This window comes from Plectropomus leopardus, chromosome 22, assembly GCF_008729295.1.
Source record: "Plectropomus leopardus isolate mb chromosome 22, YSFRI_Pleo_2.0, whole genome shotgun sequence".
Lineage (NCBI taxonomy): Eukaryota > Metazoa > Chordata > Actinopteri > Perciformes > Serranidae > Plectropomus > Plectropomus leopardus.
The window spans coordinates 20,712,743-20,835,953 of NC_056484.1; the positions used below are offsets into that span (position 1 = coordinate 20,712,743).

Below are 123,211 nucleotides of genomic sequence, written 5' to 3' on the forward strand. Positions count from 1 at the left end.
GCAGTTAGCACGTAGCTCAAAGCATTCCTGTACCTAAGTACAGCCTATCATGGATGTTTCCATCAAAATGTAATTTACTGGTTTGTGAACTCCTGTTTTGAAGCCTCAAGTTTGGCATTTTGGCTGTGACCATATTTGGATGCTATACAGCTATTTGATAATGCTAATGCCTATACTCTATGAATTTGTGTTTTTGCCATGGTAACATTACCTGATCTACCTACCTTACCCAACCAATGCTGTGGTTGTATCTATCTGTTTCTGACATGGGGTTCTATGGGGCATTTACTCGCTCGTGGATCCAGCCTCTAGTGGCCATTCAAAGAACTGCAGTTTTGGGCACTTTGCGTTGGCTTAATTTTCCAGCCCCGGACTTTGCCACTTGGTACAGCACCACAGAGCTGCTAGCATGGCTGTATACTAGTTTTATTGCTCTTGTGAAATTGTATGCCTTATGTGGCATAGATGAAAACTGTATACAGGTGACTAATCAGTACAGCATTGTTTACTGTGTGTCCCCACTACAGCAATTTGCCATTAATATATATTTTTTTCTCCAGTCCTTTATTGGAATGTGAAGTCTCTTCTCCCCTTTCATTTGACACTTTATCCGTACAGGTAAAACTCTTTTGCACAGCTAAAAATGGAAGAAAATTTCTTTGGGCTGCATTCTCAGACTACATGTTTTATTCAACCCCTGGTCGGTCTGTGGTCAGATATGGCTGAAGTGCTGTACGCTCTGCAGTTTGTAGTGAAATTCTTTGCTTCCTGGTTACAGGGGGAAACTGCCAGCTATCGATGTTTAATACTGACTGCTCCTCTCTGCGGACTACAAACCAAAGACCAAACAGACTGAATATGTGGCTGCACATTCCATCAAGGAAGTAAAATTAGACTTTCAAAAGAATCAGATATCGAATGCTGTTTGTTTTATTCGCTTTAAATAATGCTACCAGGGGCTGGGGGCCCAGACTTCAGTAGACTTCTCCCAGAGAGCATCTGGCTGCACTTCACAGCACACTTCACAGACTGCCTCACATAATCAAAGAATCTCCCAACCAAGGCACATTATTCCCTATTATTTCCTCAAAGAGAATACAAAGTCAGTTCCTTGTGTCTGGCAAAAGGGTAAAGTCATCTTTGTTAGTTGAAGCTCTCGCTGCTCATTCAAATTCATGTGCAACACAGCGACAGGTCCTTTTCTGTCCTCTCTTAATTGTGTCCTTGGGCCCTGACTCTGCCGGGAAATGAGAAGTAATACGTGGGTTTGATGCTTTTATTTCATGATATGAGACGGCTTTATCATCAGTGGATATAGCCCCCATGTCCATATCAAGCCTCCTGTGCTCAGTTCAAAATCAATATCTGAGCCACTGTTATGAACAGGTTTTTTTTGCATTTGTTTTGCTAAGCCATGTAATCATCGTGTCAAAAAAGCTAAGTCACAACATTTAAAGCAGTCAGTACATTTACATTCGCAGTTAAATCAAGCTACTGTCATTCCTCGATTAGGCCACTTAATTGGACTTCTGTCCTTGTCCCAGTATACAACCCTGGGGGGAGAATCCATTTATTGACAGAATAATATCCGACTTAGCCAGTGTAGGTAACGATATGCCCCCTTTCAGCTAGGTGCTATTGGACCTTCTTCTGGTTGACCTGTTACATCACATACCAAAAACTTTATCAAGTGGCAAACGAGCTGCACTTAAAACAGTGAAAACATGGATAACTTGTCTGGCCTAGGCCAGTTCAGGTTCATTTTAGGCGTATACATGAAAGAGAAAATCAGCCCTCAACCACATTATCGAGGTGTGTTAGTCCAAGAAATTCGACTTTGAATGATTTCAGTTGGACTAACATGTTTACATATATCATTTCATGTATCATGTAAATGATACATCATGTAAATGTATTGACTTATGTGTCAGACATTGTAACTGCCACTGTGGGGAAGTTGGGTTGACCACGCCTGGAAATTGATGCGGATGATCTTAAAAGACTGCTCTCAACTGCACTTCCTTAAGAACATTGCTGTTACACCGTACAATTTTGATTAAACCTCCTTTTGACACAGTACAAACTGGTCTGTAGCAGTTCTAAAATAGCATTAGATGGTACAAATTTAACTCTAATAATCTGTGTGAACAAAGTTTGGGTATGTGATTGAGCTTGTTAGCTCAATTGCAAACCCAAACTGTAGACCAGATGGTCTACATTATACATAGAAGGATGAGGTAATGCTTTGCGTTTCTAAATGTCATTTTTCATCTGTGGTCAGTGAATCCTATGTCCTCACAGACTGACAGGAATAATAAGTTTACAGAAGGGTGATCTTTGTCCCTGCACTTATGCTCTCAGCGGACTCTGTTGGATATAATCAGTTTATAAAAAGCATTTCTATTCCCCAAATATTGATCTCAGCCTGCCACTATGAGACTACATTCATGTTTGCGTAAATACAGCAATCTACTAATCCATAGTAATTCAATCTGGCTGTGTAACAGATTTTCTTCACATCGGATCATTATGTTTTTATCTGACTTTTTTTTTCTTTACTTGCAGATAAATATGGTAATGAGTCTGACAGTAAAATTACTCATGCATGAGACAGTTGCTTTGGGAAATGACTTGTGAGCCATCATAGTCACTGGGCCTCTTAACAGCCAACAGTGTTCTCGTGTCTGTCTCAAAACATTCTTATGCGGAGACATTTTTCATTTACCGTAAGTTATTTCTATAGTTGAGGACTTCTTTAAGGCTCCATGGAAATATGAAAATATGACTGAGATTAGCAAATAGGGTTGAGACAATAGCTTATTTCACTATTTGATGCAATCACAGTACGTGGGTGCCGATTAGATATGTATGACAATTTTTAAGCATTGCACAATTCAATTTTCAGATATATTGCAATTTTTGCTTACTTTTTAACAGTAGACCAGGCAAAATAATTGGATTATATGCTTCTGGAAACTTTGTATGATAAGAGATATTTTCAAAAGCAATACGCATCATGCCAGTCAAACACGCTTGGGCTACTTGATGTATTTTTTCACCCACACTTATTAAAAACAAAAAAGATTATTCATTTCATAAATGTGCACGCAGACATTGAGTTGAAGTGACTTTATTTTGAAAAATAAGGATAACCATTAACATGCAGCTTGTTAAAAGACTTACAATTCTTCAGGCTATTTTGAAGTAAAATTCTCAGCACTGTGAGTAGACTGAACTAAGTACTAGAATATTAAATCTTATTGTGCTTTGCTTCCATGGCCCAGTATTTCTTCGGATTTCATCTAATCTGATTTTGAAATATTAAGCATATTTCATTTACATGCGTGGCCTACTCAGCAACACTTCATTCTGACCCTCGATAAAATCCGGGGCTGCATTTAGAAACCTTTTGGCCAATGGTACATGTGGTTGCCATGGAAATTGCAACACTCAAAGGTTGCAGAAGAAGCCTTTGTTTTATTAAATGGCTGCAGGGAATGACAAAACGCACGTGGGCGTCTGGCATGAAGGATGTTCGATCAGGTTTTGATTTATTTGCCGAGCCTCCTATTGAGGCGTTTTCTTTTTTTTTTAATGGAGACAAATTGCTCAGAACAAGGTTGTCGTGTATTCCTTCCCAGGAGTCTGTCCCTTTTCACGGACACTGCCGCTGCGGGGCTTCCATTACCTCCGAATGCTGCAACATTAGATAAATTTGTGGAAAAAAAGCAGATGGCTGCCACAGGCTTCCTGCCTGCAGTGTTCAGTCTGTATGCAGCCTTTTGGCCCCGTGTAACAGTTCAAACCCGACCGTTTTTCTGGGCCTGTCAATAACTCTTTTGTCTCTCTCACTGAAGAAAAAGAGCAATGCTTTTGTTCTGCAGCTATGCGTTTGTTTTTTCCTTATCTGTACTGTGGCAGAGAAAGACTGTACAGAGGAAAAAGAGCAGCCTGTTATGAAGTCTTTGTTAATTGACAATTGATGCTGAATAGTGTCTCCTCTGCTGCAGACTGTGATGAGGTATGGAAGCTTCATTGGCTTTCAGCCAAAGAGAAGTTGGCATAGGCCATGAAATGAACTTATATGAATAAAGCAGAGGTTTAGAAATGCATCTTAATGTGAATTGGTTCAGTCCTTATAGAAGGAAACTGTATCTCTTAACAAGTGGAACAGTTGCATTGACTTGAGATTACGCAACAGAAAAGGTCTATTATATGTGGTAAATGTAGGGGAGAACAGGGTCAGTAGTAACACCTCAATTCCTCCAGAAACCAGAAGAAATGGCTGTGGTACTAAGTCAAAGTTTTTATGAGACCACTGAGAAACCATACTTACCACATGTTTATGTTGTGTGCATCGTCCTTTTTTTCTTGTCAAAAAGCCTATGGTATTTTTCCATTGGACTTTGGATCATTGCAGAAAATAAACTGTGGCAAACAAACATTTATGATACTCACATGTTTTGCTTGGCAAGATAGTCTTCACTATGAATGCAACTTTTAGGATTTTTGAAGCCTAAATGCAATTGCCAGAAGTAAAAAGCTCACATTTGGCTATAAACAAACTACGCTACGGCCACATGATAAACGTCGCCACACAACAAGGCTGCTCCAAAAATGACATGTTGTATTATTGTTGCGAAAAAGGTTCTTTGAAGTTTGCTAGAGATAATTAAAAAATATATAACGATGCACCATGGAGAAATGGCTCTAACAATACCTAACCTATGTTGAAGTTTAGAGGTGGAAGCATCATGGTATGGGGCTTTTTGTCTTCTTATAGTGCCAGCAAAGTTAGATGGATGGAGCCATAAATCGGGAAATTTTTGAGAAAAAACTGTTGCCATCCACCAGGACAGTGAGAGCAAGATGCAGGTGGACTTAACAGCAGGACAATGTTACAAAATAAAGTGTAGTGCAAAGACTGTCTTTTGGTTCCAGAATGAGAAAATAAAGGTGTTGGAATGACCCAGTCAATCACAAGACTTAAAGCTTGTAGAAGAAGAAAAAGATTGAGATTCAGCGGAAACTAGAAACCTCTAGATTTAAAGCCTGTATGAGTGGAAAAATTGACCAAACTCATCTGAACGCTGTGAGATACTGATGTCTTTGAACAAGAGGCATCGATGAAATGCAAAGGCTTCTCCTCAAAGTATTAAATATAATTCAGTTAGTGTGTTCAATACTTTTTTCTTGTGTTATTCCAACTTTAATGCATTTTTTTTTACGGTTTGAAATGTTTTATCTTTGTAGTTTTAGTGGGTTCATATTAATGCCTGGTCTACATTTCATGCAAGTAGCTGCATTGGAAATATGTTTAATGAAAAAACTGTTTTTATGTTGAACACCTATTTCCCCCACTGCAAGTTATGTACACATTATACTGCATTACTTATTCCAGGTGTAAGTACAAACTCATTCAAATTCATTTAGCTGCCAAAAGGGAGATAAAATATTTTTAGCTTTATAACTGCAGTGTTGCACAAGTCATTAAAAGGTGTTACAACTTACCTCATTCTACTCCTCTAAACAGTACACAGAAGGAAACTAAACAGTCCTTTACTTTCTACTCTGTCGCCTTTGTTAAAAGTGAATATTCAACACACAGTTGATGCTCTCTGTGTGGAGTGATCTCATTTCTGAAGCACAATACACACCTGATTGCTCAGGCAGAGAGACAAACAGCTTAATACAGAAGGTTGGAGACAGCTGTTTTTCTCATCCTCTTCTTACAGTTAACGTCTGGAACACTGAAATACCTATTATAACAGTAAAGAACATCCTCTGGGATGATAATAATCATTCAGTCATTAAGCATAATCATTTTGTTCCACATACATACATAAGAATAAATGGGGAAAAATAAAGGTCAAGAAGAATCTTCTGATCAAGACTCGTCATAGGAACCAATGAAACATGACATGATACATTTTATTAACTGGAACATTGTGTGTTTAAAGCTATATAAATAAAAATAGCTGTTTTCCGTTCATTAACCATATTAAAAATGCATATAGCTTCGTAACATCAACACAGCATGTGATAAACGACACAAGCCTTCTCCCTTTTCTCCCTCTGTAGCTCACCTTTGGAAAAAACAAAGCATGCTGGGAACAGCAGTTCAGGAAAGCAGCATGGGATAAAGAGGAACTGAAGAACTAATTAAAACTCCTGTATGTTCATACTGTTACTCTGCATTTTCCTTTGCATATAATACACAATCAACAAGTTATCACATGCCCATTCATTACAAAATAAGACTGACAAAATTTTTCATTTTGCCAATTGTCAACAAATCTAAATCATAGAAAGTTCAGTTAAAGATTAGCCTGCTGAATATCAGTTTCTCCAATTCACAGCTTAACTAAGGATCATTCATCATATTTTCTTAGGCTCTCAGCCACAACCTTTTCCTTTCTGCTGAAGATGTAGATCTTTAAAAACAGATTAGAAATAAATAGTCTTATCTTTTTAAAAGGCCCTTTCCCTTAAAGAGCCAGGCACTAGGCTTTGGCAGTGTCGTATGTCATACCTTCATACCCTCCTGAAATTTCACCGCTGTATATGGTATATGACGGTATAAGTGTGCCCCCACAACACACAAACACACACACACACCTGCACGCACGCACACACACACACACACACACACACACACACACACACAGTGAGTTTGCTACTTCCTTTCAGCTTTTCAGACTAATAAATACAAAATAGAAAACCAACAAAATGATAAGAAAATTAATATTCTCACGCCTATTGTATTCAATTCAACTTCCTGTCGGTCACAGGCGACTGACTAGGCTTAATTGCCTCATGGACTCATCATAAAAAAACACTCAACAGAAACAAAAATAAAACTTACCAAAACCATCTTGGTTACTCTTGCTGCTTATCAGTAAGTAGATCCACCAGGGAAAAAAAAGCCACTATTCCCCTCGGTCTCTGTCATTGCTGACCACCAGCTGATTACAGTCATGTAACTTATCCCTCTGGTCTCTACTGGTGGAACAGGCAGCTGAGCTGAAAGACACAGTGACACCTAGTAGCAGAGATTGTGCTCTGGTGGTGCGTGCTGTGCACTACATACAAAGAGTTTAACAGAAAGAGAAGTGCTTGTATTTATGACGTTATTGAAAAACATACCTCTGGGATTTCTAAATACCTTGGTAAACCTTGAAGCCATGATACCGCCAGAGCATACTGGGTGTTGTAGTTTTAAGCAAACAGGAGGAAACACTACCTTTGTTGGGGGACTGATTTCAGCAGGGAGTTAATATGATATTAAAGGGAGCATTTCCCAGTGTTCGAAATTGCCTAACAGTAAACTACACTGCCTGTGTTCTTGATAATGACAGAATATATCACTCAGAGAAGCAATGTGGCTCAATTATGTGTGTCAATAGCTTTTAGCTATGCTAACCGTATTTATCTATACAGATAGCAGTGTTTTCATCACATTGGCCCAAACTGCATTATCAAAACAACATTAGGATTGATTTCCATTTTGTACACACATTTATGATTCCAAGAGAATAAATCTTGATAACTTTAGAGATTTCCTGAGTTGTCATAAGCGGTGTCTCACAAGTCATGAGGGATTCGAGTAATGTGAATTGGCTTGATGAGTCAGACTCAAGTCGCAAAAGGATTTGTGACTTTCCTGACTAACGCTGATGACAGACTCGATTTGACTTTAACATAGTATTTTTACTTGAGACTTGACTCAAATAAAAAAACAAACCTTATGTCTCACTCATCAGGAGTCTTAGCCAAGATGGCTGCCTTAGCTGCAGCATGTTCACCCTTGCCCATAAAAATCAATGATATGCCTCTAAACAAAGGATATCCCTTAATCAATACAAGGATCAATATCCTATTCATATTCCATTCTGAATGTTATGGATGATCAGCTGAATAAGCAAACAATCTTAGTGGTGCATCTTTAATGTGATTTTCTTGTGGAGTGTAATTGCAATTGGTTTCTGGGTCAAGGTAAACTGCTGTATTGCCTCTAAAAAACACACGCACTCATGCAGTTCATCTTCTCTCTCTCCGAGGAAACACCTTGTAGTGGAAGAAATGATTCTACAAACATCCATGTGTGTCCACCATATTTACACAGATGAGGGCGCCGGCAATTAATGAAGTCTCTGGGCGTGGGTCGGAGGTGAAACCATTGCAGAGAAGAGTAAACAGCCCCTTTGAAACTCTCCATCCTTCACTTTTGGTGAAGGCCAGCAGCGAGGTGACACATTGCTATGCACACAGCGCCCCTTGGTTTTTAATTAAGTGAAACTGCATTGGAACGCGCTGTGCATTCAAACCCAGGCCGGAACCGCATCCCCTCACCTCCTCCCCTGTCGTTGGGGCAAGACTGATGCAATTCATGCAATTTTATGATCCACTGAATGCAATTACTGGACCTGTCAGTGTTTTGGGCGTCTTTTGTCTGTGATGTATGCACTGTGCAGATTCAGCCCCCGATGCACTGTTTACATACTCTGTCTCTCTGCCCCACACAGGCATATGGTGATGCATACAATTTGCGCGATTAGGAGGATGGTAAATATTTGCTATGAATGGAAATATATTCCATGTACCAATCAAGCTGTCATTGTGTATGCACAACTGCACACAGCTTCTATTTTGTGTTACTGTTCATGTTGTCTTGTTTGTAGTGATGGTGCATGGTAGCAGTGCCAGTAAAACACCTTTTATTTGAAACCTGTTACCACGTTCTACAGCAGTAGATCTCTCTGGACTGAGATGGTATTTTGTGCAGACAGGTTAGCCCTGTTGCCACACATCTGGCCAGGGCCATATTTGCCCTGTATTTGTATGGGTCTACATTTCTGATTTGAGAGTGAACATATGTGTCTGCCCTTTAATAGACTGCAAAACTGTCCAGGCAGCGAATTTGCAAATTTCTGACTCTGCCTCTAATTGGCTTACTCTGACATCCTAACCCTAATCCCCCTACTCTTCTTGCCTAAACCTACCCACTCCAACCAAGTAGTAGCCTAGGTGAGATTAGGGTGGGTTATTCCTTAACTTTTCTAGGATTCGCAAATTTCAACACATTCTCATCCCAAGTAGTCACATTTTGCCGCTTTGCAGTGGTTGCATGTGGTTCGGTTTAGGCAACAAACACTGAAGAAGGACTTGCATTTTTAATTTTGACTGAGGTGAGGGACATTCAACTTTAACTGGCATTATTTTTTATTTATTGTAAGTAAAAAAGTCACACCCCAGCCACCCATTCTTATCCCAACTCGTTGAATATTGCTGCTTTGCAGTTTTTTCATGTGGATAATTCTAAGCAACAAAAGAACCAAGGCCAAAGGTGCTCTGAAGTGCTCCTTGGATTATCGTTATCACACATAAAAAAGGGGCACTTGAGGCTGGCCCCCAAAACAGTCAATCCCCATACACCCCCATATTAAAATGCCCAACTTTACAGCAGAAATAAACATATTTACAGCCTGGTACAAAGCCCCCACCAAAAAACAGTTTTGGTCTTTATAGCTAATTTTATAACTTGACCGTTTACATTTTATCAAGACCCAGAGTTACTCATATCTAACGGCGGGGCCATTTGATTGACAGGTTGTCTGCAAGTATTCACTACCGTCGACTGCCAAAATGCAGAAAATGGCTGCCCATAAACCAATGGGCTATGTCTTTAAAATAGAGTCTATGCCTATAACTAGTTATGGCTAGAAACCCATTTCTTCTACCTACTTTTTTTCTCCTTCATTTCCCTTATTTCATGCTAACAATTGCAAGTGGTAAACATTCCAGTCATTGTGGTGTGTACATGTGCAGGTATAGAACCAAAAACTATATATAGCAGCAGTAACTAAAGCTGCAGGGTTTGGTGAATGGTCCTTATTTAAGAGCTTAGTCAATACTTCTTTACTCTAATTTATTTAGTCTACATCATATCATTTTTTCTGCACTATCTTAGTTGAATGATAAGTTATTACACAGGCCTTACTCAAGTCATCCTTTAAAAGGTCATTTATTAAGACCCATTTATCAGCCTTTTCCTTTTTTCTGTACCCCTCCGATGGCCTCCCTGGGGAACCGTTCTGCTAACGCTCCATGACAGGCCTCCATCAAACCTCCACCCGTCTCATTAAAGCCAGCCAGCGTAGGACAGTTTACTCCGAGGCCACGGGGTAACGGCTCCTCTGAGCCTCGGCGTCCCCATACCTGCTTAACGTTTTCTTGGATGTTGCTATGGAAACTGTTTGATAGGCGGGATTGTTGGAGGCTGCCCTTCTCACACACACACACACACACACACACACACACACACACACACACACATACAAACACCTACCCACACACACATGCGGCACGCCACTCAATCCCGGGAGGTGGGGGGGGGGGGGGGATCAAATGTGGGAGCAAACTTTCTGAGCTGAATCCAATATCAGAGCGGATGCAGGAGGGAGAGGAGGAGGTGGTGATTGGTGGGAGGCTGCGGGTGTGTTTTCTGTTTTTCCTCTTTCTCTCAATTTTACACCTTCCGAGGTGTGAATGCACTTGGAAACAGAGCTGACCGAGGCAGCTGCCAAGGGCTCCCACCATTTTATAATGACATGTCCCTCTGTCTGTCTCTCTCTCTCTCTCTCTCTTTGGAAAAATGGGAGCGAGGCAAGGTGAGGGAGAAAATGGGATAATGAGGAGGCAGGAAGTGGAAATAGCCTGTTACCGTCCATTTGGGAAACTGAGAAAGAGAGGTAGAAAATAGAAATGACTAGAGAGAGAGAGGCAGAGTGAGGAAGGCCTGTTTACACCAAAACATTAGATTGTTAAAATCTGATGCTGGATTATATTCACTCCCAGTATCATGCTAACACATCTGTCTTTATCTTGTGTCTTATCTTTAACATTTAAAAGAAACAGCTCCTCTCACTTTCTGTGTATCTATGTGAATCCTGACAATCCATCTGCACCCAAGTATGTCACTATCTGAGCTGTCTGTATGATTTGTATGTCTCCTTGTTCATTGTGTTGACACATTGTTCTTGAAGCTTCAATATGCAACACTCTGCCCTGATTGGAAAGCAGACAGATGACTCTGCACCAGCTGAACCATCATTTTCCTAAAGATAAAGCCATGCTGCCCATATGATCCTGCCTTAAAAGAGTGTCCCAAAGATGTAGCATTGACAGACTCAGTTTAAAACAAAAAGGATCCAAATCATTGCGCCAGAGACTTTTAAAATCCATGCATTCTTCAGAATGCATGGATTAGCATTCTGCATTAAGCAGAATGCTAAACAACTGACTTATAAATGTGGATAAAATGATTTAATTTGCTGCTCTCCAAGACTTTGGAAAATGTTATCAGACTGAATGGATCAAATCCTGATATTGAAATTGTCATTTTGCAGGGGTTTTGACGCAAAAAAAAAAGAGTATCCACTGATTTACAGACGTCTCTTCCCCAGTGTAGCCTTTAGCCTCAGCAGGGTTGAATGCACCCACAGAGCAACAGTACTTCACCTTGTTCCGACCTACCATGCAAGAAGAGTTTAGGGTAGTTGTCATAATGGGGGAGGGCAAGTGGGTGTAGGTGATCATGACAGCAGCAAACTTTTGTGAGTTTTTTTTTATTTTTGGAATGTGTGTGTCCCTTTTTGTCATTCTGTGTCCTCTCTCTAAATTTTGAGTTTTTTTGGGTCTGTGAATGCAGCATAGTCAGAGCTCTCCATGAGTTCGTTTTTCCTCAGCAGCACTTTGTGACTCACAGCGTGGCTTCTTGATCTGTCGATCCATGTAGACCTGATCAGATCAGATCGATGGATGAGAGGAGAAGCTGTTTGTGAGTTCATGCATACTTTTAGACCCAGCAGAATGAACAGTTAAGTTTCACTTTCAGTATACCTGATGTTCTGCTGCTTCATCTTTGCCAAGAGTCTGCTCCGTTACAAAGCATTACCGAACAGTATATAAGCTTTAACAGCACTCCTAATGAATGGTCCAGCTGCAAAAACAGAAAATCTGTTCTGTGGTGGCAGATGTTTTAATCATGCCAGGCTGCCATTAAAAAAGAGCTAGTTGCAAACTTTGTCTGCTATCTGGTGCTGTTCAAATACGTTACCTTTGCTTTATTAGAGCTGTTTATTAGATCTTAATATTATCCATAGAGGCGGCACTCAATAATTTTTGTAATAGTCATTTGATTTACCACCTGTTTGATAATCTTGGTACCTTTTGAAACAATTGGCTCTTGATTTCAGACAGAGGTAGACAAAAGCAGGCTCCTCATTTCTGCTCATCAATACACCAACCATATATTTTGGTTCCTGGCTGTGGTACAATGTTATTGAGCCTAGTTAGCTCTCTTTGCATTGCAATGCACAGGGGGAAGCGATGGGGTGGTGAAATGTGATGTTAAAATGGGGCTCAGACACGAATGAATGAATGCAGCTACATCAACGAGCCCTAGAGCAAAACAACTTTGCGATTATATAGCTGGTCATGCTGTTGCATTGTTGCTTGTAGTGTGAGCACAGCATTAGGGTTAGCAAACGGTCAATTGTGTCCATTGGATCTCTTGGCCAACTCAGAGGGCTGCACCTTAAGAGGTTGGGTGTTTTACCAGGTCAACCCAGCATAACTTCAGGGTAAGATCCCGACACCAAAAGCTAGCTTTTGCAGCTGCCAGGCAGAATTATCTGAGAATGCAGCCAGACAGAACTGTTCATTGCTTTATGATGCGCTGCTGTACAGCCGGACGGCTGGGCGCCTGGGCAGCCGGGCTACACCTGCGATGGCGGCATGATATGCTAGAGAATGTGGCAAGGTTGGAAGCTGTTGTGTCCACATGATACGCCACTGGCAGCATCAGGTTAAAACACTGCTGGTAATGATGTAATAACAGTAGCACAAGGGTCCCTAAAAGGACGGCAGAAGGGATGGCGGATGGGTCCAACAAACCCCAGACTGTCACCCAGTAGGTCAGTGTCAGCTTCTCTCATGTTTTGTTTTTTTTTTACACCTAAGCATGCGCCTTTTTTGCCTAAACCTAACCATCCAACTTTATTGCCTAATCCTAAGCATGCGCCTTCTGTTGACGTTGATTGCCATGTGCTTTTGTTGCCCAAACATAACCACGTGCTTTTGTAGCATTATCCCATCATGCTTATGCTGACATCCTTGTGTCGGTAGCAGCATCTTGGAATGTAAATAGCAGAGGCCTAAGGATTCCTAGAGTATAATATGTAGACGCTAAAGTCTACTGACAAAGCAATAAGAACGTTTACCTGTCCTGTCCTCATGAGTTTTTTGTTTTGTTTTTTTAAATCTTTTTTTGCCTGATACTTCCAATATGTAATCTAAAAAAAAAGATATAATCCAATTTGATTGTCCTTTCTCTGTCTTTAACCCTCAACTGTGGGTTTTATTGTTGTGTAGGTTCCAGTTTTAAAGACTTCCCACCAGTACAAAGTCTCAGTTCCCAGCAACATGTGAGGGGGTGGAGGTATTGAGTGACAAGGTAATGGAGGGGGTGGTGGGTATAGATACGCAGGTGACTTTACCTGAAATCATTATCCTCTGTCACTGTCAGTGTATCATGAGTGGCTAAGTGTGAGTAAAGATCATGCAGCCGTTTAGAGCACTAAAGCACTTAGAGAAGTGAGAGGGTTAAGGTCATCCAACATCATATTTCCAATCAGCAGCTCTTTGCAGCTCAGAGAATCACTCCACAAAATGGCCTTTAGCTCTTACAATGTGAAAGGGGAGCAAGGGAAATAAATGACTGCAAACTCTAAGAAATTAGTTTAATGTGAAATATGCCTCAAAGGTACATTTTATAGACTTGGAAATGATATAAAATAGAAGGAAAAAAAGAATGGATGTCATCAATGTAGTGTGTGGGTGTGTATTCATGTGGGAAAAGAAAGGGGCTAAGTCACGGTAATGGGTGCTTTCTGAAGAGCTTTAAATTAAGAAGCGATCAGGTAGCAGGGATGTAAGCAAGATGTGAAGATTGTGGCATGCAGCTGTCAGCTTCCTGTTTTCCCCGGGGGACCCTCCTCTGTGAGTCAGGAGATGTAGGATGGAGATATTAGACACAGAGAGGAGAGACTATTGTTAACATGAAAGGCAACTGTTTGCAGAGGAAACTTTATACTTTCTCTGCTAACGTTTTTTTCTTCTTTTTAACCCCTATTGAACTTGACTCAGTTTGGGCTTTTTAACAGCAATGCCCTGCTTCATATTCACATCGACATACTCTTTTATACCCAAGGATGAGTTACACTTGCTAGTTTTAAGTCTTCTTCAATACAGCATGATGTTCATTTAGTAAATTATGGTCCCATTTAGAGTAAAATGGACGATAAAGCAGGGTTTGCTTGAGGGCGCGGTGATTGACAAATTGCTGCCACAGTGGTGTTCTTGGTAAGATCCACCTCTTGTTCTTCCATATCTCCACCTTCTCAGCCAAATATGGTCACTTCTGGCTCCAAAAAACAACCAAATGACAACTGCTTTTTGCATCACCATCCCAGAAGTAAATGCATGTCAATGCTATACATTTCAACAACGCTGTGGTTGAAGTGTTGTTAGATTTATTCACAAAAAACAATTTGGTTTTGTTTATTTTCTTCTGGCGACTGGGCTAACTGACCACACCCAAAACTGCTATCCAGGCTGGTGTTAACTTTCCCTTTAAAAAAAAAAAAAACATACTAAAATCGAAAGAAACAGTAAAGTCATCTTCATAGCAGTATAATTTAGTAAGTTGAGAAAATTAGAATAGGGTTTGCTCCGCATCAAAACTCTTTAACAACATCGTTTGCATGAATTTCATCAGACTTGCTCAGTAAGCAGGAGACAGATCACATTTTTATTGGTGCACTTTAATGAATTCATCTTAATGAACATTCCTTCATTATAATTAACAATCATTGATCAAAGCAATTATTTTAAATGCCTATCTCTTAATAATATGTTGAAATTTAATGAGGTAATAATTTATTGATGATAAAATGCAGCATGTAACTGCTTAAAGGGGTAACCTGAAACTCATTAGGAAGTGGCGGAAATCTAGTAATAGATATTCTGCTCGGAGTTGAGTTCAGATTTCGGTCAAAAACTGAAATAGAATCTAAGAGAATGTTGAAAAGGTTCGCTGGTGAATTCCCTCATCAACTCAGTGCTTTAGGTTTCACGTTAATTACAAACCAGGAGTGTAAAAATGTGATATTCTTAACTGTGTGACCTCGGCAATAACAGGATATATTCTGGAGACAGTGTGCCTGTAAATGAGCATGTGTGTGCGTGAGGAAGAGAAAATTACATGCTACTACCTGTCAGCTTTGTCATGTTTGTTCAGTGGCTCAGTGGACGATTATGGAATGGGAGAGGGATTGTGACAGACCAGCTTCCTTAAAATATGTGTGTCAGTGCAGAACTATAGTATGCTGTCATGTCAGCAGCCCTTGAGGTCTGCTGGTTGTGGCCACCAGCCAGAGAGTCTGAATAAACTCAGACCCACCCTGACACACACACACTCATTGGCGCACAGTGTCCGGTCTGCATGATGCCTGGGGTAAGGGCACCACAACAAAAAGTGTCAGACTCCAGAGAGCCGACGCAGGCGGGCTGCGGCGGCGCTGACACAGGAGAGTGTAATGTGTTTTGATAGATGCTCAGGGCTAAACAGGAAAGAAAGGCAAGCAGTGGGTGGGAAACACTGCAACCACACTGAGTTTGTTGCCTAGTTTTTGGAGAAAAGCTGTCTGCTTGGCTCTCTGTCAACTGAGTAGGCTTACATGCACTGCACCAGTCCAATTTCAAGGAGTAAACAGCTGAGAGGCACCATAAGTGAGATCTTTACAGACCCGCAACTCAGAATGACCATACTATATCTGCAGGAGGATGACAGGATTAATAATCACTTCACCAGCTGGAGGCAAATGATTTACATGTGCTGGTGGGAAACCTCAAAAATCCACATGCTTGGGCAGCCAAACAGGAAGTTTTGAAAAGCGATCACGATCACGTTCATAAAATTCATAAAAATTTCATAGAATCTATGTCTGGTTAGCAGCTTTTTCAATGAATTTCGTGCTGTTTTGCGGCTAGATTTCAACAGCAAACTTTTTTTTTCTTTTATATGCATGTCTCGTTATGCAGATAAAAATAGATACAAATTTTAAAAGCTTTCATGGTTTTTGTAAATTTAACATGTTACTGTGTTGTAAAAATAAAATTAAAATTTGTAAGGAGCACATTATGACTTGGTTAGGACTTGAAACCCAAAGTTTAGGACTTGGGACAAATCTGCACAATAGGGATCTTCGAGGTTTGGCACACACACCTGTCAAAAATGTTGTCAAATCCCCTTCTTATAGCATTAAATATCTAATTAAAACCAAACTTAACAGAAAAATGAACACTTGATCAAACATCAGAGTGATAATAAAAAAACTACCTGAAATGACAGAAACCATCTTTGAGAAAAATGTATGCGACATGTGCTTTGAGTTTTTAGTTTAGTTTGTAGTTTGGCCCATGTCCCATTCACTAACATGGAGGGGGCGGGGTTTCTGACCTATACCGCAGCCAACCACCAGGGGGCAAGAGAGACGTTTTAACTTAATTTTTGGGGGGCTTTTTTGTCGTGCGTCTTTATATACAGTCTGTGGGTTTACAGCCTTAAAGTATCCAAATGTATTGCTTACATGTAGTTCAGTCATATTTTATTTCCTAGAAGGTGGTGCTAGAGGAGAGTTGCTTGGGTTATTTGAATTTTTTTAATTTATGTGTTCAGTACTATTCATGGCAATTTGAACTTTTCTGCAATTTAGCCATTACGAGATAAACAAAAAACTGGTGCAACGGTTTTCTACTTGATATCCCACTTGAATCACACAAGGCGAATGAGGAAGTAATGATTACATATGAGCTTTCTCAAGTAACACACATAATATTAATTCCCTCGTGATAATAGATGTTAGAAAACTGAGCCTCAGAGCCCCTGAATGTATGCACATACTAGGCCAATAATAAAGCTGATTCTGAATCATCAGCTGACATTTTATGTAAATGTTGCACTTAAATAAAAACAACAAAGCTCCAAAAAGGATAATGTAGAGGTTTTGAGATAATAATCCTTATTTTCCACACTGTGCTTGGAATATGCTGTCTGTACTGTCTATTTATGTACTGAGTGGTCTGTCCACAGCAGTGACAAATATTGTAGCTGTCCTTTGAGGAAACACTGTCTGAGTCAAGGCTAGTGCTCTCAATACAGCCCTTCCACACAGTGATTAATGACTTACTGGGACTGATAACTGCTTAATTGCACCTCATGAAAACATTAAGTGAAGTATACTGTAATTGCACTTCTAAAAAGGAAGGACACTGTCACAGGCTGGCCCTGCAGTATTGGGGGTAACTTCTGATATGAGATTGTTGTCTGGAACACGCTTTACAGGCTTTGTTGGAAAAGACCATTGACGTTTTTCATCTCATGGCACTTTGTACTTATGCTCTAGTACATTTTAGAGGGAAATATTGTACTTTTTACTCCACTACATTTATCTGACAGCTTTAGCAGCTTTAATAACTGTTTACTTAACAAATTAAGATTTTGCACGCAAAACAAAACTTGAACTATTAGTCCATTACTGAACTTACAGAAATTTAACTGGCATCAAGTTTTAGAATTATTTAAGTCTTTTTTTTTAATGCAAAAACATTCCAGGGTCCAGCTTCACAAATGTGAAGATTTGCCACTTTTCCTTTTAATAATGTTAATAAATGTGATGTATTAGTAAAAATGCTGAGGTTTGGCCTGTCGGTCATAGGTGGTGTCAATTTTGGCATTAGCTGGACATTGTCAATATCTTTTACAAACCAAACAATCAGTCAATTAATGAGCACATGAACACATCAAAGTGATAAGAATGTATTTGAAGTGTACTTTGAGTTTATAGTTTGGCCCATGTCCCGTTCACTAACGTGGAGGGGGTGAGGCTTATGACCTATACTGTAACCAGCCACAAGGGGGCAATCGAGATGTTTTGTCTTCACTTTTTGAGACCTTTCATGTTTTCAGTTTTTATTGTACAGTCACCTATTTCAAGTCTAAGTGAAGTCTCAAGTCATGAATAGTCATAGTCAAGTCTAGTCCTTTAGCAAAGTAAACCCCCTTTCATAAGTGAATTGCAAACCAAAAATTATCTGGACATTACCCAAAGGAGCTGTATGTGAGAATGCACATTTTCAAATCATTGGATTGGACACTAAACAGACTTGACCCTGCCAGCTCCCAAGAAAAAGTCAATGTAATGTCTGATTGAGCCCAAGTGTGAATAGAGCAGGTCATTGTCTAGACAATTTACAGTGAGCATGTAGGTGTGTTTGTGACATTTCTATCATGCAGCTCATGCAAAATGGAAGAAAACAAGCATCACAGGTTAAGCAAATAAGGTCATTTACATGAAGATGGCAATGAAAAAGTCTAAAGAAAAGTCTGGAGAAAAGACAAGATTAGGGAACTTATGTCGGGAAGGGCCAATAGAATGGCAGGATACTCGGTTGTTTATGACCAAACTACAGACTGGCTACATGAACACGGTGTAATCCGTGTCATTTCCTACCTTCTGCACGCCCAGGCGCACCATCCCTGGCCTAAAGCAGATTTCCAGAGTGCTTCCAGTAGGTGAGAATGCTTCAGACACAAAAAATCTCCTCTTTCTTACTACATGAAAAAACAACTTTAACAAAGCAAGAACTTACATAAACTGGTGACGCAAGTCTGACTTGAGTCATGTGAAACGTGTCCCTGCACCCCTGCCTGTCAGTTGATCTTAGTACAGAGGCTTTCATGGAATTAGACTGGTGCATGTAGGCTGCTTCACATTTTTCACCACCACTTATACAACTTTAATATTCTTGAACTCTTGCATTAGACAAAGTTAAGAGGCAAACACTTGCTCACTTAGTTCTACTCTCGCCCCCCTCTGTTCGATTGACAACGTCTGTCTATGTGACGCTCTGCTTGTGTGCACACATCAATCACTTCATTACGTGCTGGAGCAGCACTGAGTGGGTGGGGGGAGTGACTGTCTGTCATTTCAAGCTACAAAACAATCCTGCAGCTATGACTACTAGCAGGTTATGTATAATTCAACTATATATTCTACAATATAATTACATATTTAAAATCTTTTTTCAAGTTATTTGCTTGTTTTTTTCTCAAATTTTCTGGTAATTTTCTTGTATTCTTTACTAATTTCTTGATAATTTTTGGGCTGTTTCTCCGTTCATTACTCATTGCCTTCTTCCTGTGTTTTTGAGAGAAATCAATGCAATTTGCTCATGTTTCAAATGTGTGGGTTGTGTTACAAGACAGATATGCGCAAGCGACATTTCAGTTGTCAGTTACCTGGCATTATGTGGATTGACAAATAAAAAATATGTGTATGTTCACTATGTGTAAATACCAGCCTGTTCTCATTCCAAAGGTGTCAAATACCACTACTTTTTTGGCTTAAGGTCCTGATGCCAAAAGCCACCTTTTGCATCTGAATAATACACCGCTGGATGGCGTCAGGTTGAAGCACTACTGGTAACGACATAATATAAGGAGCGCAAGGGTGGCTAAAGAGCAGGTGGAAGAGGCGGTGGATGGGTCCAACAAACCCCAGACTTTCATACGGGAGTCAGTATTCACTTCTTGTCTGAATGTGATGTTTTTTTCTACACCTTACCATGTGCCTATTTGCATAAACCTAACCATCTGTGCCACCATGTGCTTTTGCTTGTGTTGCCTTAACATAACCACTTGCAGTGCCATTCCATTCTATGCATTTTTTGACATCACGGACACAGAAGTATTCTTAGAGTGTTATTTTTCGACACGAAAGTCCGTTACAAAGTGGCAATATATGATGACTTGGGAGGATTAAGTGCTGTAAATACATACATGATCTATGTTTCACCTATATTAAAAGCACATAAATTGAGGCGTTCCACTCTGTTGACAGATCCCTTGATGATTCACTCCTCTGCCCTGAGAGGAAGGCTCAGAGTGGCAAGCAGGATGATAAGCTAATGCTTGTTGACAGATAGGAGCATTTGCAGGTCATTTTCATTCAACCTCAAGGAGTGGACCGCAGCTGTCGAGACCATGTATTGAAATTCTGTGCTGCTGCGAGTGCTTACTGACACGATTATTCCACATAAAAAGGAAGTGGCCTCATAAACTAACTTTATTTCAGGGTCCATCAAGCTTCTGGCCAGCAGGACTATGTCTGATGAGAAGCTCAGTTAACTTAAGGAGCAGCCAGATGCACCTTGAACTGTCTCGGTCATCAGTAGAACAGCCCTGGCTGATGTACAGACCAATAAATTTACCCAGCAACACATCTGAACCTGGCGGCTGCATCGATCCCAGTGTCCATCACCAGGAGGCTGTGACTGTGTTCTGTTAGCTCCTTTGCTGAAGTCTAATTGGCTGCTAATGACAGTTTTTAAAACAGTGCTAACCCCTGGGCCAGATTAAAGGCCTGGACCCTGAATGCCTTTTCCTTGTACTTCACTTTCTCTTACTGCAACAGTCTTACCAGGGATTCTGTCTTGTTCTTTGCTGTACTGTATTTAGAAATTCTCCATCTTTTAAAAGATGATGAAATAAGTTACTGATAAGGTAACACTATCTCATCCCAAGTTGTCACATATCACTACTTTGTCAGCGGACTTCTGCATCTACATATTACACTCTAACTATCCCTTAGCATCTGCCGTTGACTTTCTGTGATGACGCAACCAACACTGGAATGTCAGCATAAGCACATGGATAGGGCTTAGGCTACAAGAGCATGCGTGTTTAGGTTTAGGCAACATAACCACGTGGTAAGATTCAGGAAAAAACATCATGGTTTGGCTCTACATTCTTATGGGGCTCAAACAGCAGACTCTTGGGTGAAAGTCAAGGATTTGTTGGATCAATCCACCACAGCATTTCAACTTGATGAAATCCAGCGGCATATCTTACGGCCAAGACAGGTGCCGTCCAGCTGCATTATCAACTGTATCATGGCCGTGAAAGGTAGCTTTTTGCATCAGTATCTTATGCCAAAATTACTGAAAAAGCTGCAACATTTGACAACTTCAGAATGTGAATGGGCTTGATAAAGCTACAGGTTTACTAGTTAGCATGTTTATGAGCATGAATCATTGCATCGTAACTGCTAAAAGTAGTACAATCAGATCCACTTGTATGATTTTGGTCAGTGGTGCTTAACCAGGAGGAGAACCACTGTTTTAGGTCCTTTTCATTATTTATCATCAGCTTTCAGTGATTTGGTGGCCACTAGGTGCTGGCTTAAAGAGTCCTGCAGTGAATGAAAAATAAAATCTTCTCTCTAGAAATGCAGTATTTTCTGGACCTTGATTTTAACGAGCTAACTTTGCAGTGCTGGGTCTAAAGTGTAATGGCAGCACCAGAAAGTCTGTTGATACGGCAGGAAGTTGAGGCTATCTGTTCCGCTGGAGCTGGACTTTGTTCTTGTTCTTGCTGGATTTAGGTTGATAAATATGCTGCAGCTGTGACTAAGGAAGTCGATTTTGAATAGTCTTTCTAAGGTGATATGTTTAATGTCAAACTAAAAGGTTTCATTGATACTGGATTCTGAGTCATGGGGAGTTAAACATAGTTGGTGTTACAGCTGGATACAAGGCTGAGTCATATATCACTGGCAGCACTCTTTCCCTGGCTGCTCCCTGGCTGCTGCTTTCCCATTACATGGTAAATCTCCAGAGAATGAGACAGAGGCGTGCGAGTCAGCAGAAACCGAGATCTTCTGAAAGCAGCAATTTATATGCGCATGGTTTCTGTATCATAGAGTAATAAAAAAGCTGATTAAGTGACTTTTTCCCTTTTTAATTGCCACTTGAATCAACCTGCGTGCCTAAAGGGCCTACTGCGCATGTGTCAGTGTTTTTCAGACCATATGGAGGGGCATGGCTTTGACAATATAAATACACAGAGGGTTGGGTCTCCCTTTGGAGCAAGAATGTAATGGGAAAACTGGCACTTAAAGCAGTACAATTGTGCCACAAGCAGTGAACTTGATAAAAATGATTCCAAAGTATGATTCCTCTCTAAGATAAAATTCAGAAAGAATTGTTTGGATAATCAAATTTTGTTAGTTCTTATCGTATTTAGTATTTGCTTTAGTGAAAAACAATGCCACATTGATTCTGCTAGTGATTTTCAATAACAACAAAACTGTTTCTGTGCTGTCATCCATTAGTCATCATCATCTGTCATGCTGAATGTTAAGTGTCACTACACTGAATGAAGAGACTGGCAAAAAGGAGTACTTTATCCTAAAATGTATAATTGTTCCATGACTCACAATCCATGGCCATAAGTGTTTGTACTGAAAAAGTTGGTACATGTCCTTTTTGGAAGGTCAACAGAGCTTTCCTAAAAAGCTAGTTGTTTATAAAATAGTGGAACATTTGAGAAATATCTATTGAAAGTATTAAAACTTTTTACAAACAGTAACTGACAATCCTGTATAATAAACCTTTAAATATTTGAAATAGCATCATATCTCTGAATATGAAATACTAAAATTCTTGTCAAATGAAATATGCCACTAGTTAACATGTTGCACATACTAGTTCACTCAGCTATGTTTTCATAAAAGCCGTCAATGTTTACTTCGGGCCATGAACACCGGTCTCCTGGGTTGAAGTCCTGTGCTCGATTGACCCATTTATCACCCTTCTTGCTCACCCTAGAGGATTCTTTTTCTTTTATTTATTCAATGTTATGAAGACTTTGACGCAATTTATACAACGTCACCTCACTTCCTCCTCTGCTTTTGTAATAACTACAGCAATGAAAGGGCGCTGCCTTACAGTAAAGTATGGGACATAATAAGCTGCTTGCACAGTCGACCTAAATGGACATTTTATTTTGTCTGTTTTTGTGAGAGCAGCCTTCGATATTCACAATCATCCCAACAATGGAAAATTACCACAATCAACTTTTTGTGAGTTTTTTTTCTATGATTCACAATATAATACTATATTGTCCCATCCCTAAACCCAACAACAGTTTGAAGTTGCATAGATATTGAAATGACGTTATGATGGTATCCATAGTTGCCATAGCTGCTATCTGCAGTAAAAGAATCGATCAGTGAGTCAACTTAATACAGTATCTCTGCATTAACACTTTGAAACCTAAGCAAACTGGCGTGGATTTTTCCTGAAACATGGGAGGAAGGAAATGAGCAACTTAACAAGAAATTGCCCAAAAATTTGCGAGAAATTAATAAAAAGTACAAGAAAATTATCTGAAAATAAGCATAGAAGAAAACAACAAGTATTTAAAAATGATCTTTTTCTGCAAAATAATTTCAAATATGTAGTTATGCTAATTAGAAATACAGTTTTCTGGACATGTTTCCCTATCTTTTTCTTTTTCCCTACACATCTTCCACGACTTTAAAAAAAAAGAAAAAACCCATCTAGATCTTCTAATTTCTTGCAATTAGTTGGACATCACTAACCAAGTTACTCATTGTGCTTTTTCCCATGTTTTTGAAATAATTAGCTCAGGGTTTAAAGGGTTAAGTACAGAATGAGTCAGGACTTGATTAGCCTAGCTTAGCATAAAGACTAGAAGCAGAGGGAACTCAAAAGCTGGGCTTAGCCCAATGTTAAAAAGGACATCTATAGCAACACATCTAATGTTGCCTCATTTACAGTGTTCTTTTTTTCTCTTTCCCATAAGTGTTTGATAAGATACAACCTGTTTACCAGTCAGACTTAAATGCTGGAGTATTTATTACATTTTGGACAGAGGCATGTTACATGAGATTGATGTTGATTCTCTAAGAGAGCAAATATGCTTATTTCCAAAATGCTGATGTGTTCATATCACTCGATCAGTTCACAGCATCATTGTATTACATAGTGAAAAGTTTTTCAGGTTCACTTGGCTCAATGCCTTTTGTGAAATGTTTGCTGAGTCTGCAGTACCAGAGTATGAAAGATTATACTGTGCGGCAAAAGATCAGGCAGCTTTGTTGAGAGCATGATAAATGGCATGTCTTTAAGCAGGAGTTTGTCCTCGATGATATTCACCTGCAGCACTAAAATGTAATATGAGTTTGAATCTCACTTTGGGCGCTTTCAAAGCAAAAGTGTAACTGAAGACATAATATGATATTTGTGCCAAAGGGCTTTCTGCTGTTTTTTAAGATTGGAAATAAACAACAGCAATTCTATTCTCATCTTGCTGCTCATATCTGCCCCTGAGCCTTCACCGTGTTGAGACAAATCTCAGCATATGTGCTGGTGTTGCTTTTTATTCATTTAGCCAAGAGCAAATCCAGGGAAGAGAACAGAAAGTGCTTCATTATAAAAGCAAAAACTGCCTAATTTGTCTTAAAACTCTCATCTGTCTGCAGTGTTACTCCAATTTCTCTGCAAAAAAAAAAGTCAAATTGTATTAACTGACTGTATAGGTTTAGCCGTTTCAAATACATTTTGATTTCAGACTGCTTCATTTTGACATCTAGAAAGTTTTCCCTTCATTTTTACATGTACTGCCAGCGCATAAAGAGATAGTTTAACAGTTTGGGAAATAGTTAGCTTTGCAGGGATGTAACAGAATCCACCCACCAGCGACTATAAAACTCACTAATAAAGTTGCTAAAACTTGTTAAAAGGTGTGATAACAATTTACTATTTTACAGAAGGTGTACTTATGTGTCCAGTTATTGGTCTTTCTTAATGCAGAGTATGCCAAGTTCAGACTCAATTGGTAATGTTGGCCATGTGATGACAACAGTTAGCCCTGTCACTGTGTGTGTGTGTGTGTGTGTGTGTGTGTGTGTGTGTGTGTGTGGCAGGCTGGACTTTCACAGTTGTACGTGGCTCAGAGCTTACACTGATGCAGCAACAGCAACAGTCCATACAGTCTGTGGTGTGATAAAGCCAAGTGCAGTGTATTTCAGTTTCAAGTTCAAGGCAGTTTGTGTTGCAGCATAGTACTTGGTATTGCTATTACTCCTGGTATTGGTGGTGGCATCCTAATTTTTTTTTAAATACAGCAGTGCTCTGTACGTCAACACAATGGTACAGCTGTACTGTAAACAATATAAATAAATATTATATATTATTAACTTAAAGACCAACAACAGGCTTCTTCACAGGGGAAGAAAATTAGCTTTTTTAAATGCAATCAACCTCCTTTTACATTTATTGATACTATATATATTTTCACAGGCTTGAGTGCTAACATCCCACTTAATGGCTGTTATGGGTTGTTACCACCACCATTATAATTCTTTAGATGGGTAAACTACACTTACTAGTAGTCTAGAAGATAGTTGCAGCTTTATCAAGTTTCACTGTCACTTTTGTTAGTTTTATGCACCAGAACTACATGACATTGCGCAATTTAAGTATATTAAGTAAACATTCATCTTTGGTATCACATGGTTTCCTGGGTGAAAGTCGTGTGTTTGTTTGACTCATCCATCCACCCGAACCTTCCTTTTTTGGTCTTTATTCTATGTAACCTGAATTCTGTCTCTGCTCTTGTAATTACTGTGGCCACTTAAGGTCGCTGCCTAACTTTGCATGAATGTAGGTAGTAAAGTAGGGCCATACTATCATAAGTCTATGTTCCTGATAACTGATAAGGCCCATTCAATGGGCTGATAATATCCAAGCTTACTGATATATTTAAACATTTTTATTGAAGTATCCTGAAATCTGAACATATAGGGAGCCAAAAGTCCACAAAGACACTTCTGTATAACGTTATACTGTCTAACAAAAACTTAATTCCCAACTATACCTTTTGTGAACCCATTTGAAAACCACAAAGATTTCAATTTTAACTCTTTGACCGAGAGGTATCTTCCAATTTTTGAAAAGCATTATTTCAATAAACTGACATTTGTGACATCTAAAGCGTTCCTCTCAAGCCTGAAAAGAAACCAAACCTTAATTACAGATAACACAGTTAACTTAATAACAGTAACTGTGCTAGTTTAGAAATGCAGGGATACTTGACTAAGCCAAATCCACACAAGTTAGCTCTCATAGATAAAATAGGTGAATTAAGAACACTTTTGATTGTTCACACTACACTTAGCTAGATGCAGACTTTGAAGTGGAACCAAACTAGTGACTGATGGCACTTCACAAGTCAATAAGAACACAAACAAAAACAGAGATTGAGAAAGGCCTCTTTTCTGAGCAAGAAATAGTCCATGACACACTATAAACACCTAGGAAACCATAACCTGTCACTTAAACTTTTTATTTTTTGTACAGATTAAACAAATGTAATATAATATGTTTAGAGGTGCTGATAGGCAGACTTTGTTATCTTTGAACAGAGCCAGAATAGTTGTTTCATGCTAAGCCAAGATATCCGGTTTACTGCCTATATACCATAAAGGCATTTTCTCATTGCATGAAAACCTTTAAGTATATATCCCAAAGAACGAGGCCCATTTAGATGAGGGAGATGTTGATGAACAGTGTGCTGTTGACAATAGCAGTTCCCCCCTGCAGTATACTGGCCGGCCACAGAGAGCTGTCATCTGATTTTTAATTGCAGCCGCAGTGGCTATAATCGGATCTTATTGGAATGTACCCATGCAAAGCCAGCAGCCGTGATTTAGAGCCTGAGAGTGACGGCCAGACATTGATTCCATAACCTTTCCTAAATTATCCAGGCAACAGAGAGGACTGTGTCCCTCTTTTCTCTCACTTTCACGCCATATCTCTCCTATCAGTTGTCCCTATAATGAGCAGCAGGATTGGGGAACCCTGTTAGAGTCCGGCCTTGGGCACCGTGCTGGGATGAACTGCAATTGATTAGCTGTGTGGCTATCCAAGACAGCTCAATTGCAGCACGAGCAGAGCTTTGATACTGGATGACAGCAAAGTAAATGTCTGCCAAGAAAATGAGGTGGCCTTGACACGCCCTACGTGTCTGTGCTCGGCCAATCTATGCTTGTGTGTAAACAGCCAATAAAACTGGCCTTGCGTGAGTGTGCATGCGTATGTGGCATATCTAAAGCTGATGCCAAAAGAAACAGGACAATTCACAGTGGCCTTTGTGTCAGTGGGGAGAGAGGCCTCTTCAGATGGTCTGGAAAGACAGGCGAGGCTGGTGGGCGCCTGGAGGTTAGAGGAACAGGCTTATGACTGGAAGCTTGCCAGTTTAGCTCCCAGATCAACTGGAAAGATCTGGATGACAGAAAAGACTATCCTTACAGCTAGTCATCCTTAAAGTAATAATCTGCAACTATTTCACAGCCTGCTTTGCTCCCAGATGATATAACACAACTCAAACCCTGTTTGTGAAAGCTGTTATATTGTCATTCGGTGGGAAAATACAGTCCAGTCAGGACCACTTAGTCAAGAAAAACACTTCTTAGCAGCTTTTAGATTTAGCTTATTGTAGTTATTAGTATTTGGTGGTATGGCTCTGTTCTGGGATCCCCCTGTCCTTCCACGTGCTTATGTGGAAAGCGATAAACAGGAACAGCGGAAGTTTCTGCCCTCTTGTGGATACAAGGAAGGCCTGAGGCAGGGAGAGCAGCAGCAAAAAAAAAAAAAAAAGGAGGCAGGGAGGAAGAGGGCGCAAACACGGCATGCAGAGGGAACAGGGAAGAGCAGGTGGGCTAAAGCAGCTTAAATAAGGTGGCACGAGTGAGTTAAGTGAAACAGATGCTTAGGCAAATCAGCTGGCAATCAGCTGATGAGTCTTGCATGACATCAGCTGATATGAACAGTAGCAGCGCTTGACACTGTGGCCTGCCTGAACTAACGCTATGCTCAATTTCTGTGAGGCTGTACCAATGGTGCGTTTATTTGGGGTCGTGTTTATCATGTTCGCAATAAAAAACCATATTATGACCTCATACGTGGAAATTTTCTGAAAGCTCCACGTTCAGTTTAAGTTTTAACATGTTTTCTGACATTTTCAGAAATGGCGCAAGCCATGCACTCTAATTTTAATTAACTAGTTAGTTAATTAGTTATTGTTATTGGTAGTTAAGTTATTGCAGTATTTCATTGTATAGAGTTGTTCTTTGTTTTATAATATGTCTGAGGAAAATGGTGATATTCCCAACGACCTCATCTTTTTCCTTTGACACTATGCCTTTGTATTACCTGCATTTTGTGACTCGTTTGTTAGCCAGATGCCTGATTTGCAAATGTCTCTTTCACAATGCAAGTTAATGGGAAAAAGTATTTTTTGACCCCATGGCATCATGTGACAAATCTGGCATTGCAGGTTTTTGGTCAAATCCCAAGTTTCACTCTAGATGAAAAGTTAAAGCATCATCAGAGTTATTACATTTCAATCTGAGGGGCACATGAATGTATGAAATTCTCAGCAATCTATCCAAAAGTTATTGAGACATGTAACTGCTCAAAACTACAAATGTAAATCAAGTGATGGTGCTAGATGAAACATCAGGGGATCACCAAAAAAAGTAGGATCCATCCTCTCCAGACACAAACCAAATTTCTTAGCACTCAATGAAATATCTGTTCAGCTATTTCAGTCTGGAAGTGGTAAACAATCAGACCAACATTACCACCCATAGATGCTGTCTGCTTTGCTCTCAGACGATAACACAACTTTTACTGTTTATGAAAGCTTTTATATTTGAGTTGAGTTGGTAAAATCATCTCTCTCACAGGAAGTGGTTTGGTTTCCTTGTAACAAATAAAAGACAAACCAGGCAATTGGTATGAACAGCATGGCGCTATCAAAACTCCATCAAGACCAATTTCAAAGAAAACAACCTAGCTCACTCTCTCAAAAGAAGATATCCTCAAGCTGACGGTCTCCCGAGCAAAACTGAAATAGACATGCATTTCTCCTTGTTATGGTTATGGTTTTCAAGTTGAGACGTGACTCAAGAACAGTGCACTTGTCACTGCTTTTCTTCCGCATTGAAAGGTCTTTCTGTTTTTTATCCTTGGGCTGCAATCAGTGGAAAATGCTTCAGAGACTCGAGTACTCCAGAAGGGCCAGCTATAACAAACAACACATATTCACATTTTTCCTCCTTACAAAATAGAACTGTTACCAGAGTCTCTTATTTAGTACCGTGAAGATAACTCAAAGGCTGAATGTACTGCATTAATTAACGGCTGCAGATACAGTAGGATATTAAATTTTTATTATGAAAGACTGAGAACATTTGCACTCAAAAGACTCCTTTTCCAGGGTTTAAACCTATTGGGGAAGTATATTTTAATGTTACATCATTTTATTTACTTTTTCCTTTCTTTCTTTATACTGCCGGAAGGTTACAGTATGACTAAGCTGTTTAACCCTGGACCTTCAAATGCACTTTCAGTAAAAGGACACATTAAATAAAATAGTTATATTTATATGATATAAACTCACTGGAGGGTGGACTAAGGATTGTAGCCATCCATATTAAACCAAGCCTCCAACTGACGAGTCAGTACCAAGTAATGCTTTCCTAAGTTATAAGTGGTACAAAGAGAGACTTAACAGACTCAGAGGAAAGAGAGATTTTACCCATTCCACAGAATGTTTGTCCATTTACTTTTTCATAAATGTTGTTGCACCACTATTCAGTGGTTAGCACCTAAACATTTGGAGATCCTCATTATTGCATGCTTGTTTCATGGCTGTGTTTGGTTTTTGCACTTTGATTATTTGAGAGCAGCTATACAAGCTGTAAAGGCAACAGAGATGTACTTTCTAATTAAAGCTGCAAGTGGCATTTATCTGGGTCCAAGCAGGTTGCAAACATGTGAAGGCTTGTTACTTTTTGAGTTGACATGAGGCAAAACTCTTAATGTTCCTGAAAATTATTCATGGCGGTCATCACTATATGCTGGTGCTCTAATGTATATTGTTCTCAAACATCTTGACATGACTTCATTTGTATTGAATTTTTATTTAGTTCGAAATCTGTAATGAATCAAATGACGATTTATTAATAGGCAAATCGTGCTACTATGTGAAAAGCGTCAAAAATATTCTGGATTATGCAAAGACTGAAACCACGTGCAGGATGGCGCAAGCAAAAATTGAAGTCTTTACCTTTGCATCAAAAGCCAGCCACCTTACCACTCAACCAATAAACAAACCAGGTGACAACTGGAGGTCGTAGTAAGGTTGTAACAGGATGGATTATGACTCAAATGAAGTTCTTTTTCCTTGAGTCAAATAAATTGAATATTTTAAATTTGTCACTGGAGATTGGGAATTTTATTTTGGAAATTAACCAAATAGCACAGGATATGTCAACTTTTAAACTACAAGAGATCTACCCAGGTGCAGGTAGTTTCCTGACAACCTTTTTAACCCTGTCACAAAACTTCAAATATGTCTCCATTTATCCTCTGTATCCATAGATCAGATTTACATACCCACTGCGACACGAAGAAGACACAGCTTCACATACACTTTCTGACTTTTACAGCACTTACAGCAGTCAGTGTTTTGGTGATAGAAATCTGAAAAAAAATATATCATTTTGCTGGTTTCAAATGTATGTGCGTGACTTTTGGTAAAAAAAAAAAAAAAGAAATGATGATGAATTGATGAAATAGGAAATGTTGTGCATACAGTACAAACTACAAGATGATATTGAATATCACTGAGGGCAAACCATTACACCCATCTGAACGCCATTTAAAACGTGACATCTGATATCCAAAGAATGCTTGTCAATTTTGGTAACATTTGAATAAGCATGTGTGGAGATATAGATGTTAATCGATTTCACATATTCTTAAAGATGTTGAGTGACATCATTTTTAATTGACCATAAGTTGTATTGAAGCAAATGTTCATCACAATTCAGTTGGTGTGCCGAAAAGATTCCAGCTCTGTGGAACATCCTGATGATTTATTATGATTTTTTTTTTATGTTTTTACAAATGAAGATTTTTTTTATGATAATTCAAGCCATCTTCAAGCAGCCATTAACAAATTCGACTGAGTCATGACTCCAGATGGAGTAAACAGTTTCGTGCAAATTCCTTTAGCTGATTATGACATAAAAAACTTTTTGCATTTGTGGTGCCCTCAAGTGGCAGAATATCCTAAGACTGCTTAAAAAAATCCACTCATGATTGCAACGGCCTGCGTTATCTATGATTTGTGAATATATATGAAAAATTCAACTTAAAGACAAATGTTTAAAAATACATTAATAAAAAAGTGATAAAAATTTGATAGTATAGTGCGTTATAAAGAAGTGATAGTATAACTTGTCATAAAAAGTCACAGCATAGTTTGTGGTTGTTACGTGATCACCCTCCTTGTGTGGCTGTGTTTTTTGTAAATCAGGGTGTGCAGTCCCCTGCTCTGGATTGGCTCCTCTGTGGAAGATTTGGGCTGTCCTCGATTGTGATCGGTGTGGCGTTCCATTTGCTTCCTCCAATACACAGATGCAGCGTGGACCAGAAGACTCTGGCCAGCCTCATTGACGGGGTGGCTGGAAATCCTCCGCCTGCCAGCATGCCTCGCAGTTGTCCTTTTTGACATAGTTCGTTAATCTTGTTAAGTAATTTGTGTTTAATTTGTATTCAGTCTGAGGCACAAGAGTGGCATTTTGTGGGACTGGGCCAGGCTTTTTCTTTTGTTGAATAGGTTCAAGGGTGCTGTTTAATTTGTATTTTCATTTTCACTAAGCCATTGATGACAGTCAGGTGTTTATTACTGCTTTTGATTTAATTGGATGAGTTTAGCAGTTTGTGTTTTACAGAGCCTTCCTTTTTTCTGCATTTATTTCTTTGAGCTAAACAGCACTCACAAGCCTCTTCCTTTGTAGGGTTTCCTCACAGTTTGTTAGTAATGCTAATTTTCCCCTTTAATAAATAATTTCAGTTTACCAAAAACATCTGGTTTCATGTTGCTTCCGTTTCCCCTCATGAGCTGAGTCAGAAAGTCAGTGTGTAATATATTCTTAAAATGTCAAAGTGTAATTAGTCCAAAAAAGTCATAGTATAATATACTATAAAAAGTCATAGAATAATATGTCTTAAAAAGTCATAATAAAATCATTTTTCATACAAAAAGTCAAAGTATAGTATGTCATCAAATAGTTATAGTATAAAATGTAAATGAAAAAAAGTCATAGTTTGAAATTTCATTAAAAAAAGTTATATGAAATGTCATATAAAGAGTCAGAGTATAATGTCACTAAAACATTGTAGAATATGTCATAAAAACATCATAGTAATATGTCATGAAAAATAGTGTTAATAGGTCAAAACATAATACGTCATACGAAAAGTCAAAGTATAATATGTCATCAAATAGTATATGTCAATAAAATATAGTCAAAGTATCATGTAATAAAGAAAGTCACAGTAAAGTATGCCATTGAAAAGTTATAGTAAAATGTCTTAAAAAAGTCATAGTATAGTCTGTCAAAAAATGTAATTGTAAGAGATGTTTACAAAAGTCATTAAAAGAGAAATAATACTGTAGTAATATAGTATGCCATAAAAGGCCATAGTGAAATGCATTGTGTGTCTGTCATAGAGAGTATGTCATAGATAAGTCATAGTATAATATGTCATAAAAAGTCGTAGTATATTATGTCATAAAAAAGTCATAGTATAATATGCCATAAAGAAGTCATAGTATAATACTAAATTATGACTGAAGTCGTAGTATGGACCGCCTTAATGCACGTGCTCACCTTGGCTGAAGCCGCAGGGCTTAGAGGATCAGGGGCCTATCATGAGCCAATAAAAAAATCAAATTGTTCTGTAATATGTCTAATTCACTTGATATTCATATTCGTGGCTGCTATATGATGCAATTTACAAGTGACCCACGTGACAACAACCTACCAGAACGCATAGAAATAGTTTCGGGATGTGACGTATTTAAATAGGAGTGATTTATCGCGATAAATAGCGGGAGCAGCGTTGATTGAGATGGTGAGGTCACCTGCCCCTCCCAGGCACGGGACCTCGCGCCCAATTGGCCCAGGTATGGAGAGAAAATGGCAGGAGAGGTGGACGGACTGGTGCAGGACCGTTATCTAAGGAGCTGGAGAGGAGGAGGACTACCCACGAGGAGCACAGTCAACCACAGGAACAAACGGACAGGAGGAGCGGCACCTCACTCACCTGGAGGAGAGGACCGGTGAGAAAATGGACTGAGTCAGTAACCTCACACTGATGTCCACTGAGCATGACATTCCTCGCGAGTTGGATTTTAAGGACATAATCCAGGCTTTTTCGACAAATAAAACCAGACGAAAGCACTTCTGAACAGGTAAACAATGCTCTTATCTATTGCTCTTTGGTAGCCTCTGCAACTTTTAAAAATGTTTTCCACGTGCCTAGTTTTAATATGCTATACTTAAGCCGTAACATAGATTTGTGTTATACTGTTAATCCACTGTAACTGTTGATTAGTGTCATCTCCTGACACCTGGCGCGCGCGATTCACAGGGCCTGAAAGTTAAAGGCAGTTAAAGTTAAAGGGCTTGTGCGCACACTTCTGCATATAAAAAAAAACTGTAAAACAGCCAGCAGAGAGGTGCTGTAGATGTAATTTTGATTTTTGGTGAGAGGCCAAAGCAGAAGCCGTTAAGTTGATTTCTTGTTTGCTGTTATTTGAGCTTTAATTATTGTTTGCCATTATAATGCTGCTGTTATTAGTGTTTCTGCATACACATTTTTTCTTTTGCTAATAGGGAGTGGAATCAAACTTTCACACATCTTGGTTTTATTATTACCTAGTCTACTCTTTTGCCATAGAACTTGCTTTGAGTGTGTATGTGTGTCAAGACTGACTTTTGTGTTTATACTCAAGTAAGCTTAAGTAAATTGGTCATCTCTTAATATAAATATACCACACTATGATTTTTTTCTGTTTTTTTGGAGGAAATATACTATGACATTAATGTGCTAATTTGGATGACATATTATACTTTGACTTTTTTCTATGATACTTTGGACAACATATTATACTATGACATTTTTTCAAGCCATTTTGGACAACACACTATACTGTGACAATTTTATGCCAGTTTGGATGACTATGTATACTATTGCGTTTTTAGGCCATTTTGGACCCCGTGTTATACTATGACGTTTTTTATACCATTTTGGACGACATACTATGAAGTTTTTATGCCATTTTGTTAGGGGTGTAACGGTACATGTATTTGTATTGAACCGTTTCGGTACGGGGTGCTCGGTTCGGAACGGAGGCGTACAGAACGAGTTTCCACACGGACATATTAAGTAGAGGACCGCACGTTGTGGAGCAGAGCATGCTGCAGCCACACATGCGCAGTTGCGCACACCGAGACACAACAAACAGCAGTTGTAGTGGACGTCATGGCTAATGCTGATGCCGCTAGCATTGGCAATAAGCCAGAGCTTGAGGACCCTCCCGTGACATTAAGGTCTCCCGTTTGGGAACACTTCGGCTTCCCGGTGAAATATAAACAGGTACAAAGAGAGGTTGATAAACCCAAAGTGGTTTGCCGACATTGTTCATCCGAGATCGGGTATGTTTCTGGCAACACGTTAAACCTGTTAACTCATTTGAAACGGCACCACCCCCGCGTGAACATCGCTACAACGAAGAGAAAGACGAGCGTAGTACAAACAGAGCTCCCCACCGCATTTGAACAGTCTGAGCCAATGTTATTTTTATTTTGTTTTTCAAAATATCTACATTTCAGAATATTGTATTTATATTTTTGAGCAGAATTCTAGCTTTGTATAGGCTAATGTTCCTATTGTTAAAAGCACAAAAGTGTGTAATAAACAACTAGCACATTTATATTTTGCATTTTGTTTTCTTACTGTACCGAAAATGAACCGAACCGTGACCTCAAAACCGAGGTACGTACCGAACCGAGATTTTTGTGTACCGTTACACCCCTACATTTTGTACAACATACTATACTATGACGTTTTTATGCCATTTTGGACGACATACTATACCATGACATTTTGATGCCATTGTGGTCGACATACTATACTATGACATTTTTAACCAATTTTGGATCACATATTATATTATGAAGTTTTTATGCTATTTTGGACAACACATGATATTATGGCATTTTTATGTCACTTTGGTCCACATACTGTACTGTGACGTTTTTTTTTTTTTTTTTGCATTTTGGTCGACATACTATACTATGATGTTTTTATGCCATTTTGGAAATCATACTAAACGATGACGTTTTTATGCCATTTTGGAAATCATACTAAACAATGACGTTTTTATGCCATTTTGGAAAACATACTATACTATTACATTTTTATGCCATTTTAGACGTCATACTATACTATGACATTTCTCTGTCACTTTCATCGACATACTATACTATGGTGTTATTATGCCATTTTGAACCAAATACTATACTATGGCGTTTTTATGCCATTTTGGACCACATACTATACTATGATGTTTTTATGCCATTTTGGACAACACACTATATCATGACATTTTTATGTCATTTTGGTCTACATACTATACTATGACATTCTTATATCATTTTGGTTGACATACTGTACTATGACGTTTAAATGCCATTTTGGAGGACATATTTTACAATGACATTTTGATGCGTTTTTGGACAACGTACTTTACTATGACGTTTTTATGCCATTATGGACATCATAGTATACTATTTTGTTTATGCCATTTTGGATACTAAATACTTTACTGTTACATTGTTATGCCTTTTCTGACCACATACTATACTATGATGTTTTTATTACATTTTTATGCCATTTTTCCAAAAAAGTTATAATATATCATGTTGAAAAACTGGCCAAAGATTGCATACTATAGTATGGCAAAAATCTCACATTTTGACATGTCCCAAAAATGGCTGGAAACCACTTATGATAGCTCTTAGAGATGCGCCATAGCATAGCATGTTGAAAACAGGGCCAAATAAAGCGGAAACTGCTTATTATAGCTCTCAGTCACGCACCATGGCAGAGTATGTTGAAAAAGGAGCCAAAAAAGGTCAAAAAGTCATAAAATATCAAGTTGCAAAAATGGCAAAAAAAAACACATACTATAGTATGGCAAAAAACTCTCAAATTTTGACATGTCCCAAACATGGTTGGAAACTGCTTATTATAGCTCTCAGTCACGCACCATAGCAGAGTATGTTGAAAAAGGAGTCAAAAAAAGGTCAAAAGTTATAAAAAAGCAAGTTGAAAAAATGGCAGAAAATTGCATACTATAGTATGGCAAAATTCTCAAATTTTGACATGTTCTAAAAATGGCTGGAAACCACTTATCATAGCTCTTAGAAGTGTGCCATAGCATAGCAAGGTGAAAACAGGGCCAAATAAAGCCTCAAAAGTCATAAAAAAGCATGGTGAAAAAATGGCAAAAATCGCAAATTCTCAAATTTTGACATGTCCTAAAAATGGCTGGAAACCACTCATCATAGCTCTTAGTCACACACCATAGCAGAGTATGTTGAAAAAGGAGCCAAAAAAGGTCAAAAAGTCATAAAAAAGCTAGTTTCAAAAATGGCAAAAAATCGCATACTATAGTATGGCAAAATTCTCAAATTTTGACATGTCCCAAAAATGGCTGGAAACTTCTTATTATAGCTCTTAGAGATGCGCTATAGCATAGCATGTTAAAAAAAGAGTTTCAAATAAAGCCTCAAAAGTTATAAAAAAGCATGTTGAAAAAATGGCAAAAAATTGCATACTATAGTATGGCAAAATTCTCAAATTTTGACATGTCCCAAAAATGGCTGGAAACCACTTATTATAGCTGTTAGAGATGTGGTATAGCATAGCAGGCTAAAAACAGGGCGAAAAAAGGCCCAAAAGCCATAAAAAAGAAGGCGAAAAAAAAAGTCCAAAAAATCACATACTACAGTATGGCAAAAATCTCAAATTTGGACATGTCCCAAAAATGACTGGAAACTGCTTATTATGTCTCATAGAATGACCATAGCATAGCATGTTGAAAACATACCCAAAGAAAAGGCCAATTAGTTATAATACAGTATATCAAAAAAAGGCCCAAAACTGCATTGTATAGTATGGCGAAAAATCTCAAATTCTGACATATCCAAAAATGGCTGTAAATTGCTCATAAAAGCTAACAGAGATGTGCTATAGTATGGCTCATTGAAAATATGGCCAAAAAAGGCCCGAAAACATTTCTGACATGTTGGAAAAAAAACTATAAACAAAATATCATAGTTTGTCAAGAAACATCATAGTACATTAAGTCCAACAAACAACCAAAAATATAAAGTTTTAGCATGTTGAAAAAAAAGCCAAAAACGACGTAGCATAGCATATGGAAAAAATTTCAAATTTTGACATATTCCAAAAAACACCTAAAACAACATATTAAGGCTTGTTGATGCAAGTCATAGTATACTATGTCGAAAGAAATGCCATTAATATCATAATAAAGCATGTTGAAAAAAACGGCCAGAAATGACATATTATTATATTATGTCAAAAATCTTCAAATTTTGACATGTTGAAAAACCACCTAAAACAACATATTATAGCTTGTTGATGCACATCATAGTTTAGTATGTCAAAATAAATGCCAAAAACATCATAATTTAGCATGTCAAGAAAACGGCCAAAAACGACATGGTATAGTATTTCAAAAAACTAAATATTTTGACATGTTGAAAAAAGACCTGAAGCGACATATTATAGCTATCTCAAAAGAAATGCCAAAAGCATCATAACTTAGCATGTCAAGAAAACAGCCAAAAATGACATAGTATAGTATGTTGAAAAATGTGAAATTTTGGCGTAAAAAAAACCCCACCTAAAAATGACATATTTTAGCTTGTTCAGACACATCATAGTATACTAAATCTAAAAAACACTAAAAAACAATATATTATAGCTTGTCGAGACACATCATAGTATACTAAGTTGAAAAAACAGCCAAAAACATCATAATTTAGCATGTCGAAAAAATGGCTCAAAACTACTTTATTGCTTGTCGACACGTCATCATGTAGCATGTTCAAAACCCTGCCACAAACATCATAATATAACATGTCAAAAAACAATATGATTCATCAGTATGTTGAATTTTAAACTTCAGACTTGAAGTGACACAAATGAATGCTTATAACTGAAAACCCCACCATTACTTGCCCTGCTGCATACATTTGGTCACAATAACAATCTTGACATACGAACACTCGAGCATGGCAGTTACATTCATAAAAGAGTCCACGAGAGTTCATATGAATAATATCAATAAGTCCATGAGCGTGGGGTAGATAAACATGATTATGCAGAGTGTTAATTCCTTAAACGACTGTGCAATACTCAGTTTGCCCATCGTTTTCCATGTCGAGGCAATTACCCCCTTTGCCTTTCGTAAGCACATGTCCAGAAATTTTTTTTTTGTGATGTCTTATTTTATGTAAAAAATTGCTTGATACTAGCATAAAGTGGGTATTTCAAGAAAGGGGAGACTCACGGGTACCTATAGAACCTTTTTTCATTCATTTATCTTGAGGTCAGAGGCCAAGGGACCCCTGTGAAATGCCATTTTTCTGTTGCCAAAATTTAGCCTTAACTTTGGAGCATTATTTAACCCCCTGCCTGACAAGCTAGCATAACATGGTTGGTACCACTGGATCCCTTAGGTCCCCTAGTTTCATATGATCCTCTAGTTTAGTATAATCACTGTAGCTTTAAAACCCAATCCAGTACAGCCTGTTAAAGACAGAAAGTACGGACCTTAATTTGATCACGATTAACATGTTAACAGCCCTAGAAATTGTGTTACTAAAAGTAACTGAAAGAACTGCTGCTTGGTAGCGACACCTAAGAAGTCATATTTAATACTGATGCAAGTAATTTTCGGGATGAACATGGCAGCTGAATTTACATCTCAAGGAACAAAAAGATCAGCATGTGTTGATTTGACTTAAATGCAGAGTAACCTAGTGCCTCCCTGCCCAGCCTGCCCCCTCACTAATAGATGCCCAGATGGTCCCAAAAGTCACACATATGGTCCCTGGTTCCCACCTGTGCATGCGAACGCACTGTCAGGTTCATGACCAGCCAGCTGCTGGTGTCGGAATAGCGCGGCCAAACAGGCAGACGCTGCTCCCGGCAGAAAGTCGTCTGTCGGGCACGTGAGGAGGGGTCACCGGTGTGGGCGAAGGCGCCCCAATAGCACAGCATCCGATTGGACAATAGCTTCTCCGGTGTGGACAGGGTGAAGTTGGCCACCGAGGCAGAGTCAAAGAGAAAGGGCAACTCGGCGCCATGGCAGGCGTGCTGGTAACAGAAAGTCAGACCTGACCACACGCGATGGTCTGACGGCACGTGGTCAAACACGTACATCCACAAGGCACTGCCTGCCGCGGTGCCAGCACGCGCTGACCTCCTGGAAGGACACAGGAAGATGTAGTCGGTAACGATCTGAGGAAGGGGAAGAAAGAGAGACAACAGAGATAGGTGATGGCAATGTTGACCAGTAACAAGTTTGGTTCAGACTAAACTATCTCAACAATGATGGGAATGCTATGCAATTCTGCACAGAAATTCATTCTTCCAAGAGGATGAACCCTACTAACTTTGAGGATCCTCTGTCTATTCCACTTGTGCCACCATAGGGTTGACATTTTAGGGTTGACATCATGATATCCTAGCAAGATGAACACACAATGGTTGGTATTATATCTTACGAATTAGTGTAAAATACTTCCAATGTTCCAAATATATTAAGATTTTACACTGCAACGTCAGGAGATTTTTTTTTCTACAATCCCACTCCCTCCACGTCTCTTGAACAATATGCTCATACAATGGTTCATATGATATCCAACGAATAAGAGCCCCAAGAATAACGTAACATTCTTAACATAAATTGATGTACTTCATGTAAATTTCATTGCTGGCGGCACCACTGCCACAGTGCGGAGTTTGCATGTTCACCCCGTGTCTGCGTGGGTTCTCTCCGGGGTCTCCGGCTTCCTCCCACATTCCAAAGACATGCAGGATTGGTGACTCTAAATTTCCCTTACGTGTGACTATGAGAGTGAAAGGTTGTCTGTCTATATGTGTCGGCCCTGCGCCTAACCTGTCCAGGGTGTACCCCCGCCTCCCGCCCAATGACAGCTGGTGTTGGCTCCAGCCCCCCGCGACCCTTACAAGCACAAGCGGTTATGGAAAATGAATATTAAATGAATTAATTTCATTGAGATTACTAAACAGAACTGCATTGACCTGTTCTTTTTTTTTTTAAACCTGGAAAAACACAAATAACCAAGCTGCTTGCAAGTTAAACAATTGTTCAGCTTACTTGATGGTTTATGCTTTACAATATATCGTCTGGCTTCTGCCGTGTTTTTGTAGAAAAGCAAATGAATTCCACAGATTAGCATGACATCTACAAAAACACAGGCTGGGAGCAGAGCAGCAGAAACTATTGTTCCCTCTCAGCTAAAAGGAAGCAAATAGAAAATAAAGCTAGGCCGTCTTCTTCTGCCTGTTACCTGGAAACCAGTGTGTCTTTTTCAGCAGCGTGCAACCTGCGCCCACACAGCCCCACATCTGACACCTGAAAACAAACAGGCTGACTGTGGGAAGCTGATGGACACACACACACACGCGCGCACACAAACACACACATAAACACACATAGATTCACTTCCACTAATACTCACACACACATTTTTTCGTTTCAAACAGGCACAAATGTATTAATCACTAACAGGCACATACTGTACCCGAGCACTGATAGCTATGGCTCACAAACACAGGTAGAAATTAAGTTATGTAATGTGTACCTTGTGTTCAAGTACCATGTTCTGGAAATAAACTTGTCCTCTGCTCTCTCTCTCATCCACATATCCTCCCCTCTTCTGTCTTTCATTAATTCATCTCTTCGACCAGTTTACTCCTCTTAGTTTGACCCTCCACTAAATTTTTCTCCACTTTCTCATGCGTCTTTTCCATTACTTACTAGACTCTAAAAGAAAATCTCAACTGTTAAGTTTGTTGACAGTTTAACTGTTCATATTTTTAATGACTGATGCAGCACATATATAGTCACAGGTCTTCATGAGTATATGATGCCTATATGTGAGGAGTCCTACCATTTAAACATGAAAATGTAAGCAGTATTTTCGAAATGTCTATTAAACACAATTGCGTGATGACTGTGTTTCCATTGAGTGATGTTCTGCGACTTCCCTGGCGATAACATTCCAAGAAGCATGGTGCTGGATGTTCTTAACATTAGCAGCTTTATTTCTATTGCAGCCACCACACTAGCCGTCATAATTTCCAATCCATAACAAGCCTACGTTGCCTTGAAACATTCATGTCATTTGGACCTTTTGAATCTTTCCATTGTAGTTTGGCGAAAAATGGCTTTTTTTGAGTCGCATGAAACATCACCTCATGCCAGCTTTTTTTGCGATAAATGGAAGTTTTTTTTAATTGACATGTTTCCATTAGGTGCATTTTATGTTCGCAATTTCAATCTGCGCAATATAAGGGTTAATGGAAACCAGCCTAATGGCAATCCACGTCTCGTCAACTGCACAACGCCCAAGACCTACATATCAGTGGCCAATTCTTGTGATTTTTGTGCAGTTTGCTCAAAAATCAGCTTCAACCAGAAACTCTTCAATAGCTCCATATCGACGCAAGTAGTCTGGTTGAGAAGACTCCCACTTCAATGGAATTACATAATAAATCACATTTTGCAGCTTTACAGCTAATGAGCTCATCACTGACTTGAGCTGAAATTCCCTTGATAAGAAAAGAAAGTTGCTGAGTGTCATTTTGTCCTTCGCTTTTATTCTGGCGGTGTTTTTCACACCGGAAAGAGAAAGAAAAACCGTCTTAATAGAGACATAATTGTAAGGTTGGTGAGTGGTGTGTTCAACTTAATGTTTGTTATGTTGTTTTGGATAATGCAGAGAAAATGCACACACACCAAAACCTATGAATGCTACAAAAGGCACAACGCTGAGCTCTCCACATCAGCCTCCTCCGTGACAGACTGGCTGAAATTTGTGCTGACCCCTCCAGTCCTCTGGAGAAGTGCCCTTTATGAAGAGATGCAGGAGGTGTGTGTGTGTGTGTGTGTGTGTGTGTGTGTGTGTATGTGTGTGTGTGTGTGTATATGTAAAGGGGCAGGCTTAGTTGTGACTCCACAGTCTCCCTACTGCACCTTGAACTGTGACTGAATACTAAATATGTCCAGGAGTTTCACCTCCTAACCCCCAGTAGCTCCCTGAGGCCGCTGACTTGCACTTTGCATGCAAAAGCTTGAGAGAAAACTGCTGGAGGTTTTCTTCTCCTTCTGTGTCATTTTTCCATCTCTGTATTTTCACAGTGATGAGAACCCAAGAGTTAGACTAAACACACCGGGATAAAGCAAAATAAATGAAAACTGTAAAAGAAGAGCAGAACTATGAAGCGTCTGTCTTTCTATCTATCTTTGTCTAAACCTGCTCTCTTTATGCAATGGTAATTGCTTTGTTGATGGACCTAAGCATCAGGCACCAAAACACATAGGCACTAGGCTTGGGTGGTTTCACTGTATTACAGTATACCAGGGTATTTGGAAATCCTGAAGATATGTTTTTCAATGCTATCATAAATACAGGCACTTTCTTTCTCTCTGTTAAACTCATTGCATGTAGTGCACAGCATGCACCACCAGAGCTTAGTCTGCACTCTCTACTGGTGGAACAGGCAGCTGAGCTGAAAGACATGAAGACACCTTGTGGTTGAGGGAGAAGTTACAGGACTGTAAACAGCCGGTGGGCAGCAGGCAGAGAGAGACTGTGGGGGAATAACAGCATGTTTCTTTTTACATCTACATCTCTTATTTCAACCAAAACAGAGCAGATGATTGTTGGAACAGTGGGCTTATAGATTTCTAGCAAGACGGTTTGGTTGCATTTGATTTTGTCTCTTGAGTTTGAATGAGGCCTGTTTTATGATGAGCTAACAAGGCAATTAAGCCTCATCAGTCTTCTGTGACTAAGAGAAAGTTGAATTCAAAAGGTTTACAGTTGCATTCCTCTTTAATAGGGAAAGTAGGTGTGAAAATATTACTTTTTAAAATATTTTGTAAGTTTCTTTATTGCATTTATTGGTCTTAAAAGCTGGAAGTAACACGTGTGTTAACACTGCATACTTACACCATCATAAACCATATACCCTGGTAATGTGGGCACCAGAAAAGATGCCTATTTTGGGCCCATACCCACTATGTACCCGCCATCTGTGATTGCTCTGCTGATTTCTGTGTGACTGTAGATATTCATGAGCATCAAGTCAGCTGTTAGTGAGAGCAGTCAGGCTGCATCTCAAATGGACTAAGACCCTGACTCCAGCTGGCCCACATGCTACTCATACAAATTATGGAGGAGAAACGAAAAAGTAGTGTGTGATCTGGAGTCAGACTTTGAGAAAACTGGAGTTGTAGCTCCCTCTGTAGGCTACTGATAGGAGCTGTGTTTAAGGAGCAACAATTAAGAATGATGGTGATAATGCTTAACTTTTATACATGGCAATGGATATAGTTGATGGCTCTTGAGTAAGACAGCATCTACAAGTCTTTTCTTAACTACACTGGTCTCAGGAAAATGTGACTTTTTTCTTTTTTTAAGGAAACAAGTCACAGCAGGAAAAGAGAATAATTGTTCTCAATTCCCCATCAGGCTCCAAGCTGGAGAGAGCCCAGAAGACAGCTGGGTCCTCGTTACACACTAAGCTCCGACTGGGTGCGACATCGATCCTTGCATGACCGCCCGCCTCGCAAAGCCACCAAATGGATAGGTATTGATGCATGTGTGTGTTTGGGTGTGTGTGGGAGACTCTGTCTAGGCATGGCAAAAATATCGTAACAAAGCTCTTGAGATGCAGTTTACACAGCATATGCAACCTCCATTTTTTTCCAACTATTTTCAACACAGATCATGCATTTATTCAGGAGAAATGTTCCCCACATTTTCAGTTTCTCACAAATTAGCTGTTACTTTCTGAATGTAAGCCTCTGTTAGCTAATGATGAAGAGACAAAGCCACTTCACATGGAGGAATATTAATTATATGCAATTTGCCTCAGTCTGATCAAAAGCAGTTCGCCTCAGTAACTTCGCCCTTCAATGAACTGAAGATTTCTCTATAAATTTTACATTTGTCTCTGAAAATCCCTTTGAAACCTGGAGCTACATCACTTTTCTTGTGCTGCCTGAGCAATTGGTGCATTTTCTTTCAAAAACAACAAAAAAAGCAATAAAAGAAAATGTAAAAAAAAAAAAAAAAAAAAAAATTCAAAAGAAATGCTCATTAAATTGCATTAAATTTGCAGATTTACATTTTTTTTTAAAAAAACATACACATTTCTGGGAATAAAAAAGAAATAGGACAGGGACAGACTATATTATAAATTATTATAACCACATATTTAAAGTTATGGTAGAAAATTGTTAGATTTTAAAAGAAAACAGGCAAGGTATTTGCCTGGAAAACAGTTTATTAGTATTATTATTATTATTATTTTACCAATTTGAGTTCATTTTCTTGTACTTTTTTACTAATTTTCCCATGTTTTTGATAAGAATCAAACCAATTTGCTCAGGTTTCAAAAGTGTTAAGTAAGAGTTGTCTGGAGCATTTCAGCCTTTAGTCTTGTCATCTCGAGATGGCAGGCATTTATATTTAGTGTCATGTTTTCAATTAACCACTTTATATTATTCTTGTTCATACCCTTTTATGTGGTAACAAGCTGCACTTGTTTCCAAGGTCTGAACTAAATGCACTGCGACTGAGGGGAACCTTGCAGTGTCTCTACAATGGAATAATAATGATTTTGACATTGTGACTACAGCTTTAAAACTATAAAGAAATATTCCTGTCTCCCTACAACAATCTACAACCACGCTCTGTGACATTTGTGTCGACCCCTCTGATGCTCTGGAGAAGTGCCCTTTATAAAGAGATGCAGGAGATGGGCACGCGAACTGTGACTGAATATTAAATATTTCCAAGAGAGTCACCTCCTGACCCCCTGTAGCTCCCAGAGGCCTCCTGCTGGAGGGTTTTTCCTCCCTTTGTGTCATCAGCCATTCCACCTCTGTATTTTACCGTTAGAAAAATTAAACATTAACACATTGTGATAAAACTGAATTATAAACAAGACTAAGGATTGCACCAACAAGGATTAACTTTTAAACCTGATTAAGATGTGGTTTAAGTTTAAATGCTGTTGCACCAAACTTTAAAACTAGTTTAAAATTAAGAAAGTAAACCTGAAAATAGGGATGCACCGAATTTGATTATTTGCCGTTATCCAATATGCCAATATATACAGCTCATTTGGCCTAAATCATACTGATATTGACTGTTTAGTTAAAGTTAAAGTTTAAAGATGTGTTTTTTATTTTTACCTATGCTCTAAGTTTATTCTAAAAAGAGACTAAATGCATTTAACAAGTGAAAATTGTACACATTCTGAAAATGAAAGTTTAATTTGAAAAGATACAATGCCAGCATCAAGCATTATTTGACATGCCATCCCTGAGCATCCAAATCTAACTCTGGAGGGGGACCTGGAGTGTTGTAGTTTGACATGTAGGGTGACTGATGAAGCGACGGTATTTGATGAGATGGGAGTGATAACAAGTTGGCAAAAAGCACTGGTTAATCTTTTATACTTGATGAAAATGTTTAGATATGCTCACTAAAATAAATGGTCTTTGGATCCACCCCCTGTGGTTTAACTCAACAAGTAACTTGACAGATGAGATCATTCTTTGCCATAAGAAAGTCTTGCTAAACTTTGTGTATAACCACATCCTCAGCTACAATGCTGAAAATGAAAAGAGTGTGAACTGAGCTCGTCTTACCTGAGCCAGCATACCCCTGCGGTCAGTGTCCCTGTACAGGGGCAGGTACTTGTGCAGGATCCGCAGAGCGTGTTGTTTAAAGATGGCTGTGATGTACACAGTGCTCTCCACTGCAGAGACCGGCTTAGTAAAGACACCGTAGGCAAAGATCACACCCTCCTCTGAAGTTGTACCTGTCGGACAGAAAACAGAGTCTAAGTACATTCAAAACCAGTACAATTCTTTGCTTTACTCAGTTGTGCAAGCTTTCGGTTGTCTGATTGTTGTTAGGAGTAAAAATCACTTAAAGTCCGTGTAAAGTGATACTTTAAATTTGTTCTGAGTGTTTCACATCACAGAAAGATGTGTTATTAAACACCTGACCAAAACTGAATGACCAAAAAAATCGCAAAGTATGTAAAAGAAGGTCTCAAAATTATGAAAAAATGTACAGTATTCTCTGATCCGAAATGCTGGGGGCGTGGCCTCTGCTCCTCCAGCGGACACGCCCAATCACAGGACTATGCTAATGATGCTTCTCGCTTTTATACTTCTACATTGTCCGGGGCGGGGTTATGCTGAGTATAGCTACATTGCATCATTGAACTACGGTTTTAGGCCCACCCAAAAATTACAAATGAATTTTTTAATGGTGAAAAAACAGTCAACCATCTAACTCCACAATTCAGTACTATATAGTAAAGGGTCTTGTTGTGTTTTCAACAATCAGTTTCCAACATTTAGAATGTGTTTTAAAACAAATCTCTGAATTCACTTTATGTAGACTTTAAACATGTTTACTTCTTGTTATGACAGAAGGTATTTTACATTGACAATTCAAGCCTACTTTCCTAGATCATTGCTTTCAATCTTAGGAAAAAATAGGTTAGGTTAGAACCAAAGAGAGTCCAAAGGGAGACTGTCCAGAGGAGGCGCAGTGTAGTACTGTTTGAGACAGAATGAAGGTTACGATGTTGTAACCCTAGTTCTATTAGCATAGGCAGAGCCCTCTACCAAGGGGCCCTGTTGCTCCTCCATTGCCTGCTGAGGAGGGTGTAGGACGGCTGGTGGCGGGAATCCATTTCTTTATATACTATGGAGTGCGCACATATTCGATTGACCAGCAATGTTAACCCTTTGAAACCTGGAGCAACATCACTTTTCTTGTGTTGTTTTCAGACACAGCTTACAATTATTTGCACGTTTAAACCCTGAGCAAACTGGCACAATTTCTTTGAAAAACATAGTGAAAAAAAGGCAATGAGCAACTTCATAAGAAGTGCTCCAAAAATGGCAATTATAAGGAAACACTATATTTTTAAGTATTATAATTATGTACTCAAAATTATCTTATGGTATTATTAAGATCTTTAAGCACTTTTTCCAGGTCTTTTACTTTTAAAGATTTTTTTTTGTTTGTTTATCTTCTTTTAGTTTTGTTTTTAGGAATTTTCAGGTCATTTTCTTTCTTCTTTACTTTTTAGTAATTTCTTGCTAATTTTGGGGTTATTTCTTCTTTTGTTGCTCACTGCCTCTCCAATTTTTTGACAGAAATCAAGTCAAATTGCTCAGGTTTCAAAGGGGGAATACTTTCTCAGTGGGCGAATGTGTGCTTGTGGAGTATTATTTAAAGACTTCAGCAGAGTGCTCTGCCTGTGCTAGTAGAACAAGGGTTACAATATTGTAACCTTTGTAACATTTCATTAGTGGCATTTGAGGCAGTTTCACAGTGAAAAGGTGCAATTTTTCTCATACTGTGTGTTTTCTTTCTACATTGTGTCTCTTCTTACCCAGCAGCACTGGCTTCTCTTTCTGCCAGTGGCCCTTCTGGAAGGCAGTGACAGCTTGCTCTTTAATTAACTCCCCATCGATGTACGGACCCCACGTCTCAAAAACCTCCAGGAACCGGAACGGGTTCACAACCTTTGAACCTGAGATCAAAAACCCGTCAGTTAGACTGAAATTTTACAAAACGGAGACCACTGAGGTTTAAAATTTGAGAGGTTAAACACAGTGATACTATACTTACGGCCCATGGGCCAATTCTTGCCTCAATAGGGTGCCGGGTGGCCTGCTAGCCATTTTCTTATTCACAATTTTAAAAAAGTGATTTACATTGGGAATTGTTTTTGTACTTTGTACTAGCATACATAAGGTGACAGAGTACATAAGACATCATCAAAATAGAACTTGTTTATCAAAAAAGTGTCATTATACGATCCCCCAAACCCCCCAAAAGAGGTCCTAGTTAAACTCCTTATGTCCTAAAATCTTCGAAATGTCCTAAAATCCTGAAAATGTCCTTAAATTGTATGAATGTCTTAACTTCCAAGAGATGTCAATCCTCAAAACTTCCCAAAATCCTGAAAATGCACTAAAATCCTAAATGTCCTTAAATTTTAAAAACTTCCTGAATCCCAAAATCCTAGAAACATCTTAAAAACTCAGAAATGTCGTAAAAAATGTCCCAGCATTCTTTGAACATCCCAAAATCTGAGAAATGTCCTCAAATCCGAGTTACATGCTTAAATCCTGGATACGTCCTAAAATCGTAGAAATGTCTTAAAATCCTAAAATTGTCTTAAAGTCTGAGAAATGTCCCAAATAACTTAAAAAACTTAGAAACATCCTAAAATCCTTGAAAAATATGTATGTATGTATGTATGGGGTTGCTGCGCAAAGCACATTGAGTATCCCTGTTCTAACAGAAAGAACTAGATGAAGTTAAGCATTAAAATGCTAAGCACTGTCGTAATAAACCTGCTTCTGATTACAATATTTTGTCTTGAGACTTTTCTGAACTCATCAGAGTGTTTTCGCTCCAGATATTTGGGCCTGGAAGTGAGTTCAGACAGGCAGAAAAACAGCAGCCGCTGACGAGATCACAGTCAGTGATACTGATCGATAAACCTGTCAAACCTGCAGATATATTACAGTCATTTGGTGCTGTGATGCAGTAAAGTCCCTCTAATTGCCCCTCCAGAGGCCCGCTATTCTGAAGTTTTCACAATTTTGTTTTCCAACATGCCACGGCTCAAGACAAAATGTTTTTCATCATCTTTTGCAGATAAACATACTCTGTCCTGCCTCCTTATGCAAGCATGTGGGCAGCCCTGAGCGTTGCTCTAAATTTGGTGAGTGTAGGCTGGTGTTTGCGGCGCCCCTACTTGTTTTCATCTGGGCGGCCAAGACGGCCTGTGGAGTGAGAGACAGCAGGCACACGATGTTGCTCACAGAGCAGTTGGTCTGTTTAGCAAAGTCTTTTCCCAGCTTCAGGGCATCGTGTCTGGGAAAGAGACGCAGGAACACAAAATTACAGTACAAGCTTCAGATTTGTCTGTGAGCATGCTGGGAACATCCCTGCGTGGTCTGAATACAGTAACAGCTCAAGAAAACCACGTCACCCTGATGTTTTATCTTTTGACACTTTTTAAACTTTATCCAGGCACAGATCACTCACACACCAGTGACCAGTGTCAACCTCCTCACCTGGTCTTCAGAGGGATGGAGAAGGGCAGACTCTGCAGGACAGCCTGTTTGAACAGAGGTTTGCTGCTCTCGATCATCAGGTGAAGACTCACTGACTGAGCACCTGCACTCTCCCCAAATATTGTCACCTGGCAAAAAATATAAATAAATAAATAAATAATCTTTATTAACATAGTATTTTTAAGCTTAAGCACAGACTCCCCAAATATTGTCATTGGAAAAGAATAAAATTAATATATATATACACATATATATAATCTTTCTTTTCATAGCATTTTCAAGCTTATCCACACTTAAAAATTTACAGAAATAAAATTAAATATTAGAAACCCATGTAGTCCCTCCCCATCCTCCCTCATGACATAACCAAAATTAAGAACATTAAATAATAATATTAGAGCACAAATATTAAACAGCACTCCACACATGAAAAGATGGGGGTGCAAGTAAAAAAACATAAAATATATTCAATTTCATAAATAAATAAATAAAATATAGAGAAGAAAAGACTGGAGCTCATATAAGCAGATAAAATTAAGAGTAAAAGAAATAAAATCACAACACAGGCTTGACATTAAAAGCCACAATCAGCAGATTTGTGTGTCCACAACAAGCTGATCGGATTAAATGACCACTCTCCAGATAATTAGCTCCTGTGTGTGTCTGTGTGCGTGTGTGTGCGCATGTGTGTGTGTGTGTGTGTGTGTGTGTGTGTGTGTGTGTGTGTGTGTGTGTGTGTGTGTGTGTGCGTGCGTGCACTTGCCTTGCCGGGATCACCTCCAAACACCGCAATGTTCTGCTGGACCCAAAGAAGAGCTGCCTGCTGGTCCAAGATTCCATAATTCCCTGCAGCCGAGGAGTGGGGGTCTTTGCCCGACACAAGGAACCCAAAGGCACCTTAAATCATGTAGAAATTCACATGATCAGGCATAATTGACTCCGGCAAGACATTCATTTCCTCTGAATTCCAAATTACCGTCCACATATCTCTGCTCCTGTTTTCAGTGTAATGAAAACAGGAGCGGAGTAATTACCAACAGGCTCGGCCATTTAAGATAATAACACGCACACATTAGCAAGACTCCCACTGTCTCTCTCTCACACACACATACACACACGCAATCTACAATAAACACACCATTATTTGAAGTAATGTCTACCACGAGATGCCTGTTTGTTGCCTTAACCAAACTGACTCCAGTGCTGCAGGTCATCCCTCCTTTGTCCCTTCACATCCAGTACAATTTCAATATGGACCATTAAAAGCTGAAAAATGGTAAATATCCAGATCTCTGTTATAGTATTATTATTTTCTATTATATATTTTCCAATTTTTTCATGTACAGTAAAGTTAGCCCTTTGAAACCTGAGCAAATTGGGTTGATTTCTTGCACAAACATGGAAAGAAGGCAATGAGCAACAAAAAGAAATGACCCAGAAATTAAAAAAAAAAAAAAAAAGGAAAAAGTACAAGAAAATTATGTCATTTAAGTTAATCAAATCAGCACAAATACGATCTGGAAAAAATGCTGAAAACTTTATAATTATTTTTTGTAATATAATTTCAAATGTGTTTAATTATTATAAAAGTAGTTTCCCCTAATGAAGGTGAATTTCTGTGAAATTTCATACCCAGTCTGTATTCCAGGTTCACAACAACAGTGTGGGTGAAGTTACTGATGAAGCGGCCATCGTACAGCGGCTTAGAGGCGGAGCCAGCTATGAAATCCCCACCGTGGATCCACACCAGGACGGGCAGTGGACTCTTCAGAGGGGAGCTGAAGTTCACATCCAGGGGGACGAAGATGTTGAGGTAGAGACAGTCCTCACTGACCTATTTGGAACATCAGAGGAAATTCATTCACTTTTTGTCTGTAAATCTGTATTTTATTTAGTTCTTGTTGCTGGCAGGTTACATATTTCTGGGTTTTATTGTCAATTTAAGTGTAAGCACTAAGTTGGCTACTTTTTTTGGATAAGTAACATTTGATGCATGTTTTAAAAGGAGGCTAATATAAAGTCTATCATTCTTGGAACTGGCTGAAAATTTACAGATCAGCCTTCCTGTTCAAACCATGGACTGTGTACAATAATGGACGTAGCTACAGTGATGTCACCCATTGGTTTGTGGAATGTTTGGAAGCCTCGCGTTTGGCATTTCAGCTGTCGCCATCTTGTTTTTGAGCCAGAAATGACCATATTTGGACGAGAGGTTGGAGCACCGAAGGAGCCAGAGCTGCAGACTCAGACTGTAGTGAGACGGTCAAATTCAGTCCTCGTACATTTGTCCTAAATGTTAAAATTAGCTAGATAAACCAAAAACTGTTTTTTGTACCATGCTGTAAACATGTTTATTTCAGCTGTTAAATTCGGCATTTTAATATGGGGGTCCAAAGTTTGGTACAGAAACGAGTCCTGAAACCCAAAAATGAGTTAGCATTTTAGCACTCCCGGTTCCCTCAATTAAAACTCAACGGGTTGCAAGCTTAAGAGATTTTTACATTTTGTTATGCGACATAAAATAAATATATTCAATAAATTTTGAATGTGTCTTAAAAAGGCAATTACTAACTAGTGACTGATGATAATACAGAGTTTCATCATGCCAAACACAGTTTTACAGCCTTGTTGTGGGAGATATTTTAGCTGTGAAATTTCTCAGTACTTCTGACTCAAAATTAAAACTAGCACGCTAACATTTTTCCAACACAGCTGCTCATAATTAGTCCACATGGAATTATATTATTGCAGCTTTACTGTGGTTTTGTCCAAGTGGTCAACTGCAGTACTGCACCTTAAAAAATGAATAAATTCAAAGACATGTTACTTCCATGAAAACAACTAGCAATTGATTTCAACTGCGTAGATGTGTGAAATCAACAAATTTGTTTATTTTTGTTGTCATTTTTAGCCACAACTGTGACAATTAGAGATGCATAGCTAAATATGCTGGTCCTGCATGTCTCACCATTCTGACATATGCTTTCTAGTGTCTCTGATAAACCAAATCTACCGGCACGTGTGGAACTGTGACTGGTGGTTGCACCAAAATGTATTTCAGCCATTAAAGAAGAAGAGAAGAACTCAGTTTTGAGTCTATGCCATATTTGGAATATTTTCTCTGCTTTACCTTACACACTAACTAATCGAGGCAACAGTAGCTCAGCAACTCCTGTGTTCTGCAAAGTATAATTTCTGTTTTTCTTCATAGGCATCTGGTGGCTTTGAGACTGAGATTCCCCTTTGTAATGTCTGATGACAAATCTTTGAAACTATTCTAAAAAAATATATTATGTGGGCCTTTTTAGGTGGCAAAAGACGAACCATTTGAGGCATCATTTGTTCAGCGCTGTTTGACTATAAACAAGTGATGTGGGGATTTTCTACCAGGAAGTTATTATTAACAAACTTTGCAATTCAATCTATTGGGTGAATAATTTATTTTTAGATTCAATGTTTAAATTGGACTACTTTTAGGCAACACAACAGACCTTTAAGTCTCAATATGAATTATGTTTTATATATGGGAATTTTAGAGACATTTATGGTGTAAATCAGGGGAAGTTAGACTCATGGCCTTGGTACTTCTAAAATCCTAGCTCCGGCCCTGCGGGGAGAAACTTAAAATGTGACAACAAGGTAGAGAAACCAGAGGGAGAGAAACACCAGTGTGGGTGAGCAGAATCTATAGAGTCCAGACTGCAGTTCTTGTATTTAGCCTAGACGCTCAAAAATATTGATGGCTTCAGCTTCATCCACTATCAGCTAGATTAATGTGTTCACAATATCTTTGACTTTGAGAAAGTTTTATTTCACCTAAAGTTGAATCTGTTTTCAGAGCCCCAGGACTCGTTTTTGTCTCCTTAGTAAAATTGTCACTGTGGTGATCTAGCAGGTGAAAGTTAAGTCCCTCTGTGCCAAAATACCAAAAGTGCAAACATGTTCTAACAGCCTAAAGTGAAATATTACATGCAAATTAGTAAGAAGTTGTTCCTTACCATTCGAGGACACTCCGCAGAGATGGGTCCACTACAGGCCTGCATGCATGACGCCCTGGGGAAGGAGGCATCATAAACCCCTGTCCGAGGACTTACAGATCTTGGGGGCTTCCAGCGGTAAGCTCCAACAGGGGGGTCTGCATAGGGCACTCCATAGAATATATGGGCCTTGTCTACAGTAATCCCCTTAACCTGGCCATCTTTGGTTAACACCACAGGTCCAGGGGCCCTGTTTGTATCCTGATTGACTGGTTTGACCTTGGTTTTCTCTGCAATTGAGAGGACCTCAGGGCGCCCAGGCTCCTTGAGGGGGTTTATCTCGGAGTTGATGATGAACGGCTCGTCTCTCACCAGCAGCCCGGGGACGATACCTCTCAGAAAACTGGAAAGGTCGATTTCATCATCATTTTTCGTCACCTCTCCAGAGGCAAAAGCCAAACTTAGCATGCACAGCAGCAGCAAACAGTGCCAGCTCTCCATATCGCGTTCCAGTACTCCCCCGCTGCTCAGATCATGATTTGAGTTGAATTATAGTCAAGCAGAGGTAGAAAAGTTGCAGCCTGAGACTCTCCACAGATTGTGCACACTTGTGACTCCAATTTAGCCAGTTGCTTGTTAAGATTTATCAGACAAAAGCTGCTCTGTCTGATTGCTGAATGACGTCCAGTAGACTGGGAACAGCTGGACACGAACACCGATGTACTAATAGAGGACAAGTCGTCTTTCCTTTGCTTAATGTAATCAGAAAGTCACATGCACAGGGTGAATGGGGAAAGGCTTCATGAAGTCTCTTATTTGGATTTAAGACTGTATGATGTTAAACAAAAACAAGCAAGTGTATTTTTAAACTGTAGATGGTGGACTGCACATTTATCTAAGGTGCATATTGCCACCTACTGGCCTTCTGCAAGACGACTGCAGTACTGGCTCCAAAGATATGAAACCGATGTCACACTGTTTTATCACTTCTTTCTTTATTTTTTGCTGCTTTCAGATGAGATACTAAGAACATTTACCTCTTGAGGGTACAAAAAAACCCTCATAATTCAAGCTATCTGAGAGGACGAAACTGCTCATAGCTCATGTCCATACCGAACCCATCTCTCCTCTGTGATGAAGAAGACTTTGCTGTTTTTGAAGAGGTTCTAGAAGTATTTTGGCTCATGAGCTGCTACTGCTGTATGCTGCAAAGAGGCTGAGGAGAAACACACAGAAAACTGGAAGGATATGGGTTTACCAGATTTCACAAGTGTCACAGGAACTGTTATTAAGCATTGAATTAATTAATAAATAAATAACTGTATTATTAAAATAGGGATTAATTAATTTGTTTGTAAACTAATTTATCAATCTTTTTTTTTTTTTTTTTTTTTTCGACTAAATTGTTATTTGTTTTAATGGCAAAAAAGAGGTATTATAGAAATAATTTAAAAATAAAATATTAATCCATCAATAAATGGTTCATTTTCAAAATATTTACAAAAACACTATAAAACAGCTAATAAATAATTTAAACTTTAATTAATTCATAAATTAATAATTGAATTTAATACTCAATTGCAAAATACAATTGTTAAAGAGAAATAAATAACTGAATTCACAATTGATTAATGTATTTTTAAATGATGTAGTTATTGCCTGTTTAACACATCTTTTTAATTAACTTTTTATTTATGGATTCATATTTCAAGTGTAAATTCTTGTTATAATTCATCTTTTAATTTCTGATTAAAACGTCAAAACATGAATTACTTTGTGAGCAAGTCTATTCATTTGCAGTTTCATAAATTAATTTACAAACAGATTTCTGATTTTCTAGGCTATATTAATTGTACAGTTAGTTATGAATTCATTTAATGTTTCATTACTATTTCCACGACAGTTATAGTCCTCCGTATCAGAGAGAGTCAAAATAAGTCTAGAAAATAAATTCAGCCATCCGCCTCCTCTGATAAATAAAGAACAGCCCCTAACTCTTACATCTTTGCTTCGGCCCTTTGTTTTTGTTAATCATCATGAAAGTGAATTCTTCATGACATTAAAAATATTAGCCGAATAAATGTCAAATGATTTTTCTTTGGCGAATGTGAGCAGGTGCGTGAGGGCAGCGCGCACCTGGCACTCATTAGGGGTCCGACATTTCCGGCCAAACCCGGACTAAGACACGATATGCGTCCCTTTGATGGAGATACAAAGAAAATGTAAGGAAAAAAAGTCACATTGATTTGAGTTATTTCACTTCAATTTAGCTCATTAATCAGCTTTTGTGTTCTCAGGACTTCCTTCGGGTTTTCCTTCATCTTTTTCATACTGGTACCTCACACAATCTCCTTTGGTGAGTAGCGCACTGACCGACCGACACATTACTGCAGAAACCAGAATTTGTTACGTTCGCAGATACTTATTAAATTATTGTTCCTGCAGGACGATGTGAAGATATTTCCTTCTCGATATGCTGGATGAGCAAGGACGGGGCTCTGGACAGGTAAACACAAGACGTTTAGACACGTGTAGTTGACAAGGTGCGATTAAACTTGTCTGAACAAGCGCGTCCTCAGCTGTTTGAAGTGAACCTCACGCCAAACCTCATATACAAAACCGCAATTTTATGTTTCTCTGCTAATCGGCATGACTGTATACACGGTAAGTGATTACTAAAGAGATGGCATGACTCATTATGTATCTCAGCACTCATGCACTACGTGCATTATTTCAGTGTAATTTCAAATATGAATATGTTCTCATTTCTTATTTTTACATTGCTGTAGCCTAACAGTTTTTTAAATTTCGTTTGGAGTGGCCAAAAGTATGTGGAGACGTAAATATGAACTTAGACTTTATTGTTGAACATGCTATTCCAAAACCATAAAAAACTGTTGGTTTTTTTTTTGTTTTTTTTTTTTTTTTTTTTTAAATTCTGGGTCATTTCTTCTTTCATTTTTTTCATTGCTCATTACATTTTTTTTTTAAATATTCAGGTAGTTTTGTACTTTCGCACTAATTGTCCAATTTTGGATTTTTTTTAAGAAATCAAGCCAATTTGTTCAGGTTTTAAGGGGTTAGGAAATTAGCTGTTTGTTTTGGTGATGTCTCTAATGTCAGTGTTTGATTTTTTTTACATTGGCTCCAATAGGTGTGGGAAGGGTCATGTATTTTCCTCTAGTCACTCAAGGTCACTTGAGGAAAATTATTTTCTGAATCAAGGTTTTAAAGAAAAAAGAGTCACACCCCAGTAACCCCCTCCTCTGATAATATGGCCCCTATGAACTTATCCTCTGGTATAACAGGCTCTATTCTTCCAAGAAGACCACCTACCAGATTTTGGAAACCATTAAAAAAAAACGCCTTTAATTGACAGTTCACAAAATTCCATGGGGTGTCTACATACTTTTGGCCTTAACAAGCACCTTGGACAAGCATAGTGTCCCAGATGGATACAAATTGAACATAAGCTGCTAAAAAAAACTGTGAGTGAGGTTTTACCAGCTGTGTCCATGTGGGGGCAGCAGATATACAGACTGATTTTTTTAATGTGATTGGGAATCTCTCTCAGAGAAAATGTTGTGTACCGAGATGTCATCATTTCTCATCGTTTTAGGCAAAATGGCAACATTTGGCTCAATGAGACGGCTCTAAGATCCATCAGGAGGGTGGGTAAAGTGAGCTCCCTGACGGTGCCCCTGGCTGTACAAAACAAGCTAACACTTCACTACGGAGGCTCCGCTCAGGCATGGACTTTAAGAATCACCCCACGTAAGCAAATTCAAACTTTTTCTTTTGTTTTTATCCACTGAGAAGCAATAGTTTTTAAATGTTAAATGAAATCTTTCCAAGGCACAAAGTTCACTGAAGTCAGAGGCCGACAGAAACCCTTACGTCAACCAACAAGTGCCACCAAGGTACTTCTGACATTTATCAAACTACAATAACATACAGATGGATGATGTAGGATTCACATCTTTTATTTTCTTTAATCATCTGCAGGACCTCCTAAATTTACTGAGTCCTGCTGAGGTGTTTGCATGTGAGAACGGCACCGTCTACTTTCACCAGGACGACAACTTCTTCCTTGCATTTGGTGAGATAAAGTTTGTTTGTGTATTTGATTAATTCTTGTCTTTGAATGTTGACCTGCTCTCAGTTTTTAACCCTTTAAAGCTTTCTTGTGCTACGTTCAGATGCCTTTTACAAGCATTTAAACCTTTGAAACACTGAGCCAATAGGTTTAATTTCTTTTAAAAAACATGGGGGAAAAAGGCAATCAGCAACTTGGCATGAAATCACCCGCAAAGTGCAAAAATTGCTTATCATGTATAGATAATGAAATGTCTCTGGAAAATATTCTTGCATATTCTTTATGCCTCTGTGCCGGTGAAGTGTTTGGCCAGAGGCATTATGTTTGTAAGTTGTCTGTCTGCGATATCTCAAGAACGCCTGGAGGGAATTTCTTCACATTTGGCACAAACATCGATTGGACTCTGGTGGTCATAGGTCAAGGTCACTGTGGCCTAACATGTTTTTGGCTGTAACTCAAGTATTTATAAGCTAATTATGACAAATTTCACACAAATGTCAAATAGGATATAATGATGAGGCGCTAACCTTTTAATATCCAAAAAGGTCAAAGGTCAACTTGACTGACATTGATGTTTTCTTTATTTTCCCCCAAGTCATATGATAATTTTTAAGCATTTTTGAGCTAAGTTTAAGGTCATTTTCCTGTCACCTTTTAATATATATTTTTTAAATTTCATGCCAAGTTGTGGATTGTTTTTTTTTCCCCTTGTTTTGAGTTAAAAGGCCAACTGTAACATTTCTTCAGTCGGCACAGTGTGGTGTCTCCTGCCTTTAACAACCATAGCCCACATTGTTGTTAAATTTATTGTGTATGTTTGTGATTAAAAACCTAATGTTTTTGACCCCTTGACCTTTAGTCTAGCTCTGCTCTCTGGCCAAAAATGTTAAGATTTATTAATCTGGACTGCAGTGAAGTTTTATTGAGCACATTTGTGTGAGTGAAAGTGTTTTTAATTTCTGGTTTATTTGTGATGATTTTGAATTTCTGTTTTCATGAACACTTTGTACAAGTGAAACTCCAATGTGTCTCGTCCTAGGCCACACTGCACGTCACCCTGTCAAGCTGGAGTCCAGGTCTGCGTCCATGTTGCTGGTCTCCTGGGTGGAGAACCGGCCAGCAGCCGTCGGCAGCAGCCACACCGTGACTCTCTTCCACAATGAACTGGGCTCCTATAGCACTCTCAGCAAGGGCACCACCACCAACAACCACTACCGCTTCACAGCTCTGGACTCCTGCAGCCCCTACGTGGCCTGCGTGGAGGCTGCAGGCTCTCACTCCTTCACCTGCCTCTCCACTATTACTGGTACGGGGTGGTGGGGGGATGGACTAGCACATAACCACAAATAAGCAGTATTGCTTACCTATACTGGTTTCTAGTCATGCAGATAATTTTGGTTTTGTTTGTCCAAGTTTTGAGATATCCGTCCGACAGCTACTTCACCACAATACAATGGAGGTGAATGGAATTTGGTTTAACCCTTTAAACCTAGAGTAACATCATTTTTTTGTGCTGCTTTCAGACGCCTTTGACAAGTATTTAAACCTTTAAACCCTGAGAGAATTAGAGCATTTTCTTTCAAAAATGTGGGAAAGAAAACAATAAGCAACTTTGTAAGAAATGTTACAGAAATTGCAAGAAATTAGAAGATTTAGATTTGTTTTGTAAAGCAAGGGGAAAAAAAGAGGGGAAACTATATTTATTGTTATTTCTTCTTTTGTTGCTTACTGCCTTCTCATGTTTATGAAAGAAATCATTCCAATTTGCTCAGGTTTCAAAGGGTTAAGGTGCTAATTGACTGAAAAGCAATGCAGCTGTGTATTTTATACTGGCTGCTTCTTTTGATTTAAGTTTAAAATATCAGAGAGATACCTCCAAGAGCTAAAGACAAATTCTTTAAAATGCAAGTTTATGCAAGCAACAACTCAGATATTCTGTTAATTTATTTAAGACAAATGAAGAACTGCAGATTTATGAGACAAGTTTAGCTGGAAACACATTTTGATCGAGCGTCAATCGCTGACTTTCTTGCATTTTTGTGATTTCTTTTTTTGCCTTTGCATCAATGTTCTTAATTTTGAGGGAGATGTCCCTCCTACCTCCCCTCAAATCTAAACCAATGTTCCCTTTCCCTCCAGGTTAACACCATTAGCTCTGTCAGCACTGCTGCTGTTGTTTGCATTTTTAAGCTTTTTAGTTTGTGCCAATAGCATTGTTAGCTGCTAGCAGCCAGTTCAGCCGCCTGTATGTTAACATCCGTATACAGAAAATACCGGCTCAAACTCTGAATCATTGATATGCTCTGAATGCTGTGTACAGCTTCTTTAACAAGGTTTCAGCGCCAAATCATGGAGACATAGTGAACATGGAGCCTTTAGCAACTTTAGCTCCAGATTTTTTTTAAGTGCATGTAAAGTGGAGCTAAAAGGAGAGTGAATATTGGACTTACATTCATCCAGTGGCTAACCAATTCTTTATCCTTTACCCTCCCCCAGACCCTGACATTCCCAAGGACTTCGAGGTGACGTCATGGAACAGCAGCAGCATATCGTTGGCCTGGGACTGCCCTAAGAACCGAAAGTTCTCGTCCTTCCTCATCACTGCCTTCTACGTCAACAGCGCAGACCGCATCACAGAGGAGGTGCTCTTTTGGCACAAGGAGGACAACTTTGAGTTCGTCTTATCGGACCTGGAGCCTTGCAGCAGGGTTAAGTTTGGCCTGCAAACAGTTTGCCAAGCGGGGATGGAGTCCCGCTACAGCAAGATGGTCCTGAACGATGGAAATTCCGGTAAGCCCTGAACAGTTAATGAACCAGTTAGTCCATCACGTGTTTGTCCATTTGAACCCACTATAGACCACTATACTGATGCTGAACTTAGTCTACAGTCAATGATTTACTGTGCATATACAATATATTTTAGATCACTGTCTATCCACAGATACACAGTTACTGTATGCTATTTATTTTCCTGTTCATTTACCAGCAATGCCTCCAGAGCTTACCTACTGTTAATGTTAACTTTAGTGGTAGTGTGGATGTTTCCATGAAAAACGTAAGACATTATAACTTCTGAGAGAACAAATAACTCATACCTTCTCCTACAAATCAAAACAATCTGATATGACACACACCTAACAATGAAATCTTTTTTTACAATCCCAATTCCAAAAAAGTTGGGATGCTGAGTAAAACATGACTATAAATAAAATGGAAGCAATTTCAAAATCCTTTCTTACCATGTTAACTGTAAAAGCTAAAAAAAAAAAGTGTTTCCATTGCAAATTTGAAAAATATGTTTTTGGTTTTTTGATCTTCTGAAATGCCACCTCATGCGAGCTTCAGTACTTTTTTCCAATAAAAATAATTTTAAAAAATTTAAAAACTGTCGTGTTTCCATGAGGTGGATTTTATATTCGCAATTTCAATTTAAAGGGTTAATGTAAACCCGCTAACTGACTGTAGGCAAGTACCACAAAAAAAATCAAAACCATACCGTAAACATAATCTCCTCTGTGCTCCTCAGCTCACTCCAGCATCGAGGCCTTGCGTCAGACATCGTTTGGCCCAGACAACTACACCCTGAGCTGGGAGGTGAGGAACACCTCGTCCATCTCTGCTTTCAGAGTCTACCACGAGGGGGCTCTGCGGGGCACAACGCTCGTCACCAGCTTCACTGTGGGGGGGCTGTTGCCGTGCCAACAGTACCAGGCCCAGGTGGAGGCGCTGTGTGGAGACAGTGTGGTCATGAGTGCCAAGACAGTCACAGCACACACAGGTAATGCAGGAACTGATGAAAAGACAACACACTGGTCCCACACATGCTCCTTTAATGTGGCATCAGGCTGCTGGGGATTAGAAGTTGGTCACTGGGAGTTTGTCAGACCAGTGGGTCCCAACTGGTCCAGACATGGGGTCCATATTTCTGCTTAGTCATCAGTTAAAGGTCCGCACAGTTTATAATATATTTAGTGTCACATATGTGTTTGGCCATGTCATCAAGCTAGTTATTCACTCACTCTACAGAAGGAAATGGCACTTCAAAATAAAAGCTCTAAAAAATTAAAAATAAATAAAAGTGTTTTTTTTTTTTTTTTTTTTACAAACTTGATAGATTTGTGAGTCACTTACAGGACATTCAGAATGTAACACGACCCACTTTTGGACCCTTGACTCACCAGTTGGGAATCACTGCCAATGGCTCCTGGGGGACCTACAGGATTATGAGATTATGGGGTTTATTCTAAAGGTGGTGACTGTGGTGGTTGACAATCTAAATGATGAGTACACAGATTTTCCCTCCTGAAGAATAAGTCAACATGTTAATTGGCAAAGCGCAGCGATAATTCTCAGTTCTTGGCCTCTCATATTTCTCACTGCAGGCTTTTATAATTTTGTTGTTGATTTATTTATTTTTTTGTCAGTGTTTATGTAGACACACACATACATTCACGTTATCTACCTGTTTTTTTAATGCTTGGCCTGATACTGTGTGTACCCAGGACCTCTTGGTGTGTCCCAGCTAAGGTATCGCTCCAACGACTCCACCGCTCTGTGGACGCAAGGCACCACCCACCAACAAGCTGTGGCATTTCTATATGAGCTTTCTGTGGATAATGGCACCATCATCCAGAGTAGCCACGTGACTGATGCACAGCTGCATCTCCCCGGGCTGGAGGAGGGGAAGTCCTACGTCCTCGACGTGTGGGAGATATGTGATGGAGAGTGGGAGTCAGAACACTCTCATGTGGGGTTTGACGGAGCTAATTCATCCTTCAAGCTTCTTGTGAGGGCTGTTGGACCTTCTCTGACCCAAGGTCAGTCTGAGGTAGCATTAGTCCGACACGACTGCTGCAGCTGTGTGGTGTCAGTAGTTTCACTTGTTCTGATTCTAATATACTTGATTTGCTTAATTGTCTACCATGATAAACCTAATCCACGGTGTTTCCTTTTCCTGGCTTCTGCAGAGTTGCAGTTCGATGTACCCAACATGGTTCTCACATTGGTCGTGCCCTGGGGACTGCCCGAGGATCTGCAGGACGACATGTCAGAACCCAGAGCGAAGATGGGAAAGATTTTCAAAGATAAGGTGAGAGAAAATGAGTCTTTGACATCAAGGAGCAAACTTCAGGTCCAGTTTTCATCCTAACTGTATACAGCGCTGTGTAAAAGGCCGTCCACACCAACATATAACTATAACTATAAAAAGATGGCTCTAAAAATCATTCTGGAGTCCACACAACTATGAAGAAAACCAAAGTGGCTAAAGTTATTGTTTGAGTCGCTCCTGGAGTGATTACATCCACGAAAGAAATACTAACAGCCAATCAAAATCTTTATTTAGACGTTAGACCCCTAAATAGATAATAACATCTAACGTGATGTGTCAGCAGTCACCTGGCTGTTCACACCAGCAGCACGTTTCTCACAGGTCAGGACACTTTTCCGGTCATCTGCTCAGTAGCATTTAAAAAGCACTAACATTTAAAGAGCTCTGTCTCTGTGTGTGTGTGCAGCGCTCCACAGACAATCTGTGCACTTCTCAGCACTTCCGCCTCCAGTGCGAAACCGGTGTATGTTTCTGAAAACACTTTAGAAAAGACTCAACAGAGTAATGAAATTAAATTTTCTTTACCTTTTACTGATGTCTGTTGCTTGGTTGTTCTTGAAGCATCTCACTTGTGGTTATGTCCTTCAGTTGCAGGAGCTGTTGAGCGGCTTCGATCAGCCAGCCCGCGTCGAGCTGGTCACCTTCGAACCCGCAGAAGAGCCAGACAAAACCGAGATTCTGTTTATGTCTTACGACGCGTCAAAAGCTGACAAAGACGTGCTGCTGCCTGTTGAGGATCAGCTGGATTACATCCACTCCCTGAATACAAATGTGACAGTCACAGATGGGGTCATTTACTGGGACGGTCGGTGAGAAGCCAGCTCAACTACTTCAAGTCTGTCACGAAAGTCAAATTAATTTGTTTTTATCCTGTTTCCTTTGACTGTCAGGTCCAGATCTGTGCACTTCCTCCAAAGAAACTCTGTGTCCTCGTAATTCTCTGTGCATCAACACTCTGGGCTCCTACACCTGTGTGTGCCAACATGGCTACTACGACGTGAGCGCCGTCATCAAGCGGCCTGCAGCTGCACAGCCAATCTGCAACGGTAATCTTTTTGACTTCACATTTCTTATCCAGTCAAATACTATAGATTTTTGGTGGAAATCTTGTTTTAATGTGTAGTCAGAGTGTCAGACCCTTAAATTTAATGGTTTTAAGACCTTTACAAGATCAATGTTAACCAATTTTTTTTATTTAAATAAGAACAATCAAAAAGCCATGTTTGCAATTTTACATAAGACACGAGCAGCAACCAAAACAGTCAAAGTATAAAGTGTCAAAGTATATATACTAAAAATAAATCATAAAGCAACAACAAAAACAGATAGGGGAAGTAAAAAATAAATAAATAAATAAAACCATAACACTGAAGATTCAGGAACTACGGTACATAGAAATTAATTTACATTCATATTGTCATTTTACAATATTTCAGTGTTCTTTAAAATCATGTTATTTAATTTGTGAAAGCATAAATAAGGGAGTGATTTTGAAAAAAACGACACTTGTGAATGAAGTATTTCGCCAAAAGGATCAAATTATTATTTCCAAATTTGTCTTTTAACCAAATTTAAGACAGATATTTGGAAAAATAACTTTTTTTTTTTTTTTTTAACTCTTATTCAAGCATTGTAGGTAAGTATAAAGGTCAGTAGTGTATATGTGGTCCCTTGCAGAGGAAGGTTTTATGCAGAAATGCATTAGACAGAGTTTGGTTAATCTACATTTTGCCAACAGGTAAGAGCAAGTATAAAGTTTAAAAAAAGACTTGGATTAAGTGGCAGGTTTAAAGATATATATAACATCATAAATGTGGACTTTCCAAGAGCTTGACTCATTTTGACAAAAACGTAAAGATGGCTAAACAAAATTAGATCAAATGTTTGCAGAATTAAAGACCTCCCAAATTAAAATTTTTGTCTGCTTAATAACTTTTAAGGCATATTATTTCTAAAATTGGATTTAGGACTTTTGAAGGACCTGCAGACACCCTGGAAGAGGTGTATCTGAACACCAGTGGTGTGTCTGGACCACAATAAATATTACAGTAGCTTCTTAATTATGACCTCCGCAGACAGCTATCATCATTTAAAGACTGGGAGTCAACAATAACTTGACCAAAGTGAGTTTTTGTTAGAGATTGTAGCCTGCTGCTTAATGTATGTAGATGTTTGGGGTCCAAAAATCCTGTTAATCATGTTATGCGCCTCTCCTGTGGCTTTAGCACTCAGTTACCATGGCTGTTGCTTATCAAAAACAACTTCTACAAGTGGGATTCTTTGACTGTGACCCTTGTTTTAAAACAGACAAAGGCCTTTTCAGCCAGTGTCAAGATAAACTGGTGACTGGTGGAATAGCCAAACTCTACCTGACTTCTTACCTCGGGGGAAACGTTGATGTACAACTGAACGACGGACGGTGCAGTGTGGATGAAAGTGAGATGTTCTACTTCTTCCACACCTCACGAAAAGCCTCTGAGTGTGGAACTGAGAGGAAGGTGAGTGACTGATAGAGGTCATAAAAAGACATTTCAGTGCTAAGTGATGGACAGATTTTGTGCAGGGCAACATTTACCACTGGAGAAATGAGAACATCGGTACAGATAGAATATCATGCTCATTGCTCTTTATTGCTTATGATCTAGAAGAGCCTCGATAGTCTGTAGTTAATCATAGATTTGCCCCAAAAGGTTATTTTTACATATTGTGTATGGTTACTGACGAGAAATTCAAGTGATAACTTGAAACTTAAGCGAACTGCATGTTCAGCAAGTGCATGAGACATCTAGATATATAAACACCTTGAAACCTGGATAGACATCAGTTTTCTTGTGCTGCTTTCAGACACCTTTCACAAGCCATTAACCCCTTAAACCTGAGCAAACTGGTTTGACTTCTTTGAAAAAGAGACATGGGGGAATATACAATATTCAACTTGGGAAGAAATGTCCCACAAAAAAGAAATTACTAAGTGGTGACAAAAAAATTACCTAATAAATATCTTTTTTAAAAATGGAAAAATGTGCAAAAAGCTATATTTATAATCATTATAATTAGATTAATATCAGAAAATCAGCAGTTGTTTTGGGGGTCATTTCTTTTTTTGTGCTTATTTTCTGGTAATTTTCTTGTAATATTTGTTGTGGTAATTTACTGAAATTTGGGCCATGTTTTGTTAGGTTGCTTATTGCCCTCTACCAATGTTTCTGGAAGAAATCAAACCATTTTTCCCAGGTTTCAAAGGGTTAAACGGACTGTGAAGTGTTTTGCTTTTCCCCTCCAACCACCAACTCTAAAAGCCACTAAACAGATAGTAGACTTATTGTTACTGTAAAGGAGCCCTCATATTTCAGTTTTCAAGTGTCTGAAAAACGATGAATTAATTGGATTTATGATATTCGGTCTGTAGCTTCTTTCTTCTTTTCCCTGACCCCACTGAGACTACATCGTGTACAGTTTTGCATAATCCCATAACCGACATGATAATGAAAAGCCGCAAAACTATACACTGAGTTTATTAGGTTTGTGGGTGTGTTTGTCCAGGTAAACAAAACCCACATTGAATTTCAAAACACTCTGAGGGTGACCTTGACCAAAGAGCAAACCATCAGCCGGCGGGACCTAAAGGTCGTCTGGAAGTGTGTCTACCCACGACATTATGTCCGCAACGCTCAAGTCAGCGTGGATACGGAGTGGTGAGAACTTCTTCATAGTTTGCCTCTTTGCCTGAGTAAAAAAAACAAAACAAACAAAAACATTGTTCATAAAGGAGAGAAACATCCAAACACATCTTTGTTTTTGTCGTAGGCTCTCCTCAGTCTCCCTGGTGGAGTTCAACTCCTCCCTGCGGCTGGGCCTGACCATGACCCTGTACACCGATGAGTCATACACCTCCCGCTACACAGACGCTATAACCATGGAGCTTGAGGACACTCTGTTCGTGCAGGTGGCGCTGCAGACCAACAACTCTTTTGCCTCAGACGTGCTCCTGCAGGTGGCGTCATGCTGGGCCACTGAGAGCGCCGACCCACACGAGACGGAGCAGGGGGTCCTTCTTCAGGATGGGTACGTGAAAATGTTACTGACCGATCCCTCCAGCAACGACAATTTATTACTTTGATTTCTTGATGCAGTTGTGCGTAAACATCAGTATTTGTTGCGTTTGTTGATGTACACTTTAACTGAGCTCTGTTAGACTTAGTATTACTGATAGGAAACTTTAATCAGTATCCATACCTTCACAGTTCCTTCCCACTTCAAATATGAGCCCCGTCCACATTAGACGCCCAGACTCTCAAAAAGCAAAGCAGAAATGGGATACACAGACACGGATACAACAACAGTCTTATTGAACACAAGCGAGATGAAACGTAGAGTTGAAAAACAATTAAAAACAAAAGGACAAATAATCCAAGATGCAGGAAGAATGTCAATATAAAATACAAAGAAATGGTCAAGAACATCAACACAAACAATAAAATCACGAATAAAAAGGAATAAAATAAATTAAGCAAATTAAAAAGGTAAAAAAAAAATTAGACTACATAAAGGCAATCTTATAATATCTTGTATTGATATTGCAAAAATATTGCAAGATTGACCACAAAATATTTACACAACAGATTTCTTTTGTAATAAATCATCAGTAGTTTGGTCAATAATGACAAAGTGGAAAAGGCAGACAATAGAACAGGTAGAACAGTCTGATAATTTCAGAAAATCACATCACTTTACTGTAGTTCAGCCTTTAAAAGCAGGAAAAGACAAGACGATATAATGATGACCAAAATCTAAGACAGTATCTAGTCTCAGAGCATTGCTACGTTGCCTAGTCCAACTTCCATCCTTAACCTCTATCTTAATAGCCAACATAAAGGCCAAATGGAGTGCGCAAAAAGGTGATAACCAAAAGCTCAGAAGTTGTTTCTCAGGGTGTAATTATGTTTGAACTGCTTTCTTTGTCTTGGGTGACACTGATACTGAATGCCATCCTCTCTTGTCCCCAGCTGCGCGGTTGACAACACGTTCCACTGGCTCTCTGTTAACGGCCTGGCACAGACGAGCAGGTTTTCCATTCAGATGTTCACCATGCCCAAAGGCTTGCCTCTCTACATTCACTGCCTGGCCAACGTATGTGGACTTGGTGAAGACTGTACAAAGGTAAGCCAAAATGCCACTTCAAGGTTGAGATAGACCTGCCGATGTTTGGGACCGATTACCTGTTGACGTATTTTCAGATCTTCTAGTTACTGGTCTACTCTAGCTGCTGGTCTATACCATCTTAAGTTCACTGCACCACTGTGTGATAGTGGTGACTTTCCTCAGCCTTTGGTGACTGTCAGGGACCTCCCACAGTCCTCCTCCTGATCCGTCAGCATTATGTCAAATTGGGATTTATTATTAGTATTTCCAAGTAACAATTACATTGTTAATGTTAATGTGTAGTAACTTCACTTGTAAAGATGGAGAAAGACTGAAAGAGAGGACAGAAGAGGACAGAATATTTTTTTTCAAGCTGGTCAAGCTCCGTGCCAGCAACAGCCGTAGCCAGAGGCATGCTTTATGTTGTCTTCTGTATGTCAGTACTGTCGCATCACCATGAACACGACATCCAAGGCCTAAGCTTCACGCTAAACTGATTAAATTTTGGTGCTCAAAAGTCAACATAACTCAAGAATTTCTATGCAGTTATGATAAAACGTCATGCACACTACTGTTGGGTAGCAATAACAGTGCATCATGTTCTAAAAATCAAAATTCTTCATGTGAAATTTAATCTGTAAGTACAACTGTCAGATGTGGAGGAGTGAAAATCAACATCTGTCCCTCATTTCATAACAGAATTGCAGCAGCCAGCAGCGCGCCAAGAGGTCAGTGAGCCACCTGGACAAAGAGGGGAGACGAGCTGCTGTTGTGTCTGCTGGACCTCTGGTGGTCAGCAAGAGGATGACATCAGAAGGCCCAGCATCATACTGTGAGTTAACTGTTCATTTAAGTCCACATTACTAACAGAATACACACTGTTACATTAAAGTGTTTTCAGGAGTCAGGTTAAAAGCCAGTAGAAGCGGGTTGAGAGCGAGCTTTCTCACTCTCTCTATTCAGTTGGCTTTCTTAGCATCACATTTGATGTGTTGTCAATGCACACTTACAATTAAAGACAGTGAATCATATTAACAACTGATCTCATGAATAAAAACAATATTCAGTAGAATAAATTGGTGATTGAATAAGTACACAAAACAGAATATGTATGTACACAGTCCATATAAAACAGCCAAACATATCACATATGTTTACCTCTAAAGACATTTTCATATGTGTGCGTGTATTAGAGATATGATGTGTCAATTGGGGGGAAGAAATATGTGAAGTAGACTTGTCTTTAGACTAGGCGGGGTTCCATCAACCTTCATATTGGAAAAATTATGAATGTGAAACACGCCTAATAGAAACGCATCAATTAACAAAAAACCTTGGTAGAGTTGTCTATGAAGATCACATCTATAATGCATTACGAAGGCATTCATAGTGAATTATACTTCATTCCTGATTCTTTATGAATACTCATAAACACATAATGTTTACATATGCACTATATCAACAGTCATAAACCATTATAGATAGGACGTGGCAAGTGTCTTGTGGATGCCCTTGACTTGTTATAAACTAGAGGTTGACTGATTTGGCTAATGACGCATTATAAATACTTATACTCACTTATTCATACATCAACAATCAACTGTGGTAAGGACTCATAGTGTACTGTAACAGTCCATGCAGTATAATAAGTTACCTTTTGTATGTGTTAAGTGGGGTACATATTTATGCATTTGTAATAATATATGCTTTATCATGTTTCATTGCTGGCGTTAAGTTATAAACTAGAGGTTGACTGCTTGGACTTATAACGCATTATAAATACTTATACCCACTTATTCATACATTAACAAATGATTAATGTCTACCATTCACGGGAATACTTTAAAAATATATTTACCAGACTGAGTTGAGATGGAGTTTTTAGCCACAGAATCAGATTTCACAAAGACTGGAGATCTTGCAGTGTCACTCCAAGATTAACTTAAAATACAAAAAAAAAGTGGACAGACAAAGTGTCGCAGCCCTTGATATTAGAAGTGAGTATGCTATATGCTGTAGCTAGCTATGTGGACAGAGATTACTGCAGCTCCTGAAATCCCTGCTAAGTATGGCTAACAGCAAACATTCTAGTGGCTAACTTAGCTTGCAAATAGCCTGTTTGTGAGGAAGATAGTGGTTAGCTAGCTAGCTCGCTACAGCATATAGCATACTCACTACTACTGACACGCTGTCAGACTTAAATCTTCTAAATGTTTTTTCAAAGTATTCTAGTGAATGGTAGGCATTAATCACTTATAAATGCATGAAAATGATTACATTTTATGTAACAACAACAATGAAACATGATGAATCGTATAATATTACAAATGCATGAAAATGTGCCTCACTTTAATTCACACATACAATAATAACTTGCAATACTGCGTGGACTGTTACAGCACAGTATGAGTCATTACTGCAGTTGATTGTTGATGTGCGAATAAGTAAGTATATGTATTTATAATGCGTTATAAGCCCAAGCAGTCAACCTCTAGGTTATAACCAGACAGAAGGATCCACAAGATCCTCGCCACTTAAAAAATCATTATAAGTTGTATCTACAATGGTTTATGGATGTTGATATGTTGCATCAGTTAGAATTGTGTGTTTATGAGTGTAGTCATGAATGCATTATGATCACTGTGAATGCCTTCATAATGCATTAGTCTATAGATGTGGTCACAAACACTTTTTTGATTTTCTAGATCACATGATTCTATGGGTATGTGCTTGTTGGTAGGAACTGGCTCACTAGCACATGATGCAGCAGGCGCTACAGGAGGTGTTACTGCATCCATTAACTCTTCAAAAGATAAACAGATTATCCAGAAGTTTTGAATCCATAATTCCTCTGTGAAATTGTGACCTCTCACCTCTCAGAAATCCCTCGTACATTATTGCTCGCATAACAGGCCTACATCGCCTTTGATTGGAAATAATGACGGCTAGTGTGGTGGCTGCAACAGAAATAAACCTGCTAATGTTCTGAACATCCATCGGCATGCCTCTTGGAATGTTATTGCAAGAGAAATCGTAAAACACCACTGAGTGGAAGCACAGTCATCTTGCAATTGTGATTTATCATCATCTGGAAAACATTGACTTAGTTTTGCGCAAATCTGTAATGGGAACCCATCATTTCTGTTGTGTTTGTCTATTAGTTTTATCTTAATAACATAACATACAGATCAGTGTGAGATGTATATGTGCACTCTGAATACAGACTTGAATAATTGACTAGTGTCCATCTCTTTTCAGGGGCAGAACACATGACAATGATCTCCATTGTGGCTGGATCAATAGGTTTTCTGGGAGTTACCATACTCTTAGTGAGTGCAACCAAAGCAATTATGACTTACTATGAGAGACTACGGCTGCAATAAAAAAAAAGAGTTTGAAACACCATCTGTGAGTGTGTTCAATCATGAAACAGCTCAATGTAATGATACAGAGCAATATTTATGAAAAGACATATGTGATGGACATAAAACCCGCCTAAATTCTAATGAAGGTTTTTACACACTTTTTCAGATATAATGCAATTACACAAAACTGTGACTGTGAAGGAGTAACCTTGTTTTTACAAAGGCTATGTTTTGAGATTCCTTAGAAATACCGTTAGAATTTGGATTTTAAACGTTTTACCAAATCTTCAGTATATTTTAAAAGTATCCTGTGGCTCCAGTTACTTATAGTGTCTGTCTTTCTCTCTTTCAATCCCTCATACAGCTTTCTTATAAAACTGTGGACAATGTCCAAAGAATTAGATCTTCACCTTTCACACATGTAGCACACAACAGGAGACTGTCTGTGTCAGAAGCATTCTTAGCCCCTGGAAATACTGGATATAGTTTGGGCGAACACTGACATGTAGGTAAAGCGTGCAGGAGGCAGGACCTGACACGCCACAGTCACGGTTGTAATTTGTTCAAACAATAGTCTCTTGCTCCCTATTGACTAAAGACTTTTGACTATAGGCTTTTGAGTCTGGCTTTGAACATGTGCAAGGAATCGATGTTTCTGATGTCTTATGTTATGACTCTGCTTTGCAGCTAAACTTCCTCAAAATAGAACCTGTTGCACCGGTTGTTCTTTCGTGATCAGATCTGTCATTGTTGGCATTGTATTTGGCAAGCCTACAGAGACAAAAACCCAGCCCTCTGACTACACATCAACAAATGCTTTGACCATGCAGTAGACCACATGTATGTTAGATTATATTTAACAGCTAACATACATGAATAGTTTTTCATGGTGATGTGTCATTTCACATAAAATGAAAATGGGTTTTGTTTTTTTAAATTATGGCTGTAAAAGAAACTCATCCTGTTCGGGAAGCTCTTTTAGCACATGGGTGTGTTAAAGACAAAGAATTCACGAGAGATACTCCTGTGTGCTTTAAACGTGACTCTGAGTCACGCTGCACTGCTGTATGTGGACGCTGCCTTATTCATCACCAAGAAGTCAAGTAAATAGAACAAACTTTTCGGCAAGTGAGAATCAAACCAAGATTTCCTCACTGTTCTCCCCAAATTAATCTCTGCTGAGGTAAGACACAATATGCTCAAATAAAGTATAGTTAGTTCCATTTTGTAGACATTGTGAAAACGACATGTTGCCTCTAACCATTCTAATATACGAGGTTGTTTTGCGACTTCCATTTTTTACTTTTCACTTCTGTTCGACTACACTTCAGAGAGTAACAATGTACTTTCTACTCCATTACATTTACTTGAATATAGTTCCTGGATACTTTGTTGATCAGGATTTATATACAGTTTAAAAATAGGATCAGTTTATAAAATTGTTCATTCAAATCAAAATATAGCTATCAAAATGCAGTATACTTCAAGTACTAAAAGTAAATGAACTCATTATGCAGAATGGCCCATTTTAAATTCTGTAATATTTTATTACAGTAAATTAATGGATTAATGGCACTTTAGTGATGCAGCTGTTAAAAAATGTGGCTAACTTGAACTACTTTATATAATTTCTGCATTAAACATCATAATTAACTTAATTATATTTGGTATTGATCTGAGTCTGTAAAGAAACTAGCGACTTTAATTAGAAATGAATGCACTGTAGAAAGTACACTTGAGTACATTTCACAATGCATACTGTCACTGTTGATACTTTATAATTTGATGCTAAAAGTGCTCACTACTTTTGAAGCTAATACTTTGAGAAATGTCATTCATATGTTGAAGTTATTTAGCCAAAAACATTCAGAGGGAAATATTAATTTCTAAACATGGGTTTGCGAGCACAATCATTTATATTCAGACTTTATCTTTAGAGACTGGTGGTTCAGAGAAAATCGGTTGAAGCATGTTACCTTTATACTGTAGACATTCATAAAGCTGAACTTCATCTGTTTGTGTTTGTTCCTATGTACTGAGTTCAGAATTTTCGACCAGAAAAAAAAAACAGAAAAATGACTGTATAGGGCTGTATGAATTCTCTTTTGCTTACAGCAGAAAACCTACAACTAACAGAACACAAAGTGCTGCAACATCCAAAAAAAAAAATGTTCTCGCCAGTAGGTGATGTAATACAAGCTTGAGAATTTTGACACAGGAAACAATATGGCAGCCAGCTGATTTTCAATCATGTAAATTGCTGTCCATATTTGTCAATATGGACTTCAAAACTGTTTTAAAATGCAAAAAAATGAAACTGTAAGTGGATAAAAATCAATTAATCATATTTAACTATTGAAGTTCAGCAAATTTTTATTACTTTTTTAACCATTAAAAAAATAATTCAACTATTACATTGTGTTTCAGAGCATAACTTGTGAATCATTCTAAACTGCAAAACAGAAAGTCTGCTGTCTTTGATTGTGTCATATATATTCTTCTGTAAAAAGGGGCTTGTTTTTTGTTTTTATCTTTTTATCCAGTACCAGAGGAAGTGGTCACAGTGCTGTGTTGCAGCCAGAGATGAGGACTTTCATGCCCATAGCTTGTATAAGAAGGAGGCGTCGCACCATCTTCCTCGTTCTGGCTGTATTTATCTTCCTGCTACGTTACGTCAATGTTCTGAAGGTGAGAACTTGGTTTTAGTGGGATCTCTTTAGTGGGATTTTGCTGGCATATTGTTAAGCTTGTTACATTTGGTCAAACTGTCCCACTTTGTACTTGACTGCTAATGACTGTGATTACATGAGAGCAAGTCACAAAACTATCACTGACTTTAAATATCAGAATAAATAAAAAGTATATAAATGTATGGGCTATTTGGAATTTTTGGAGAACTTTATATACAACCCCAATTCCCAAAAAGTTGGTACAAAACTAGATAAAACAGAATACAGTGATCTTCCAATTTTTTTTTTTAAATTTATATTCAAATGAAAACAGTATAAAGACAAGACATTTGATGATAAAAACTTAACTATACACTTTTTGTTAAGTTGATGCCCCCCAAACATTAAGCGGTTGACACAGGAACTACAGAGGACTGAGAAAATTGTGGGGAAAAAAAAACACGGACCAATTAGTATCAGCTGGGTAAGAAAGGGGCATCCTCCAAAGGCTCAGTCATTCACAAGCAAGAAACGTCCGATCCATATTTCAACTGTAAAAATGCTCCTGTCATGTCACACCATCAGGCAGGAAACAACTTCAAAAACACGTCTTGACAAATGACATAAATTATCAAAAACATGAATTGCAGTTGACAAGATTTAAAACACACAAAGAAGTCCTTGAATTGGAATGCCTTGTGAATATACATTTTCCTACACGTGTCAATATTCCTGCAGTAAGAGATCAAGAAATCTTATCAATACTCCCCAAAATATTCAACTATTTTGAGCTTTGGAGCTGGAGAATCTTCCCTCTTGGCCTTTTTGCTTTATTTAGTTAATTTGCTCTTAGTGCATTAATTTGATTAATCTTTGACATCATCTTTCTAGGGCACCAGCCAGATTCCCCTAAAAGTTTCCAATGTCCCCAAAGTGCCTCACAGCTTCTGCACCTTCCAACCACTGTCGCCTGAGGAAGACGTGGAGGAGCGCTCCCTACTCGACTCACTTACTTGGCCTAAAACTCCAACTCTGTCAGCTCGTCACCCTCTGAAGATGACCATTAATCCAGCTCACAGCACCTTCACCATTCTCCCAAGGAGGGGAGGAGGACAGTGGCGTGTAGGGGATCAGCTGGAGGTCATGATAAAAATGTCTGACTTCCAGGACCATCCCAGGAAGTTTGGGGGGGACTTTTTACTCGCCAGACTGCACAACATGGATCTTGGTGCAGGTGTGGCTGGACAAGTGGTGGATCATCTCAATGGGAGATACTCTGCTGTGTTCTCTTTACTCTGGGAAGGAGACGCACAGGTTGAGGTGATGCAAATAACTATCATGTTAAATGTGGTTTTACATTTAGTGTTTAATCTATCTTCAAAATAGCTGTTCACTAAGCCCCCTTTCTCTTACAGTAGTTACTGTTGCTATATCTTTCACTTCTCACACAGCACAAGAGCAGTTTGTAGTGATCACAGTTTACGATTCAAACTTTGTTGTAATTTTAAAAACGATTATAAATCGTTTATAGATCGATTATAGATTTTTTGTAAAAACTCTGGCTCTCTTTCCTACCAGGTGACACTGGTTCACCCTGGTGAGGCTGTCACAGTGCTGAAAAGATTGAACAAAGATAATCCTGACAGGATTTACTTCCAGAGCGTGTTCCGTTCAGGCTCCATCGCTGAAACTACCAACTGTAACATCTGTCTACGTCAAACCCAAAGGCCAATCTGCAACTACACTGACCTCCGTACAGGCGAGCCTTGGTTCTGCTACAAGCCAAAGACCCTGAGCTGTGACAACAGGATCAACCACTTCAAGGGAAAATACAGATTCCACATGAGGCCCAATGATAAGAATCTTTTTCAAAGGTGAGAGAACAGAGACAGGAATAACTTTTTGTGTGACCTCTAATAAATGCAAATATCCAGTGTTACCTATGAGTCCCCTTGGTGGGAAGCTTCAGAATTTTTCAACTACAGACAGTAAAGTTTGAATCTAAAAATGTTTTTTATCACCTTTTATCCCTTGAAGTTTAAATGGCTAAAGTTTAGCAAACAGTGGCCTAAAAAAGTTATTATTTACATCCTGCAGATGTGGAGCAACGTTGGCATTTATTTTGAGTTGTGTTAAGTAGCAAATGTAAATCCAATATTCATCCTTCTTTTAGCTCTAGTTTGGCCTCCATCAACTCCAGAGGGGATAGAATAACTGGCTTTGCTGCTAATTGCTCCACAATGTCAAATTTTTACTTCACATAATGTTCGTTGTGCTTTGTGTTGTTAATGGTTGTAAGAAACATTTTATTATGTGTGCTTCTCCTCAGTGGTGTCAACATGAAAGTCCTTATTCCAGCTTCAGGACCTGCCAATGTCACTGTATTGCCAAAAGAGGAAGGTAGGGCATGATATACTGCCACCACTGCCTTGCTTGAGAATAATTAAAAACTGAACAGGGACAATGAAAGTAAAACAGGCAGAAAAAAATACTACTTTCTCCTGGGAAGCATTCTCCCATATAGAGATGTATTCAGGTGGTTTGGAGAAGAGCCCCGGTTGCATGGAGCACTGAGCTAAAAGTTAATGAACAAGGCACCAGCTGATGGCATTGTAGCTAGTCTCTCAGGAGTAAAAGTAGTTCATAAGAAGTTTATACAATCACTTTACACCATAAGTTTAGTCTTTTTAGAGAGTTTGTTGGCAATAACAACATCAAATATAACCTCACCCTTATCTTTCAACCTTCTCTCAGGTCAACCAGAGGTGAAAATCAGCAGTGTAACATCTGGACCCTCTGGCTATTACTACTATGGTATGTGGCGAGCACTAAATGGAACCACAGTTCAACAATTCAACACCTCCTTGGCCATACGTCAGTGCCTGAAAGGCAAAGTGGTCCACATGTATGGAGACTCCACCATCAGGCAGTGGTTTGAATTCCTCAACGAAGCACTACCAGGTAACTGATCCACAGGAATTTCTGGCAAAAGCTCGATTTTGTTCACACCACTGCTTAATCTGTTCCTTCTGTAATACTTTTAGATCTTAAGGAGTTTGAACTGCACAACCTAAGGAGAATTGGACCTTTCATGGCCTTGGACTATGAAAAAAACATCATGGTGACGTTTCGCTGCCATGGTCCTCCTATCCGTTTTACCAGGGTCCTAACCAGTGAGCTTCATTACATTGCCAATGAACTAGATGGCGTAAAAGGAGGCCACAACACTGTCGTAGTCCTTGGCATCTGGGCTCACTTTGGCACTTTCCCTATGGAGGTCTACATCCGGCGGCTGCAGAACATTCGCAAGGCAGTGGTGCGGCTGCTGGACAGGGCTCCGGGCACGCTGGTTGTCATCCGGACCGCAAACCTCCAAAATTTGACACTTGAAAGTGCAATAATCAACAATGACTGGTACTCGCTTGAGCGTGATTATGTGCTCAGGGCCATGTTCAAAGGACTCAGTGTTCATCTGATCGATGCTTGGGAGATGACCTTGGCCCACCACCTGCCGCACAGCCTCCATCCACCAACTCCCATCATAAAGAACATGATTGACGTTCTCTTGTCCTACATATGCCCTCCAAAGGGTGGATAGATGTCTTTTTGTTGGGAGGGGGATTGAAGCACACCCTGAGTTTACATGTTCTCTCTGTGTTTCTATCATAGAGGATAAAGATGGACAACATAACAGCTCCCCAAAAGTGAAGCCAAAACATCTTGATATTATGAAGTTTACACTCTTTTACTGTCATATCTTGTTTTATATGTGAAGATAAGGGAGTAATGTGTCGTTACTCATTCTTATTTTCTAGGTAAACAAACAATAAGGCATAGGGGTGCAACATATTTACATTAAACTGTTCTTATTTTTCATGAACATTTTTTATTTATATTTATTATGGTTTTGTTTTATTTCTCTGCTTTTTTGAGATTGTTTTCTTGCTTTAGTTTTCATGCTCTCCTTTAAAGTGCCTGCCTATCTGTTTATTTTGAACAAATAAAGATAACAGTGAAAGATAATAATAATTTTTAAAAAGAGTCTCCATTGAGGAAACAAATGAAAGAATGTGTTTGAAAAGGAACAGGAGGACGCAAAATGCTTATCTTGTCCTGCCCCAGCTTCAACCATGTCATATTTACATTTTCATAAATCAAACATTATCACATACCCCTTTCATAATCCTCAATGCTCAGACCATGTTGTAATTACAGCCATGTCATATTTACATCCTAATAAATTAAAAACATCATAACTGCATCTTTATCATCTGCAAAACTCTATCTCTATCTCTATCATTATGGAAATTGTTAGCTAACGATAGTTTACTATTACTAGACCACAGTTAACAGGTCTGAATGAAATCAGGTAGGTTATTCAAATTAATATTTAGCTATGGTGAGCCAACAGAATCACTAAAACTTTTATGGTTTGCTTACATATCGTATGAATTTTACTCAACATAACATCAACTGGTTTTGTTGGTTGTCTATTCGCTCCTCATATATCCTTTCCACGTATATCCTCTGATAATATCAGGTGCATGGTTGTAATGTTAGTATCACTATGCCAACTAAGTCAAAGTAAAAATGAGGCAAGGCTACTTTGCGATCTGCCACATCTGAAAGATTTTCCATAGCTACTGTTAACATACTAATGTGATAAGATGACACTTTATTGTCCGTTTGCACGGAAATCTGTCTTGCATTACAAGCCCATCAATCCTCACAAACATCACACGTGTAAAAGAGGCTGGGCCTAAAACAGTGTGTAAGAGAATATTGAAAGGATTTTGCTGTGACTTATGTTAATATATGATATTTTGATGATGTTAAAAAATATCTACAATGTATACAATCTAACACTGACAAAGCAAAAGTAGCAGTGTGGATTCCCACAGGAAGTTCACTTGGCCATTTAGGTGTCTGGGTTTACATATGTATATTATTGTACCATCAGCATATATGGACATACAGATTTTTTTAAGAGCATGTGCAAGATCAGCAGTAAAACTGGACTTAGACCAGGGTGATAAAACAATAACGATCGCAAAATAACTTCTCCTTGATTGAAATATGAGAAGTAGTCGACAGAATGTCGACAGAACACATTCCAGTCATGTTTTGACAGACAACATGAACAGCCAATGATAATAAGAATAGCGCCACAGTGAACCAAATGCAGTGAACGACTTTAATTCTAGAACACAGCTAAGTGTTTGACAAACGAGTCGTATGTGCTTCCACATGGGCCCGGGGCCACAGGTACATTACCTTATTTTCAGTCTTTCTCTAACTGGGAATGTTGGGAAGCTGTTGGCAGCTATAGGAGAAGTAGGCCTACTCAAAAGTTTGTTTTTTCACAGAAGTGAGAGTCCTGCAGTCAGGAGAGATTGGCCTATTATCAGCAGAAAGTGCTTAAATTTGCCTGAAGTTTGTTTGAGATGGAGCATTTAAATTTTATATAATGCTAGAAAGTTTCAGAAATAATAATAAATCATATGTTTACTACACTCCAACACACCATGCTCAAATGAAACTTTGTCAGTGAAGTATGAGGGCAAAAAACAAACCACACACAAAAAAAAATTTGTTTGAATTTATGTTGAGCAGGTCCACCAGTTGGTGGTACCTGTTCTACACTTTATTTGTCAGGTTCAATGTCTGACAGAAAATTAATATTTAAACCAAAATTAACCTTATGATAACTCAGGAGTGAAAGGGAACCTTTAAGCTTGACAGAAATAGTGATTCAATGTATATTGTGATATATATCGATATCGACTGATATGAAAAAAAATATTGTGATAAGACCTTTTTCCATATCGCCCAGCCCTAACCAGACTTTATGTAATTACTGCTACTCTTAGCATTAGAGACAGAACTAATTTGGTTATAAGAAAAGAAAAAAAAATCAAACATATTAAAGACTAAGAGCATTTTATTTGGTACATGATCAAATTCAGCTCTGGTTTAGAGTTCAAGAATTGATTTGAACAGCATAGCAGTTGTTAATTAACAATTAACAATTGAAGAAACAAAGGTGTTATTTTAGATTGTAAACTATCATGGACAAGTCATATAGTCTCTTATTGTAAAGATGGGGAAGAATACATCAGTTACAAAAAGGTGTTCTGCTTTTCTAAAATCACAATTTACCAAAAACATACTGCAAACTCCAGAACTAGATTATTGCTTGATGATATGGTCAAGTGCTGCAAAGACATCAATGTACATAACTACCTCACCAGACATGCCACTGGAGGTCACTACATAGTTTCTAAAGCTGGACCAGAAAGTGTTGCACCATACTGTATGGAGTTATGGTTGCCTGGAACTCAGTGATTGCCAAAGCACACACCAAAGCAAGCTTAAAAAAATAAAGCAAGCACAGCAGTACCTCACAGCCCTGCACTTGTCACCACAGGTTGCACTTACAAAGCATTTTGTTCCTTTTATTTTCATGTACGTGAATATGTAAAGATTTTAATTTATCAATATTTAGTGCTTTTGAATTAAGTTTATAATAATACAGACACATGGTTTTGAAGAAGTGTATGTATATTTTTTTATGTATACTAAATTTGAAAGGAAAACATTGCAAGTTATGCTTTTCTGATTTTAATATAATTATGATGTTTTGTCTGTAAGTGTTAAATCTTTTGGCTTTTTTTTGTGTGTGGACCCCAGGAAGAGTAGCTAATGTTGTGCATCAGCTGATGAAATAAAACACAAATCCTAAGCAATAAATTAGTTCTCAGTGATGCTGTATTCACACTTTAAGTGACACTGAACCGGCTACACTATCACTGAGTACTGCTCAAGCACTGGTTAACATAGTAACGTTGCCACAGGCTTGTATTTGTCTGCTATTTGCTAGGAGAAGGGAGAAGGACTTTTAAGAGGCTTATGAGCTTCTTAAGTAAAGGAGAAAAAGACAATGAGGATGACAGTAAGTAAATAAAACGTATCGTAAATATCAGTATCCGCCTGCCCTCTGTATTCTGTCCAGCAGGAGAAATGAATGTTGTAAAACAGAAGAAAATCATTAAGAACAGCACTGTATTTTTAACAAAAACATATTTACATCTCCTACACAGCCCCAGCCCTTTGGCAAAGCATTGATGTTAGCATTGTGAGCATTGCAAGGAGGATGTAAGGCCCGTTTCACAAAGTGTGCGTCAGGAGAGCGTGAGCAGCAGCGAGCGTGTTGTTTTTTCAGGTTTTTTTCTACGCGCATGTTATCATATGAGAGCATGCACACTGCTCGCATGAGGAGCTTTGTCAGGCGCATCAGCTGCAGCACACCTAGAGAAATGCTGGCTTGCTTTTTACACCTGTTTGTCAGCATAAATAGACAGTGAAATGATATATTAATGAAATTGTCAAGGAGATGAATAAATACAAAGATGTCTGTTTTACTCAAACATCCTTGCTTCCTTTCAAAACAAAAGCCCTCTGACTGTGTCAGCTGTGCAGGAGCTTGCACAACTTAATAAATGAGTGAAATATGTGCTTATAAATATGAAAATATAGCACTCATAGCAGCAGGCAGCGATGCAGCAGTGACATTGCAAAAACGCACCAATTTTACTGTAAGATGTTTTGTTGGACTGCTAGATTTGAGGTTTGTTACTGTAACAAAGAGTTACTGGTTTGTTACTTCTCTTAAAAGTGACTTGAATTTTACATTGTTTTATTTATTTTGTTTCCTTTTAATTGAGTGGAACAAGCTCTTGCATTAATTTTATTTCGGAGAGACTTTATATCAGACTGTAAAACACAGATTACCAGTTAAGACTGGGCTATTTTCTGTTGGGGAATAATGCCCTGCAGTGTATACTCAGTCATGACTGAAGATGATTAATTAAAATATTGAAATATAAATGACAGGTTTTAAAAGGTTTTCTTTGGTAAATTTTTGTTATATTAATTGAGTAATAAAAAAATAATAGCTAGATCAATAAAAAAAAAAAAACACCAAATGATCTATTAATCGAAAATCAAAAAAATAATCCATAGATTATCATCAAAAAAATAATTGCTAGGTGCAGCCCTGCTGATAAAATCAAATAAATTATTAATTGTGTAATTATTAAGATGGATATGACTTGGACATGACAGCCACAAATCTTTTCCATGTTTAACTGTATTTTTTACACTGATTCTGTATGATTATTAAGATGAGCAGTTTTTTGGACTGATCTGAGTTTTGTCCTGATTTGACTGAAACCACCAGACAAACCAGTTTGATTTTAATTCATTTGGCAAACATCCATGTTCTATGATAACAGACTTCCAAGCTGTGTATGTAAAAGGCCATGTACTGTTTCCACCCAAGCACACCCCTGTCAGTTATGAAAGTCTAAATAATACCAGTTAACAGCAACCCGCTCCTCACTCAAAACAGAACCTGTCATACTTGTTATTGCCACTGCATACTGTAATCAGATCTAGCACTGTCGGGATTGTACTTGTCAAGCCTACAATGACAAAAACCCAGCCCTCTGACAATGCCTTAAAAATATTCAAACCATGCAGATAGACTCCACTGATATCAATTTCCTTGTACTAGAAATTCAGGGTTTTTTTGTCTTTAATTAAAAAAATAATGCTCATGGTGATGTGAATTTGTCATTCCACATTAAAAAAAAGAATTAAAAAAAAATAAAATGTTATCATTAATGGCTGTGCAGGTAAAAGGAACTCGCCCTGTTGGGCAGCTCTTAAGTCAAAAGGTGTGTTCAGGAAGACAAGGCATCAACCAGACCAAACACTCGTCTGCCTAAACTGTGACGTTGCTTCATGCTTCAGGACTCGTCTGTAGTTACCACACTCATTCATCACCAGGACGTCAAACAGAGCAAACTCTCAGGCAACCCTGCAAAATAACGTGTAGAACCAAACCAAGATTTCATCACTGTTTTCTCTCCAAATGATTGTCTGCTGAGGTAAGACACGATACGCTCAAATAAAGTATATTTACATGTATTTACATGGTGAAAATTAAATGTGGTCACTAACTATTCAAATATATATGTGTGTAAACTTTTGAACTTCTTGTATTTTACTTTTACTACTTCCATTTTATGTTACTTTATGCTTCTGCTCTACTACATTTCAGAAAGTAATAATGTACTTTGTACTCCATTAAATTTATGCAACTATAGTAAGTGGACACTTTGTTGAAAAGGAGTTACATACAATTAAAACGGGATCAGTTTATAAAATAATACATTCAAAACTAAAAGTACAAAAACAAAGTACATGAAGTATACAAAGTATATTTCATGTACCAAAAGTAAAAGTACTCTATGCAAAATGGCCCATCACTTTATGTTGCAGCTGGTAAAAGTGGAGCTAATGTTGACTATTTTTTTTTTATTAAGAGTAATGCATCATACTTTATTCAATCATTACATTTTGTATTCATCTGAATCTATAAAGTAACTACTAACTATAATTTTGAAATAAATGTAGAGTAAAAATGACTGTTAATGATTACATACCACATGATAAGTACTTTTAGTGTTGATACTTAAAATATTTTATTTACATTAACATTTTGCTGCTGATACTTACTGCTTACTACTTCTGCTGCCAATACTAATTTTCTCAAACATGAGTTTGCCAGCTTATTATATAAATTCTGATGTTTTCTGGTGACTAGTGGGTCAGAGAAAATCTGTTGCTCTTGAGGTATGATACCTTTTATACTGAATACATTAATGAATTAAACTGAACATCTGCATGTTTGTTCTATGTACTGAGTCCATTAGATCAGATCGCCTGATTTCTCTTACACCAACTGCATTTGTTGTCTTAGTAAACAGATTAGATTGCCTTCTGCAAATTACAATTATGCACTATTGTTCAAATGTATTTCTGCTGACAGAGAAAATACATTTGTACAACTTCTCATTGTGTGGTGAGGTGTTCAACGCATTGTATGATATATAAAAATCAACTCAGCCTGCCCTCCACAGGAGATGGGGATCATACACACACAGAGAGGACAGAATGCAACAGTCAGTGCGTTTGCAGCTTGATTAGGCTGTTCAATGAGTCTACGGTCCATGTCCCAGAATACAAGCACTGGGGAAGAAACCATTTATTGATAAAGTATCTCACCTAAAAAATAATCAGTATCAGTTTAAGTGTAGCCAACGGTATATGTAGATATTTTCACCGCTTTACCTTGCCATAAGACAGCCTTACTGACAGGGATTCGAAGCCGTTACATCAAAATCACCAGACTACACTGAGAAAAACATTTTACTCCACTGAAAAGCAGAGTCATGCGCATATTCTCCATGGAGGACCAAGGTCCATTTGGATACTAGAGTGCCGCTTGGGCACAAAAAAAGTAGGCCTAATGAAAACACATTTTGCATATCACACAGCCAGAGGTGGGAAGTAAACAAGTACAAATACTTTGTTACTGTACTTTTTTGCAATTTTTTAGGTATCTGTACTTTGAGTATTAATTTTTCTGACAAGTTTTTACTTTTACTCCCTGTATTTGAACAGAAATATCTGTACCTTCTACTCCTCACATTGTCAAAATGGGTTTGTTCCTTTTTCAACCTTGAGTGACGACACCGTAAAAGATATAACTGAAAGCAAAAGGGAAATCAACCGCTGAGAGAAGGCGTCGAGTGAGTGTAGCTACAGTTTATGAAAGAGAGAGAAAACTTGCAGCAGCGACATGGATGAAGAAAGCGAACCCCGGGAATATTGCAGATGACAACGCTTCAGGTTCGGGGAAGCTAGACATTCCACATCCGTGGCCTTATTTAAGAGATGTTGTTGGCTCCAAGAATGATTCATGGCGAATGATTTTTGTCCTGTCATGTGTCTTCCGGCGTTCAAGAATTCTCCATCTAATCTGAAAAAACACATACAGGTAAGGTGTATTCAGTTGTAATCTTTAGCTTATTTACCATTTTTGGAGGTCAGTTTACAACATTAGCAATGCTATGGGAACACATTGTTTTGATAGTACACTAGCTAGCTATACACTAGCTAGCTATACACTAGCTAGCACTCAGTTAAAAACAACAACAACCTGATAATCCTCAATTTATTTTAATCCCCTTTTGGGTAAGTTTAGGGGTTGAGTGGTGGTTTTGGCTAAAATAAATACATTTTCTAGCAGAAACGGCTTTTATGCTAAAAGTCCTGAAGGCTAACGTCCCCTTGAAGACAATGTTAAACATTAATATAACAAATGTAATTCTGCCAGGTGAACCACTTTTCTCCTTTTTTGTGTATGTGGTTGTAATGTCCCTAGGCACCATGAAAAACAAGGTTGAGAATGCAACACTGGAAATGAAGAATAATCTGAAAGCTGACATGAGTGAGGTCGAGTTCATAGTTTCCTCTGAGTCACAGCACACTGGATAGAACTGGACAGATGCTCAAAGGATCACACACATTTTCTTTACCTGATGGTGCCCTGACTGACATTTACACAAAGTACAACATCCATGACAAGATTTTGTGTACAACCACTGGTAACGGCTCCAATTTCATCAAAGCTTTTCGGGTCTATGGACATCTGGATGAAAATAATAACCAGATTCCACTTGAGGAGGCAAGACAAAGTGAATCAACAGAAATATAGAACAGTGAAGAAGAGAAGGGGAGGAAAATGTTGACCTTCTTGAGTTTGTTGAAGCAGGAACCTTGTTGGAAGAAGATGATGGCCTGGAATACCAACTGTCACAGCATCAACGCTGTGCCTGCCACCTTCTGAACCTGGTGTCAACAGTTGATGTTTTAGAAGCAATTTCCAACACTGTCTACAAGTGAATCTCTCGTTCAGCATTTTTGAAGTGCTGGAGTCTATGGAACAAAAGCGGAAGATCCATTACAGCTGCTGAAATAATTGAAGAAAAATGCAAACTCCAGCTCTTGAGGCCAAATGAGACGAGGTGGAATTCTGTTTTCCTGGCTGTGGAGAGGATTGTGAGGATCACGAGAGAACAAGGAGAAGGAGCCATTACAGCTGTGTGCGGTGCACTAAAAATTCCCATGTTAGTAGCTTACATTTTCACACCTTAGTGACTGTTATTAATTAGTTAATATTAATTCCATTACGTGTGTGTAACATATATAAGTCATATGTTACATGTTTGACTTAGCCACTGATAAGTTGTGCTTTAAATATTTTCTGACAGGTTCACTCCTGCTGAGATTGCTTTTCTTACAGAATATGCCAAGACGATGAGCCCATTTGCAAAGGCAGTTGATGTTCTTCAGGGTAAGGCCAGTGTGCAGATGGGATGGTACCCACAATAACACTTCTCAACACTAAGCTACAGAACCTTCAACTTTCCTCCAAGTTCTGTGCGCCATTAGTAGATGCTCTTCAAGCAGGACTTAAAAGGCGATCGGGGCAGATGCTTGCTGATCCAGAACTGATTGCTGCTGCCATTCTTGACCCCAAGTTCAGGACATGCTGGACAGGTGACAACAACATCCTGAAACTTGGTACGTGCTAAAACATTTGCTTAATGCTTACATTTATTGAAGATAATGAAGGAAATTTTGGAATCTGAATTATCGATCTCATACTCTGTAACTGTCATACAGTAGCAAATGAAAGTCATGTTCCCATTTGCAAACAAATTACAATCCTATGCTAATCATATTCTGTGTTTCAAAAACTGTTTTACAAAACATGGTAGCATAAAAATATTGGGAGCACTTCATGATAAAGGGTACAAATCATACACTTAAGTAATGGTTAACTAATGCATGATTAATGTTATAATGTACAAATATGATAGTTATTGGGAAAAAAATTTAAAATCCTTCTGTGTTTTTGTATTCCATAGGCCTTGACTTTTTCAAAAGCCATCTGAAGAAGCAACCTATGGTGCATCCAAGTGACACTTTGCATTCTGCTTCAGAGGAGTTCTTTTCCCCCATTAAGCAAGGAAATGTTCAAGAAAACTCCAAGCAGCTAGGGTCCTACCTGGCCTGCCCAGATGCCTGTGAGAGGCTTTTTAGCACTGCAGGACTGATTTTCGGGCCCAGAAGGGCTAGCCTTTATTCAAAGAACTTTGAGAACCAGCTTCTACTGAGGCTGAATAAAAGATTTTGGTAGTTTTCACAGAAGAAAAAGAGGCCTGATAAGACCTGAAGTTTCCATGTTGATCATAATGTTACAATTTCAAGTGTTAACAAGTTCTGTTGCTGACATGGAAAATTGATTTGCACATTTGTTTAAAGTCACGCTTTGCTAGATTTTTGATACTGAGTGTTTAAAATGAACAAATTCTGTTAAAATCTGTGTCAAGTGATTTTTTTTCTCTCTATACCAGCACTATGCAGATTGTTAATAAAAGAAAAAAGTTATACTATTTTGTTTGCTGAGAACTTTTTTCGTTTTGCTGAGTTATCAAAAGATATCGTGTGTGTTATTGATGGCAAAAATTCATTTTTACTTTTTACTTAAGTACACTTCAGAGCCAGTACATTCTTAGTACATTCTCAGTACTTGTACATTTACCAGTCTTTTTTTACACAAGTACCTGCACTTCTACTTAAATACATAACATGAATACTTTTGCCACCTCTGCACACAGCTGATCGATAGATCCCAGCAGACACAGCGCAGTGTCAAAGGCAGACAAACAGCAATTTTTTCCACACAGCACTAAGGTGTCTAAACAGTCAAATATTTAGAGGCGGAAAGTGACTTCTTTAGACTTCTGCAGAAGACTTTAAATGGAATTCTTTATAAATATGACGAGGCATCGCTCCGTCTCTCATCCAGCTGCTCTCTACTGCTTTTGTTGTTATAAGGGGCGGAGATAGTGATTTGGGGGCCTGGTGGCCCAGCCTATCTGCCTTGCTTTGATTTCACCCATTCTCTAACTGGTAATGATGATGGGCTGTTGGCAGCTGTAGAAGTTATGTTGTTCTTTACACCCTCAATGTAACCAACATAGACTATTGCAGTGATGCAGAATTGCAGGAAATTGGTTTTAAATTGCATCTTTTTTTCTGGGGGAGTACCCCCTAAAACCCTCCGCCAATTATGTATCTTAGTTTAAATATTCTTGAAAATTCAAAGTTCTCTTTGAAAGGATGTACTTACATTATATTATCATTATATCAGAAGCATAAATAAGTCTTAAAACGATGTCGACAATAATACAGTTTATCGAAATATTTTTTGAGAAAATATATTGACCAACAAAATTTGTTATGATGACAGGCCTATAAAAGACGGCAATGCACTACATATGTACATATTTACAGGATGCTGCAAACTAGGAATGACTTAAATTTAAACTGCAAAAGAGTTTGACTCATGGTTAATCCATCAAAGGAATTTCCTGTATCACTGGATCTATATCAGTCCTAATGATTAAAAGCTGGGCACGTCCCATTATTTTGTACAGAAAGAATTTTTCAGTTTTGTTCAACTTTTAGTACAATGTGTCACCTACCCCTCCTGTTTTTTAAATTTTTATTTATTTATTTTTTTTAATCCAGCACCAGAGGAAGTGGTCACAGTGCTGTGCTACAGCCATAGATTGGAAGCATCATGAACGTCAGAGCATGTACAAGACGGGAGTACACTGCCATCTTCCTCATTCTGGCGTTGGCTGCCCTTATCTTTGTCATACGTTACATGGAAGTTGTGGAGGTGAGAACTTTTGTGGGATCTCTTGAATGGTGGACCCTACTTTGATTGTGTAATGTTGGTTTTCAGATTCAGTGAATCATCCCATCAGTATTGCTCCCAGTTCATATATTTTATAGTAAAAGACAGCTGTTCAAACCAAACACATTACTTTGCTCACTTATTGTTATTGGAATCACAGTCAAGATATTTCTGGTTATGCGACATTTACAGTACTGAAATTACCTACAATCGCTGCTCGTCTTTATGAATATATAAAGACGAGCAGCGATTGTAACTTTGGAAAGTAGCATAGTTATAATAACTGTTTTCAATCCCATGGTCAATTATTGTATCCTGACGATAAAATAGTCTGTGTGGGAAAATCCTGCTCACTTACAGTGCATCTTACTGAAGATTTATACTGAAAAAATGCACATTGCAATATTATAAAAACAGAAAACTGTCAGGCTGGAACAAAAGATCAGTACAGGTAAAAATATTAAAAAAAATACTTGTTATTACAAGATATTTTCAGGTTATAAAAAGAAAAGTTTTTACATGAAGTCTCTTGTTAAAAAAAAAAAAATTGCAACAAGATATTTTTCAAACTTTTCCAAGATGGTTTCATGTCATAAAAAGAAAAGTTTTTTGACAAGAAAAGCTCTCTATAATGTGAAATTATATTGTCATAACAAGAGAAATTTCATGACAACATAAAAAAAACCTTTCGTTATAACAAGAAAATTATATTGCAATAACATGACAAACATCGTTCCTATAGTGTGAAAATGTCTTGTTATAACAAACAACTATTCTTGCTCCACATGAAAAGATCTTATAACATCTAATACATCTAGATGTGAGAGAGAAGATGTGAAAAATATGTCATAACATTAAAAATATCTTGTAAAATCATGAAACATCTTGTAACACGAAACTTTTCATGATATTTCCTGCGACTGATCTTTTTTTCCTGGCTTGGCAGTTCTATACGTCCATATATTGCGGGAAAAGAGTAGCTTTTCACTTCCTGACAATCTTGTTTTGACTCTAGGTGTGGTTACAGATACAAAAATGCACTCCACATATTTTTGAGCTTGACCTTATTTTACCTTCCCCTCCACTGGGATTTGTTAATATTCATGAGTGGAAATAAATGAGATTTGACGATTTTTTTGGATTGTCCTCATCAGTGAAGTTTGGAGTGAAAAGAGCTTGAAAGAGCTGATATTCTCTACACTTAGTGTGGTCCTCCTTTGGCCATGAAAGTCATCCCCATGCCAAATATTAGGCACTACACAGCACCAAATGCACCTCTGGGCAAATTACATGAAATATCCCAAAACATGGATTTCTATGAACAACAGGTGTGCACACAAAAAAAATTTTGCCTTTGAGGGCAATGATAAAAAAAGTTTCTCCATGGGTCAATGTTAACAACAGACGGCCATATCCGCATATAACCGCTTGAAAATAGTCATTTTGAGCTTGAGCCCCTTTGCTTTTCTTAGCACATTTGCTCTGGTGTATTTGTTTGATGCATCTTTGTCACCATCTCTCTCGCCTCCCTGCCAGTTTCCACATGAAGTGAACACCAACATCATCACCCAGAATGCTTCCACTGTCCCTGACATGCATTACCGCATCTGTACCTCCCAGTCGCTGTCCCCTGAGGAAGCTCTGGAAGAACGCAGCCTACTGGACTCAGTTGCTTGGCCTGAAATGCCACTTTTGCCAGACCCTCTTCTCCTGCTGCAGACCAGTGATCCAGCTCACAGCACCTTCACCATTCTCCCAAGGAGGGGAGGAGGACAGTGGCGTGTAGGGGATCAGCTGGAGGTCATGATAAAAATTTCGGACTTCCAGGGCCGTCCCAAGAAGTTCGGGGGGGACTTTTTACTCGCCCGGCTGCACAACCTGAAGCTTGGTGCAGGTGTGGCTGGGCAAGTGGTGGATCATCTCAATGGGAGCTACTCTGCTGTGTTCTCCTTACTCTGGGAAGGAGAAGCGTATGTTCAGGTGATGCTAAAGTGTATTTATGTTTAATGTAGTTGTACTTAAGGTGCCTTTTTTTCTCTGACTGTTCACCAAGCTCCGTCCCCCTTAGTTGCTGTTAATATATCTGTAACTTTCACTTCTTGCACAGCACATGTGCAATTTGTAATGATTATGGTAGCAGTTTTGCCAATCACAGTTTAGAAACAATAGGTCTCTTTTTCATTTAAGACAAAAGCTCAAACTCATCTTTAACCAGACTGTAGATTTTGTTGGTTGTAAACTGTCACTAGTAGATTTTATCATTTGTAGCTAATTATGCTAGTTATGGCAAACGCTAATTAAGTTGAAGCTTGATTACTGCTAAAGCTGCATATCGCAGGCAAACAGATCCCATCCCCATAACTTGATGAGAAAATTTAAAGACATGGAAATGAAGAACCAGCATTGTTCTTGCATTGCAGTGCAGAGCTAGTTAGTTCTAGTAATATGACAGAAAAATGTAAGATAAGAGGCCATATTCACATGCATTTTGAAACCTAGCCCAAAATTTCTAGCAAGCAGTCACTCAGTAAACGCTCTGTAATAAAAAAAAAACTAGGCCAGGTTACTGTTGCAGGTTGTGAGCTGTTCATAGTAATGCTAAAAATAGCGTACTACAATAGAACAGAAAAAGAGAACTAATTAAAATAATGTATTAATTTGTTGCACTTTTCCTCTTATGTTTTTAGTTTTGGAAAAAAGGACAAGCTTCTTGAAAGACAAATTCAGAGTATCCCTCTTACTACAGCCTCATTCAAACATCTCTTACATATGCAGAAAATCCAAAACTTGACAGACGTGCACTGCCTCGTTACAGTTGCTAAGCTGTGATTGGGCAATCACTGTTTGGGGGAAGGATTTAGTGAATAGACAATTTTCTTCTGATTTCAGAAGACATAAATGTTTCTAAATGTCTCAAAGTGTGCAGCTTTAAGCAGTGTTCATTTAACTTGTCGTTAATATATCTGAATGTGATTGGGCTTAATGAAAAATCTGGTTCTCTATCCAATCAGGTGATGATGGTTCACCCTACTGAGGCTATCCCAGTGCTGAACAGGGTGAGCAGAGAACATCCTGACAGGGTTTACTTCCTTGGGTACTTCGGCTCAGGCTCGGACACTGAAATTACCGCCTGTAATGTCTGCCTACGTTCAACCGAGCGGCCAGTGTGCAACTTCACTGATCTCCGTACAGGCGAGCCTTGGTTCTGCTTCAAGCCAAAAAATCTGAGCTGTGATGCCAGAACGGGCCAAGCCAGGAAAGGCATCCTCCCACACCTCAAGGCAAACGAGGCAAAGCTCTTTCGAGGGTGAGAGAACAGACAGACAGGTCTGGCATTTTGTACGACAGAAAACAGAAATACAGTGTTACTAATTTTCCGGAGTTTGTAACAAATCCAACTGCCAAAATAAATGCTGCTATTGTACATCTGCTTACCACAAACATGCTACATTTGCATGTTAGCATATACATCAAACATCACATTTTGGCTTAAAGGGATAGTTCACCCAAAAATGAAACTTCAAACTTCAAATGAAACTTGTCATTATCTGCTCACCCTCATGCTGATAGAAAGTCAGGTGAAGTTTTATAGTTCACAGCACACTGTAGGAGTTTCACAGGGAAATAGTGAAACAACTGAAGCAAGTGGTGTCCAGGATTCAAATGCTAAAAAAAAAAACCATAATATTGAAATCATAATGATGAAATTCTTATAATAATAATGAAAAATAATAATGATGAAATTATGTATTTTTTTTAACATCTGTAGCTTGCAGGGATCTTCACCACCTATTCACATTAGTTTCTCAAAATATCACGCCCTTTCCTGCAGACTAAGGCCTTTTCTGGACAACTGTTCCCAAATTGCCCCAAAAAACAAGTTCTTTAAAATCAAAACTTTTTTTTCATAGTCGAACTGCTTTAAGCCTTTTTAGTATATATATCAGAATTGTTTTATATCACAGTGAAAACATCAACAAATTTCTTCTTCAAACAACTGTTTAATCAAGTGTCTCGCCAAAAACATTATATAAGATTACACTGAACACATCATGAAAACATTATATTTTACCTTTGCCCAGTTTTCATTTTTACAGAACGAAGCTTGAACGTATCTGAATGTAACCCGATGCAACCTCTGTGTGCTGTTAGTTTCGGCCACCAGCTGCTACTTGTTCATGTTAACAGCTGTTCTCCTGCTGATGTTGACACAGACTGGTTGTTGCTGTCGCTTTATCAGGGAAATAACAGTGTGTCATCTAATGCACATGGCTGCTCTTCATCAGTAAATACAAGCAGTCAGCTAGCTCCATCCTCCCATAATTCCATGCAATGTTGCTATCATGTACTTCAAACGGAAACACATTTCCTCCAATTCTACATCACCTGTACTAGTTTATATTAGTTACACTGAGAGTGTTGCAAACAGCATAATTTATTCTACAGCTGCCACCAGCCCACCATCATTCCCAGTAAGAGAACAGGTCGAATCAAAGCAAGGCTCGGGCACCAGGCCCTCAAATCACTGAATCCGCCCCTGATAACAATAAAAGTAGCAGAGAGCAACTGGATGACAGATGGAGCGATAACAAAATCTTATGTGGGAGTTTGAAGAAGTCACTTTCCCCCACTAAACATTTAACTATTTAGGTATCTTAGAAACGAATCATTCCAACACCTCTATTTTCCACTGGTATTGCTCTTTATGGGTGCTACTGGGAGTAGAGGAAATGAGACAATGGTTGAAACGCAGCCAAAATGTGACCAGATTATCAGTTTATAAAAATGCACCGCAGTAACAACAAAGTAATTTTATATACCAGACGTAGGATTTTGTAACACACACCTGCCGATACTCATTTGACCACAGAGACTTCAGTCTGCATCAAGCACTTGCAGAAATGCGACCAGTGAAATCTGTAGCACTCTCACAAAGAGTCGGTTGCATACGTGACAGTTGAATGAAATTTCAAGCAACTGTTTCCAGTTTTGGTGCTTAATTTTTTATAGTTTTAACTTTCAGAATGTTGTCCCCCTTTTGTTCTGCTGTTAATGCTGTTGTGATAATATTTCATTGTGTGTGCTTTTCTTCAGAGGTGTCAACTTAAAAGTCAACATTAAGGCGTCAGGACCTGCCAATGTCACCGTATTGCAAAAAGATGAAGGTATGGAAAATGTTATTGTTATTGTTAATGTTATTACTGCTCCCACTCCAAACTAAATGTGCTATAAACAAAGGAAAACAGGTAGAAGAAAGCCCATTTGTATATAATTTGTCACTTTCATCTGGGTAGATGAACATGGCATCAGCAGTGTATCTAGTCTTTCTAGAGTAAGGTTAGCTGATAAGATGTTTAAATAATTACAATATTCCAGCTGTTCCAGATGAATTTTGTGAACCGTTACACCCCTACTTGTTACTGTAAGCAGCTTCAATTAAACACCTGACAATAAAAAGCCAATAATTAATCAATACACATGTTCAACACGTAAAAAAAGTGATATTTCAATCTGCTTTGTCTCTCAACCAAGGCTATTATATTTTAAGCAAGCACAGCATGCTCAGCTAATAGCAAATTCTTTTCTATCTAAAGTATATCTTAAATTTTCAAGGAAAATGAATTTGCATACATATATAAACATTTTTTTCCTTTTGCACTTGAATAGAAACAATATTTGTTTCTATGAAAAAAACAACAACTTCACCCTGACACTCAGTATGATGTTTAAAAGACAGTCTGTCTTCAAATCTAAAAATAACCCCAGCCATATCCTTCAACTTCCTCTCAGGTCAACCGGAGGTGAAGAGCAGCATTGTCACACCTGGACCCTCTGGCTATTATTACCAGGGTTTGTGGCAAGCATTAGATGGAACTACAGTTCAACCATTCAGAATCCTTAAAAGGACTCAGTGTCTGAAAGGCAAGAACGTCCATCTTTATGGAGACTCCACCATGCTGCAGTTTTTTACATTCCTCATCACAGTACTACCAGGTAACTGATCCACAGGGATTTCTGGAAGCAATTTGGTTTTGTTCACACTGCTGCTTGATCTGATCTTTCTTTAATACTTCTAGGTGTAAAGAAGTTTGGTCCACCAAGCACGTTGCAAAGACCTTTCATCGGTTTTGACTTTGCAAACAACATTTTGGTGACGTTCTCCTTCCACGGTCCACCTATGCTCGGCCGTGGCCCGATCCCACCCACTGATCAACATTACGTTGCCAATGACATGGATAGCTTTACCGGAGGCGACAACACTGTTGTAGTTTTTGGCATCTGGGCTCACCTCACCCCTTTCCCCATAGAAGTCTACATCCGGCGGCTGCGAAGCATCCGCAAGGCAGTGGTGCGGCTGCTGACCAGGGCTCCAGGCACGATGATCATCATCCGCACAGGAAACCCCAGAGAATTATCGCTTGATCTGGCATTAGGCTTCAGTGACTGGTACTCGCTGCGGCGTGTTAAGGTGCTCAGAGCCATGTTCAAAGGACTAAATGTTCATTTCATTGATGCCTGGGAGATGGTCTTGGCCCACAGCAAACCACATGCCATCCATCCATCACCTGCCATTATTATGAACATGATTGACGTTCTCTTGTCCCACGTGTGCCCTAAAATAGGCAGCTAGATGTATGTTTGTCGTGTTTGTTATCAAGCCTGAGAAATTAAGGGCACATTAAACAACATGCAATAAAGTTACAACACCTTCCGGTTTCAAGTAAAAACACGCACAATGGCCCCTTTCTTTCTGAGAGCATTCACAGTCAGCTCTGTGACAAACCAATACTGGTTGACCCCTTCAATGGAATGAGGAGAGATACAGAAAAACAAAAGACAAAACACAGTCTGCACTGATGTCACCACAAAATGAGAAAGGAAAGTTACACAGCCTTCATATATTGCACCTGCCCTGTAATACTGCACCTCTGCGATAGCAATAATATTACACGGTATAATATTGTGCCAAATAAGGGCAATGTAATTGCACAAAGACAAAATAAAGAAACAAATATCAATAACGTTGACATTTAAAATAAAAAAAAATAGCAGTGTTATGCACAAGGATAAAAATAAGATAAAATAAAAATAATGACCTCTGCTGTTTCAAAAAATGACACTTGCATGAAGACATTTTTTACTTCGTTCTGAACACTGGATATTTCCCTGACTTTTGAAGCAAAGGAATAATCACACCGATCTTTCACAATGGAAATAAATTTGACCCCAAGACATCCCTAGGCATATGTGTCAGTTTTAACTTTATTCTAAATCATCCTAACAACCGACTTCAAGACTATACTGTCTTAAGCAAGAGTCAGATTGGATCATCAGCACCTGTAATGACTTTTGGTTTAAGATATGCAACATCTTAAACATGTCCATAAACGAAAACACGAGACTAATCCATTACAAAGTCATACACAGAATACATATCACACAACATAAGATGCATCTCACCAGACACATGCACTCACTGCACCCTCAACACAACTGACCACTACTTACATGCACTTTGGCTCTGCCCACCAGTACAAAACTTTTGCAGAGACGCAACTACTAAACTTTCACTGATTTTTCAGTGTCATTTATCACAGAGTCATTTATCTTTTTATTGTACATTACATTTCATTTAGTATTGTATTTTAAAGTGAAAACTGTGTTTGTGTGGTCTTTGCAGTGATGAAAATGCTGCTGTGGAGAGTAATCACTATTTTTATGTCATTCCACATCTTTGCTGCTAAGCACCTTTACACAGTCTGCAGCTACTGCTTTTGTTTTAGAGATTATATATTAATGTAACAGCTAGATGACTGTGCTACTGTTGTAAACCAGAGCCAGTTTCCAAAATTCAGCTGTAGTGTGCAGATCAGAGTGCTTTGTGTGCAGTGTTTTTGTCACATATTGCTTTGCCTGTGACTGTGTAATATGTCTTTGCATGTTTTATTTGTTATGTGATCGTTAGCCTCACCTTCCACCTGTTCAATAAAAGCGCTGCAGAATTTTGCAAGAGTATTCTGTAATAAACTGTTGTGTTGCTCTCAAGCCCAATGTCCTTATTTATCAACCTTTGAAAACTGGTGCTGTTCACCTAGGATTAATACAGGAACTAACAGAATTTGGTCTAAGTAGCTGCTGCTACACTCTGTTAGTAAATTGTATTTTATATTTGCTGTACATTTGCTTTTTCTGCTGTGTTACTTTATATTGCAATATATATATATATATACATACACACACACACACACACACACACATATATATATACATACATACATACATACATATACACACACACACACACACACACACACACACACACACATATATATATATACACATATATATATCATGATATATTGCACAGCAATTTCCCCCTCGATAAGAAATTAATCTTATCTAAACTTGGTTACATATAGCACTCAGTAGAGCAGCCCAATAATCGGGGCACAGGTGAGTCATTTTGAAAGCATCCCCTGCAGGTTAATGAGCAGAAGAGAAAAAAAACCTGCTAGATGTACCTACTGGTTCCCAGCACACTGCTATAGTAATTCAGTGCATCAACACATTTACAAAGAATTATCGCCTGCATTTGCTGAATGTCTGCAGAAAATGTAACCATCTGCCTAACTTTATCCTAGAGTCCATTAGACTAAATTGCCTGATTTCTCCTACAGTGTAACCACACTCTTTCAGACACAGTGCAATATGAAACTCAGACAGGACCTGAGGGTTTTGCATTGATTTGACTGTGCGCATCAGACAAACCAGTTTGACCATTTTTTTTTTTCCATCACTGTGAGAGATCTACACCACCAGGGTGCACTGTCAAAGGTCAGCGCAGCCACAACACAGTCTGTTCACTCTTTTGCCATTGGGGAGGAGTTACAGGATTGTGAAATTAAAGACATCAAGACTCACAAACAGGTTCTTCCAGTGGGCCATCAGGCTCCTGAACAATACTAACCACTGCCACACATGCTTCGCCACTCCCACTCTCACTTTTCAAACTTCTACTTTTATTTCATTTTTTTTCTTTTTTTTTACTCTAATCTATTCCAAGTTTTTTTTGTGTGTGTGCTGTGTATAGGGGACAAGCAAAGTAAGAATTTCATTGTATGGTCTAAGCCACTGTGTTTTTACTTTGCATATGACAATAAACATCTTGTCTCTCTTATGCTTTATGAGGTTATAGAATCCTGAGCTATATTTTTTATAAGGCTGCGCGTACTGAGCCCCACCCCCATCCCTACCACCATGCCGACTCAGTCGACGCATTTAAACACAAATTGTCAGCTGCACATCTTTCCTCATAAAACCGTTTGTGTGAGTCAACAATGTGAAAATTCCAGCTCTGAGACTCCGCCTTCATATTTGAACCATGCAGACAAACTCTCGTTATATTACAAATGTTTTGACTGTTGTCTTTAATAAACTTTTCTTACTTTTTTTTATCAATGTGGCATGGATTTTCCATTCCACATTAAAATGAAAATGGGTTTAGTTTTTTTTGTTTTTTTAACAGCTGCACCTTTGTAATACATTTATCTGTGTGGGCCAGCCTTGGCTCATGGGAGTGTCTTGTGATCATAAGCATAAACCGGACCAGACACTCTGTTTAAGCTGTCACTGTGATGCATGCCACAGTGCTGCCTGAAGTGGCTGTTGTCTTTTATCACCAAGAAGGCAAGCAAATGGAACAAACTTTCCCAGAAACGATCCAAAACTGCTGCAAACTGCTGTGTTCTCTCCAAATCAATCTCTGCTGAGGTAAGACACATGATATTCCTAATTAAAGTAAATTTAGGGTGTCATTTATATACAAATTATAGACTTAATGAAAAGTTAAAGTTGCCACTGTCTGTTGTAATATGCATGTGTATACTTTTTAGTACTTGTATTTTACTCCTTTTCTTTTTTTTTAAATTTGCACTAAGTCATATTTTTGCTCCACTAATTTTACAAGATTTACATGCAGTTAAAAACTTCAGAAAATCATGCGTTCAAACTGTGATGACAGCAAAAGAACAAACATATACGTATATACATATGTATATTAAAGTGTACTCCTGAAAGTTAGGGTAGAGCCACTCATTATTCCAAATTATATGTATTATTGTACAACAGTACACTCATTTGTAATGTACATATAAGTTTAATAAGTAACTAAAAAGGCTTTATAAATGTCGAGATAAGAATGAATTGGGAAATAATTAAACATGAAAATAACTGAATACAGAAATAAATAACTTGTCAAATAAATGAATACATAGTTTATTTTTCTATTTCTATGCATATTTATTTGATTTCAAAATAAGCCTGCATATTCATTATATGATTGAAACTTTTATTACTAAATTTCTTTATTATTTTTTATGTTATTAGTATTACTTGAGTAATTTTTTAAAATGTATTTACTTTTGACAGATTAGATCCTCCATACGATGAATATTTAATATTTTAAAAAGTTTAAACAGGATTTGATTGTAGAATTACACCCATAATGCATGGAAGATACAGATAATTTTAATGGGGGAAAGAGAGAGGTGGCGTCAAGTCATTGTTTGCAAGTCACAAGTCTCAAGTCTTTTGCACTCAAGTCCCAAGTCAAAAAAAGACAGGTCCTGAGTCATGGCAAGTCAATCCTAGACTTTGAGTCACGAGTTATAAACAAGTCATTATGCACTTTTCAAATGTAATGCCATTACAAATTTCATATATTCATTTAAAAATGTGTATTTATTTGATAAAAAAAATCGTTTTCAAAACAAGTCTGACTCAACTTAACAGTAAAAAAATTTGTGCTAACATTGTGCTATCACAGCAAAAAAGCACTATTAACCAATCGCCTAACACAAAAGAATGAATTTCGTGAGTTTCTGCCCTGTCTTGTTAACTAATTTTATATAAGAAACGTCTATAACATTTTCTGTAAGACTATTCTTTCTCCAAAACCATATGCATGTTGTTGCACGTTATATGTTTTCCGTTAAATTGAATGAAAAGATTAGTAGATTCAGGACAGTGTTTCTACTGGGATATTTTTCCAGAAGCAGTGCTGAGGTGCGTTTCTTTGTGCTGCCAAAAGATATTTAGTCTGTTGACCCTAAAAGCTCTTTTGACACATACATATAAACAGTTGTAGAAGTCATATTAGACTGAATAAAATGCTTCCCATCATCAACAGGCATCGTTGATCTAAAATTATCAAGGAAATTCGATACGTCTATCTGTGCGGAAGTTAAATATTTTCAAACATTTGTCTTTATGTTAAATTGTACATAAATTATAATTAATCAAAAATGGCTTAAGCAGTTGTAAAAAAACTAAGTGCACATGTGCAGATGCTTTGTCAGAGCTTCAGTAAGCAGGCTCGAGATATTCTCGAGGGCGAAATTTTGTTTGAAAATTGGTTTGGTTTGCACCATCTATAATCATGATTCAGTCAGTGCAGAAAATTTAGTAATGATTGCCCATAGAGGATGTGGCTTCTAAGTACAACACATTTTAGCTTGCAACCTTTCAGTACATCCTACAGAGCTGAACTTTTTGTAGCACTTTCACTGAATTGGGACAAATGTTTGCCTCACCACGACCTATAGTCAATTCGGAAGTCTTTCACTCATCATCTTAGTTACTTACTGAAAAAAAGGGAAGGAAGGCAGAAGTGGGGAGGGGACAGACGGATGAATGAAGGGATGGGAGTGACAGAAAAAATTAAATTTAGCACTTTAAATCCTTATAGTTGTAAAAAGAGACCTTATTTTTCTTCAAGTGTAATGTACATACTATTTTTAATGTGGTGTACATGTTAATAAGAAATACATAATGATTCCCAAAATTCTGACCGCTTGCTTTTTTACTAACAGCATATACTTATACTTTTACTCTCAGTGCAGAGAAACATTTGATTTCATAAAATTATTTCTGACACTTAAATAAAGTAAATATCAGATTCTTTAAGACTTTTAAGGACTTTTTATTGACAAGAAATTAGCGTCAGTCACCAGCCAAATGCTGGTAGAATATATAAGTGTCTGCTAGACTTGTTTCACTCACCAGGCAAAAATACAATGGTAATCTATTGATTGGCTGCTAGATTTTGGAATCTACCAGCCACAGTGGCAGGTGGACAAAAACATTTATTTCCAAATCTGACTTTTAATCAAGTAATATTCTAATAGGTAGCTTAAACTTCTACCAAAGTCATGTTCTGGTAAGAAATCTGTACTTTTACCCAAGTTTGGCTTTCAGGTACATCATCCACCAGTGTGCAATACACACCAATTATTAACTAAGAAAAGATGCAAAAGCAGCATAAAACATAAACTGTGATTTTACTGAAAAAATGATTTTTAAAAAAAAAAGCTGAATACAAGTTTAATAGCTCCAAGTTTTGCAACCTGTTTAAATTTAAATCAAAAGTCTGCAGCTGAGAGGTTGTGGGAGGACTCCTGCATTGGTTGTGGCTTTGATTTATTGCTGATCTATCAAAGGAATTGGGTGACAGGATTTAGTTTTTATCTTAATGATTAAAAGTCGGGCATGGCACACTTTTCATACAGAGAGAATTTAGAAGTAATTCAAAGCCTTTGCATAAAACAGTGTCACTTACCCCTTTGTTTTTTGTTGTCATTTTTAATCCAGTACCAGAAGTGGTCACAGTGTTGTGCTATATAACGCCAAAGCTTGGAACTATCATGAACATCAGAGCTTGTGCAAGAAGGGACTACAGTGTCATCTTCCTTATTCTGGCCTTGGCTGTCCTTATTTTTGTGCTATGGTACATTGAAGTTCTAGAGGTAAGAACTTCAGTGAGACTTTTCAGTGAGATCATTATGGTGGACCCTATTTGAAATGTTTAATGTTAGTTTTCAGGATATTGTTTTCAATGTGTGTTTCACTGCACTGCAGTCCCCTAAGAGCTGTGCTGTGATTTGGCTGACATTACTGTATACTTCCCATTTTCTGACCAAAGTCATCAAGGTGTTCCATTCCATTTTTGGTTTGTTTCCCATTAAATATTTTTTATAGTTTTGTTATTCTTTGTGCTTTTTTCAGTGGTCTGACATGGGCAAGGTTCATGGCTGGATTGGGACAAAATATTGGCCCTTGCGTTTTGGCTCAAACCAGCCCAAGACAACCAATCACCCAAAAGTAAGTCATGTATATATTATATTATACAAGGAAGTAGTTTAAAAAAAATGAATTGGGGGGACATATATTATGGAGGGGGCTTTGTGCTGCATCAAACACTTCATTTCCTTGAGATACGAGAGGCTTAAAAGTTGGGGATCAATTTAATTTATTTTTATTTTGTTGTGTATTTCAACAGGGACAGCACACAATTTAAATGTAATTGCACCACAGTTAACCAGCAGCTAATTTTTATCTGTTGTTCCTGAGAAGGTACAACAAAAAAAAATGGAATTTTAATGCCACGAAAAAGAAAAGAGTTAGTCATTTTGAGCATGCTTTATAAATTTGCTTTCAGTGCATTTTTGATGCATCTTTGTCACCATCTCTCTTGACTCCCTAACAGTTTCAGCAAGTGAACTCCACTACCATTGTCCCAAGTGTTTCCACTAACCCTGACATGCATCAGCGCTTCTGCATCGTCCAGCCACTGTCCGCTGAAGATGCTCTGGAGGAACGCCTCCTGCTAGACTCCATTGCTTGGCCTAATATTCCACGTTTGCCTGTTAATTTTGCCCTGAACCAGACCAGTGATCCAGCTCACAGCACCTTCACCATTCTCCCAAGGAGGGGAGGAGGACAGTGGCATGTAGGGGATCAGCTGGAGGTCATGATAACAGTTTCTGACTTCCAGGGCCGTCCCAAGCAGTTTGGGGGGGACTTTTTACTCGCCAGACTGCACAACATGGAGCTTGGTGCAGGTGTGGCTGGACAAGTGGTGGATCATCTCAATGGGAGCTACTCTGCTGTGTTCCCTTTACTCTGGGAAGGAGAAGCGTATGTTCAGGTGATGACTATCAGGAATACTATGTCGTTGTACTTAAATCTAACTTTTATAAGATTGTTTGGTCATCTCCCTGAAAAAAGGTTTTAATATGCACTTGATGGTTAAAACATTATATTGGGCTATATCAGTAGGCACTAGGGCTTGACATTAACTTTTTTTCTCGCAAGCCACTATGGCTAATGGTTTACCAAAGCTTTTAGCCACGCAGCATTTTCACAAACGTTTTCACATTTTATATTATCAAAGTTGACTATGGCGTGCTAAAATCAACTTGAACTAGATTTACAACCCTTTAAAATGAGAAGTACTATACTTGAAAATAAGGTGATGAGATTTCAGAAATGAAAACCAGGGAAATGTCCAGCTTTGCAGTAAATATATCATTGAATTATCTAATTTTATTATCTATGAAATAAAAAAGAAGGAAATTTACAGGTTCATTGGGCGTATATAAAACATCTTTGGGATAAATACTTAAATTTCCCTTCCATTTATCACTTTATATCAAAGAAGCCTCTAACAATTGCAACCCCTGTGCTGTTTTCTGTCTCTTCCAACAAAATACTTACAGTGACCCCATGGTAGCTATTCTACCTTTTCCTTACAGAGCCAGTAGCCTACAGTGTGATATGCAGTCCCATTTAGAGCACAAATTTTCCAAATGTGGTAATCTTAAAAGTTTGTATCTAGATAAGGGTGATCCAATTTAATATGGCCTTGAAAAATAGGTACAAAAGTAAGCTAAACATGGGATTTCCAAATCTGGATCATTTTGATCCAGATTAAATATTTTTAACAACTAGGCCCTGAAGATTTATCTGGTTTATGAGGGAGACTCCCTAAAAACACAGGATTTCACCTGGGGTGGTGGTTTATGTCTTGCTTTACATAAAATGTCTTGTGCCTGATTTGCATTGGGCCATCTCGCTTTTTGGATAAACTAGCAAGACTGTTGACCAGAATATTGTGTATTGACCTAACCTTTGACTAATGTTAGACCTTCCTGCAGATTTTCAAGTTATTTTTAACTTACATTATGAAAAGATGCAAATCAAGGTTAAGGTCTGTTTACAAAGGAGACTTGTTGGTGTAAAGTTATCTTGTTAAAAATTAACTAACATTATCTAGAAAATAAATTTCATCTGATATTTTCATGGCACATGATGAGAGGCATATTTTATGATATTCTAATGATAGCATGACTAAATGGTAACCCACGTTACTGGTACAAAAATAACAAAACTCACCCTCCCTTACAGAAATTCAAGAACGACACAATCTGAGCATGGGCTGAGACAGATGGAAAACTTGCAAAAGCATGAACTGCTATGTCCTGAAAACTAAGCCCATCAGGGCAAAACCCTGTGTTAAGGGAGTCTCAGAGTGTGTAGCTTTGAGTAGTTTTTAACTTTATTTGTCTTTGTTGATATGACTGAACATATTAGGGCTTAGTGAAAACTCTGCTTTTCTATCCAATCAGGTGACGCTGGTTCACCCTAGTGAGGCTATCCCGGTGCTGAGCAGGCTGAACAGCAAATATCCAGACAGGGTTTACTTCCTGAGCATCTTCCGCTCAGGCTCACTCTCTGAAACTACCATCTGTAACTTCTGTCTACGTCAAACCAAGCAGCCGATGTGCGACTACACTGACCTCCGTACAGGACAGCCTTGGTTCTGCTACAAGCCAAAGAATCTGAGCTGCGATGCCAGGATCATCCACTACAGTAAAGGCCACAGATCACTGATCACATCCAACGAGAGGAGGCTCTTCATAGGGTGAGAGAACATTAAGACTGGCACTTTGTATGTTTATAGAATCTAATAATACATACATACATAGAGTAGTGTGTCTCCTTGACTGGTACTTTTTGAAGTTTGTAACCAACTCAGATGTAAAATGTTTACACTGCATCATTCTGCTACCCACACATAGTTTACATTTGCATGTTACTATGTAGAAGATACATGAAAACCTAAACCAAAGCTGTGGTTAACATCAGGTTGGTTTTAGGCAGGCACAAAAAACACTGGGTTATTGTTGAAGAGGAAGTTCACTCAGAACTGAAAAATCAATCATTATCTACAGTTCCTCATACCTGTGCATAGTTGGGAGAAGTTTTATAGTCCACAAAATACTGCAAGCGTTTCACAGGGAAAAGGTGTTGAACTCATTCTCCAAACAATTAAAGCAAACTGTGAGCAGGATTCAAACATACACAAAAAAAAAAAAATCAATATTGCTTGTCTGAAACAATCCAAGTGTCCTGACTATTACGATTACTATGGATACGACTACCAAGCCTTGTTGTAGCCTGTAGCTCATAGAGTAGGAGTTGCATTCACACAGTGCATGCTCGAGACCAGTAAGATGTTTCTACAGGCCAGTACCACAAATCAGGGCTAGACAGACAAGGATTGTAGCCCATTGATATAAAACAACATATTCCTTTCTTGTCAGCAATTTAAATCAGTGGCCTTTCTTCCTCCCAAATACGATGAGATGAAAGCATTAAGAGTGGAAGTTTTTTTGTCATTGCAACCTAAAGCTAGCTAGGTATATGCTAAGATTACCATAATGATGGATTGCTTTATCTGATATTTGAAATACCAGTGCTTATGTATAGCTAAATGTTGAAAAAAGAATTCATTATCTCATCAAGAAATTCAGTACTTGACATGACTGAGTAGTTCTGTCCACTCAGTCATGAAATATGCAGGTTGTGCAACAAACTCGCAACCACTTGTGCTTTAAGCAACATCCCTGTGGTGTGATGATGCAATGTAAGGGCGAAGGGGGAATTTGACATCTATTGGTTAATGTAACCAATAGCACCTTTAAAAAGTCCAGCTTTAACTCTCAAAAAAGATTTTTAGAGGATAATTTTAGTGTAATGTTGAATGAATTTTGAAGCAGATGCTCACTAATTTAGTGTCTGAATTCTCCAGTATTAACTTCATGAAATTATTTCAAAATGATGTCCACCTTTGATATACTGTATGTATGTTGTTAATGGTGAAGTGTGTTTAAGAGATATTTTGTTGCTTGTCCTTACTTCAGTCGTGTCAACTTAAAAGTCAACATTCGGGCTTCAGGACCTGCCAACGTCACTGTGTTGCCAAAAGAAGAAGGTAAAGCACAATGTTTTCTACTGCCTTCAATGTCTATATATCTATATTATAAACGGAATTTACGATAGACAGTGTGTCGCATTAATGATACGAGGAGTACAAATCTGTGTGTAAAGTGTTAGCAGGCAAAAACATATGTGCATTCTGGCATTCATCAATATTTTAGTAGCTCATATCTGTTCAAAGGTGCTGACAAAATCTACACCTGCCTCTGACCACTCGTGTAAATAACGAATGTACATAAATATTGCTTGTCATTATAACAAATTACAATTTCAATTTGTATTTTTTCTGTTATGTTTACAAAATATGCAGATGTCTCTGAAACAAGCAAGTTAAACATGACAAAAGAGTAGAAATATAACCCATTTAAAGTTGACAATTCGCAGATTCAGTGAAAAAAGTAGATCAGTGACGTCTGTCAGGTATGTTGCTTAAATCTCGGGGAACACTGCATGAACATGGAAAGAAAGCAGGGCACTTTCTTGCACAACAATTAAAGGGCAGAATGGTTTCACAACAAATTTCTCAAGTCACCAATAATGCAAGAACTGTCTTTACTGGAATAAATAAGACTTTCAGAGCCTATTATTTTGATTTATACAAATCCAACTCATCTAAACGATGATGACATGTTGAACTTTTTCAGTGACCCAAGTGTTCCCAAAATAACTCAAGAACATCACAAAAATTTGGGGATACCACTAAATCAGTTTATCTTGTCTTTTAAATACAGGTCAAAAAGAATTTGTAAATCATTTAATTCTCTTTTTATTTACATTTTACACAGTGTCCCAACTTCAGAATTGGGGTTGTACAAAATTAAAGGGTCCCTGCCCCTTCGGGTCTTCAACTCTATTAACAATAATAAACCAGCACAAATTCAATAAAGTTCTGCTCCTTCAGGACTTGAAGCCTGATAATAATAAAGACAAAAGACAAACTGGCACAATCTCACTTGGGTTCCGTCCTGGCTGGGCTTGAACCCAAAGAAACTGGCATAAACTCAATAATAACAAATCAGCATATCCTCAACAGGTTACTGCCCCTTTCAGGCCTGAATTCTGAACACTCCTCTTCTTATCCTTTAACTTCTTCTCAGGTCAACCAAAGTTAAAGAGTAGCAGTGTGACATCTGGACCCTCTGGCTATTACTACCAGGGTGCTTGGCAAGCACTAAGTGGAGCCCAAATTCAGCAATTCAACACCTCTGCCATCACTCAGTGTCTGAAAGGCAAGGTGGTCCACGTGCAAGGAGACTCCACCATGAGGCAGTTGTTTGATTTCATTGTAGCAGCAGTACCAGGTAACTGATCCACCAACATTTCTGCCAACAGTTTGATGTTGTTACCACTGCAGTATTAATATGTGCCCTCTTTTATACTGTTAGATCTTCAGGAGTTTGTCCTGCCCAGAATGTCAAAATTTGAATCTTCCAAGGCCTTTGACTTTGCAAACAACATCTTGGTGATGTATCACTTCCACGGCCCTCCGCTAATCAGTCACGCCTTGATGCCACCTACCGAGCTACATTACATTGCCAATGAAATAGATGGCTTAATTGGAGGCACCAACACTGTCGTAATTTTTGGCATCTGGGCTCACATTGCCCCTTTCACCATAGAGATCTACATCCGGCGGCTACAGGGCATCCGCAGGGCAGTGGTGCAGCTGCTCGAGAGGGCTCCGGAAACAGTGGTTATCATACGGGCAGGAAACCCCAGAGAGATGTCAAATTATTTTTCACAAATCTTCAGTGACTGGTACTCACTGCAGCGTTATAAAGTGCTCAGAGCCATGTTCAAAGGACTCAATGTTCATCTAATCGACAGCTGGGAGATGGTCCTGGCTCACCACTTGCCGCACAACGTCCATCCACCACGTCCGATTATTGAAAATATGGCTAATGTTATCTTATCCTACACATGCCCTCCAAAGGGAAGCTAGATGTGTGTGTGCAGGGGGAAAATGCACAGAAAAGAGCAGAAAAAATTAGATGTAGGGTTTCCTTTTTTGTGTGTTTAAACCAGAAACACACAATGAAAGTACAAATAAAATAGGATTGGCCCATGGTGTGGAGTGTGCTGGGCTTTTTGTGTTTTTGGTGAACATTGATTGAAGTCAGAAAGAAAAGCAGAGCTATTTAACCAACTACAGACATCAAATCCTGTACAAGTTCAAATATTTATTTTAGTGCTGTCAAGCAATTAAAAAAATGTATCTAATTTATTACATACTCTGTGATTAATAAATCTAAATTAAACACATACACCAATTTTGCTGTGAAAGTATTGTGAAAAAATTCAATTCACATTCATCAGAACAAATTCCACTCATTCATCATAAAGTCATACAAGCTCCTGCATTTTTAAAAACATGGTCCTGCAAATACTGTCAACAGAGACGTTGTCGGAGGACTTCCATTTTGAAACAGAAGACTTCCTTGTATTTCCTTTTCTCTATGAAAGAGAGACTTGAAGACTGAAGTAAAAAGGTGGTATCAGCGAGCCACTGCTTCCCTAGATGTGCCGCAGCTGACAGGCAGCTGAAGACCGCTGCTCCTGCAGGCAATGTGGGTACTCTAACTTGTCAAACGCCAAAATGAAAAACAGTGTAGCGACGGTCACTCATGTTTTTGGAGGGGTTGCATTGAGTTGGGTGAGAAGCTACTAAGGTAATAGGCAGCAATTTGTTCAGATAGGTGAACATTAGTCATCACACTTGGTATTATTTGTGGAGTCAGTGTTAGGTCCGTTCAAATAACAATGAATGAGTACGTGCATATCAATGTGTGGGGTGAATTTGTGGAATGGTTTGGAGCAAGAGCTTAATCAGAGCACAAACACAATCCACTTTAAAAAGATGTAGAAAAAGCTTTTCTTGTGAGAAAAGTGAGGACATGGGCTAATTTAAGATTTTGTTGACTGTGGAGCCACCCTGTAGACAGGGCGGTGGCGTTAACACCACTGATTGCTAATGTTTTTTTTTTTTTAGTGTGGGTGTTTATATTGCTTATAATTTATATTGTATTGCTTTGTGCATAAAAAAGAGGATATCTGTTTAAATTGTATTGGGTTGTATATAAATACTGATATAGTTGATCATATTGTAAAGGTTTGTATATATCATTTGGGAAATTGTTTATGTAGGATGTGACTGTATATATAGGGATGGGATTGAATAAGACTGTACTTCTTCCTTCTCCATTTTAAACATGTAATATTCAAGTTTAAGTAGCTTTAGTATTTGTACTTGAAATATATGAATAGATTTTGGATAGGCACTTGCTATAAAGGCTCATTTCCTCTTTTAAAAGGTTATTCTTTTCATTTTTCCATGTCTCAAATAAAGATTCATTCATTCATTGTTTCAGCGTCCAATGTGACCTGTCAGTTTGCGTTTGAGCATCTGGTCCAGTGTGGCTTGACAAGGCCGGCCGGTTTGTTTTCTTTTAGGTTTCAGAGTTTAATAAGAAAGAAATCCGATGATGCTCCAAGTGTTCATGGGTCACTAATATTAGTATTGCCCCCTGCGTTCTTACCGTGTTTCATGCCCATTATAAAGGCTAAACAAGGACAATCCAGGGGAAATTATTGTTTCCCAAGGTTTTCACATCATCCTCTTTTCCCCTATATTTATTGCCATTGACTCCAATATAGTTGTATGAAAATAATATTTAAATTTATGCAAGATATGTGCGTGTTTGAGCCACTACTGTACATATTACCATTCTGCAATACCTATGTTTGTACCCATATTATTTGTTTATTTCAGTTTTGCCTTTCTTAAAATAAATCCTGACAAGTACAACACAGGGCCTGTTCATTGCAGGAGATCATGGGGAAATGCATTAAGCTTGCTGTTTTTATATACAGTAACATAGTTGAGACATTTAAGTTCAAATGTGTTTTCCTGCCAGATTTCCTCGCTGGAAAAACAGACCAGACGATGAATCTATCGCTGGAGATTGTGAGCTGGCACTGCATTTTTAGTGTATAGAGTCTCACCACTCAACCAAAAGGAAGCAGGCAGCGTTCCATGGAAAACTGGCTTCAAACGTCCAGTTTTTAGAGTGGGCCGAAGAAATTACAAACTATACCAAACTGACCGCCGTGAATTTAATCCTGAACCCAGCCCTTCAGTCTCAGCCCAGCCCAAAAAAAAAAAAAAAATTAAATACCAATCAGCTTAACACTATCTATGGTGTTATTGGTGGGTTTAGGTGGAAGCTCTGCAAAGTGCTGCCGGCTGTTCAGAAACTTCACCACATTAGCAGAGACGCCAAGACACACACACACACACACACACACACACACACACACACACACACACACACACACACACACACACACACACACACACACACACACACACACACACACACACACACACACACACACGTGTCATATGTGCCTCAATGATGCAGAAGCTTCTGATATTAACACCTACTTAGTACTGGTAAAATCACTATATAATGTAGCATTGGGATGTGTACCAAGTGGTAGGCACACAGTTAAAATCTTTTGCAAAATTTTAGAAAAATACATTATTTAAAGGTAAATCTCTCTGACAAGAAGCATGAACAGCCAACTGTGACGTCCTCCTAAGTAACATAACTTGTTGCACTTGTTTCTCCAATGACTGGCGCCAGCAGTTCCCTTCAACAGTCCAGCCCTCTGACTGCACCTTGAAAAAGTTTGAACCATGCAGATAATGTTCCTGTCACAGCACACATACGAACAATAAAAGGTGGAGAGAGCTTTTCTGGAGAAAGATTTCCTCGGTCTATACTATTGGAAGTTTCATTAAAAACGGACCCACTGAAGAATCACGAAAGGAAAAACTTTCCTGCAAACAAGCAAGATCAGCACATGATCACATGGACATTTCATTGCTGTGCTCTCAACAAATTAATCTCTGCTGAGGTAAGACACGTTCAAGTTTCATTTTATGGACATCATGATAATGTATATATGTGTATACTTTTGAGGTACTTGTTTTGGTGTTTGTAGTTTTATATTTAGGATTTGAGGGTCAGAACCCCTTTTGATATCTTTCCTGCTTATGTATGTTGTTCATTGTCTTCTGCTGCATCTCAAATTGACATGAGCTGGAAATGTAAATCTTGTTGTGGATTAAAATCCCTGATAAAATTTGATTACTTCAGTATTTTATCTCACTTTTATTAAACCTATTTAAGTTTAAGAAATAATGTAAATATGGGGTCGTTTAACTTATTTTGTTACTGGTTTCTCTCTAAGTTCACTTTTTATCACAGTTAGGCCTGTTTGTAGAGTTTAGTTCTCCCTTCTCTTTAGATTACTCACACAGTGCACAAGTTGGGATTTACAGTGACACAACCTTTCTGCATTACTGATTTGACACAAAACAAATGGAAGATATATAACACGTGAAATCAGGATCAATTGTCAAAACACTGATCAATATATACGATCAATAAACTAAAAAAAAATCACAACTCAGTGTGTAATCGCGTCTTTTGTTAAACCATTAACAAGGTCAAAGGAGTGCAGCAAAATACCAAAAATTCAGTCCTACCACAATCTAGGTGTGCGGATCCGTGCCGTTGTCCTTGTGATGCAGGTTGCAGTCGCCTATCCAGCATGATTTCTCCTATGGTTGGCTCACCATCTTGTGTCTCCAGCTTCAGGTGTGCAAACACCAAACAATCCTCACAACTGAGCCTAGCCTGTTGTAAAACACATGTTTTAGTCTTAAATACACAAAATGAAAAACCTGAGGATTAGCAAGTAAAATACAAGTTGAAATGGTCGATTAAATCTGAACCGCACCCTCACATAGCAGTCTGGGGGTCATTCATGCCAATTTACCAAAAATCCAGAACTTTTCCCAGTTCACGCCACAGATTTTGTTGAAAACATCTATAAAATTCATGAGACTTTTCAAAATCCTATAGCTGTTATCAATTTTGAAGTCTGGCCTTTAAAACTAAATTTCAGCATTTTTGTAATTCTCTATGTGTATTCTAAACCTCAACAACCATTCATTTTTGACTGGATTGGATGAAAGCTGTCCTTCACTTCCAGGAGACCCTAAGGAAACTTGGCAACATGTTTTCATTTAAATATCTGTTGCTGAATGGTTACAGTAATCAAATGAATAACAGGAAGCCATTTTTACCAGAACAAATTATCTGTAATTTTCAAACATTCAAATCTTTTGTAGAACAGCATAACTAGTTTTCATTTTCTTGTAACCAAATCCACTCACTCTATGAGACCGTCTTCCTCTTTTTATTTCTTTATTACAGGCAGCGTTTCAATCTGATACCGTCCAGTGGAGTATCATATGGCCATGACAGGTGCCCTCACTGACGGGCAGCATATCATAACACCGCAAAAGGTTCTATCCGGCCGTGTTACTAAATGATGCCGCCTGGTGGTGTATCAACCTGCCGCAAAAAGTGTCATCACTGTCTAATGCCGAAATCACTGCTAAAGTGGTGGTATTTGATGACATCAGTGTGAGAAAGGGCCGGTGGGACACACTAAGGGCAGAGGACAAATGTTGCTTACACATAAATGACACCTGTAGTAGTGCAGTTTCTTTCTGTCCATTCAGCTTAAGTGTTGTGAAAAGAACTGCTAATATTTGTAATTGTGCCCTAATTTTTATAAACTGCATCCACATTTCTGAAAATTTCACAATATTTGCGTGTTACAACTGATTCCGTTTTTATTATCAAATCTCGCAATTCTGTACAATTTATCTGCATCGAAATCAGAGGGCCCTTAAGAAGGACAACGGCATCTCTAATCTGTGTAATGGAAATGAAATAAATATTTGTCCAAATGGTTGGAATAACATTGAATTGTGTGGTGTCCCACTGAAAAAAAAAGCGTCTGTATGATTTCAAGCAATTCCCATCGTCATTCAAGGGAATTTCCTGGGGGAATGGTTTTAATTTAGTCCAAATATTACTAATTTAGTACTGATTGAAAGTCATAAATGTTGCACTGGAGAGTTAACATTTGAGTTCAAATTTTAGTTTCAATATAAGTAACACTGTTCAGCATAAAAAAATATCAGCTACCCTTTTGTTGTTTGTTTTTTTGATCCAGTGCCAGGGGAAGTGATCACAGCGCTGCAGCCAGAGATGAAGACCATCATAAATGCCATAGGTTGTGTGAGAAGAAAGCGCACCGCCATCCTCTTCTTCTTCCTGGCTGTGGCCATCACAATCTTTGTGATTTATAGCATGGCGGTCAAGGAGGTAAGTATGCTTAAAGGGTGGAGTCTATGAAATGGTTCACTTAAGTACATTTTCAGGAAATTGTTGAAGATGTGTATTCCAGTGTCTATTACCTTAAGCTTTGTTTATTTAACTTGCTTTAAGACCATTTGTTTGATGCATCTTTGTTACCGTCTCTCTCAAACCCTGGCCAGTTTCAGCATGAAGTGAACTCCACCATCATCTTCCCGAGAGTTTCCATTGACCCTGACATGCATAATGGCCTCTGCACCTTCCAGCCACTGTCCCCTGAGCATGCCCTGGAGGAGCGCCTACTATTAAAATCCATTGTTTGGCCTAAAACTCCACCTCTGTCAGACCGTCATTCCCTGAACCAGACCAGTGATCCAGCTCACAGCAGCTTCACCATTCTCCCAAGGAGGGGAGGAGGACAGTGGCGTGTAGGGGATCAGCTGGAGGTCATGATAAAAATGTCTGACTTCCAGGGTCATCCCAGGAAGTTTGGGGGGGACTTTTTACTCGCCAGACTGCACAACTTGAAGCTTGGTGCAGGTGTGGCTGGACAAGTGGTGGATCATCTCAATGGGAGCTACTCTGCTGTGTTCTCTTTACTCTGGGAAGGAGTCGCACAGGTTGAGGTGAAGCTAAAAACTAATACGTTAAATGTGGTTGTACTGTACGTGTTTAATCTATCTTCTATTTGTTCATTCCTACACACCAAATTCATTTTGCCCAAAGATGTTTTCTGTCACAAAAAGTAGTTATTATCACCCTGATGTTTGTTCAAGTCATTGTTTTCATGATAAGCTTGTTTTTTAATGAGTTATTAATTTAATTTATTAAACACCCGCATCTTGGATATTTTAACCTCACTGAAACATAGCAGGGGAAAGTCGGGGTGAGCTGCCCATCTTTAAATACAGTCTATAGTCTCCTCCGATAACAGTCCCATGCACACAACTTCAACATATGGAGAAATCCAAAGCTTAACAGATAGTGATGTCAGATACCAACACAGTCTCACTCTGAACTCTGTCAGGACCTTCGATGCAAACCTGTGATGTTTCAGGTATCCTTGTGCGTCAGCTGTTTACGCTCCAGGATTTTGTTACGGTGATGTCAACAAATGCACGTGGTAGGGTAAAGCAGCACAGTCCCTGTGTTTACACAACAGTATGGACCGTCACTTTGGTTGAGATTAAGAGGCACATGGTAAGGTGTAGAAAAACAAACAAACACACAAACAAAAGCCCATGGAAGCGAACGCCAAACTCCCGCATCAAAGTCAGTTGTTTGTGGGGCCCATCCACCTCCCCAACCGCCTACACAATGAGCAAGCTTGCGCTCATTATATAACGTGGTTACTTTCCGCTTTATATCATCTTTCGTTGTCAAAAGACGCTGCCCGTGCATGTTGCATGTGGACACACCCGCTGCCATCCAGCTATCTGGCAGCGTATGATAACAACGCCACCGATTCTGTCCAACTGCATTATCATCTAACCCATTTGTGCATGTTGCATGTGGACATGGAAGATGGCTTTTGGCATCACTATCGTACATCACTATTATGAGTAATGGCTGTCCTAATGCAAACACTATAACAAAGACCACAAGCTATCATGCTATATTAACACAGATTGTTAGTGTATTCTGTTATATCATGGCAACAGACCAACCTACTACAAAATGAATCACTTTTGAATTCTATATTTCAGAGATACATTTTTGGTTACATTTTTATTTAATACTGAAGACTGAAGAATTTAAAACGGATGTGTACAGAATGACAGGGAACAGGTTGAAGGGTTTAAAAAATAGACACTTTTCTAGAGATTGTGCTCTAATGATCAGTCATGTTTTTGTAGATGTGAATCTTTAGAGAAGTGCAGAGCTTTGAGTAGTTTTCACTGTCTTTGTTAATATGTCTGAACATTATTGGACTTAATGAAAACTCTACTTCTTCATCCAATCAGGTGACGCTGGTTCACCCTAGTGAGGCTATCCCAGTGCTGGAAAGGCTGAACAGACAAGAGCCTGACAGGGTTTATTTCAAGAGCCTCTTCCGTTCAGGCTCACTCTCTGAAACTACCATCTGTAACGTCTGCCTACGCCCAACCGTGCAGCCGCTCTGCAACTACACTGACCTCCATACAGGCGAGCCTTGGTTCTGCTACAAGCCAAAGATGCTCAGCTGTGAAGCCAGGATCGACCACTCCATAGGAGGAGTCAAACGGCTAATCACTCCCAATGAGAAGAAGCTCTTTCAAAGGTGAGGGAGCAGAAAGATGGGATAAGCATTTTATGTGACTTCTAACACAGTACATCCAATGTGTATTTCTTTCATTTGACGTTTGTAACTCCAGGCAAACTGAATGTAAAGATTTTTTAAGTTTAAAGATAGCCAATCATGAAATCATGCAAATTCATACATTTAATTTTGGATGTGGTCATCTCAGATACATGAAAATGCACGTTTTTTTTCTAAGAGGGAGACACAAAAAGCTTTTGACAATTTATAAAATTGATATGGTGAATGTGTTAGCACACAGTTAGCAAACTATATAATGGCAAATGTGAGTCTATATTCATTGTTGTATTAGCTTAATTTGCTAGTCTATATTGACCAGCTAGTTGCGAGCTTTGTCTGTTTTTTTTAGTAGCAGCTAATGCACAATGTGTTAATCAGAGGCAGCGCGATGTTCATGAATATCATGCACTGTACATGCACATCATGCACTATGAAATATGAAATAAGGGTGGACAGATTATCGGCTAAATGATTATGTGTAGTATAATGATTCAAATAATGCTGCTCCCATTCTGTCTTTATTTTGTAAATAAAGCACACCCTTTCCTTGTGTAGCAAGAGAAAGATAGTACGAGTAATAATGAGCGCAAGCAGGGAGGGCAAACATGTTTGTGTTTTTTCAATATCAATCAAAATAATCTGTATTATTATTTTTTGCCATAATCGAGCAGCCCTATATAATGTTGAAAGTTTAAGTTTTTTATTAAACATATGCTAAAGGTATCATTAACTGCTACTAACCAGTATCAGTATCCGCCCTGAAAAAAAACCAACATCGGTTGACCCCAGTATGATATACATAATTGCTTGAAATAGCAAAATGAATTTTAGGTCAGGGTCATGCAGCTCCTTCTCCCTCTCTCTCTCCATTTCGCTTGTTAAGCAAAACTTATTATTTCAGATGTTTGTAGTGTGTGTAAAATGTTTAACATCTGAAGCATTATTCTTTTTTTTCTTTCGTTATGTCTGCTTTTCTTCAGCGGTGTCAACTTGAAAGTCCACATTCAGGCTTCAGGACCTGCCAATGTTACTGTATGGCCAAAAGAGGAAGGTACAGCATGCTTTCTTTCTGCCATAACAGCCTATAATAACAACAACAACAACAACAACAACAACAACAACAATAATAATGATAATAAATGGCAAAAGCTCGCTTGATCTTGATTTTCAGTATGAATACAGACCGTGAAAGCGGGGCCTCACGATCATTCTGACTTTTTGGGTTTTAAGCAGGAGGTGTCAGAAAAGTTACCCTATGATAATAATAATAATAATAATAATAATAATAATAATAATAATAATAATAATAATGAGAGCAGTAAGAAGCATAAAAAAAAGAAAATATGAGATTCAAATCTATGAGATAAATAATGAACCATGTTTTGAACAGCAGAAGGCATGATCTACTTTTGATTTTGGCTTGCTCAACGTGACACTTCACTACAAGTTCAACGTCATATGTCATGTCCGAGACTAGAGATAGCAAATCGGAAGTGTGGCAGCATTTCAGCTTCCTCAAGTCATAGTCATATAGGCGAGAAGATAACAAAAAAGACAAAAACAGTCTGCAAATATTGCAAGAGGGTGAATATTGAACTACATTAATAGGATAAGGAATATGATGCAGCATGTGAGACAGCATCTGAATATACTTTATATTCAGTTTTAATCACTAGTGGAACAAAGGTTGACCTGGATTTTCCTCCAGGTTCTAAATTAATGAAGTGGCATCACGAAACGGACGATAGCCACCTCTTTTCGCCACTCCAGAGGGTGATGCGCAGCTTTACCAGGAAAAGAAGAGAAGGCCAGAGTCCTTCTTTGTAAAGAACAGCCATGACATTTGCTTAAAAACATCTGCAGTGTAGTCCTCATAGAATCGGAGTTTGTGCCTGTTATATTCTAGATCACTATGTTTGCGTGCGTCCCTCATCACAAAGTTCTGACCAGACGCGGTTGTTCCAGCAGGCCAGGCTTGGGTAGGGGGCTTCAGTGAGCTCTTACCAGCTCCAGGGGAGATGAGAGCACCTGATGGCCAAAAACATCGACAAGGAGCTGGGAGAAGAAGGAAGTGGGGCTTGTGCCCTCAACTGACTCTGGAAGGCCCACAATTCGGATGTTCTGTCTTCTATTTCTTCCCTCTAAACTGGAGAGTTTAGATTTCAGCCACTTGTTGTCTTCCAACAGCGAGGAGCTTTAAGGTGCTCCAGGCGCTGGCTGACATCTTCTGCCTTAGACCCGAGATCCGTTATACCTTGTCCCTGGCCTGAAACCATGGTCTGGATTTTATCCAACTTGGCATCCAAATTTTCAAATGATGACTCACGAAGTCGCCGGCTAACGCTGCTTAGTGCTGTTCAAGCAAGTCTGAAATGAACGCTGCTGTTAATGTCTCGCTAGCAGCACCGGCTATGCTGCCTCAACCACTGCCGCACCAGTCGAGGTGCATGTACATTTTGCATACATGTCTATAAAAACACGGACGCTTCACACACACATCTTTCCCATAGCAGAAATGGACATTTGAGCCAAACAGGAGGACACTCTCTTTCAACAATCTTCAAATATTGTGTTCACAAAAATTGGACAGATGCAAGGTCACAAAGTCCTTTACATTTGAACACTGACATCAAATCAGCTCCTCATTAAGTCAAAGTAGGGCTGGGCAACAAATCGCTTTTATCGACTAAATCAAAAAACACACAGTATGGTCATTCATTTGGAAGTGGTTTCAGTTTTGCGGCATCAGATCTGAAACAAACCACAGTCCGCTGCAAAGTGTATTTAAAGGCTGTTGCAACTAAAGGCAGCAGCGCAACCAATTTGTTTGAACAACATCTCACTCTGAGATGCATGAGACCGTGTCAGCCCACAAACAGCTGTCAACGTCCGCCCCAATATATGAAAGGGGGAAATTGATGGAACATCCAATAGCATCTGGTTCGAGTTTATACTGAAAATGCACAAAAATAGTTATTGTTTTGTTTTTATGAAACGTGCCTGAACACAAACTTCGCGCCAGGTGTGTGCGAGCATTCGGATACTAGAGCGCAGCTTGTGCCACACATTCCTGTCCAAACTGAGCCAAAGACATTAATTTTACTATTATAAAAGACTGACAGAAAGTGGGCCTAATAAAAATAAACATCACATATGGCTGATCACACAGCTGACAGAAAGATCCCTGAGAGCAGACTGAGAGCAGGGCAGTGACAGACCTCTCATCCAGCTGCTCTCTGCAGCTGTCCTTGTTATCAGGGGCGGATTTAGAGATTTGGGGGCCTGGTGCCCCAGCCCAACTGCCTTTGATTTTACCCATTCTGGAGTGATGGTGGGCTGTTGGCAGCTGTAGAAGAAGTTATGCTGTTCTCTAAACTCTCAATGTAACTAATATAGACAAGTGCAGGTGATGCAGAAACACTGAAATGATAAAAATAAAATCATGTAAATATGTTTCGTGAAATTACTGCAGCCTTCAGTGTTAAAGACGTTTGCAGCTTGCACTTTAACCCCAAAAGGTAAATTCAGTTTACTCTATTCACAAAAGGGAAATTCAGTTTGTCTTTAGTTTTTATTGCAAAAATCAAAAGCAAAACTTGTTAATAATTAGTCATTTCTTTGTAGTTTTATTAAAGGAGGAAAAAAGATCTATTAAAATCTATTAAAATCAATTAAAATCGTAAATTGTGTTTGGTGTGCAAAAATCAGAGATTATATTTTTAGGCCATATCACCCAGCCCTAAGTCAAAGTTAATGTTGGAGTCAAATTTGAAAAGTTTTACTGAAATGGCTATCAGAAACAACACTTAAAAAAGTAATTATCAATTATACTATACAATGGGTGGATGTGGCTCAGAAGTAGAGTGGCTCGTCCACTAATTGGAAGATTGGCTATTCCATCTCCAGCTCCTCCAGTCAACATGTCAAAGTAACCTTACGCAAGACATTGAACCCTAAATTGCTCCTGATGCAGCTATCTTTGTGTGTATGTGGTTGATTACTGAGTTACAAGTGGCACCTTGCAAGCAGCCATGACCACCAGTGTGTGAATGTGTGTGTGAATCAGTGGATCTGATATGTTGTATAAAAGCACTTTCATTGGTGGGAAGACTCGAAAAGCGCTCTACAGGCTCAGTGCATTTAAATTAAATAAACTCGTGTGGCACCATTTCTGAACGGGAACATATATACCATACAGAGGTCTGATTGATTGATTTTTCAAAAAAAAAAAAAAAAGGAAAAAAACTTGTCTTTAGATAGATTTAATACTTCTAATGAAATCTAAGTGACATCAAATGAGCTTGACTGTTACCAAGAAGCCAAAAAGGCTTCACAAAACATATCTAAAAAGGCCAATTAAGATAAAGATTCCGCCTATGGATTTCTCCACGAAAACCTTTTGTAATGTGCTTTGCTTTATTTTATAAGCATCTGTCTCTGCACAAGGGTTGGTCAGGTGTTGTTGTGTACAGATTTGGGGAACCAGCTACATAATTTCAAAGCATTCATTTTTAAAAGTGTAATGTTTTTTGAGGCGAGGATAACATTTATTATTATATAATTTTTATAATATAATTTATTTATAATGTATACTCTCATTTCTTCATTTAATCTGACTCAGTAGCATCTGTGCAAAGGCTTGCACGTCTCAGTTCATTTCCCGTGTTTGTTTAATTTGCGACCAGAGATTATTTATTTTATTTATTTACAAGCGTTGTAGTTGCTGAGATTTACTTTTAATTTTAATTACATTGAGTTTCAGAGCAGAGACCTGAGAAAGAGGAGTGAGTTTGTTTTGCTTATTGGTATGTGTTCTTGAGGGTCTGACAGGAGTAACAAGAGTAACACAAAATAACCCTAACCCTTATCCTTTTACCTTGCTCTTAGATCAACCAGCGTTAAAGAGCAGAACTGTGACGTCTGGACCCTCTGGCTATTACTACCAGGGTGCATGGCAAGCTTTAAATGGCACCACAGTTCATCAATTCCACTCCTCTGCCATCACTCAGTGTCTGAAAGGCAAGGTGGTCCACATGTATGGAGACTCCACTGTCAGGCAGTTTTTTGAATTTCTCAACGCAGTACTACCAGGTAACTGATCAGAGATTAATGGCTTGATTTTATTCATGCTGCTGCTTAATGTTCTCCCTCTTCATATTTTAAGATCTTAAAGAATTTGATCTGCACAACCTGAAGAAAGTCGGACCTTTCATCTCCTTGGACTATCTAAATAACATCTTGGTGACGTTCCGTTGCCACGGTCCTCCTATCCGTATTGCCAGCATTTCAACCAGTGAGCTTCGTTACATTGCCAATGAACTTAATGACTTAAAAGGAGGCACCAACACTGTTGTAGTTTTTGGAATCTGGGCTCATTTTGGCTCCTTTCCCATGGAGGTCTATATTCGGCGGCTGCAGAACATCCGCAGGGCGATGGTCCGGCTGCTGGACAGGGCTCCAGGCACAATGGTCATAATCCGAACTGGGAACCCACAAAGTCTTTCCTTTACGCCTTACTCATCACTAACTAACAGCGACTGGTACTCACTGCAGTTAAACAAGGTGCTCAGGGCCATGTTCAAAGGACTGAATGTTCATCTGATCAATGCCTGGGAGATGGTCTTGGCCCATCACCTGCCACACAACCTCCACCCACAACCTATTATTATTAAGAATATTATGAATGTTATCATGTCCCACATATGCCCTCTAAAGAACAACTAGATGTGCACTTGTTGGCGAGGGATGAGTTAGGGTATCTCTGCTCAGTTTAAATGCTATATCTGTGTTTCTACTGAGTGCTGCATTTTGTGTTCAGTTCTCCATGCACAGACTAGACTAACTATAATGACTGGTAAATGTTGAGATATTTTAATTATTTATAAAAGACTTAATATCAGATTGACCTCTACCTAAACAGCTGCATATTTTCTTGTGGACTCTCACTGTGATATACTATTTTTGAAATGGAAATGGTTTTGATTATATGTATTCATGTGTTTGACCAGGTTTTTCAATTTCTTCGTCATGATTATCCAATGAAGCCATTTTATGGGTGCTAGAGACAGGCAGTTAGTGTTTGTATATCAATGACAATTAAATTAAAGGATGTGCTTGCCTTTGTAAGTCTTTTTCCTTGGAGGAGGATTTTGTTGGAGAGGAAGAGCAGAGCATCCACACTAAAGTACCTGATGTTAGTCCTTATGACCTAGAGAGGGTCGGATCAACAACAATTCCATACAATATGGATCCTTTAATATTTCATTTTAAATGGCATAAAAGCATTCCCCAAAATTAAGTAAAACACAGCTTAGCATAGTTTTTAGGGGTAAATCAATCCAAGCATTTGGTCATCCATAGATCATATCCATTTATGTTTATTTTAAGTATGTACTGATATATCGTTTTCACTGTGAATGCTAATTTGTGTGTATGACCTTTGTAAATGTATACTTTTATGAGTAAGTCTATTTTATTTAATTTATTTATTTTATCTTTATTCTTTTTTTATCCATTTGTGTGTTCATTTATTTTACTGCTCAATTTGGTATTGCATGCTCTAGGGCTGGGTGATATGGAATAAAGTCACAATATTTTTATATCAGCCAATATTGATATATATCACGATATACATCAAATCACTATTTTTGTCAAGCTTAAATGTTCCCTTTTACTCCTAAGTGAGAAATGAAGATATCATTCGGTAAATATTGGTTTAAATATTTAATTTCTGTCAGACATTGAACCTGACAAATATACTATAGAACAGGTATCACCAACTGGGGGACCGATTCTACTAAAATTCAAAGAGATACAGTTATCGAAATTTCCTCCCAGCAAAGGTATGAACCTCATACCAAAAATCAATATCACCATTAACTGAACATTTTACTTTGATTACAATTAAAGAACGATTATTTTGCTTTTCTTTTAGGTTTGTTTTTTGCCCTAATAGTTCAATGACACAGTTTCATTTGACCATGTTGTGTAATAAACATATGATTCATTATTATTTATTAAACTTTAAATAAATAAATAAACAACTTTTGAGTAGGGCTACTTCTACTATAGCTACCAACAGCTTGCCAACATTCCCAGTTAGATAAAGGGTGAAAATGAGGTCATGTGCTTGTGGCCCCAGGCCCTCAAAACATTAAATCTGAGCTCAATGCAAGCAGCTGGATGAGACACAGAGCGATGCATCCTGGTGTTTCTCCGTAATTCATCCAAAGTGTGATTTAACCTGAGACTAACACAAAGCAGTGTGTAGAAGTCTAAAGAAGTCATTTTCCACCTCTGCAAATGTTGCTGTTTCAGCGCTGTGGCTGTCAAACACTCAGCTGTTCAAGAGTCAAAGTCGTTCACTGCATGTGCTTCGCTGTGGTGCTATTCTTATTGTCACAGGATAAGATGCCCTCGTGGGATGGAAGAAAATGTGCATTTCCCCCTTGATTGTAAAAAGCTAATTTTAAAACACTGGGGGAAAATAACAGAGGCCATGCTTTACAGATTTGTAAGAACCGATGAGATATTTTACAACCAATTTGACAATAGAAAAGAAATCGCCTGATGACAGCAATGAAACGAAGCAATTTAATGAGGTATGGAGGTGCATTTATGACGCCCTGAAAGGTTTAAAAAATGATTGGGAAGGGAAGGCAATGGAATATGTGTGTTGTGTGTAAAACAAATACAAAACTGTGTGCAACTGTGTGTCATCACAGACAAGGAGACACACACACACACACACACACACGCACACACATGTACACGCGCGCGCACACACACACACACAGCTTGTGGCATATGTGCCTCATTGATATACAGTAGCTACAAATATTATCACTTATTAGCACTGGTAATATTATCATTGGGATGCGCACCAAGTAGCAGCACTCTTAAGGATCACATACTACTAAATCTTAAACTACTACCACTGACAGGCAGCGTTAGCAGCCAACTTTCACATCCTCCTTAGAAACATAACCTGTTGTACTTGTTTCTCCAATGACTAATGCCAACTTTAACATCAAAAGTCCAGCCTTCTGACTGCACCTTGAAAAAGTTTGAACCGTGCAGATAATGTTTCTGTCACAGCACACATACGAACAATAAAGG

At 38.5% G+C, this 123,211-nt stretch overlaps 6 protein-coding genes across 6 annotated transcripts; 5 read left to right on the plus strand and 1 right to left on the minus strand.

The window, feature by feature from the left end:
- Nucleotides 1-38,777: 38,777 nt before the first annotated feature.
- Nucleotides 38,778-54,011, minus strand: LOC121961628 (cAMP-regulated D2 protein). Its single transcript, XM_042511682.1, has 8 exons — nt 53,392-54,011; nt 51,026-51,227; nt 50,157-50,290; nt 49,394-49,521; nt 49,072-49,190; nt 47,695-47,835; nt 45,926-46,098; nt 38,778-39,471 (listed from the first exon to the last, which is right to left on the minus strand). The coding sequence occupies exons 1-8, from the start codon at nt 53,869-53,871 to the stop codon at nt 39,019-39,021; spliced, it is 1,830 nt and encodes a 609-aa protein (XP_042367616.1). The 5' UTR covers nt 53,872-54,011; the 3' UTR covers nt 38,778-39,018.
- Nucleotides 54,012-55,506: 1,495 nt separating this feature from the next.
- LOC121961627 lies at nt 55,507-71,117 on the plus strand. Its single transcript, XM_042511681.1, has 19 exons — nt 55,507-55,592; nt 55,668-55,726; nt 55,816-55,876; nt 56,990-57,144; nt 57,226-57,290; nt 57,376-57,469; nt 58,506-58,772; nt 59,963-60,256; nt 60,993-61,244; nt 61,969-62,283; nt 62,434-62,555; nt 63,165-63,381; nt 63,467-63,622; nt 64,884-65,074; nt 66,120-66,271; nt 66,384-66,641; nt 67,583-67,736; nt 68,418-68,550; nt 70,977-71,117. The coding sequence occupies exons 1-19, from the start codon at nt 55,561-55,563 to the stop codon at nt 71,099-71,101; spliced, it is 3,102 nt and encodes a 1,033-aa protein (XP_042367615.1). The 5' UTR covers nt 55,507-55,560; the 3' UTR covers nt 71,102-71,117.
- An 800-nt stretch (nt 71,118-71,917) lies between these two features.
- On the plus strand, nt 71,918-77,632 carry LOC121961433 (NXPE family member 3-like). Its single transcript, XM_042511421.1, has 7 exons — nt 71,918-72,266; nt 73,627-73,771; nt 74,644-75,072; nt 75,331-75,626; nt 76,082-76,152; nt 76,507-76,713; nt 76,797-77,632. Exons 2-7 carry the CDS (start codon nt 73,667-73,669, stop codon nt 77,348-77,350), a joined length of 1,662 nt encoding a protein of 553 aa, XP_042367355.1. The 5' UTR covers nt 71,918-72,266; nt 73,627-73,666; the 3' UTR covers nt 77,351-77,632.
- A 4,951-nt stretch (nt 77,633-82,583) lies between these two features.
- Nucleotides 82,584-95,497, plus strand: LOC121961609 (NXPE family member 3-like). Its single transcript, XM_042511666.1, has 7 exons — nt 82,584-82,703; nt 88,264-88,417; nt 89,972-90,415; nt 91,447-91,742; nt 93,530-93,600; nt 94,226-94,429; nt 94,513-95,497. The coding sequence occupies exons 2-7, from the start codon at nt 88,316-88,318 to the stop codon at nt 95,064-95,066; spliced, it is 1,671 nt and encodes a 556-aa protein (XP_042367600.1). The 5' UTR covers nt 82,584-82,703; nt 88,264-88,315; the 3' UTR covers nt 95,067-95,497.
- Nucleotides 95,498-97,968: 2,471 nt separating this feature from the next.
- On the plus strand, nt 97,969-107,815 carry LOC121961346 (NXPE family member 3-like). Its single transcript, XM_042511295.1, has 8 exons — nt 97,969-98,206; nt 101,084-101,238; nt 101,498-101,593; nt 101,979-102,419; nt 103,900-104,195; nt 105,478-105,548; nt 106,651-106,854; nt 106,939-107,815. The coding sequence occupies exons 2-8, from the start codon at nt 101,137-101,139 to the stop codon at nt 107,493-107,495; spliced, it is 1,767 nt and encodes a 588-aa protein (XP_042367229.1). The 5' UTR covers nt 97,969-98,206; nt 101,084-101,136; the 3' UTR covers nt 107,496-107,815.
- A 2,288-nt stretch (nt 107,816-110,103) lies between these two features.
- Nucleotides 110,104-121,694, plus strand: LOC121961378 (NXPE family member 3-like). The gene is made up of 7 exons (XM_042511346.1): nt 110,104-110,473; nt 112,652-112,803; nt 112,977-113,420; nt 114,759-115,054; nt 116,074-116,144; nt 119,981-120,184; nt 120,258-121,694. Exons 2-7 carry the CDS (start codon nt 112,687-112,689, stop codon nt 120,815-120,817), a joined length of 1,692 nt encoding a protein of 563 aa, XP_042367280.1. The 5' UTR covers nt 110,104-110,473; nt 112,652-112,686; the 3' UTR covers nt 120,818-121,694.
- Nucleotides 121,695-123,211: the final 1,517 nt, after the last annotated feature.

What these genes read in the sequence shown, in the direction of transcription:
- LOC121961628 (XM_042511682.1), bottom strand. Translation starts at nt 53,871, where the DNA reads ATGGAGAGCTGGCACTGTTTGCTGCTGCTGTGCATGCTAAGTTTGGCT. An exon ending in TCCATCCCTCTGAAGACCAG is followed by an intron (nt 49,191 to 49,393) that starts GTGAGGAGGTTG and finishes TCTCTTTCCCAG; the next exon opens with ACACGATGCCCTGAAGCTGG. An exon ending in GGCCGCCCAGATGAAAACAA is followed by an intron (nt 47,836 to 49,071) that starts GTAGGGGCGCCG and finishes TTTTGATCTCAG; the next exon opens with GTTCAAAGGTTGTGAACCCG.
- LOC121961627 (XM_042511681.1), top strand. Translation starts at nt 55,561, where the DNA reads ATGCGTCCCTTTGATGGAGATACAAAGAAAAT. An exon ending in AAGGACGGGGCTCTGGACAG is followed by an intron (nt 55,877 to 56,989) that starts GTAAACACAAGA and finishes TCATCGTTTTAG; the next exon opens with GCAAAATGGCAACATTTGGC. An exon ending in GGGGTCCTTCTTCAGGATGG is followed by an intron (nt 66,642 to 67,582) that starts GTACGTGAAAAT and finishes TCTTGTCCCCAG; the next exon opens with CTGCGCGGTTGACAACACGT.
- LOC121961433 (XM_042511421.1), top strand. Translation starts at nt 73,667, where the DNA reads ATGAGGACTTTCATGCCCATAGCTTGTATAAGAAGGAGGCGTCGCACC. An exon ending in GTTACGTCAATGTTCTGAAG is followed by an intron (nt 73,772 to 74,643) that starts GTGAGAACTTGG and finishes TCATCTTTCTAG; the next exon opens with GGCACCAGCCAGATTCCCCT. An exon ending in GATAAGAATCTTTTTCAAAG is followed by an intron (nt 75,627 to 76,081) that starts GTGAGAGAACAG and finishes GCTTCTCCTCAG; the next exon opens with TGGTGTCAACATGAAAGTCC.
- LOC121961609 (XM_042511666.1), top strand. Translation starts at nt 88,316, where the DNA reads ATGAACGTCAGAGCATGTACAAGACGGGAGTACACTGCCATCTTCCTC. An exon ending in GAGGCAAAGCTCTTTCGAGG is followed by an intron (nt 91,743 to 93,529) that starts GTGAGAGAACAG and finishes GCTTTTCTTCAG; the next exon opens with AGGTGTCAACTTAAAAGTCA. An exon ending in CCTCATCACAGTACTACCAG is followed by an intron (nt 94,430 to 94,512) that starts GTAACTGATCCA and finishes TAATACTTCTAG; the next exon opens with GTGTAAAGAAGTTTGGTCCA.
- LOC121961346 (XM_042511295.1), top strand. Translation starts at nt 101,137, where the DNA reads ATGAACATCAGAGCTTGTGCAAGAAGGGACTACAGTGTCATCTTCCTT. An exon ending in GGTACATTGAAGTTCTAGAG is followed by an intron (nt 101,239 to 101,497) that starts GTAAGAACTTCA and finishes TGCTTTTTTCAG; the next exon opens with TGGTCTGACATGGGCAAGGT. An exon ending in GAGAGGAGGCTCTTCATAGG is followed by an intron (nt 104,196 to 105,477) that starts GTGAGAGAACAT and finishes TCCTTACTTCAG; the next exon opens with TCGTGTCAACTTAAAAGTCA.
- LOC121961378 (XM_042511346.1), top strand. Translation starts at nt 112,687, where the DNA reads ATGAAGACCATCATAAATGCCATAGGTTGTGTGAGAAGAAAGCGCACC. An exon ending in AAGGAGTCGCACAGGTTGAG is followed by an intron (nt 113,421 to 114,758) that starts GTGAAGCTAAAA and finishes TCATCCAATCAG; the next exon opens with GTGACGCTGGTTCACCCTAG. An exon ending in TGTATGGCCAAAAGAGGAAG is followed by an intron (nt 116,145 to 119,980) that starts GTACAGCATGCT and finishes CCTTGCTCTTAG; the next exon opens with ATCAACCAGCGTTAAAGAGC.